We start from the raw sequence: 144179 nt of genomic DNA on the forward strand, positions 1-144179 counted from the left end.
GTGTGTGTGTGTGTGTGTGTGTGTGTGTGTGTGTGTGTGTGTGTGTGTGTGTGTGTGTGTGTGTGTGTGTGTGTGTGTGTGTGTGTGTGTGTGTGTGTGTGTGTGTGTGCGCACGTGTGTGTCGGAGCGTGGGTGTGTGTGTGTCTGAGTTTGGAGCGACTCAACAAACGCCTACCAGTTTATCCCCTCTTCCTCCCCAAAACTGCCCCCCCCCCCCATCTTACGCCCTCTACCTCAACCTCTACCTCTGTCTATCTTTCACCTGTAGGGACATCTTTGTTCGGACTGCAGCCAGTGCATTGACACTTTGTACTTTAGCGTTGTACTCCTTAAAAAACGTACTTCTGACCAGTTGGATGTTTTGTACGTTGACAGGCAATGAAATGGCTATCTGATAGAGAGACAACAATCCCATTCATTAGTCTCAATACCTTCATTATATTAAATGACCTGTCCGTCAGTTTGACCCCCTTGTGCCTCATCATTCCGCAACACCCTCCCTCACCTGGCAGACAGAATGACCCCCCCCACACACACACACACACACACTCCCACCCTGTCTCCCCACTGCACCCAGCTGCACCCAGACTGACGTCTCATGGATCACAATAAATCCCCTCATTCAGTCCAGCACCGTCCCTATCTGTTAACCTGGCCTGTCTGTCTGTCTGTCTGTCTGTCTGTCTGTCTGTCTGTCTGTCTGTCTGTCTGTCTGTCTGTCTGTCTGTCTGTCTGTCTGTCTGTCTGTCTGTCTGTCTGTCTGTCTCTGTCTGTCTTTGTCTGTCTGTCTGTCTGTCTCTCCAGGGTTGAGATGATACCATCCCAATGATCCCAGCCTCTCCATGACAACAGCTTCCGTGGGCTTGAGAGTGGACCGACGACCTTTGAGAGAACTTCTGTCTTTGTTTACGCTGTCACACTGTGACATAGTTCCCATACCATGATGTGACACTTGGGAGCTGTATGAGATATTATCCAGTAACTCTTTGCTTTTTACCAATGCATGGTAAAAGCGTCTGACAAATCTGCCCATTGATTGAGTAGATGTGGATGAAATATAAGAGTAAGTCTATTTGAGAGGCCCCTACGTTTTCATCACACTCTATCGGCTTTCTAAATGGGTCAAATAGGAGAGAGGGGGCGGACCATGCATGCAGGACAGGAGAGATGGGAGGTGGCCCTGGCAGTGTGGCACCAAGGTTAACTAATTAGAGCATTAGTGTGTGATACATGTCTCTCTCAGGTGATCAGTCAAAGCCATCCAGTCATCCCCTCCTTACCGCCCCTCATCCCCCTCACCCCCCCTTTCATCCCCTCATTACCTTCCCCTGCTATCTCCCCTTAACACCTGCAGCCCAGCCGTCGATCGGAGTATTATACAGTGGCTGCCCACAAACACACACACGCACGAGCCAATCTGAAACGCGCATGCATTCACACACGGTAGTATCACACGGGTCCATACACCGCCGCTCTTTGTCCTGCCGGAGCCAAGGCCTGCCCATCACATCAATCTAACGGCAGCACTGTTTATATTTATGTACAGAGGATAGAGAGGGGCGAGAAAAGGTCCTCTCTTACTGTGGGGTTTATTGACTAAGCATTAAGTGGACATTATCAGCCAATAGCCTGGTTATTTATGAGGCGGTGATAAAGGCTTGGAGATTGAGTTATGTGAGAACCAGGCTCTGGATGAAAGGTGCTCATACAAACCGCTGATACCCGCCGCTCGGCACTCCGTGTCTGGGTAGAGAGAGAGGCACGCCAGCCCATGCTGGGGCTGAGCTGGGAGAGCCGGGCCAAACCGAGCTGAAACACTACTGCATGGAGGATTTATGGATGGGGCATTTATGCTCCTTCCGCAGGTCAAACGAGGGGCTGTTAATCTACATTTCCTATCTGCGTAAGACGAGGCAAATCTATACTGTACTTACTGAATTCTATTGACCTCTTGACCTTAGCGTAAGATGATACTGAGGGCAGCTCAGAGAACGAGTGTTTAAAATGCAACATGCTGTTATACATAATGCATGGAAAAATATACATGATTTCTCAATCCTTTTATTGACTATCGCCAGTGTCCACAGCTATTCCCTCAGCCAGACTTCAGTGCTCGGTTTGGTTTTACTTAAAAAAGCTGTGGCTACAATGAAACAGCAATCCTATGGACTGGTTATATTTTCTTGTGTTAATTTAAAGGAAAAACAGGAATTAATCTATGATAAATCTGATCCCTCCAAACACCTGTACTGTACACAGACATACATATACACACCCCCAATACAGTACACACACACCTTCAACCAAATTCACGACATACACCCATCTTCATACTGTACACACACCCATTCTCACCCACAATGTAATGTAACTGCACACAAACACACACCTTCACTAAAATCCACAACACACACTTTCACCAAAATCCACAACCCACACACATCCTCACCAAAATCCACAAAACATAAACAAACTAACTTTACCCACTGTAACTGTAACTGTACACACACCACTGTATTCTTCACCCACTACCCCAAGGAAGCCATCTTTCTCTGCACTAAACCAGGTCAACAAACAAAAAGCAATTATGTTGGGCAGCTGCCGCCTGGGAGTGGGTAATTACAGTGCTGTGTGGACAGCTTCATTCTAAACAGGTACTAAAAGCATCATCCATCATCCTCACACTCACTGACGCCCACCTCACCCTCGTCACGTGACACGAGTGAAGTGTGTAGCTGTGGAACTGTGATGGGGGGATGGGGGGGTATAGGAAGTGTGGGGGTATGTGCGTGTGTGTGTGTGGGGGGGGGGGGTTGTGTTTCTGGGATTGTGTGTGTGTGCAGGGGGAGTGAGAGTGAGATGGATGTGATTGGCTGCTGCCAGAAGTCCTTTTAGAGGTCAGCCAATCAGAAGAGATGACCTGCCAATGACCTTGTATCACTTGACCTCCGAAGGCCTGAGGGTCAGTCGCTCATATCTGGAGGAGAACATAGCAGGAGGCAAGGAACAGAGAGAGAGAGAGAGAGAGAGAGAGAGAGAGGGAAGATGAATGGCAGAGAAGAAGAGAATGGTGTGAGAGGAGTGGGGAGTGGGGCGGCACCAAGAGAAGGATGGGTAAATAAGGAAAGGGAGGGGTAAAGATGAAAAATCACCTGGGGTTCCCCCTTTGGATAAAGGGACTGTTCAATGTGTGTTTTTATAGCATCCAGCCCAGTCCTGCAGTCCGTCTCACACCTCTGTTCCAGTTATCTGCCTAACCTGTGTGGATGTTATCCTTGAATATATACAATATATAACAAAAATATCTATGTTAGATGTTAGATGCAAAACCTACCAAAAAATTATCAAGAGTAAAAAATGGTCCATAATTCTATTTATTTACGCTTCCTCAGGAAAACGTAGGTTCAGGGACATGATTGTACGGTAATCCGTTTGTTTTTCTCCGCCCTAAATGAATTAAAATGGTGGCTGCCGGCTGGCATAGACCTGATTGAGATAGGTTCATGAACTGGGCTCCTATTCAGCACGCACGGATGATTGAGGGATGAGGCACAAAGACACATCTGAAAGACAGACAGCGCCCTCGAACCACCCCTTCTCTTCTCCTCTCCTCCTGACTCCCCCTCTCCTCCCCTCATCTCTCCACCGCCCGCCCCACCCAACCCCACCTCCCTGCTCCCCTGTGCTCCCCTCTCTTCTCTCCATATGTCTAAGAACCTGTTGTCATGGCAACTTCACCCAGCGCAGCAGAAAAGGGAGGGGGGGTTGTCGACTTTAGATCAGACAAATAAGCATTGCAGGGCTCATTTATGATTTTTTTAAATGATACTAAAGAGATCAAAATGTGTGTGTGTGTGTGTGTGTGTGTGTGTGTGTGTGTGTGTGTGTGTGTGTGTGTGTGTGTGTGTGTGTGTGTGTGTGTGTGTGTGTGTGTGTGTGTGTGCGTGCGTGCGTGCGTGTGTGTCTGTGTGTGTGTGTGTGTCCGTGTTGTGTGTGTGCGTGCGTGTGTGTGTGTGTGTCCGTATTGTGTCTGTACACTAAATACTGGTAACGGTAATACATGTCATTGCCTCAATTGAATAAATCGTTTTGTATGATATATTGTAATGCAACCTACATAACCATCAATTCAAAACTCTATTCAAATGAATTCTGAAAAATAAGTATAGGGCTCCTTCATTGCAATAGCCAGACTCAAGTATGGCTGACATCTTGAATGCAGCATCAGCAACCCCTATAGAGGCCTATTGTTTTGCTTTGTGTGTGTCGTCCCCCCCCCTCACTTTATGCTCATCTGCAATTTTTGAAAGGGCAATGCAAAACGCTAATGTAAACAGAGCTGTAGGATAGAGGTCAGTAGCTCCACACAATCTGCCGTGGCGTCCACCTGCATTCATTTTACTGACGATGCATGTGTTCCTGCAGAGGAGAGGAGAAACCCTTTCTGAACCTGCAGCATGCTGCTTAGTCTCAGAGTCTCAGAAACCTGTCTCCATTCAAAATTCGTATGGGGAAATAACAATAGAGTTCCTATGCAATAAACACGCAACCTTGACACAGATTCACCTTTGTGTGCACCCCTTCTTTCTCTCTCTCCCTTACTCGCTCTCTCTCCCTCACTCTCCCCTTTACCTTGTGTTGACTCGATCGCAGGGCTCCCCTCCCCCCGTCCAAAAGCAAACTTCTCTGTTCCTGCAGCCAGAAATGCTGAGTGCTACTGTTTTGCTTTGTACACTGAAATGCGCTGAGGCTGTAAGCTGTCCCCAAGCATCTGGTCCCTGGAGGAGAGGAGGAGAGGATGACAGGAGAAGCAAGGAGTGTGAGGTGTGTGTGTGTGTGTGTGTGTGTGTGTGTGTGTGTGTGTGTGTGTGTGTGTGTGTGTGTGTGTGTGTGTGTGTGTGTGTGTGTGTGTGTGTGTGTGTGTGTGTGTGTGTGTGTGTGTGTGTGTGTGTGTGTGTGTGTGTGTGTGTGTGCGTATGTGCGCACGATTATGCATGTTGTACACTTATCGTTCATTGCTGCTACTTGAGTAATGAATTGTCAAACAAGGTAGCCAAACCTGTGACAGAGAGAGAGAGAGGGTATAAGAAGAAGTGCACAGGAGAGAGTAAAGGCGAGAGTGAACGACTGAGAGAGAGTGAGAGGAAGAAGGAAGAGAGAGTGTAATCCCGGACAACGCCATATGTATTTAACTTCATTAGTAGTTCTGAAATGTTTAAGTTGATCAGTAGATTTCATTTCAGGGTGCACCTGCATGTACATTATGCATTGCGTTAACACTAGGTTGACTTACAATGAATTTCAATGAATCCAGTAAAATCACACTGACGCATGTCAATGCAAAAGTAATGCAAAATATTTATCTGAATCAATCAGTCATCTCATTCTATAGGATGCATTAGGACAAGAATATCTGTACGTATTCCTATAACCAGAATAAACTCTGGGCTCTTGTTATAGCCTTGTGTTCCCAGAAAAACTCAAGGCTCTACAGTATCACTTGATTGGGTTCAACCTTATGAATGCAAGTTTTGAATAGTTTTGAACCTGTATTAATACTTGTGTCAGTGCATGACAGAGGTGTCACCGTGATGAGGGAGCTGTGCATCTTGGGAAAAGCGGGGAAAGGGGAGTACAGATCCATCAGACAAGAATGGTTTCAAACTATGGAAATATCAGTGTCGACAGAAACGCAAAGGTGTTCTCATCAATTGACAGGCAGCCAGCCCAACACTGAACCTGTCAGAGGAAAACTAGAACAAATATTTGTACAGGTGCTTAAGAACAGATATGGCTAGCTGAGCCTCTGTGTCCACGAGATAATGGTGCATATTTAACTAGATTAAACTCAACTAATTAAGTCAAATATCAGTCCATCACAATCATAATCATTATCGCGTACATCAGAAGCGTCATCACCATCACACTGTAGTGGGTACATCCTGTTATATTGTTTGCTAAAAACCAAATCACTTATAGACGCTGTCAAGCGTTCCTAATATGGTCATCATGTTTTATTGCAGGAAGCAGAACTAATGGTGTGTATTTAAATGACTTTAAATGACAGCGCAAAATATAAAAATACATTGGGTACAGTGCGCTGCCTTTTACAATTATCCTCCCTTTGATTCAATCAAGCTCATCTTTTTCAGGGCCATAAGCCATGAAGGACATTGTACTTCATTTTTTAATGAATTAAGTCTGCACGCATTTTATAGTTCATTTACGTTCCTGTAGGTGAAAACGAATGAACTAATGAACAAAAAAGATATGGCTGTAGGAAGCAATTTTGCAAACGTTTTAGACAGAGGCAATAAGATTTTGTCGATTAAGTGTTGACATGCAATGAAAGAGCAGACAGAGTAAAGACAATGTCGATGTGAAATTGGACCATAACAATGTAACAACAAATAAAATGCAATACAGGCCTAGACAATTAGATTTTATAATAAGCATTGTTAACAGGTCAATAATAACAGTACAATTATTAGTAGGCCTACTCAATCAGGCTATATAATTCTATTCTTCTCGGTCCATTTCAATGCGGGATGAAATATTGTTTTGAACAAAAGTGTTACGGAGTTGCTTGAAAAAGCCAAAGAGCCCTTGTGAGTCTAAGGTCACACAGATGAAGGATCATCTTTCTCTCCTTGACTAACTGACCGGTCACCGTCGTCAGAAGGCAAGACAAAGGTCACGGGGTCAGAGTTGAACTCTGGAGTAACTGCAAACATTAGCACGACTTGCACAAGCTTAAGTGCATGTTTCCATAACCCTATACAATAGTGGCATATTCATTCATATAAAACTATGCATGGAAAATCCCAAAATATGTCAAATGTTCTACACTTGTAATTAATTCAAAGGAAGGCATCGGTCAGTAGTAGGCCAATAGTTTACAATAAATAATTACAGTAATTCCGAGCATAAGTAACTCAAGTAATTCCGTGCTTCCAAATGTTTTGTAATTTTCAGCCTTGCAACATCTTTATTGGTGATAAATAGTCCTAACACGCGCATGCAAAAAGCTAATCAACTAAACTAGGCTATTCGATATTTCCGAAAATAATATGGATTCATCCCTTCCATGGTTTTAATTTTAAACGTGACTAACTATAGGCCCTGTATTAACACCACGGATAACCTGTTACTCCGTCAATAACGTTTTCATGAGGCATGTGAACAAACATTTAACGAACGCATTTCAGTGGAATAGTGGCGTCGTGCCCAGTCAATGTATTGGTTGATTTACAGGGGAACATCACAGTTTAGATAGCGTTTTATTGTTGAACACATGTTGAAACTGAAGTGATCACAAGTGGATTTTTATTTTTTGATGTATGTTTATGACGAGGCTATTAGCATACTCGTTAAGGGAAAAGGATTCTACAATTAACTTGCATTTACAGTTCCGTTGAAATGCGTTGAAATGTTTGATTCAAATGGTCGGATTAACGTTGATCAATACACTAAACCTGTTAGTCAATAAATCTATCAGTCAATTGCGAAATGAATCCCTTGGCGCTCGCGGTATAATTCAAACCATTAACGGACAGAAACAAAAAGATTGAAACAGGAGATACAGAAAGATGAAGAGAAGAGAGCAACAATGTTGAATAGAGGTGGAAAGATCAAATCAACAATTATTCATATTCAAGAACATGAAAAATCTAAACAGAATAATAAATATAACTCAAATAACTGTTCATTTATTCCACATTTGTGACAACAAGATCTATTACTGTAGATAGGCTATTGACAAAAATATTGTAAATTATTTTGGAAATAGTTTTCAGCCATGGTGCTTTTTTTTTAAAGGATGAATTCGATTTTCTTTCACCTTTTAAAAGAAGAGAAAACCCTGACAGAAACGTACATACTTTTTAGTCAAGAACATTTCAGGTGGGCTGTTTCCGAAGAAAGAGCTGGCTACAAAATGATTGTAATGCTGCTTTAATGACATGTAGGCTAATTTATAATAAATAACAACTCAACAAATAAATAAATAAACAAATACATATAATTCATATTATAATAATAGTTATGTCTGATTAAACTCATGTTATTTGGTATAAACTCATAAAGTGCCTTAATCATTATACTACCACAGCTGACACTGGAGAACATTTCAAATGTCTTCTTGAATAGCCTACTCCAATTAAAAGTCTCAGGTAGACTTATATTGCCTAGTAAAATAATGGTTCAATAAATACAGAAAATAAACATGCGCGCCTCTAAAATTAAGACTCACCGAGTCAAACATTTACAATAAATCATTCTTGAGTTCACAAAACGTACCCTGCTTTTGTGGTTTACGTGCAAAACAACATGACCCTGATTTAACCAATTAGGCTAACTAAAATTCCTCCAAACGGAGAATCAAACCAGCTGCAGGTTGGTGACACTGTGACTATTTTTAGGCCTACACACCTTGTTTTGTAACGCATGAGACAGGTCCTCTGCTCGTTGCTGTTTGGGAGAGCACGAGGTCGGGTCAGGTGTCCAAGTCGTTGGAGCGTGAGCTTTCTGAGCATCTCGAGGACGCCAAAGGGGCCACGGGGAGAAGAAGGCCCTCGCGCGTTCATTTCTTGTGTTTCACGAGCCGGTTCTGGAACCAAATCTTCACCTGCGTCTCGCTCAGCTGCAGGGCGCTCGAGATATCCACTCTTCTGGCCCGCGTCAAGTACTTGTTGAAGTGGAAATCCTTCTCGAGCTCCGTGAGCTGTTTTGTGGTGAAGTTGGTCTTTGGTACCCATCGGTGGTTACCTCCACCTCCTCTGTCCATACTGACCCCCGTGCAACTATACTCAATCCACAGGCCATGCGCATCTTGGCTGAAAAGACAGTTAAAACACAAATATAGCATTATTATAAGGAGCATAAAAGTGCTTCTGAAACTGACCCTGGAGACCACGCTGGCTGCAACATAAAGTCATCTTATCTAATGAAAGAGATGAAGGAAGGTTTCAGGTGGATTAAAGTAATTACACAATGACTTATAAAACATCTATTCAATATATTCATTAAGTTAATTGGTTATGTGTATCTGTATTGAGATCAATACACTGGATGGCAATGAGGAATTAAAAACGTGGCACTAAATAGTTACATTTTTTGTTGCAGTGTCCAAGATTCAGCTATGGTTCAGAGAGAGGGATAAAGTAACCGTCGTGGCTTTTGCACTAATCGCACACTGAACACTGGACTAAAACCAGATAAACAGTTGACTCACTAAATCCTCGGGACTAGAGTAGGTGTGATGAAACTGTACATTCAGATATATCCCAAGCCTGGTGTGTTTCTTCATCCTGGTCCAGGAACCCTAAAGCTGAGCACTTTTTGTTGTTGTTGCCTTTAGCACTACACACCTTTTTGAAATCAGAACATATGAATGATGAGTTGATCATTTTAATCAGCTAGAATAAAAACAAAATGTGCCCCGCTTTGGGTCTCCGGGACCAGTATTAGGAAACATTGATTATAGGTGTTGGATTGTTTGGAAAAAAATGTATGTCTACAATTTCCTCAGAACTAATTTAACACTATAACACATTGTTGTCCATCAGTGATGGAGATACCAACCCCATCATGGTATCTGTCTATGGTGATTATAGGTGGCTGTCTGTATTTCTTCACGATTGAGTCAATTGACTGGTACTGTATCCGTACTGTACCATGGACTCAATAAGGCCAGGTATTGGATGTAATAACTTCTATCATAATTCATAGGAAATGTATAGGAATGAAGAGGCTATAAAGAAAGAGGCTTCTTAAACACGTCAGCTCATAGAACAAGTCTTGAAATCCATGTTTTAGACAAAGGAGAATGTCAAGGAGACGTTTACCTGACCTATAACCTAGAATAAGAGCCTTTGATGACTATGAAGAGGCCAACACAGACCAAACAATACAGTAAGTAATTAAGCACAGGGGCTCTCAGGAATAGAACATCACATGTACATTCTGATTAATGACTTCTAAGATAATAGAATTGATGCTGGCCAGGAGGAATAAAGAATCAAACTGAAAATATTTGAGGAATGACTTGCACGCTTTAAAAATAGCCAGCCAACAGGGCAAGCTGTTGAGGGAAAGTATTCCTTCCTAGCCAAGGAGAGACAGAAACAGAGAGAGAGAGAGAGACAGAGAGAGACAGAGAGAGAGAGAGAGAGAGAGAGAGAGAGAGAGAGAGAGAGAGAGAGAGAGAGAGAGAGAGAGAGAGAGAGAGAGAGAGAGAGAGAGAGAGAGACAGAGAGAGACAGAGAGAGAGAGAGAGAGAGAGAGAGAGAGAGAGAGAGAGAGAGCGAGAGAGAGAGAGAGAGAGAGAGAATCAAGAGGAAAAGGATCAATACTCATTGCCTCAGCCATCTGGGCATCCTGCCCACAGTAATTCAGGTGCTGTCAGAGCATAATTGAAGAATGACGCACTGGGAGTATATACACTGTACCAGCAGATCAACTTACAGACGGGTTGTACGGAGGCCTTTATGCATGAGAGAATATAGGGATGCTTTGTTTTCGTGCCAAGACAATACACCCTCCAGAAAAAAAAACGTTGCTGCTGCTTTCACTAATCATACTACTGGTAAGAATGTAGCACTAATGAGATATACTCCAACCCTGAGAATCATTCTTATGATGCTATGTCTATACTATATCTACCCAGCTGTTTGTATGATAGCTTAAAGCCATCAGACAGTAATATACAAACGCTGTCTAGAGGACATGGATACTAGTCCTGGAAAGCAACAAAAAACAATCAATATAAATCAAGACATATTGGATGAGAAATTGTTGTATTGTAGATGTCTCCGAGACAGGTAACAAAGAAGGCATGCCATTTTTGATTAACCATTTACTGCAGTGGGCTAAATCGGGGTCACACAGAAGGATTATTGGTCGTTTTAAACATGATAAATTACTTTCAATGGGCAAAGTCAAGAAACTGCAAGTATTCTACGGGAGTTTTTAGTAAGTACGATCTCATTTCTATGAAATCAGAAAGTATATGCTGAATGCACAGTAAAGACCGATGTGTTGTTGGTGGACTGATGATATGTGACTATGATTATGGTCAAAAGGTGAACACGTAAAGGTGCTTGGCATTGAGATCAATACACAAGGCTCTCATTACTATACCGACATATAATCAATGAGCAGAGAGCTCTAACGTTTTTGGGAGTGAGCTTGGCTAAACTTACCTGTGCACACTGAACACTCAGGTCATGCTGCCTTTCCAGAGCACAGTGATGCAAATGAAAGTGGATAGAATAAAACTATTTTATTATTTTCTAGAAATACCTCCCTCCTGTTCTGTGCCCCAATAGGTACAGAGAGGCAGGCCTATACTGTGTATAGACCCACTACACCTGGCCCAGCGTCCCCTGCCTTTTCCCCAGTCCATCCCAATTTTTCCAATCTGGGTAGAATTGATGAATGCATAGGTAAAATGTCACTTACTGTATGGTTATTGTGGTTGACTGATTCAGGAATTCTAAGTGTTCAGTTATACTATTCATATTTTATAGCCTATTAACTTTGGTTAAAAGTTCATAATTATGTATTTATTTCTGAAGCCATTTGGTGCAATAGGCTACATGAATGCGGATAAAATACTTGTCTTGTAGTTGATCATTTTGACCGACTTTGCGAAACTTCAGCTACGCACAAAAACACGTCAAACTTGTTTTGCCTGTTGTACAGTAGCCTACAGTAGCCTAGCTTATACTTTCTCACAGCACAGCACTGTCCTACATACAGAAGCCGATTTGAGACTATGGCACATTGTTGCAGACTACTTTTCAACATATGACGAGTAATCAATAACGGTTTACCAAACGTTAAATGTAGATGTAGAAACTAATTGGTAACTAATGATACAGTACTCACACATCGTTAAAGACTTGCTATTGGTTTTCGTATCAAGAACAAATCAAGTTTTACAAATTATTGGGTCAATAAGATAGCTGTCGTCTTTCCAAATGGGAACGTGAACGACATGTCCAAAACTTACCCGTCCGAGGTTGACTTCTCTTTACTTTCATCCACTCAAAGGTTTTGCTCCTGTGACTTAGTTAAGGTACCTTACACTTGGGGTCCGAGTGAGAGCCACTGTCCACAACAGCAAAGTGAATCTTAGGCCCATCATGAGTGTAGATTTGAATGTGTGCATTTATACACCCGAATTCGGGGTGCGCCAGCGCCTCAGTCGCAGTGTTGTGTGTGGAAGAGGAGTATCCAAGTCCGGGAAGTCGTGCTCGTGAGCCAGGAGGTAGGAGGGGAGACGAGAGTAGTGGAGGCAAGCCGGTGGCGTGGTGGAAAAGCCCTGACTCTGTGTTAAGGGAGGGCTGAGCCTGAGCAGACCCGGAGCTGACTTAACGTGCAGTCCGTTTCAGAACTGGCTTCGAATAAAGATGGTTAACTGTGTTGCAATTCATATTCCCTGCCAATCTCTGCTGAAGTTTTTCCTTAGTTGCCAGCGCTAACTTCAGGAGAAGTTATCTGGTCCAAGTCCCGTATCCTGACCTCCCCTGGTCGGTAGCCCCCTGCTACCCTCCCCATTACACGCTAACTCTTGATATGAATTCACCTACACATAATCGTTGGACCGGTCAAACGGTCGTAGAACGCATGGACAAGTAGCTATAGCTAACACCCAACAACGCATGGATGGACCAAGACAGCGACCATGCATGGACAGTCAGATGGGCATGCCCTGGAGAAAGTCGATCTCTGATTGATGGAGATGACGTGCCCTCTTGGTCTTGGCCAATAGCTGGACATCTCTGTCATCCATCCGGGACACCGCTGATTAGCCAAGCCAAGCAAGTTGTAGACTCATTTGGGGTGGCCAAATGAATGGACTCCGGTACAGCAGACAATGCCAGTGCAGACCATCATTCGTGGTCACTTTATTTTCTCAAACAGGGCCGTTTAAATATTTACGTGTAAGATGGACACATAAAGTGGCACTTTATGACTGGGATATGGAGGACTGGAATATGGAGGAACAAGTAGGCCTACAGTAAGGAAAGTTCACTGAGACGATGGACCAACGCTTCTGATGTCTGGCATTCATCAAAGTGTCACCGCTCATATTTAAAACAGGCACAGGTAAAATGACGGCAGATTGGCATGTTCCTCTTTACGCGCACAGTGCTGCAGGCCTTCTCCATCTACCAACTTTGTGACTCTGTATACATCATGCCAGATATGTTGTTATCATTTACCAAAACGATTAGGCCTATAGCTGTTTTTCAATAACTGCTTTTAAGGTACAAGCCAATACAATAACAACACTTGTTTGCAGGTCCTGGATTGAAATATTTGCCAATATTGTCCTAAGACGTTCATTAGAATAGGCCTACATAATGTAAAACGCCTAAAAAGAACTAGTAGGAAGGTAGACTATAGGTTGGATAGACTATAAGTGGATACAGTCTATTCATTGGCGTTAGGGTCTTATGGAGCTATCCTGCGATGACGGTTTCTTCAGCAGCAGTGGCCGCGTTCAGTGCAGGGCTAAGGGTCATGTGAAAGGCACACTTAATGGGTTCAAAGGTCGTGACAGTGGCTGTTGAGCTGTTCACTGGCAGCATATCTGTAATTAGTCTCCGAACAACTAGGAAAATAGCTCCGTGGACAAACCCCAAAAGTTTTGCATTTGAGAGACAGGTGGATATGGACGTTCACAGTTAGCTTTATGAAATGGGAAGATAAACTAATAGAACTATGAATTATCAAACTATGTCAATATTGCAAATGCAGGCTCAGCGATGTTATTTCCGATACATCTTTCCATCTCATGTATATTATATATACAGCCGGCCTTCTTCTTTCCATTAAAAATGTATTTACATTTTTAATTAGATGGCATAGGAAATGGTGACAGTGCAAATTGAACAACAACCTTTATATTACATTTTGTTCGGCCGCTATAATTCCCAGTTACGTGCATAGGCCTATACGCTCATCCTCATTTTATTACACTTTAAGGAGAGCTAAATCTGTTTAATTGCCTACATTAAAGTTTTATCTATTCAGATTAGGCTACATGTTAAGAAACTAAATAACACAACGTGTGAAAAAAATGTTAGTATTAGCTCCTACATTTTTTTTTAAGAAGAATAATTTACAGGTAGGCGTGCAGTTTTATTAGGAATTATTTGAAGGAATTACAAGTGTTTAGAGATACAGGTAATTACAACGTTATTGATTAAGTAGCATGTCTGTTGAGTCCAGATATTGAGGTGGGTGAGACAAGTGGGTGGTGAATCCAAAGATCTTTGGTTTTGTTCTTCTTCAAATACATTTGTGGATAGTATTGACTGCTATACAATTGGAGTGTAATATTACATATACCGGTACACCAACATCACAATACACAACATATTTTACTTTCACAAGCGTAAATGTAATCCGTTTAAAATGGTGTAATTATTATTTGTAGGAAATATCGTGCATTTATTATTGTTATTGTTATTATTATTATTATTATATGAATTAGTTTTATTAGGCATATCATTTTTGCTATTATTATTATTGTAGGGGAGAGAAATTGATATGAATAATGTTTTATTGTTAATAACTAACCTCTATTTGCATCTGAATTTTTGTTTTAATTATTATCATTACCTTAACATTATTTTCCATCAAAGACCATATCACTAACGTGATCACAATATTTATCCACAACTCCACAATAGTAATTACAAAACAATGATATATAATCAACAATTTAGGCCTATAAAAGCATACAACATTCTATAGGCAACAGCCCACAAACCCGGTCGCAGCTGGGGGAGTTAATGGAATTCTCTTGGCAGCGATGTGCTGAATGAGTGAGTGCGATATATCCCTTCCCTCCGTGCATTTGCATGCTACACTTATCCATCTTGTTGTCATCGTGCGAGGTTACCCAGGGTTCACGCGCTAGCTTGTTTCTCTCCCCTACACTCAATAAATAAATCTCCGCAGCGTTCTGTTTACCGCCTGAATATAAATTTGTTTGCAGTCGATCGAAGACCTGTGTGGAGGTATTAGAAATTGTATTTCTCTAATGGCTTTCAGCAAAGGGAGTATGATAAAAAAACATTTTTTAAAAACAACTAGCATGAGAATCTTTCCTCTCCCTTTATGGAAATACACGTACTTCTTTAATTAAAAAAAGTTAATAAACCCAGTTACCAACGAATAAAAAAATCCGAAAATAAAAAAATAAAAAAATATGCAGCCATGCATATATTCAGTCAGTGGCATATGTTTGATTAGCATATATTTCAAAATAAGTGTGTTAAACACCCTCCTGGTTGTAAACATCCTGGCAACAGGAGTGATATTATCACGCTGACCTTAGGAAGTAAACAAGTCCTCTGAACCTTGTGTTGGCTCCTTCTCCCTCTCAACAGCTTGTATCCCCAAAACAGACACATTTACCAGGACAGATGATGCTGAACAATCTGGGCTAATGTTAACAATGGAGAAAGAACATTTCCTTTTTTTGTTTTTTTTACAGCTGGAATGAAACCAACCAGCAGCCAATACCACCATCCTAAACCTCTTCTCCCTCTGCAAAATAAATTAACCAACTCACTGCATTATTTAACATCCTGCATGGATGTCAGATTTGGACTTTGCTTCACATGCCTCATTAAAATTATGCACTCCTACAAAACCCTTCTCAGATGCAATTTGGCGATAAAGTCAAACACCACGTGTTGTTCTGGATGCGTAACCTAAAATACCTTGTTGTACCCTGTACAATCCATTCCATGTGCCCTTATAACATGCATATTACATTTTCACATACCTCCATCCTCTTGTTGATGGCGTTATTGTCTCTATAGTTGTCATTGGAGGTGAGGTAAACAACGCTATTGGTGAGGTTGTCTATCTCAGACAGCAGGTAGAAAGAATATTGATTGACTGATGCTGCTCATTTGTTTTCTGCTCCAGTCTCTGATCTTTCTGATCTGTCGCCAATAGAGGAGCTGAGCTGCAGAGGCCCAGGGATCATGGTGGCCATGCCTGGATGGATGGGATTATCTCCTATAGGTTTGTATGGACCCCTCACCCTGTTGACACGGACACACACACACACATACGCACTCACTCACGCACACACGCACACACACACACACACACACACGCACGCACGCACGCACGCACACGCACACACACACACACACACACACACACACACACACACACACACACACACACACACACACACACACACACACACACACACACACACACACACCTTGCTGACAGTGGCGGTAATGATGCTGCAGGCTGAAGCGTGGTGTCAGTGCTGACACTGACACGATGAGGCCCTGGTCTAACCCAGGAACACCGTCATAGACTCATTATTTGTCATCTCTCGACCCTGGGAGCGCTGGGAATTAACCGTGCGATGACAGATGACTGTCACCACCAACCTGAGGTCACAGTCGGCCGCTAATGCAGTGTGGGACTGGGCGGTAAAAGCTGGGCGACCTATACTGTGGCGGGGATCTCAGTGGGGTCCACAAGATGACAAACAGGAGCAGTAAAAGCCAGCTAGGCGATATACGTGGCGAGGCACTCAGCAATCTGTACAGTGGGGGTCACTCAGCAGTCATAACCTGAGTTGTGGTCTTTTCCAGGTCAAGGGACAGAGGCACGTTATAGTGAGGGAGAGATTGCAGGGACAGGGGGAGGGGCTCATCTAAGATGTATGTAACCACATTCCCACAGAGAGGATAATAGAGCGAATCACAGCCTACAGCGCTGGCTTGGCATACTCAGACTTCCCAAGAATATATAGATACTAGTGCGCCACCAGAATATGTGTGTATGATGCTTCACAAATCCTAGGAGCCCAGCGAGGCGCTCAGCAGGCAGTCTGCCAAACACCATGACAACAAAGCATCCGTCATCACCATTCCACAGCCAGCTGCTGTGCACACTTCTCGGTTTCCTTCCGGAGTTCTTACTGGCGGGAAATGAGCAGGGTTCAACACGAAGCGGGAGTGTGTCGTGTGTGTGTTCACCATAGCAGCACATTGCCATATGCCTCTGTCTTCAGTCTCACACTGCAATGAATGCAGGGAAATAGAATGAGAATGAGGAGACAGCACATGGCATTTAGACGTTTTTAGAGCTTAAAACGTTTATCGTGGACATGAATAAGGGTAAAGAATTTTTGTGACACAAAAGGCTGTGTGTTTAATTTCAGGTTTTACCGTAGAATGCATTGAAGCTGTATAATAAAGCCATTGGGTCTGTCCATCGTATCTGCTGTCCTTTCTGAACCATCAATGACGATCAACGGGTTGGCATTTAGCCATGATGATTGGTGTGATTACAATTTCATTTCATCGGTCAGATTTGTTCTAGTGGCAGATATACTGTAAATGCCAGTTAGAATACGTTTTTAACCAAATCAATTTGTACAGCATGCGATTCCTCTAGGACTTGAACATTGCTGTAGTGCCAACAGAGCCACACAGGACCACAGCAGAAGTACAGTAAGTGACTCTCTCTCTCAGTTTGCTCTGTCCTTCCCTCGACTGCCACACTTTTATCGGTGGCTTTACCTTTTCATTGTCACCGATCATCCTTAACTGGGATGTATTTCAAACGTCATTGATCTTTATAGCCGCATGCTTTAATATGACGGTAACAGTTGTCTAGCTAACCAGGAAGTCAAATTCCTGAGAGGGATGAGCAGTACCAGGTGAGTTGTCATCCATCTACCTGAGTGATGCTCTCCCTCGCTCCGTTCCACACCACGGAGCGAACATATAAATACAACCCATAAAGCTGACACAGGAAATTGATACTTAACAAAAAAGCAGCTGGAAAGGGGCATGAACGGTGTGACGTACTGCTGAGGGTGGGGGGGATGAAGGGAGAGAGGGAAGGGGAGAGGGAGAGAGCGAGAGAGAGAGCGAAAGAGAGAGTGTAAAGGCTGATGATAAGGTTAACGGTTGTAAAATGTACTTGATTGGCTAAAGGCCACCTGTGAAGTTCAGTGTCTTGTTTATCATCGGAGGAATAGAGTATAATGCATTTATAATACCTGTAATACCTACTTGTTGGCCTAAAATAAGCAAAATGAAAATATAACAACACAGACAAGAGAGGGTCACCAAGAATGATCTCACATTGAACGTTTTATGGGCAGTCTGTCTTTGTTTATGTGACCACCAATTGTCAAAAAACATCAACTATGATCTGGTTTGGATTACTAGTCTGCTGGGATCTGACCTCAAGTTCCCGAATGTATAATGTAATGCATTCTCAACCCTGGATTCTGTTTCATATTCTGCAATGACACTGAGTGTTTGTAGTGGCATGGCTTAGTGTGGTGCGTGTGGTTTTTAATGTCTAAAAGCTGACTGTTTAGGATGGAACAGAGCAGAACAAGCAGAGCTCTTCAGATGCCGGGCCAGGCCTCATTTAATGCTCTGTATTACGACCATAAATCACGTCTGCTCACACAGCACACACAAGAATGCAAAGAATCCAACACTGCTGCCTGCAATTTAGTCCCTCTCTCTCTCTCGCTCTCTCTCTCTCACTCAGTCTCTTGGTTTTCTTTCTCCTCTTCTCTCTCCTCTCTAATCTATTCTCCGTCTGTCTCTCTGTCTCTGTCTCTGTCTTTCTTTCTCTTTCTCTCTCTCTCCCTCTCTGATTTATATTGAGTATGCATCTTCTGTTTTGTGTCCTGATTCAATCGTTTTCATCACACTGTACCTTTGATCTTAGACAGACTGCATTGTCGAGTCCAGAAGGTTCCAGGTCATAAATATCTGATGATAACACTGCTGGCATTTACTGTATAATCTCTGTCTCTCTGTCTCTCTCTCTCTCTGTCTGTCTCTCTCTCTCTGTCTCTCTCTCTCTCTGTCTGTCTCTCGGTCTCTCTCTCTCTGTCTGTCTGTCTCTCTCTCTGTCTGTCTGTCTCTCTCTGTCTCTGTCTCTCTGTCTCTCTCTCTCTCTGTCTGTCTCTCTCTCTCTCTGTCTGTCTCTCGGTCTCTCTCTCTCTGTCTGTCTGTCTCTCTCTCTCTGTCTGTCTCTCTCTCTGTCTCTGTCTCTGTCTCTCTCTCTCTCTCTCTCTCTCTCTCTCTCAGTCTGTAACGACAAGTAGAAAGCGTGGCTTATAGTCCTACTAGATGCTGTAAACTAGGGTGCTGAGCCATGCAACAAACACATCCTCTGAGAATGAAGGGGCCTAAACCCTGCTTCAAATAAGCAATTGAAAAGCAGAGGGTTTAGACTGAAAGAGAGGCGGCATCAGCTCTTGTCAAGATGTCTAGTGGGTTGAGAGCCTGTGGTTGGACGGCTGGAAACACTGCCTTGTCTCCATGATTAATGTAGGGTAAATAGGAGGCAGGAGCCAGGGAAAGTGGTGCCTAGAGATTGTGTAACATGAAAACATAATATCACAGAGTTTTTATTGAATCTATTCCACAGTATGGGCTAATTTCATTACAAAACTTGTTTTCCAGAAGTAGAATGCGCTCTTTAATCTCAATAAAATGCTGTTGGAGAATGAAGTCATTCTAATAAGAAATGAATAAAGATAATGATTCCACTGAGATTGATTTCCCACAAATGCATTTATTAAACATCTCATTAATCAAGAACAGTATCAAATACGTATTTTTTTTTTAAAGCTATGATCCTTAGTTTCTGCATCCAGTTTTGATTTATAGATTAATGACATATACCCGTTGATTCTTGAAGAATATAACTTATAACCTCATGAGCTTAGTTCAACAGTCGTACCCCATCAGAACCCATCAGAACACAAAGTATAAGCTTGTTTTAATCCAATGTTTGTCAACAATGTAAATGTAAACAAACACTGTATAGCCTCAAAACATGGTTAAAACTATACATTTGAAATCATGGATGGTCCGTCCTTGCATCCATAGCGCTGTTTATGAATTTGAGAGTGGTTACATCTCTCCAGCCCCATCCCTTAGCGTTTTTTAGCGAAACAGGGACAGGGAGACATTTTGATATTGTTTTAAGGAAGGATTCTAGCTTCAACACAAACACATATATAACAAAAAAAGAACTTAATTCATTATGAACATATACTTCTGTGTTTTCACTCTTACACAACTCACACAAACGAACAGCTATTTAATGATAAGAACACAAAACATGGCCTAACACAACGTCACCTACAGCCGAAGTAATATTCCTTTCTCTCTGATGTACAGATATGGCCGCCACAATTATTCGACACATTAGGAGCTCTTGAAAAAAACAAAACTGATCGCTAGTACGTTACGCTACTTACAGGATTATTCTGGATGCGAAAGAAACGCACACCTGTTCAGGCGAGGTGCTGGCGAGCGGAGTAGAACACCTGTTTAGGCGAGGTGCTGGCTAGCGGAGTAGAACACCTGTTTAGGCGAGGTGCTGGCTAGCGGAGTAGAACACCTGTTTAGGCGAGGTGCTGGCTAGCGGAGTAGAACACCTGTTGAGGCGAGGTACTGGCTAGCGGAGTAGAACACCTGTTCAGGCGAGGTGCTGGCTAGCGGAGTAGAACACCTGTTTAGGCGAGGTGCTGGCTAGCGGAGTAGAACACCTGTTTAGGAGAGGTGCTGGCTAGAGGAGTAGAACACCTGTTCAGGCGAGGTGCTGGCTAGAGGAGTAGAACACCTGTTCAGGCGAGGTACTGGCTAGCGGAGTAGAACACCTGTTCAGGCGAGGTGCTGGCTAGCGGAGTAGAACACCTGTTTAGGCGAGGTGCTGGCTAGCGGAGTAGAACACCTGTTTAGGAGAGGTGCTGACTAGAGGAGTAGAACACCTGTTTAGGCGAGGTGCTGGCTAGCGGAGTAGAACACCTGTTTAGGCGACGTGCTGGCTAGCGGAGTAGAACACCTGTTTAGGCGAGGTGCCGGCTAGCGGAGTAGAACACCTGTTTAGGCGAGGTGCTGGCTAGCGGAGTAGAACACCTGTTTAGGCGACGTGCTGGCTAGCGGAGTAGAACACCTGTTTAGGCGAGGTGCTGGCTAGCGGAGTAGAACACCTGTTTAGGCGAGGTGCTGGCTAGCGGAGTAGAACACCTGTTTAGGCGAGGTGCTGGCTAGCGGAGTAGAACACCTGTTTAGGCGAGGTGCTGGCTAGAGGAGTAGAACACCTGTTCAGGCGAGGTACTGGCTAGCGGAGTAGAACACCTGTTCAGGCGAGGTGCTGGCTAGCGGAGTAGAACACCTGTTCAGGAGAGGTGCTGGCTAGCGGAGTAGAACACCTGTTTAGGAGAGGTGCTGGCTGGCGGAGTAGAACATCTGTTTATACGAGGTGCTGGCTAGCGGAGTAGAACACCTGTTTAGGAGAGGTGCTGGCTAGCGGAGTAGAACACCTGTTTAGGCGAGGTGCTGGCTAGAGGAGTAGAACACCTGTTTAGGCGAGGTGCTGGCTAGAGGAGTAGAACACCTGTTTAGGCGAGGTGCTGGCTAGAGGAGTAGAACACCTGTTTAGGCGAGGTGCTGGCTAGCGGAGTAGAACACCTGTTTAGGCGACGTGCTGGCTAGCGGAGTAGAACACCTGTTTAGGCGAGGTGCTGGCTAGCGGAGTAGAACACCTGTTTAGGCGAGGTGCTGGCTAGCGGAGTAGAACACCTGTTTAGGCGAGGTGCTGGCTAGCGGAGTAGAACACCTGTTTAGGCGAGGTGCTGGCTAGAGGAGTAGAACACTTGAAAAATGAATGGAGAGCCTCACACTCTGGGAGGCCAGATGCAATAATTGAATAACCGACGTTTCGACAGACAAACCTTCTTCGTCGGGATCATTACGTGATCATAACATAACACGTGATACCTATACCGCAAAGTAAAATTCCTTCCTCTCTGATTTAAATAGACGACAAGCACAAGCCAATTACATGACACATGAAAATACAAAACGGATTGATAATGTGTTCAAAACATGCATTTGACATGCAAAACAGTAGCAGAATGTCTTTGAGGATTTTATTGCTTATGTAAATCATGTCAGTTTTGATAAAAAGAGAACATTTTGCCACAAGGTGTAACATCGACAGAGGGAGCAGTAGTGGTCGCTTTTGGACTAGAAACCTAGAAGGATACTGGAAACCCTATAGGTAATACATCTGCATTCTTCAGTGAGCCACGATCAGAAAGTTGAAAGAAAGCTAGCCTCCACAATGCTGCTTTGATTGAATTGACCACCGATACACACGCAAATGACTGAAAGTCTAGGCGTTTAGGTTTGTGGCGAAGGCCTGCTCTTACAGGTGAGTAAGTGTAGGGGGTTCTAGGTCTAAGAGGCATCCTCTACACCTGAAATATGCACTGATGTCACTGTCAACATAAGAGGATAGGTGCCCTGGGGCGAGTTTGGAGAGACCTGTGCACAAACATCCGCTGTCTACAACCGTAAGGTCTGACTGCAGACTATCAGAGGCAGGCGCAGTTCCGGTGGTGAGCTGGGGAAGGTCCATGGGAGTAACACATAAACAGTCACTGGTGTTGGCCTTACTGTGAGAACCCGACGCAGGGGTACGATCATAATTAACCAGGAGAAGGTTTGGAGATCGAGTCCCTCTCACCAGACAAGCACTTCTGAATCCTGAGTACCCAACTCCAACAGAGGACCTTGGGCTGAGGGATGGCATGTGTGAAGCGGTAGAGAGGGACGGTGACGGTGTCTCAGTCGCTGTCCCTCTGTCCTCCTTATGATCCTTCTTGTATTTCATGCGTCGGTTCTGGAACCAGATCTTGATCTGCCGGTCTGTGAGCCTCAGGCCCGCAGCCATCTCCAGCCTGCGTGGTCGACAAAGGTAGGGGCTGAAGTGAAACTCCTTTTCCAGCTCCACTAGCTGAGTACTGGTGAACGCCGTCCTCGCTCGCCTCCCTCTGTCTCTACCTCTGTCTCTGTCTCCGCCTCGCCCTCCATCTCTTCCTCTACTTGGGAGACCACCAGCCTCGTTACGACTGCACACTGAATCACGTGGGGAAATGACAAAAGGAACATGTAAATGAGCAGTCAATTAAAAGTCAGCGAGCGGGCACCCAGGCGAGCTTCCGCCTAGCTCGCGTAAAAAGGGAAAAGCTTAACTGAGGGACTTCGGAATCCTAATAGGCATCTTGTAAAGTGTCCTGGGATAAAGTGTATTTTCTGGAGTCAATTAAACTTTTACTGCAGTGGACTAAATCAGGGTCACACAGTGTTTCTTGGTAGTCTTAAACACATCTACATTAAAACAAAAGTATACACCTCACACACATGGTTATGTACTTAAGAAAAGAAGACACCTGGACCATGTCAGATATAGAGTTGAAATGTATTACATTTTGAGTTTGCATCCCAATATTACTCTTTATATACATCACAGAAGACTGAATTATAACAACACTATTTGACATAGAAACCACCGGATTTACGTTTAAAAAAACGTTTTTTTTAAATTAATGATGAAATTATGATAAATATTAATAACATTCCACTCATGACGCCAAAGAGGGGACTTTGGGTCATTGACTGCAGGAAAGGGCAACATGTGTTTCTTTCAAAGCTTTCTTCTCTCCTTAATTGCAGCAATTGCTTTGGGTTCATGACTAACCCAAGAGAGACCTGTCACATGGGCCTAAGAGAGAAACACATCTATACCTTGCTGATAATGTACTGCAAGTGTCTGAGACATAACACAGGGACCAGTTACAGCTTTTCTCAGATGGTGGTGTTTTGAGAAAGTTGGTTTAAGGGAATCGTCTTACGCATTAATCAAATCTACAGACGGCAGTAGTGTACCTGTCAACTCAATCACTTAAAGAGTGCCTTGGGACCCCCACTGGAAACAACCACAACAATCCTATCAGTAACTATTGTATTCAGGGTTTAAAGTCCCAGTTTACACCTGGATATCTGACCTACTTAGGAGGAAATGATCCTGTGATAGAATTGAGAACTAACATAAGGAGTTGTTCAAACGTATTATTCAAATTTCTTCAAATGTAACACAGACATATATATGTGTATATACACTCTTAGAAAAGGAGGGTGGGAGAACCCTTTCTGGAACCAAAAAGGGTTCTTCAAAGGGTTCTTCTGTGGTGACAGCTGAAGAACCCCTTTAGGTTCTAAAAAGCACTTTTTTCTCCTAAAAGTGTAGGTATAGCATAATTCTGGTCAATAAAAAGAGAATTATAGGCAACATCTAAACTCTAAATTACGTCAATAAAGGTTAAAACAAGAACTACTGCCTAATACTTATTCTTTCTATGTTAATATGTGAGCAAGTCATTACTCACAAATGTCCTTTTGGCACCAAAATTATAAGGTGTGCAATGTTCTGATAAAATACGTTTGAAGACTAGGTAAATGCAGATATAGGCTAGGGTAATATGGACAGTCATATGCACATTCATCATTATGTCACTGTACTATATTAAAATATGATATTATATTTACCTAATTCGTTGGAGTCAGATGCACTCTGGTTTAGGTCATGCCGAGTTTCTCTCATCCAGGGGAAGAGATGCCTCGGAGAGAGGAAGTAAGTGGATGCACTGCACCTCTTGCCTCTGACGCCTGCTTTGCCCTTGGCATGGCGGGTATCCACCGGGTCCGGGGTGCCCCATAACGGGTCAGTCGGGTACGGCGTACAGCTGATACAAGCAGAAGAGGTGAATGAACGCTGGAAGAGTGGAATCTCTCGGAATTGTGGCGCGTGGCCTCCTTCACTGTGTCCGGTGCCGTATCCAGCAGGTTCGGTTGCAGTGTTGTGTTCGTCCTGTAGATGACATGGGAGAAGGGACTGGTGCTGGTCCATAGACCTAGCAGGGTGCACTTCATCAAATTCACTCTGATAAATAGAACTATGGGTACGCCCTGAATGTTGGGAAGATATGCACTTTTGCATGTTAAACATATAGCTTTACAACGAACGTAAATGTAAAAGCTTTATGCAGAAGACTTTGAATAAGCTTTATGACTGTATTGAATAATATTACCAGAGGGGTAAACCGTGAAGTCACGTGGGGCCGTCCTCCAATAGTCGCGCGCTGGAGTTGCAAACCGTCCGAAAGGAACTTAATCGCGCTGGAGGAACCCGCTCCGATTCTTCAGGCAGCATTGCAATAAGCACGAGTTTCTTCACCTATGGATGAAAACAATTAATTAGTGTATGAAAAGTATGAGAGGACTAGCAGTGTATGTATGCAGTTTTAGAACGCGAGAGAGGGGAAGATGGAGGGAGAGAGAGGGAGCTAGAGAGAGAGAGAGTAAGAGAGTGAGTGAGTGAGTGAGTAAGAGAGAAAGACAGAAAAAGAGGCACGCACTGAACGCATCATTTGGAACTAAATATCTATTCGTTTTTTTTTATTTACAGAGTACCAGTACCAGGAAGAATTCGAACGGAAATCCAGCGCAATGAAAGTTGCTTCGTTTTTTAAAACTTTCCTGGTAGGTTATATCAATGCTCCTTGTTGGAAACTATTGAACAAGTAATATGTTAGCCTACTTGGATAATATCAATGCTATCGCAAGACATACAAAAAAAATGACATTTGACTAAATGTGTAATTTTCCTGAATGTATTATTGTAACATGAGTGTGCTGTTTGTTGAAGTGTTATTACTATATTAAAAATGAGGACCAACCATTGTGAATGGTATTCCTCTGGATATACAAAGCTTGGGCTTAAAACTCTACTTTTGTCTATTTACTTTATTCTATTTGCTTGTGAATATGCATTCAGTTCATAGTAGTTGTATGCTAATACACTCAGTGAGGGAACTATCCGAGTTAGTAGTGCACTTATCTAGTGAGATAAAGGACTTATATAATAGATTCGAATAGAGTCAATGGGAGTGGTCAAACAAAGGGTTTTGACAATCATTGCCACACAAAGAGAATGAGAAGACCGCAAAAGAATATAGAAAATAATAGTATTTTTTCCCCTCAAATGTCTGGCTACCTGCGATTACTAATCAATATCCACGTGGATGTGTTTTGCTCTGCCAAACAACATTCATATTACAGAGTATTTTTCGATTGATGAAAACCCGTGTGTATGGACGGACAGACAAAGAGGGAGGCAAATGACTGGCTGGGCTACTACTGTACGTTATACGAACTCAACGCTAAAACCAAAGCAATAGCCTATGGACTTCAGGGAGTTGTTAGTCGTTTAACTTGGAGGTGTGATGTTGCAGTAATATTTAGGCCAACGTAAATAGTATTATAAAAAATAAACTATATAGCTAGCTATAAATACCCTACACAAACAAGCATGGGCTACAGCAGAGCCGTGCAGAGATAGGGCTCTGGTGGCTATAAAGTGTACGTGGACTAAGGATGATATTATCTCAAAATGTTGATTAGATTCTAGGCCTACAATAATATATTTTCACTAGTATTTCTATAGTATAATACAACAAATCTGTTGAGGAGAATCCTCAATAGAGGTCTTCCAGCAGCACGGTGATGGATGATGCACTCTGGATCGCCTAGCCGGGACGACCCAGCATCTTCACAGCACCACTCTGATTTAATCCCTCTTCCGTTTACCCTCCTTCTAGCCTCGCCACAAGGGTAACCTCACTCCCTGATTCATATCCTCCATTCGCACGTCACACACTCACTCCAATAAGTTATTTGAACATAAACATGAGCATATCATGTTCTCAATATTGTAGGCTTAAACGATTAAAGGACATTTTGACGGGATCATTTAGAATAACGGAACAACAAGAATAGCACGCGAGTAGAGATAGGATTTCCGGCAACATCAAATGTTCATGGAGAGCAGGCAAGTGATAATCAGGATAAACAAAATACTCCACTTGAATTTCAGCTAAATCGAGTTATGGGTCATAGTCATATCCTAGTCATGTTCACAGCCTCATAGTAATGAGAGCCTTTTCAGAATCATATAGGAGATTGGGACAAACAAGAAGACCATCTCTTAAAACGTTAACAATCAGACGTGTGCACATACAAAAAAATGATATATATTCGCATGTATTTACCATATTAGGCCTACATTAAAATAGGCTGCCTCAGCAGACCCTCCTCATGCTCTTAACCTTTCCAATTGTTCTTCCTAAATCCTTCTTGTTTTAAGAGCGACTTGTTATTTAGAGTACAGTGAATTGCTGTGACAGAACTTGTCAGATAGAGGTATTCAGTGTGCACATAGCAGGGTTCGCATTGGTGCCATTTAGGCGACATGACATATGACTTGGTCGGTGTGCGGTGAATGCGAGACGATTCATTCCAACCTGGGATACAGATACTAATAAGGGAACTCAATAGGCCTATTTGAGCTTCATGTGCATTTAATCCACTTTTTCATTTCCCTCACCCATGATCAATTTCGATATGTAGGCTACACATACTCAGTATAGTATTAGGATTAGGATAATTATAAGGATAACATTATTATTATTATTATTATTATTATTACCATCATCATATTGTGTACCTGTAACGTCTGGCACTAATTTTAGCTGGAAATGAGAAATGAGGGTAAAGGAATTCAATTCCGTTTGTTTTCTTTGTTTCAAATCGTTGAACACTCGGCTGTATTGGACATAGAATAGAATCTGTGATATACTATCTCAGCAAGAACATAATTTAGCTCCTCCGTGCGCCTACACCACGATTCTCCGTGAACTCTGGTTGAACCGCCCAAGTGGCAATAAATCATTTTTCTCTGTCTGCAAAAAAGCGCGCGCCAGTCCCTCTGGGTGTCAACCCCTTTTTCTTGGCTTGGTGGCTGACACAAACAGCCGAGGAAACATTGAAAAAGTTTCGTAACGATTGAGGATTTTAACGTACAATATATCTTAACTCACAGCCTATAGCATTTCCACTAATGTGGGCTTTTTCGTGTTGACATGGCTACCATGTAGGCCTAGCACATGCAGCAAAATTCCTAACCCCTTTGTTCCAAAAACACTGTTCTCTACACTGCTCTTCTCAACAAAAAGCATCCATGCCAATAATGCATTTTCGGCGGACAGAGCTCGAGTCGGGCAGAGAAGAGGAGACAGAGAGCTCGTGGAAGGACGTTAATGGGCAGAGGATGTTGTCGGTTAAAACGGTGCATACAAATGGACCTGTCTCGGCGGAGCACGCGGGAGATTTATTGGCCCGGTGCCCTACATTTCTGTAAACAATTCAGAGTGAAATGAAAGGACCGGAGACTTTGCTGAGCACTGCACACTTCATACATGAGGAATAGGTAAAAGACACACATTGTCATTTTCCTTTCTTCCCAAAACATGTGTTAATGTATTGACCTATATGAATAGGCCATTTACATGCAATGCACTTAGAAAAACGGTTCCTTATAGAACCCTGCATGGCGCCATTTATGAATTATGGCTACTACCATTAAACAGCAATATTTTGAGCTAAGAATATAATTTAATAAACAATTAAATAAAGCACAAAAGTATACCAGCATAGTTTTTTGTTGTTGTTGTCATTATTAGCAAACATAGTTTGGAAATATGCATTGGTGGCCAGGCAGGTATCACTTTGTTTGAATGATGGCCTAAGTCAACTCTGGCTGACTTCTTTACAATACAATACAATAAAATATCCATTAGTTAGAGTGAACATCAAAAATGGGTCATCTGCTCCCTTCTCAACCCCCCAAACCTCACACATACAGCTGAGGTCGGAAGCTTACATACACTTTGGTTGGAGGCATTAAAACTCGTTTTTCAACCACTCCACAAATGTCTTGTTAACAAACTATAGTTTTGGCAGTTAGGACATCTACTTGTGCATGACACAAGTAATTTTTCCAACAATTGTTTACAGACAGATTATTTCACTTATAATTCATTGTATCACAATTCCAGTGGGTCAGAAGTTTACATACACTAAGTTGACTGTGCCTTTAAACAGCTTGGAAAATTACAGAAAATGATGTCATGGCTTTAGAAGCTTCTGATAGGCTGGCGGAAACAGGTACAAAAGTATCTATATCCACAGTAAAACGAGTCCTATATCGACATAACCTGAAAGGTTGCTCAGCAAAGAAGAAGCCACTGCTACAAAACTGCCATAAAAAAGCCAGACTACGGTTTGCAACTGCACATGGGGACAAAGATCGTACTTTTTGGAGAAATGTCCTCTGGTCTGATGAAACAAAAATAGAACTGTTTGGCCATAATCACCATCGTTATGTTTGGAGGAAAAAGGGGGAGGCTTGCAAGCCGAAGAACACCATCCCAACCGTGAGGCACAGGGGTGGCAGCATCATGTTGTGGGGTGCTTTGCTGCAGGAGGGACTGGTGCACTTCACAAAATGGATGGCATCAAGAGGAAGGAAAATTATGTGGATATATTGAAGCAACATCTCAAGACATCAGTCTTGGTCGCAAATGGGTCTTCCAAATGGACAATGACCCCAAGCATACTTCTAAAGTTGTGGCAAAATGGCTTAAGGACAACAAAGTCAAGGTATTGGGGTGGCCATCACAGAGCCCTGACCTCAATTCTATTGAAAATTTGTGGGCAGAACTGAAAAAGCATGTGCGAGCAAGGAGGCCTACAAACCTGACTCAGTTACACCAGCTCTGTCAGGAGGAATGGGCCAAAATTCACCCAACTTATTGTGGGAAGCTTGTGGAAGGCTACCCCGAAATGTTTGACCCAAGTTAAACAATATAAAGGCAATGCTACCACATGCTAATTGTGTGTATATAAACTTCTGACCCACTGGGAATGTGATGAAAGAAATACAAGCTGAAATAAATAATTCTCTCTACTATTATTCTGACATTTCACATTCTTAAAATAAAGTGGTGATCCTAACTGACCAAAGACAGGGAATTTTTAGTAGGATTACATGTCAGGATTTGTGAAAAACTGAGTTTAAATGTATTTGGCTAAGGTGTATGTAAACTTCCGACTTCAACTGTACAGTTGAGACAAACACAGGTTTACGCGGCTCTCCAGGATGGAGAGCATGTTGTGGGGCACAACAGTAGGGTATTGTTTTGAGGATGTGAACCCAGCAGCCCTCCAGTTGTCAAATAAATTCTGCCGTTTTTTAAATCAGCGCCCAGCCCAGGATTTGAACAGGCCACCTTTCAGGCCACAGGTCCATCTCCTGCCATAGGTCCAACTCCTTACCCACTGGGTTACCTCCGTGACTCATTACAGAGAAGAAGAAAAAAGGAGCTAAAACATGAGTTCATATTCAGACCTAAACATGAGTTCATCTGCCAAAATGAAGCCATAATGCTATGCAGACATACAGTACCAGTCAAAAGTTTGGACACATCTACACACTCAAAGGTTTTTCTTAGATTTGACAATTTTCTACATTGTAGAATAATAGTGAAGACATCAAACTATGAAATAACACATATGGAATCATGTAGGAACCAAAAAAGTGTTAAACAAACCAGAATATATTTTATATTTTGGCTTCTTCAAGGTAGCAACTCTTTGCCTTGATGACAGCTTTGCACACTTTTGGCATACTCTCGACCAGCTTCACCTTAAATGCTTTTCCAACAGTCTTGAAAAAGTTCCCACATATGCTGAGCACTTGTTGGCTGCTTTTCCTTCACACTTTTCCTTTCCGTCCAACTCATCCCAACCCATCTCAATTGGGTTGAGGTCGGGTAATTGTGGAGGCCAGGTCATCTGATGCAGCACTCCATCACTCTTATTCTTGGTAAAATAGCCCTTACACAGCCTGGAGGTGTGTTGGGTCATTGTCCTGTCTCACTAAGCGCAAACCAGATGGGATGGCGTATTGCTGCAGAATGCTGTGGTAACCACATGCTGGTTAAGTATGCCTTGAATTCTATATAAATCACAGACAGTGTCACCAGCAAAGCACCCCCACACCATCACACCTCCTCCATGCTTCACGGTGGTAACTACACATGCAGAGATCATCCGTTGACCTACTCTGCACGGTGGTTGGAACCAAAAATCTCAAATTTGGACTCATTAGACCAAAGGACAGATTTTCACCAGTCCAAAGTCCATTGCTAGTGGTTCTTGGCCCAAGCAAGTCTCTTCTTCTTATTGGTGGTGTCCTTTAGTAGTGGTTTCTTTGCAGAAATTCAACCATGAATGCCTGATTCACACAGACTCCTCTGAACAGCTGATGTTGAGATGTGTCTGTTACTTGAACTCTGTGAAGTATTTATTTGGGCTACAATTTCTGAGGCTGGTTACTCAATTTTTTTTTTTTTAACCTTTATTTAACTAGGCAAGTCAGTTAAGAACAAATTGTTATTTTCAATGACGTCCTAAGAACAGTGTGTTAACTGCCTTGTTCAGGGGCATAACGACAGACTTTTTTACCTTGTCAGCTCAGGGATTTGATCTTGCAACCTTTTGGTTACAAGTCAAACAATCTAACCACTAGGCTACCTAGGCTACCTACCTGAACTTATCCTCTTCAGCAGCAGTAACTCCTTTCCTGTTGCGGTTCTCATAAGAGCCAGTTTCAGCATAGCGCTTGATGGTTTTGAACTTGAATAAATGTTAAAAGTTCGTGAAATGTTTCGGATTGACTGACCTTTATGTCTTCAAGTAATGATGGACTGTCGTTTCTCTTTGCTTATTTGAGCTGTTCTTTCCATAATATGGACTTGGTCTTTTACCAAATAGGGCTATCTTCTGTATACCACCCTGACCTTGTCACATACAACTAATTGGCTCAAACACGCTAAGAAGGAAAGAAATTCCACAAATTAACTTTTAACAAGGCACACCTGTTAATTGAAATGCATTCCAGGTGATTACCTCATGAAGCTGGTTGAGAGAATTCCAAGAGTGTGCAAAGCTGCAATCATGGCAAAGGGTGGCTACTTTGAACAATCTCAAATATAAAATATATTTTTATTTGTTTAACACTTTTTTGGTTACTACATGATTCCATATGTGTTATTTCATAGTTTACAACGTAGAAAATAGTAAAAATAAAGAAAAACCCTTGAATGAGTAGGTGTATAATTGGTACTGTATAATTGTATAATTATTTTGATGCTATGGAAGAACAACTTACCTGCAGTTGTTGTCAGCAGCAGCCAAAAGAGAGATCCTCTGTCTCTGACAGTTCTGGGTTACTGCCAGACTGAGCAAAACATAGATAGTGTGTTTACATTTTACATTTTAGTCATTTAGCAGACGCTCTTATCCAGAGCGACTTACAGTAGTGAATGCATACATTTCATACATTTTTTTTTTTCTGTGCTGGCCCCCCCGTGGGAATCAAACCCACAACCCTGGTGTTGCAAACACCATGCTCTACCAACTGAGCTACAGGGAAGGCTAGGTGTGGGGAAGGTGGGGAAGGTGTGTTAAAAGTAATGTAATGATTAACGAGGCGATTGAATCAGCAGGACTTATTATACATAATATATTATAAATAATTTATACATGCCTCCTCTCAGTCAGCAACAGTCTTTCTAATGGCTTCATGAAACACAGGCTAGCCCCTTCAATTGACCCCACACGGAAATACTGAACTAAAAGAAACATTTAGCTAATTGCTAATGTCAGGCTGGGTCCGTAGCTCTATTTGGCATACGAAAATGTATTTTATTTGAAAGAGTTAGCTGGCTAGCTTGTAAAGGGACTAATTCAAGTAGCTTAGTTTTTTTCTGTTAGTTAGCTAGCTAGCTTATAAACGTGCTCAAATTCTAATAAAACTATAGACTATAGTTTATCATATGACTAGGGACAATGCAAGGGGACAATAGGGACAATGCAATTTTTTGTTGTTGTTTTGGCTCTGTACCAGCACTTTGGATTTTACAATGACTGAGGTTAAAGTGCAGACTGCCAGCTTTCATTTGATGGTATTTTCAACCATATCAGGTGAATTGTTTCGAAATTACAGCACTTTCTGTTCATAGTCCCCCCATACAGGTATTAAAGTAGTCAAAAGTTTAGTATTTGGTCCCGTATTCCTAGCACGCAATTGTGTTTTGTTTTGGTTGTGTTTCACATTATTTTGTGCCCAAACGAAATGAATGATTAATAAGTAAAGGCCCAAGACATTCAAATAACGATTGACATATTTTCATTAAAAAACGTTATTTTGAGGAATGTATTCATACTTTTTCATCCTTCTACAAAATATAGTCCCGACACAAATCTAGAGTTGCTACCCAAGCTGACTGGTCATTCTATCGGTTTGGTTGCCAGAGACGCGACCCAGTCGTTAAGTCTTTTTGTTCGGTATCTATGGATGCGACCCAGTCGTTCGTTCTAAATGTTCTACTGCCATACTGGCTGGCAACGTTCTTATCCCTTGCTTGCTAGCTAGCCAACTACGGCTAACGTACAGTCACGTCAAAAAGTGCAGCCAGAATAACAGCAAAGTAGCCACATTAGCATTTGTTTCAGCTGTTTTCTAGTTACATTTATTTGGATACGTCCATAACAATGAGCTAATGAGGCACGATTTCACCTGGCATAGAAAATGTGCTCACTTAATCAGGACACTGTTGTTCAGAGGAACTAGCCAACAACACAGCTAACACAATCCCCTCAAACTGAAGCTGGAAAGACTGCAAACTAGCTGTACTTTGTTTTACCTTTTTTCAATTTACATTTCTTAGTATATATCCATAAAAATGATGCCAGCTGATTTTGACTGGCGGAGAAACACTGCCTGTCTCATTTTTTACATTTAAGTCATTTAGCAGACACTCTTATCCAGAGCGACTTACAGTAGTGAACACATACATTTCATTATTTTTTTTTTGTACTGGCCCCCCGTGGGAATCGAACACACAACCCTGGCGTTGCACACATCATGCTGGCATTGCAAACACCAGGCTCTACCAACTGAGCCACAGGGAACTGTGTCATCCCGACTCCTGAAACCTTCATTACTGTGGGACAGCTGGAGATGAATTTGAATATTGAAACAATGTTGCAAATGTCGGAGAGACTAACAGCAAGGTTTATGCAAATCTCCGCTGTTGAAAACTAAATGTTAGTCAAAAAGAAATGTGAGATAATGTCTCTAAATGCTTTTTATAATGGAGATCAAGTTTATAAATTGCTTGACTGGGCTGATGAGAAAGCATTTTAATGTCATAGATTTAGCCGAAGGTAACTTGTGGAATAGACACCCGCTGGAATGCGGTTTTAACCAATCAGCATTCTGGATTAGACCCAACCATTGTAAAAAGAACCTATAGCCTCTTGTTGATTATCCCTTCATGTTATTTTGGAGTCACTTTTATTGTAAATAAGAATATAATATGTTTCTAAACACTTCTACATTAATGTGGATGACACCATAATTATGGATAGTCCTGAATTAATCGTGAATAAAGATGAGTGAGAAAGTTACAAATGCACAAATATCATACCCCAAGTCATTCTAACTTCTCACCATTACAATAACAGGGTAGGCTATGATATTTGTGCGTTTGTAACTTTGCTTTTATTAAACACATTATTTCCTCTTGTTTTCTATCTAGCATTTATTTTGCAACAGCACAGGGCTGTATGAACCTTGCTGTTAGCCACTCAGACCTCGGCAACAATGTTGCAAGGAATGAAATAGATTATCTTCCCCTTGCCATAGATAGAGAGCAAGCATGTCAGACGTCAGCGAGCTATTTTTCTGACCAGGTGAAGTCATGCAGCTGCATCATTAATATGGATATAAATGCCAAATGGAAAACTAATTAAAAGGGAATGCAGGCTATCATTTCAGAGTTTGATGTGACTGGATTAGCTTTTGTTAGCTGTTCATTTCTAAAACTCCCCATTACACTCTAGGGTAGGGATAGAACACTCGAGATTCCTGCCTTCACCAGCGGCTTCACAAAGTATTCACACCCCTTGACCTTTTCCACATTATGTTGTGTCACAGGCTGAATTTAAAATTGATTAAATGTAAATGTATGGGTCACTGGCCCACGTGCAATATCCCATAATGTCAAAGTAGAATAATGTTTTTAGAAATGTTTACAAATTAATTAAAAATGAAAAGCTGAAATGTCTTGAGTCAATAAGTAGTCAACCCATTTGTCAGGACTAAACGTTTGCGTAACAAGTCACATAATAAGTTGCATGGACTCACTCTGTGCAAAAATTTTGTTGAACATGATTTTCATGACTACCTCATCTCTGTACCCCACACATAGAATTATCTTCAGTCGAGCAGTGAGTATCAAACACAGATTCAACCACAAAGACCAGGGAGGTTTTCCAATGCCTCACAAAGAAGGGCACCAATTAGTAAATGGGTAAAAAAAGAAAAGAAAACAGACATTGAATATCCTTTTGAGCATGGTAAAGTTATTAATTACACTGTGGATGGTGTATTAACACACCCAGTCACTACAAAGATACAGGCGTCTTTCCTAACTCAGTTGCCAGAGAGTAAAGAAACTTCTCAGGGATTTCAACATGAGGCCAATGGTGACTTACACACAGTTACAGAATTGAATGGCTGTGATAGGAGAAAACTGAGGATGGATCAACAACGTTGTAGTTACTCCACAATATCAAATTAAATGTTATATGTCACATGCACAGAAAACAACAGGTGTAGACCTTACAGTGAAATGCTTACCTACAAGCCCTTAACCAACAATGCAGTTTTAAGAATAATACCTAAAGAAAAATAAGAAATAAATGTAACAAATAATTAAAGAGCAGCAGTAAAATAACAATAGCGAGGCTATATACAGGGGGTACCGGTACAGAGTCAATGTGCGGGGGCACCGGTTAGTCGAGGTTATTGAGGTAGTACAGTTGAAGTCGGAAGTTTACATACACTTAGGTTGGAGGCATTAAAACTCGTTTTTCAACCGCTCCACAAATGTCTTGTTAACAAACGATAGTTTTGGCAAGTCGGTTAGGACATCTACTTTGTGCATGACACAAGTAATTTTTCCAACAATTGTTTACAGACAGATTATTTCACTTATAATTCAGTGTATCACAATTCCAGTGGGTCAGAAGTTTACATACACTAAGTTGACTGTGCCTTTAAACAGCTTGGAAAATTACAGAAAATGATGTCATGGCTTTAGAAGCTTCTGATAGGCTAATTGACATCATCTGAGTCAACATCCACAGGAACACATCACCTGTGGATGTATTGCAAGACCTACCTTGAAACTCAGTGCCTCTTTGCTTGACATCATGGGAAAATCAAAAGAAATCTGCCAAGACCTCAGAAAAAAATGTGTAGACCTCCACAAGTCTGGTTTATCCTTGGGAGAAATTTCCAAATGCCTGAAGGTACCACGTTCATCTGTACAAACAATAGTACGCAAGTATAAACACCATGGGACCATGCAGCTGTCATACCGCTCAGGAAGGAGACGCATTCTGTCTCCTAGAGATGAACGTACTATGGGGTGAAAAGTGCAAATCAATCCCAGAACAACAGCAAAGGACCTTGTGAAGATGCTGTAGGAAACAGGTACAAAAGTATCTATATCCACAGTAAAACGAGTCCTATATCAACATAACCTGAAAGGCTGCTCAGCAAGAAAGAAGCCACTGCTCCAAAACCGCCATAAAAAAGCCAGACTACGGTTTGCAAATGCACATGGGGACAAAGATTGCACTTTTTTGGAGACATTTCCTCTGATCTGATGAAACAAAAATAGAACTGTTTGGCCATAATGACCATCGTTATATTTGGAGGAAAAAGGGGGAGGCTTTGAGGAAGGAAAATCATGAGGAAGGAAAATTATGTGGATATATTGAAGCAACATCTCAAGTCATCAGTCAGGAAGTTAAAGCTTGGTAGCAAATGGGTCTTCCAAATGGACAATGACCCCAAGCATATTTCCAAAGTTGTGGCAAAATGGCTTAAGGACAACAAAGACAAGGTATTGAAGTGGCCATCACAAAGCCCTGACCTCAATCCTATTGAAAATTTGTGGGCAGAACTGAAAAAGTGAGTGCGAGCAAGGAGGCCTACAAACCTGATTCAGTTACACCAGCTTTGTCAGGAGGAATGGGCCAAAATTCACCCAAATTATTGTGGGAAGCTTGTGGAAGGCTACCCAAAATGTTTGACCCAAGTTAAACAATATGAAGGCAATGCTACCACATACTATTTCCGTGTATGTAAACTTCTGACCCACTGGGAATGTGATGAAAGAAATAAAAGCTGAAATAAATCATTCTCTCTACTATTATTCTGACATTTGACATTCTTAAAATAAAGTGGTGATCCTAACTGACCTAAGACAGGGAATTTTTACTAGGATTAAATGTCAGGATTTGTGAAAAACTGAGTTTAAATGTATTTGGCTAAGGTGTATGTAAACTTCCGAGTTCAACTCTATATACTGTACATGTAGGTAGAGTTATTAAAGTTACTTAAGCATAGATAATAACAGAGAGTAGCAGCAGAGTAAAAGAGGGTGGGAGGCCATGCAAATAGTCTGGATAGCCATTTGATTAGAAGTTCAGTAGTCTTATGGCTTGGGGGTAGAAGCTGTTTAGAAGCCTCTTGGACCTAGACGTGACGCTCCGGTACCGCTTGCCGTGCGGTAGCAGAGAGAAAAGTCTATGACTAGGGTGGCTGGAGTCTTTGACAAGTTTTAGGGCCTTCCTCTGACACCGCCTGGTATAGAGGTCCTGGATGGCAGGAAGCTTGGCCCCAGTGATGTAGTGCCTTGCAGTCGGAGGCCGAGCAGTTGCCATACCAGGCAGTGATGCAACCAGTCTGGATGCCCTCAATGGTGCAGCTGTAGAACCTTTTGAGGATCTGAGGACCCATGCCAAATCTTTTCAGTCTTCTGAGGGGATTTGTCGTGGCCTCTTCACGACTGTCTTGGTGATGTGGACACCAAGGAACTTGAAGCTCTCAACCTTCTCCACTACAGCCCTGTCGATGAGAATGGGGTCATGCTCGGTCCTCCTTTTCCTGTAGTCCACAATCATCACCTTAGTCTTAATCACGTTGAGGGAGAGGTTTTTGTCCTGGCACCACACGGTCAGGTCTCTGTCCTCCTCCCTATATGCTGTCTCGTCGTTGTTGATGACCAGGCCTACCACTGTTGTGTCATCGGCAAACTTAATGATGGTGTTGGAGTCATGCCTGGTTGTGCATTCGCGAGTGAACAGGGAGTACAGGAGGGGACTGAGCACGCACTCCTGAGGGGCCCACATGTTGAGGATCAGCGTGGCGGATGTGTTGTTACCTACCCTTACCACCTGGGGGCGGCCCGTCAGGAAGTCCAGGATCCAGTTGCAGAGGGAGGTGCTTAGTCCAAGGGTCCTTAGCTTAGTGATGAGCTTTGAGGGCACTATGTTGTTGAATGCTGAGCTGTCGTCAATGGTATAGCATTCTCACATAGGTGTTCCTTTTGTCCAGGTGTGAAAGGGCAGTGTGGAGTGCACTAGAGATTGCATCATCTGTGAATCTGTTGGGGCGGTATGCAAATTGAGTGGGTCTCGGGCTTCTGTGATAATGGTGTTGATGTAAGCCATGACCAGCCTTTCAAAGCTCTTCATGCCTACAGACATGAGTGTATGGATCAGCAGTCATTTAGGCAGGTTACAGTGCCTTGCAAAAGTATTCATCCCCCTTGGCTATTTTTCCTATTTTGTTGCATTACAACCTGTCATTTAAATGGATTTTTATTTGGATTTCATGTAATGGACATACACAAAATAGTCCAAATTGGTGAAGTGAAATGAAAAAAATAACTTGTTTCAAAAAATTCGAAACGGAAAAGTGGTGTGTGCAATTGTATTCACCTCCTTTGCTATGAAGCCCCTAAATAAGATCTGGTATCAATTACCTTCATAAGTCACATAATTACTTAAGTAAAGTCCACCTGTGTGCAATCTAAGTGTCACATGATCTCAATATATATATATATATATATATATATATAACCTGTTCTGAAAGGCCCCAGAGTCTGCAACACCATTAAGCAAGGGACAACACCAAGCAAGCGACAACACCAAGCAAGCGACACCATGAAGACCAAGGAGCTCTCCAAACAGGCCGGGGAAAATATCCGAAACTTTAAACATCCCACGGAGCACCATTAAATCCATTATAAAAAAATGTAAAGTATCTGGCACCACAACAAACCTGCCAAGAGAAGGCCTCCCACCAAAACTCACGGACCAGGCAAGGAGGGCATTAATCAGAGAGGCAACAAAGAGGCCAAAGACAACCCTTAAGGAGCTGTAAAGCTCAACAGCAGAGATTGGAATATCTGTCCATAGGACCACTTTAAGCCGTACACTCCACAGAGCTGGGCTTTACGGAAGAGTGGCCAGAAAAAAGCCATTGCTTAAAGAAAAAAATTAGCAAACATGTTTGGTGTTTGCCAAAAGGCATGTGGGAGACTCCCAAAACATATGAAAGAAGGTACTCTGGTCAGATGAGACTAAAATTGAGCTTTTTGGCCATCAAGGAAAACACTATGTCTGGCACAAACCCAACACCTCTCATCACCCTGAGAACACCATCCCCACAGTGAAGCATGGTGGTGGCAGCATCATTTCCATCAGCAGGGACTGGGAAACTGGTCAGATTTGAAGAAATTATGGGTGGCGCTAAATACAGGGAAAACCATGAGGGGAACCTATTTCAGTCTCCCAGAGATTTGAGACTGGGATGGAAGTTCACCTTCCAGCAGGACAATGACCCTAAGCATACTGCTAAAGCAACACTTGAGTGGTTTAAGGGGAAACATTTAAATGTCTTGGAATGGCCTAGTCAAAGCCCAGACCTCAATCCAATTGAGAATCTGTGGTATGACTTAAAGATTGCTGTACACCAGCGGAACCCATTCAACTTGAAGGAGCTGGAGCAGTTTTGCCTTGACGAATGGGAAAAAAATCCCAGTGGCTAGATGTGCCAAGCTTATAGAGACATACCCCAAGAGACTTGCAGCTGTAATTGCTGAGAAAGATAGCTCTACAAAGTATTGATTTTGGGGGGGTAAATAGTTATGCACGCTCAAGTTTTCTGTTTTTTGTCTTATTTCTTGTTTGTTTCACAATTAAATACATTTTGCATCTTCAAAGTGGTAGGCATGTTGTGTAAATCAAATGATACAAACCCCCAAAAATCAATTTTAATTCCAGGTTGTAAGGCAACAAAATAGGAAAAATACCAAGAAGGGTGAATACTTTCGTAAGCCACTGTACTTTAGTGTTATTGGGCACAGGGACTATGGTGGTCTGCTTGAGACATGTTGGTATTACAGACTCAGACAGGGAGAGGTTAAAAATGTCGGTGAAGACACTTGCCAGTTGGTCAGTGCATGCTCGGAGTACACGTCCTGCTAATCTGTCTGGCCCTTCGGCCTTGTGAATGTTGACCTGTTTAAAGGTCTTATTCACATCGGCTGCGGAGAGTGTGATCACACAGTCGTCCGGAACAGCTGATGCTCTCGTGCATGTTTCAGTGTTACTTGACTCGAAGCAAGCATAGAAGTAATTTAGCTTGTCTGGTAGGCTCATGTCACTGTGCAGCTCTTGGCTGCGCTTCCCTTTGTAGTTTGTAATAGTTTGTAAGCCCTGCCACATCCAACGAGCATCAGAGCCAGTGTAGTACGATTCAATCTTAGTCCTGTATTGACACTTTGCCTGTTTGATGGTTCGTCGGAGGGCATAGCGGGATTTCTTATAAGCTTCCGGGTTAGAGTCCCACTCCTTGAAAGTGGCAGCTCTACCCTTTAGCTCAGCGCAGATGTTGCCTGTAATCCATGGCTTCTGGTTGGGGTATGTACGTACAGTCACTGTGGGGACGATGTCATCGATGCACTTATTGATGAAGCCAGTGACTGACAAGGTGTACTCCTCAATGCCATCGGAAGAATCCCGGAACATATTCCAGTCTGTGCTAGTAAAACAGTCCTGTAGCTTAGCATCTGCTTCATCTGACCACTTTTTTATTGACCGAATCACTGGTGCTTCCTCCTTTCATTTTTGCTTGTAAGCAGGAATCAGGAGGATAGAATTATGGTCAGATTTGTCAAATGTAGGGCGAGGGAGAGCTTGAAGAATTATAAAAATAATAATGTGCAAAGATCTTATAGACTTACCCAGAAAGACCTACAGCTGTAATTCCTGCCAAAGGTGATTCTAACATGCATTGACTCAGGGGTGTGAATACTTATGTAAATGAATATATATATTTTTTTACATGTTTTCACTTTCTCATTATGGGGTATTGTTTGTAGAGTGGGGAGGAAAAAAGAAATTGAATAAATGTTTTATTCATTGTGTAACACAACAAAATGTAGAATAAGTCAAGGGGTTTGAATACTTTCTGAAGGCACTGTAGAACCTTTTACCGTAAGGCATTGTAGAACCTTTTTTCGTAAAGGGTTCTTTTATCTTGTCCAAAAGGTTCTATATAGTACCCCAAATAAAGCTTTTTCTAAGACTGTAGGCTGAACCATAGCTATTGGCTTCAACTCCTAACAATAATAACCCATTAAAATGACAGATTAAAAGTGAAACTAGCTACTTTGTCTTTCTTGGCCAACATATATCCTCAGTTTCTGGACATACATTTCTTTGAACATTTGAGTAAATTAACTTGTTGGTTTGTGTCCAATATAGACATAAAACACTACTTTTCAGTTGTATCTCCCTCTCTAGGGCCTATACCATAAACTGAACAACCAGTTCTTTCAGAAGAGTGCTTCTGGGAGTGAAATATTGTTACAGTAACACCCTGCACTTGGATATGGGCCATGGCCAAATGACCTCCAATCTCTAGCACGGATGGAAGTTCTATTTTACATAGTATTTTTGGATTGATTCTCTGTCAATAAGTTCCAACAGTAGGCTAATATAACTTCTAAAACTGTTATGTTCCATTTCTCAAAACACATGATACCTACACAGTACACTGCAGTGAACTGTTACAATTTTGCTTCTGAGCATCACAATCTCATTATTTCCTAAAATGTCCAGGTGGGGCAATATACTGTGCATCAATAATGACTACATTTGTTATGGAATATTTTCATGATTCCTGTATCTGCAACAATGCGATTGGACCCATCAAGTTCTGCAATAATGCCATAGTTTTGATCCTACAGAAATACATTTTAGCCTACACTCAGCAAATGCAACCTTGTAGTCCACCCAGGCAGATTGTTCAAGATTGACTTGTCCTGAAGACTTCGGTAAATGCCTTCTAAACCGGCCACTAGGGGCAACACGGAGCGCTATTACCATAGGCTTGGTGTTATGGACAGGCGTGGTGGATGGGCATAATCCCATGACTTCAGATCAGATGGTCGTGTGTCCAATCCCAGTGGTAGACAATCATATCAAACCTTAACCTTTAACTTAACCATTCGTAATAAATGCCTGAATTGAATGTTTTAACCCTATCCAAAGCCTCAATGTCACAAGGGTCATATGAAAGGGGACCAAGGCGCAGCGTGTAGAGTGCTCATTCTTACTTTATTTCACGAGAACACTTAAACAAAATAACAGAACGACAGCCAACAGTTCCGTAAGGTACTCAGACAAAACGGAAAACAACTACCCACAACCCCAAAGGAAAAACAGGCTGCCTAAGTATGGCTTCCAATCAGAGACAACGAAAGACACCTGCCTCTGATTGGAAACCATACCCGGCCGAACATGAAAACCAACACATAGAAAATGATAACTACAACAAACCCACATAGAAACAGAAAACCCAAAATACCTACAAAACAAACCCCCCCTGCCACGCCCTGACCACCCTACTATGGCAAATGACCTCTTACAAGGGTCAGGACGTGACACTCTCACCTGATTTAATGGACCTGCATAGACTTGGAGAGGTGACAAGAACAGATGGCTGCTGAGAATTATACAATACCTTGGAAATGTATGTTACTTGTCCAGAGAAATAAATGTAATCAAATTCATATTAAACGTCTGTTGGGTATACTAGTGAAGACAAGAAGTTATGAGTAGCTCACTTACTGACGCTATTGCAACTAATCACACTCCCCTTATCATTTAGGCGGCAGTCCAGTGCATTCAGTCCAGCTCTGACTTTAATCCATGTCTCAAATAGACCAATACTTGGACACTTGCCTACCAGGGACTGAAACTTAGGTAAAATGCTATATTACGTTACACTAATATCTATAAATGCTTTCTTTATAAGTAACTGCAGTAGGCCTAATTACAACTGTTAAATGCAGCATATGTTATGACGTTTATAAAGGAATAACCATAATTGTATTGACAACTTTTAAGTGCCTATACTTTTTAAATATTGAGCCTTGGATGGCAACTTTTCTACTTGTAAATAATTCATTAATAATAGATTCGAGAATCAATTCACCACACACACACACACACACACACACACACACACACACACACACACACACACACACACACACACACACACACACACACACACACACAAGCACACAGGCCAGACGTGGTGCATCTGCCCCTCTGGGGGTGAACGGACCGACTAGATTTACGGATTTATGACACACCCTCCTTAAGTCTGGTCAATGTGAGAGTGAGCAGCCTTATTTCCCCTATCCCTGGAGCATGAGATTTGACCCCTGTTTCAACTCTGCGCCTTTATGCAGCTGCCATGACTGCTGTAAAAACAGACTACCAGTGGTGGAAAAAGTACTCCGTTTTCATACTTGAGTAGAAGTAAAAAGACCTTAATAGAAAATGACTCAAGTAAAAGTGAAAGTCACACAGTAAAACACTACTTGAGTAAAAATCTGAAAGTATTTGGTTTTAAATATACTTAAGTATCAAAAGTAAATGTAGTTGCTAAAATATACTTAAGTATCAAAAGTAAAAGTAAAAGTAGGAATAAGTAAAAATGCATTATATTAAGCAAACCAGATGCACAATTTTCACACTCCAACAACAAAACATCAATTAAAAACAAAGCATTTGTTATTCGTGAGTCCGCCAGATCAGAGGCAGGGGATGACTAGGGATGTTCTCTTGATAAGTGTGCGAATTGGACCATTTTCTGTCCTGCTAAGCATTCAAAATGTAAAGAGTACTTTTGGGTGTCAGGGAGAATATATGGCGTAAAAAGAACATTATTTTCTTTAGGAATGTAGTGAAGTAAAAGTAAAAGTTGTCAAAAAATATAAATAGTAAAGTACAGATACTAAAAAAACGACTTAAGTAGTACTTTAAAGTATTTTTTACTTAAATACTTTACGGCTCTGCAGACTACACCATCCCCATCACACTAGTCTGGAGTCAGACCTTTCGTTAAAAAACAAATTAATCTTGAACAAGGGAGAGACGTTTTTGTAGCCATAATATACAAATATAAATCTACAAATATTACAACAATGATCATCATAACTGCTTTTTTTTTGGTTGTTTGGGATTTCGGATATATGATTTCCACTTCTTTTAACAAGTTTATTTTCATGGTTCCGTCCGCCAAGAGAGTGTGAGAGAGAAAGATGTCTTGCCAGAGGCCTGCCATAAATCAATGTTGTAAAGTGGAATGTTCGCCTGCATTCCCCGGAATCATATGGAGAGAAACATTCTCAATATTCTCTAAAGACTTTGAAGAGACAAGATTCACAATGTCTTAGCTTTTGCAGGAATGTTACCAAATAATTAGGCATACACTCCAAAAATATAGGCTACATTTGTACAAAATGCAGCATATTCTTTATTTACTTTTTGGGAATTCATCACACCAGTTGAAATACACGAAGCTAAACAATTAAACAAATACAAAATAATTCTGAAAAGACAGGTCTTAGCCTGTAGCTACAAATAAAACATTACATTTGAACTAATGCGTAATTGCTTTACATTTAAACCCATAGTGTATAATCTACTTTCAGAATTATTTATATTATCAGTATCTGGCTACATAATCTACTTTCAAACTAGCATTCTCCGTAATTACATAAACATGTAGATTTGATTGAAAGCTGCAACTCGTAAGTAAGCTTTCAAATCAAGTTGAAAATACATTAGGTTGCAGCTAAGGTCTGCGAAGGGCCAACCTCGATTGTTTAAGTCACAAGAAAATAACTTGAAAAAGTTCATTTCCTCCATCATTTCTGTGCTGTATCAATAACATTTCCTTTCAATGACCGTGTTTTGTACATGTTTACGTCCTAGGCCTATTGGAGTACCCAATGGGCTATGTCCGATTCATGGAAATTACAATCAGATATACGTTTTTTTTTTTTTGCTGCTTGTGTTTACTCAAATAATATTGAACAATGTGAAAATAAACGTATTGTCACACATAACCTCTGTGCAACCCCTATTCTCAAATATCTTCAGGGCACAAAATGTCAGGTGAGGTGGCTATACGTAGATGCTGATAAATGGTACAATTACTGTTCTATAGCACGTGGAAGCTGTTCATCGCTTACAGAACTGTTGTGTGTAAACTTCCTGTTTGCTACAACATATTTGTGCCATGGACAACAATAACTGCATAGGTTTGATATATGTTTTAGGGGCAAATCAAGGCATAGGCCTACATCTAAAATCGTTAATTATATGTTATGATCACAAGTCATGATAAAACTGTTTCAGTGTCGAATTATTCATTCTAAGAGGTTCCGACAGAACCTCAATTATCTAAATATTGTTACAAATGGTGTAATTACAAGTCACCACTCTCGTTCATATCTACACATCTACACCTAACCCCATTCACACACATATCACATCTAACCAGCACAGGTTGGAGAATCTCTACCGAGTGTGATGCATGCTGTTGTGGTGTGAGAGGGTTTAATTAATGTATTCGTATAGGCCCACTTCGACAATAGATCGTAACAGACCAGTACGTAGTAAATCAGTGAACTGTAAAGGGAGGTACATGAGGTACAAAAGCTTCTAATAAAATGCACCATATGCCTGTATAACTTTACATACCTGCACAGTGCACTACGAGCCCATTCACTTCAGACCGTCCGTCCATCGTATATATTAGGGGATTTCAGTCCTATCCTGCTGGAGCATCCTATCATTGTCTCCATGAAGGCCCACAAGTTGAAGACGTGCATTTTTGTATAATATTGTCATTATTTGAACTTATCAAGGTTGGTGTTAAAATGTATATGAAATAATATAGGCTCAAATTAGGCTAGATGTCTGGTCTGATCTCTTGCAGAATCAGTTTTGTAAATCAATGCTTTCGTTCGTGGTTGTTCATAGCTTCACACTATTAACATATGTATTTAATTTTGTGATTTACTGACTTAGGAACGTTTTTTATTTTTGGGAGCATGAATCAAATAGATGACTTGGATTGAAATACATGAAATGGTCCATTTAGGCCTACAATGCAAGAGCAAATGTCCACATAAACGTAGCCTATATATTTTTCTATATAATATTTATTCCAAAAGTAACGTTTACCCGTAATGATATTGAAGCTGTTATGCACCAAGATGGATCCATTTTCACAAATATAACACGTTTTCCTATGCAGAATCCTATAAATTGTAATAATGCATTCGACATGAGTAGGCCTAACACTCACATGCATACGGATCAGAAGCTCCAAAGTCACCACTTGGAAGTCCCTCAAATGTGTAAGATGTCCAAGAGGGCTAGGTCTTACACAATGGAAGAGAAGTAGCCGACAGTTCACCGCACTCTCGGGTCACCACTGAGAGCAACAAAAGAGCAACACATTCAGAGGTGCCCTTCCACCGGCCCCTCAATAGGCCCCGAGCAGAAAAACCCACAAAGGCCAGCGCACTGACGAAGCCACGTAAGGACGGGGTACCACCTACGAGGGCACACACAGAAGGTACACGTATAGAGAGCCAGTCAGGTCACAGGGGTTGCAAAGGTCGGCCATCCCGACTGAAACGGACCTAATGGGACAGAAAATGTGCCCTCCGACTGAACTCGGCCTTCTCGCGGTTCGTCCCAAACTTCAATAAAGTACCTTTTCAGCCTCGCGACATGGAGGCGACAGGTTTTAGAAAGAGATTGGAGGGATGCTGAGACTGTGGAGTAGCTACACATTCTCTCAACTGTCAAGGGCCCCGTTTCCCAAAACATCTTAAGGCTAAGTTCATCATTATCCTTAAGATGCTTTTGGGAAAACGGGCCCTGGCAGCTACATAAAGGCTCCTGGAATTCGGCATGGTGTTACGTTTCATTTTTGTCCCTGATAGTTTTATTTCGTAAAGTTGCTAGTTAGTGAGTTGGGTTTATTTCTTTGTGAGAGAGGCTGTTGCCAAATTAATATATTCAGTCCCAAATAATTTGACTCTGCGGCGTTAAGATTGATGGTTCAGAATAGACTACCTCTCCCCTTTGTGATCTTCTGCCCCCCATCTAGCCGTTTTATCATTTCTATTCAAGTCACACATTTTAATAATCTATCAAATGCTTACGCTCTTTTCAAACGTGGCATGTTTTTACACCACATTTTGAGCTGGATAAGAAAAAGTTATTCCTCAAATGAAATGATTTTTGGAGAACTGTTAACTGAACGGTCTTTTTCATCGTGCAAGACATGGTAACAGGAGAGCAATTGCACAATATGAGTAGCCTATGTATTATTACAGTTGCATGGTGACAATAAATCCACAACACTGCCATATAGGCCTATGGAAAATCCCGCCACGATACCTTTGCAGTGTAGACTACTTACCAAGCGCAGAGGTGACGATGACGTTGCTCCAGCGCCACTTTTTAAAAGCACACTCTTCACTTTGACAGGGGAGGTCTCAGGGCCCAACAGACATGGGCTATTTTTAGAATGACAATCTCAGAAAACTAACATTCCATTTTATATCTGTAGAAATGATTGCATATTGAGAAGGCCCATGTGCATGCATATAAAAAACTATTATCAAATGAATGTTTTTTTTTTTACAAGATATTCTAGGATAATCTGAGGCAATGCTCGTAGATATGATCCTAGTGCAATATTGTGTAAGCTATAGTATAATTTATTGTCCACGATAAGGCCCCATAATCTGACTTCAAGTTATTGACTTTATTAGAAGACAAGAAAAACAACCTGTAATTGGGGCAAAACGGGAATTAACACAAATTATTATTGGTCCTATTTTGGCAATACGACACTGATTTGCAGAGTTATGTGCAGCTATAGGTTCAGTAATGAGCAGGAAACAGGGATCCAGAAAGTCAGGCAGAAGCCTATTCTACAGAGGGAGTCTGGTTGAGGGCCTGGTTGAATGGCTTGCCATGTTAATTGAATGTCCTTGAGACTAATGAGCTAGCATGTAGGATAGGACGCATGCAGCCAGGCTATAGCATCTTTTATTTGGAATAGAGTCATTGATTATTATTGGATTATGGAATAGGTCTATTGTGGATTATTAGGAATTAAGGGGGAATATGAATGGTGAATCTGATACACATGCCAACCTCGAGAACGTTGCAACCGGACAACTTTTCCAAACAAATGTATAATGCTTTGTTAGGCTGAACTATAAAGTAAATACAGTACTTGGTCAATTGTGACTTTCATAAAATATTGAAATAACGTTCACCACATCATGGAAAGAGCTTCTGTTATCAAAATAAATTATACTTGATCTCGATTGGTCATGAATGAAATCCATACAAACATGAAAGAAAACGAGTAGAACACTCACTGTTTTATTGACCAATATGATTATCACAAATACACTAAACTCTGTTTATTGCATTTTACAATAACCTGCTAAACACAACGTCAACACCACAAACTAAATTGTCATTCAAAATCCTGTTTTTGAAATACGCGAGGTAATTCACCTTGCAAGATCGATGTTCCCGTCGGTATGTTCCAGCATTTTTACCAAAAATAACTATGATGATAATGATATTCTTCCAGTGTTGCGCTTGAAATAAATAAATTGTGCATTTCACCTTGGGCAGCAGGGCAAACGAATGGCCCACAATAACATTTAGATACAATGTAGGCCTACATTTTTTTTTTCCTTCATTCAAAACATTTTCTCATAAAAACATCATTTTGATTCAGCATTAAATAACTTAAACCCTGTGTCGCGTAAAAAGAACCCATCGGTATTCGCATAAATCCATGCTATATAACATGCATTTTATATAACTTTGGACTTAAATGAAACCACACAAATAGCTACGAAAACAAAATATATTCTATATGACTGATTATTTTATTCTATAAATAATCAGTCATTTCTCTATCTCCCTTGAAGTGTTTTTTGTTGTTGTTTTGTTCGCCTTATAACGTTGTAATATCCTCGCCATCCTCTCCTCCGGAAAGTTCATTTGGAATAATGGCACCAGTGGCCGCGGAAGTGGCGACAGCGCCGGTTGATGAGGTTGTGTTGGACCCGGAGGATACGCCCGTGGTGGAGGATCTCACTTTGGTGTTAGGAAGCCTATGGTCTTTTTTCCACTTCATCCTGCGGTTCTGAAACCAAATTTTGATTTGTCGTTCGGAGAGAACCAATGTGTGAGCTATCTCAATGCGCCTCCGCCGAGTTAAATAGCGGTTATAGTGGAATTCCTTCTCCAATTCTAAGACCTGCTGTCGAGTGTAGGCTGTCCTAGACCGCTTGGAATCCGCTCCATTGTAATTCGGGTTCGCTGGAAAAGGGGAGAAGTAAATAGAAAGAAAGAAAGAAAAGCAGGGAAGGAGGGGGTAAACAAGAGTGTCCTCAACTGAGATATATGATGGGAATGGGCAGAATAAATGGCTAGATATGGTAGTTCTGGTGTGAGAAAGAATCTAAATGGGAAGTTAAGAACTTGTCTATCTCTCTGTAATTAGGGGACACTCACATCCAAGTATGCGCTAAATAATTAATGCAAGATTACAAAGCGCAGTCTTTTTTCTTTCGTTTAATCTCTCCCCCTCTTCTCTCCATCGCGCACATAGACTACATAACAGCAGAAGCCACATGGTGATACGGCTGCCAAGAGTATACCTCGGCTATAAAATTTATGGTGGGTGTAATTACCGACGCTGAGTCGTAAATCCGCCTCAATTGTGCCATTTCAAAAGCTTCTCCCCTATCGTAGCAGGGGCTGGGAAGGAGATGGGAGTTAGAGGCACTGATAAAGGGAGGGAAAGGAGGAGAGAGAGGAGTAGAGAGTGGAGAGAGAGAAAAGACAAACACAGAGACAAGTTGCCTACCAGTGCTGATGTGAATTTTCTTCATCCATGGGTATACCACGGGCTGCTTGGAGGAGGCTGAGCTATTTGGGTGCTCCGGTGTAGCTTGGTTGCAGGCGGAGGACGCAGCCGGTGGGGTGGTGGGGGACATGGGTAGCTGTGGGGTCTCACATGAGGCTGGCTGCCCTTTCCCTGCAAGCAGGTGCGCAGTATGGGGTAGTCCATGTCCCCTTTGCGTGTCAGGTTCAGGGATGCTTGCACAGTTATATTGGCGCTCTTGGTAGCTCGCCCGCGGAGGGTATAACTCCTGATGGTGATGCTGGAAGCCAGAGCCAGGGTCCCTTGCGCGGCTGTAATATTCGGGGCTGTGGTCGGGGATGTAGCTGTTTTGTGAATATTCCTCGCATGGAGGAAATTTCGGATCAATGTAGGTAGAGTCCATCAAATACGAGCTCATGATCATTAATTTCTGGAGTGGAAAATAATTTTTCTAGCTTTGTCGTTTTTCTGCTCCATAAAGCCCTCCTACTTGCGAGCAGCCCTGTAAAGTTACTTTTACCACGTGACCCCACGGCCCAATAGCAGAGTGAGAGGTAGTCCCCGGATAAGGAACCAAAGGTTTTCGAACATACCTTCGGTCGCCATTGTGGGCATAATCTCTCTCTCTCTCTCTCTCTCTCTCTCTCTCTCTCTCTCTCTCTCTCTCTCTCTCTCTCTCTGTCTCTCTCTCACGCCATTTGTATTACCAATACAATCAAAACAAACACTTATTATGTGAAGTGTACCCTTTCATTATAGTTCTATTATCATCATCATCATCATCATCATCATCATTAGTATTCAGAAATAGAAATGGAGGTAGAGAGACATATGTGAATGGATAATCGCACGCAAAATCTCAATAACAACTGGGCTGCTTACTGCAAGTAAAACAGCGGCAGGATTACCTTATTCCCAAAAATAAAGGCAACCCTGTCTAAGAATATCCGGATGCTGCCTTCAAACAGTCCATGAACGTTCGCGTAAATCGTACGTGTTATGCATACGTTCCAGTTCCAACTAAGCGAGAGTTTTTGAAATGAGAACTGGACCCATATCAGAAGACAGAGGACACCAGAGGTACACCATTACTATACCAGTATACATTAGCTTTTTAGGTAACTACAACATCACGAAGTATACTGAAGTACAAGTAAAAATGTAATACTTTGCATTTGAATACTTTCAAAAACGGTCAAACACATTTCACTGCTTTAAAATAGTATTATGTAGATGCCAATGATACTGCAATATCACTGGCATTATGGTTGAATATCGCAGTATGACTTTATACCTTTCTCCGTCGCATTCTCTTTCTCTCTCTGGATAGAGGTCTATACATTTGAACAAGAAACTACATAAGTATGAAATGGTGATCCAACTAGTAAACAAATCAGTATTACGTTACTCTGAAATGAGTCTCAGGGACGTGTTTGTCCATCGTGGCTTCATCTTCTTCAACACAAGTGGCTGTCTAAGGGCACGTGTATAGGTTATTCATTTGACATCCGTTCTAGCATGCGGAGCAAATAACGTCATCCATTACAAACCCCCCCACACTGTTGTGTTCAGAAAAGTAAATCATTGCAGATAAAGCTGTCAATTTTGAGTGGTATCACTTGCCACAGATGCGTTACAGGCGCAATTATACTGTAATTAACTGTTGGCCAAATGTATTCGTGTTTTTTATTCCATCCTTTAAATTATGCACGAGACCACAAATCACAGGACTGTAGGCCTACGTATAATCAGTCTGTGAACTTTATCGCTTAATAGACTAATAACTAATTATAATAATAATTTTTAATAAATGTAGAATAAATCTAGCCTACTACGACAGGGATGGATTATAAGAACATAAGGATCAGAACACGAGGTCAATCACCTGCTTGCAAATCAGCGTCTAAATTCGAGGTGGTGGTCTTCTTTTAGTCATTTGTCAACATGATCTGGTGAAAATAACATAGCAGGGCAGATGTTTATGGTTTGTTTATGTGTAGAGCGCGCCCGCCATTTTTATTACTTTTGGCAGCGATGTTTGAGGCGTTTTATAGGGCTATAGAACACAGTAGGCCTAAATCAGTCCGCTTTAAACGATCGCTGGTTGCTTACATGTTTTACTAGTACAGGCAGACTAGTAGTAGTATACCTTTGCTTCCAGATAGCCTACTGTACAAAATATATGCCTTTGAACGTCCTTACAATGCCTAGGCCTGGGCTTCTTCTAGACAATGTAGATTGTTTGTAGGTTAGACACATATTTTGCACAGACTTCTTCTGAGATTTATGGCTATTCGTGCCCTATTATTCATGCTAACACGTGATACAACGCAGCTATAACCTACTGAATAGAAGCGACAGTTGAAGCAGACGATTATCTTGACAGACGTGGGATTTCAGTAGCCCATGTATTCCTGTAGAGACGTACTTGCGATTGTAATATATTAACACAAATTCGGTTCTACAGGGTACATATAGACAACTAATGAGTATTTTCCATTGTAGCCTGAAAAGAAAATATCGAACTGTCAGAATTCTGTTGAAAATCTGTCAATAAAATATCTGCAGTAGCTATTCTCTCTCTCTCTCTCTCTCTCTCTCTCTCTCACACACACACACACACACACACACACACACACACACACACACACACACACACACGAAAAAAGTAGCCTGCCTTTGAGGTTAGTCGCTCCTCTAAACTATGAATATTCAGCCACGAACACGGTGCACGGTGGTGGGTAGCCTGCAAAGCGCCGGCATGACAGCACAGATGAAAAATAAGTTTCTATTGTCCCCAACGATTTCTTGTGCTCGCCTGCCTCGCTATTACCATACTGACCGCTCGGTAACCTCTCTGGCTGCCATCCTAGAAGTTAATGAGAAGACGGAGATGAAAAATGTATCGTGCATGGTGTGAGAGTGACCTGTTTCAACAATCTAATAGTCTACTAAAATGGTGAATAGGTATATTCAACCGAATAGCCTGGAAAACGCCAATTTAATCTTCACGTTTTTATTGATGCACAATTAAAAGATGAACATGTTCAGATGACTTGTGAACAAGATAATGTTATAGATATAATATAATATCATAAATTGAATGGATTGGAATAGAATAGGTGCAGGTAGGCCTACAAAGACGTCAATCACCTTGGTAACCATATAGGATAGACAAGAGAAGAAGAACACATACACACTTTCTTGCTCATCTAACATTAGCATCTGCAAATCTCGGCATATGATTAAGCAATAAGGCCCGAGGGGGTGTGGTATATGGCCAATTCATCCAACTCACGACGCAACGCAGAGTGCTTTGACACATATCACAAACCCCCGAAGAGCCTTGTTGCTATTATAAACTGCTTACCAACACAATTAGAGCAGTAAAAATACATGTTTTGTCATACTCATGGTATACGGTCTGAAATACCAGCTTTCAGCCAATCAGCATTCAGGGTTCGAACCATTCAGTTTATAATTAGAATTTTCGCACTCCCCCTAGCACTCGCCCCCGCCTTCACAGGCCCGTGCACGCCCCCAAGTCCCATCTCACCCCAGCGCCAGTGTTCTGGACGCTTTTTAATATTCGTTAGACAGCCTGACCTGCGTTTCACCCCTCACGTTTGACTTCCAATAGTTCACTGCCAAGGATTATTGATGGGCGAAAAGCAATGAATTCTTTCTATCCACAAATGGATTTCAGATCTCTCCCCTAGTTCAATAACTAGTTATAATGTAGAACTACAGGAAGATGAGGCCCTTAGGCAAACTCATTTGATGTTTCATTTGTTCATGGGAAAAATGGTGAACCTTTCTTTTTCTTCACAGAACACCTTGCGGAATGTTCTCCTTCACAAACATAGGCTGCACACTGTAACAGAAAACTGTAAATGATACTGTAATTGTGGGTGTTATCAACAGTAATATATTCTGAAACGTTTTACTGCAGCATACTGTCAATTATGGTGCATTGTGGGAAAATGTTGACGGTGGGGAAAGAATTGCTGTATTTCGAATGGCACTGTAATTCCACCCCACAGAATACAGTACCATACCGTATCTTTGGAGCACTAAAAACCTTTTGACCACTAGTGTGGTTGCATGGTAATGTAGCTTCTGTCTCATTTACATATTTTGAGGCGTGCCTTGTAAGAGGCTATATTTGTTGCACCCACGAGTTAGAATGCGGTACCAATTTAACTCCAATGTGGTTATAGGGCCCCAGAGGCAGTCAGTCTTAAACCTTAAATGTTTGAGCATTTTCCCATGTCATTTTGATCTGTTTTTCCATGTAGTTGCTGCCAGTTTAGAAACCGTTGTTAAGGCCTCTAGAAGTGTATGTAATATAAAAACCCAAATATTAATTACTATACTGTAATGTGTAAACACTTAGCAGCCAACCTGCTTGTACCAATCCCTTGTAATTACAGTAAAATACTATGGAATACAATCTCCCCTCAATTAATTTCATTCATCCATTCACTCACTCATTCATTCATTCATTCATTCATTCATTCATTCATTCACTCATTCATTTCGATTATGGTAGCATTTTCTTTTTTTACAGTATAATACAGTACATGTACGGTAATGTACTGTGTGGCATTACACAGTACTTGCTTTGATACTTTGTTTATATTATAGTAGGTGTACTGTAATATTAAATACAGAATTGTACTTGCCACTTAGATGCCTGTAAACTACTGTCAAATTCATAATAACCCTTTTACAGTGCATATCTGTAACACACGATATGCATGCAACACAAATCTGTAGGCTACAACATTGATAGGAGGATAACACAAGATTCGTTGTTCTTTCACTGAATGATTGTTTTAAATAGATATCTTTCAGAAAATTAGAACCCAACATGTGTGAAATAATCTTAATGATGTTTATATAGTGCAATAAAGAGTAATTGTTGTACAATGGAATTTGCGTCCATAGGCCTAGGTCTAGTTAAAACGAACTTCTTAGCATGAAAGCAAATAGCATCTTTTTGCTAATATCACCGCGCCCAGTGCATTTCACTGGCTTTGCTATTATCAGGGAACACTGCCCTCTCTGTTGGCTCTGCAGGAAGGGACCGAATGGGGCAGGTAGCCTATTGTTTGTGCAAAAATAATAAACAACTTACCGATACTGTACATCTCCCCTTCATTCTGTATCGGTCCTCATTTCGTTGTCTGCAAAATAAAATAACAATAAGAAACAAGATGATGAGCAGGATAAGATACTAGAGTTCAAACTCCCGATTGGCGCGGTGGTCTAAGGCACTGCATTTCAGTGCTAGAGGCGTCACTACAGACCCTGGTTCGATTCCAGGCTGTGTCACAACCGGCCGTGATGGGGAGTCCCATTGTGCAGCGCGTCGTTAGGGTTTGGCCGCGGTAGGCCGTCATCGTAAATAAGAATTTGGTCTTAAACTGGCTTGCCTAGCTAAATAAAAAACCTGCAAAAGTATATATATTTTTTCATCCCAAATTATTCGGAATGGTTTTAATAACAGCCCTAAAAAAAGTGTAGCCTATGATGTCCTGAAAAACAACAGAAGGTAATGTCATTGGACGGTCAGGATAGCCTTCAGTATTTTCAAATTTCATAACTAAAAAACACAATGGACATTTTCGTTTAGAAATGATCTTTGTCGCAATAAAAATACAGGGAATTATCTAATATATTAGCAGGTTTGAAAAGGCTAAAATACTGTGAAATACAATCTTTTTTGTCATCGAAAAGCAATCGATACGAATTAAGTCATATGTCATACATTTCTAACGACAATTTCTCTTCTCTCTGAAATCTCCCTGAAATGTCCAATATATATATATATATTTAGAAATAGCCACATACGCATGGGCTATAACCTTCCCCATTAATAACAACAACGTTAGTGTTCTTGACTTTGCATTGTTTGTTGTATCATTTTATATTTTCATTGCCACTTTATCCTCCCAACCCCTTGTCTCTCATCCCCCTCCTTCCAGTTCATTTCTAATTGAGGTGAGGTGTCCCAGAAAAAGCTATAACAAGTGATCTTCTAGAATTGGGGCCGAGGAGAGATATTAAGGACAGGTCGGTTTGGGGTCGTTAAACTGGAATTATACGTTTGGCATTTCCTTGGGCAAAAGTTATATTTATAGAAATCCCTCGACTTCGATTCAGACCATGCTGAATAATGTTCAATTGTCAAAATGAAGATTTTGTCACCGCATTGGGTATATTCAAGCCTGAAGCGTAAACGATTTTGATTGTACATCATAACACTTGCAATCTCTATAACTGGAATTCGGACCCTTTGTTGAAAAAATACAGTTTTTTTTTTTTTGCATCTGTCTTACACTGGCAGTTTTTGGCACTGAAATGAACACACTAAGAAATCCAATTAATGTCATAGGCCTGCATGCTCAACTGTGTTTAATTCAATCTCATAATGAAACAAATTCATTTCATGAAGTGAGATTAATATAATCTGAAAATATTACAAAATAACAAACCATTAAGTCAAGTATGCAAACAAATACAAAATAATGATATAGTTTTCTGTTCATCGAGAAATATTTGTTGGCTTCTGGAGGTGGGTTCCTCTAACAAAAAAAACGAGGCAACGTTCTCAATGCCTCATAACTCTTACATGATCTAAACTAGGCAATGGTTTTCTTATTGGATGAGTACTTGCCAATCACTGTGATACCATAGATGGAATACAGTCAACCGGAACAGTAAAGAATAACTGAGCTTAAGAACAGTGAAGAACTTAACTCCATTCCAATGCATATTATGCAGGTGAATCCCCTCTTTAACATCCTTATTCGCTATATGGAGGTGGAGCATGTTAAATAGCACCCCCTATTGGCTTCCCATCTCTTCATCTAACAGGAAGTTTTGGGGTTAATACTCAACATGAACCCATCAACTCACTGCATCATCAGGGCCCGGAGTTCCTCCTTGACCCTTCTGTGAACTGACCAGGAAATACTGGGCCCTAATTACAAGCTACAACATAGGGCCCAGAGTTCATTGGCAGGTCACACGAACATGGAAAACTCAAGGCAGCAGAGGATCTTACCAATATCAATATCAACCACACAACTTTCCCACGTAAATAGTGATGGATACAATATTACAATTGGGACTAAACTTGTTGCTCTTCTACATCCAGTTTGGCTGCAGAAACACCTTCCACGCCTTCCACACCTAATCCATTCCTCAACTACAAAAACAAACATAAAATCACAACCATGCATTGATTAAGGGATGGATGACGTTTATCAACCGGCCTTCTACCGTCACAGGCATCAACTGGGCTGCCCTGCAAAGATATTAAAGACAGATGAAGCATTGAGCAGGGACTACGATCACACACTCTTCAGTCTCTGAGTCATCAGTATGATTGCTTCAGCAGTACCTCCTTCCTGGTCCCAACCGAGACAGCTTGTTATGTTTATTCAAGTAGAAACTAGTCATTTATGCACATGACCAAGCTCTGGAACCTGACTGCAATGGTTTGGATAGCAGCTGTTGACATCAACACACACACACACACACACACACACACACACACACACACACACACACACACACACACACACACACACACACACACACACACACACACACACACACAACTATGTAACATATTATAGAATAAAGCATTTGACCATTGTGCAGCAAAGTGAAGTAGGCCTTTATCCAAAGAAATATATACTCCGTTCTGTATAAAGATGTATGCCTAATGAACAAGCATAAGTAGAACACACTCAAGTGAAGCTGGAACAGACCTCTCTTTCCTAACTCTACTCTCATAACTTCATTTTGCCAGTGGTAAGGGGAACATGCATGGATGACACAAGTTTGTAATCTATTGGAATACATTTAGCCTCTAAGGACCAACAAACAGCAAGCAGAGTCAGATATGTAAAATAACGATTGGGTATAGAAAATATAAGGGATGAATACCACAACCATTTTGAAACAAATCCTGTTGCGTCGGAAACATCAAGCAAAAACAACCACAGCACCAAATACAAACGAAACGCTATAGATTGACACAACATGCTGGAAAGTAAAAATATTGTAAACTTACTGGAGCGTTTAAGGATCCATTTGTGACTGAGAGAGCCCAGCACCACCATTACAGGCAGACTAGTCCGGGCCAAGGTAATCCACACTAACTGCCACACAGCCCTTTCTTCCTCGGATAAGAGGAGCCAGCAGCTGCGATTCCGGACAGTTAAGATTATATATGATGTGTATATATCGAGGGTTTGTCAGCTCTTCCAGGCCATAAAACCCACTTTAATGGCACCACGTGCTCCGTGTGCACCATTCACAGGCCCCGCTAGAGGCAATTGGCATAAATAACCTTCCAAACTTTAAAATACTAAAAGAAAGAGATACCATAAAGGGGAATTTGATAGCCCTACATAGGCTAACGTAGCACGGTTAGGCCCGACAGTGCCATTGAGAAAGCAGTTCATGCTCTGTTGCATATATAGACCTAGCAGTAAAAAAGGCTACCTGTCTGCGAGGTGAGTGAAAATTATCTTTTTTTTTTCATTTGAGACGATATTTGCGACAGGTCATGGCATCTGAACAATTGTTGTCCCTGTTAACCTGATTGTTTTGGTTAAGACATTTAGTTAAACTATTGTTAAAATGATAGTTCCACGTGTCACTAGACCAGCAGTGGGTCAAATTCAGGTCAACGCATAGTTTTAATTCAATGTATGGTTTTGTCTATATACACAGCCTGCAGCTCCAATATAGCTTACAATATTGACCCACGTGATCAAATGAATATCTACTCAAAGCACAAGAGATAAAGACATTAAGTCAATCGTTTATTATTTTTCCACTTTGAACGAAAATGTCCATTCATTACAATCCACGTAATAATTCACATTTCCTGTTTGCTGCAGGACTATTTTCATGCGGTAGCAAACTGGCTCAAATGAAGATCCTACATTTCATAACCATAGCTTTTACATTTGATCCAGAAGGCCATAGAAACATCAAAAGTATGTAGGTCGCCAGCCTCTACAGAGAAGAAAGTTAGTCTGCATTTCAACCCATAAGAATTTAGTAGCAGCTGGCTATGTGCCTCTATACCCTGTTAAAACAGGGACCGTTTTTCTATCTGTGGTGGAAAGGTGGAAACCTAGTAATAACGTTTTATTGGGGCCTTTAAACTTTTATGTGCATGCGTTTGTCTGACAGGGATACTGTAAATGATTTAAATAGACGGTGCGGGACTCGAATCTGTTTTCAATACCAAGTGTGCCTACACATGTAATGATATAAAATAAAAAAAAGCGACACGAATGTGCTGGTATATGATATGGGAAGTTTATTCAAAAGGTCTCTCAACACCTGTAAGCGTTTTGATTGAATCACAAGCTTTAACAGACAATTCATTATACAATCGGTCTTGTAGTTATTGTGCACCTAAATATGGCGGATAATCCAGTATGTAGCCTACACTGTTGATATCTCCGTTTTGGAAAATATTAGTGTTAGGGTATATTTGTAGTTCTAAAGTTCTATAGAATCATCCAAAGTCTTGATATTACATAGAGACTATACATAGACAACATGTACAATACATTTCCATGTCTGTTGACAACTCTGGACATTACAGTGAACAATAAGATACAAAATCAGTAAGCATCTGAAATTGCGAAATACATATCGATGGTTCTTCAGTTGAAGGGTATGGACATGGAAATCTTAGGCCTATTGGTATGGGTGCTGTCCTCAAATACCATCACGAAACTCTTAAATATTTGGTTGGACATAATACAATCAGATTCCTGAGCCTGCTGGTCTATACGTCTAGCCAGTCTATTTGCTATTGAAACAAGTCAACTGTCTGTTTACATCGTCTGTTTTTCTTCTTCGTGTGTAATACTCTGGCCAACTAGGAATTTTAAAACATTTAGAAAAATCTAATATTTTCGTGATAAAGTCTCCTCGTTCTCATTGGTACCCCTCAGTAGGCTTATTAGTCATTTAAATGATCATAATTATTATCTCAATGCTAAGGGTATAGGTTATAGAGTGTTTATTTGGTATCTATTCCATTTCTGAATTTAACATGAAAGAGGGAGTGGCTATAGTCCACAGCTCTCCCTAATTCTTCCAAAGGTCCTTACACAATCTTTACACTAAGACAACACATTACTTTATTATTATATATTTGTTTTAATCTTAAATGTTGTACAACCATTAAGCAAAGAATACAAGTCCACATATAAAGTGCCAAACACGAAATATGCAAATAATGTAATAGTCCATAACACATAATAGGGTCTGATTCTGAACACGGCCTTCACGTTTCAAATCATGGTCTCTCTCTCTATTTAGGGTAGGCTTAGGCCCTACTTCTTTTAGCAGTTCGTCTCCAGATCAGTCATCAACTCCATGTTTATATCGAATCCTTTGATTTCAGTTTGGAATCCTTCTTCCACTTCATACGTCGATTCTGGAACCAAATTTTAATTTGCCTCTCGTTCAGACAGAGGGTATTGGCGATCTCAATGCGCCTGCGACGGGCGAGGTAACGGTTGAAATGGAACTCTTTCTCCAACTCCAGAGTCTGGTAGCGGGTGTAACTGGTTCGAGAGCGTTTACCGTCAGATGATTCTGAAGTGGCATTAGAAAAAAAATAGGTGTTAGCCTACATTTGAAGAAAAAAATCCAGAGTTGTCGAACATTATATACATCTTATACTTTAAAAAAAAAATGGCCTGAGGTCAAACGGTTTGGATGACCTGAGAATGAAGACTCCTGTGATTTACAGAATGCACAATTATTGAAATAATGAACAAATGGTAAAATGGCCTTGTGACTAAACCCCCAAAAGTGAAACGTTTTAAATTCAAGTTAAATTCGTTTTTTTTTAACGAAATAATGGAATTGAAATCAAGGGATAACATCTCTGGGATGAGAACCCATTTTCTTCTAATTATTTTTAATTGAAAGCAAAAACGTTTATATTCTGGCACTTGTTCATTTCAAATACCTCTATGCAAAATAAATAGTTGTCCTAGTTGAGGGAAATCCAGATCATTGTTACAAGAACACTTGCAGAAGTATAATTTAAGTCTTTAACACAGCACTAAATGCAGTGCTAATATGTAGTGGCTAAATCCCAATGGGCAGCTAGTGGATGTTGGACATGGCAACATGAATGCCTTTCCGCAGTTATATCTGGAGCCTTCCAGGGTGAAAAGTTCACACGGAGGTCAGGGCACTGGTTTCCCCCCGAGAGTTCAACTAGACTAGCCTATACTCTCATTTTAGACTAAAATAACCTGTTTGGAAACGAAAAGTACTTTCAGCCCAACAGAACTCACATTAATACTCGTTCATCGTTTCCTTCAATTGTTTGTTTCTCTTATCCAATTATGCAGCCATCAATCTAACCGCAGATCATCTCTTCACAGTAACAGAACAGGTTTACGAGCAATAGATGCCTTTGTCAAAATTTATGACCGCCAGTTTTATTATTTCCTGCGTTTGGCCAATAAAACTCAAGAGGAAAAACTGTGAATGGACAAAAGCAGGATTGCAGGCGAGAGAGTGAGTGAGGGAAGTAGTAGGCTATATACATTTTACAAATAAGTTTACCGTGGATCATGTGTAGTTTTGTCATCCAGGGAAAAATCTGCGGCTGCTGTTGACTGTCTTGGTGCTTCTTCGAGTGGATTTGATGTTTTACAGGTTGCATAGTTTCGACTTTGATCGCGCTTTCTTCGGTCGTAGTTCTGGGGGTTTCGACCACCTCCATTTGCATTTCAGTCGCTTTGCTCAGTATACCGTCACTGAGGCAGTTCTGCACGGAGTTCCGGGAGCTCAAGGCTGAGTATGACTGTGGTCGTGGTGGAGATTGAGTGTCCGTATTGCCTCGCAGGCTAGAGTTCATCTCTTCTCGTTTTAGAGAGTTTACAGTGGCATCAGAGGAGGTGAATGTTCCGTTGAAATCATGAAGACCTCCGTTATAGGCATAATTGGCTTGATCGAAGTCAGAGAGAGAGCCATAACTGCCTAAACTATTCATGACGTTACAGGAGGATGCCTCGTGCGTTTGCTGCTTAAAAATTGAGTTTGCTACATAGGAACTCATCTTATACGAAAAATAAAACACACAAAAACGGTGCAGAAGAGATTCATGAAGTAAACAACTGCAATAGCCTATAGCCTAAATATTGTATCTGAGAGTAGCCTGGGCGATATATTTTGCTCTTGTATTGTTGTTTTTACTGGTTATTGCTTTTCCTATGAAGCTCTTTGGAAGTTCAAGGGGTATCTTTCCTTAAAAAAAAAATAAGCACGATTTATAGGTGGGGGAATGGTATTTTTTTTCTTGATTCGACGCGCACTGCCCAAATATGGGGCATCTGAATAGGATCACGTGCTGATGTTGGCCAGTCATACATTGGCTTGATACCCCGGGGGTATATTGATGAATAGGAGCAACGTGTCCGGTAAACTTTGTGCTGTGGGCTGTTGGGGACCTTGGTGGGGTCTTTGTGAGGAAAAGGGCGAGACTCTAAGACAAGAGCGTCATCTGGTGTCTGATATAGGGCAGGCCAGGGCGGTCATCTCATCTATGCCCCCTCCATACTGCCCTTGCCTTGATGCATCACATAGCATACCAGCCTCTGTTGAGGGTGGGTGCGGGGTGCCCCATAGAGGCACTATGAAGAGCAACACTGATTGAGCAATAACGTGATTGTTAAGCAATAAAAAACGTAAAATGCTCGATTGTAGGCTATAATAGTAATAGTAATAATAATAATAACAATAATAACAAGAATACAATTGCGTGCTATTCGAGGAGCCATTATTTTATTTCGTTTTGTCTTAATTTGGTTTAAATGTAGTTTTATAGTCATCCCGGGAGTCCATATAGGTCCACGTGCCCGAATTGTCTATATGAAAATGTTTTGCGCAGAATAAACAGTCACCAAAGCCGATAGCCTACATGTTTTACTGGCTATCAGCTTTATAGCACAATATCATATTTTCCTGCCTTGTGGTTACGTTTATTTTGGTATGCCAAATTTGTTTGAGTTGCAACTTCATTTGGAAATTGGATAGGCTATATGACTAAAAACAATACGGACGCTTTCTTAAACAGTAATATGTCAAGTAGCAGGTTATTCATACATGGCAAGAACCCTTCAGTAAATGGTATGTAGGCTACCTGTGATACATGAGATACCTTGACAAATGACATATCAAACACACAAAATATGCAAAAGGCCGTATGTCTTCTCTGGATTATATTGATGTAATGTAAAGTCACTCAGGTGTCCACTTAGTCTATTGTAGATTACATACCACAAGGACGGAACTGTTTTGAAAACATTTTATTCAATGATACACAAAACATAAATTCACAACCTTAAACAAAGTGATTGATTTCTCTTGTATTATTTCCCCCCTTTCATTAGGTAGTCTTGGGTAACCAGAAACGGTTATTATGCTAAACAGTGGTAAGTGCAACGTTAAGAGAACATCCGTTTAAGCAGCATAATGCACACAAAGCCCTCACAGAGTATATATGGGAATACATAGAATATATACAGGCATATCTACAATTTAGGTAGTGTAGTTCACCCCGTGAGAGCTTTCAGGATATTTGCAGGAGTCATTGCGATGGGAATGTAAAGATTCAAGTACATTAACACAAACGAAATAAGTATGCCTTAGCATTTCCTTCATATGTGGAATGCTTATGCCCTATTGTGTTTGTAAACCATCCCCAACACTGACCTATGTGAATTGACTGAAGTGATCCAAACGATATATTTTACAGTGTAAATGGAACAATTTTGGAGGGAAATTATGAATGTTTCACATTTCACAACACAAAGAGCATGACTATGACAAAGGACATTATGCCACCAGAAGTAAACAGCTATCAGTTAACTATATGCTTTTCAGCCTAAAATGATCTGAATTGCAGAATATTGCATGTTTTACGTTTTTACGCATGTTTTTAGGCTACAAGTTTGTGAGAGAGGGACAAATATCAGAATAACATCATGCTGGGGAGTTTGTGGTCTTTGAATGGCTAGGTAGTTTAGTGGAGTTTCATGATTTAGTTTTAAACGTCTTTCATTCTTTCTCTTTCTTTTCCTCCTCTTTCTCCTCTTCCACGCCGTCTCGTTCCTTCTCCACCGTGGCCCCTGTCGATTCACTTCCCGTCACCGTCGACGTCAGATTGCTCTCTTTCTTCCATTTCATACGACGATTCTGGAACCAAATTTTGATCTGACGCTCCGTCAAACAGAGAGCGTTTGCTATTTCGATACGTCTACGTCTGGTTAGGTAGCGGTTGAAATGGAATTCCTTCTCCAGTTCCAGTGTTTGGTAACGGGAGTATATCTGGCGGCCTCTGCGTCTGTCTGACCCATACCCAACTCCTGCGCAGAGAAAAGAAATCATAACGTATTGGATTACATTTCTATATAAAGCCATTATGTGAATTCTTCTGACATAAATTGATGCAATTACCATAATCTAGATTAGACATCATGACAAAGGTACTGAAAATGTGATGGGAGCAATTCATGTAGAAAATAGCCTATCTCTGGTCAGGGTAGAAACGCATATGGCATGCAGTAAAATAAACACGATTCTCCAAACCATGCATGAGACTTAATCTGCATGTCCAATATCTGTTTGTAAAATATACCTATGCAAATTGTTTAAACTAAATATATAATAGTTAAATATATAATAGTTATTTTGGGAAACTGTTGGAACAGTTACGCACACTCAGAAAAGAGGCCTTCTATAGGGCGAGACGATACAATGATGTTTTATGGGGCCATAAAAACAAAGATGCTCTGTTGCTAAGATATATCGTAAAACTGGCTCATTTACTTAATTTATTTGTTGTAGTAAAACTCACCGCTGTGAGAGTTCATTCGCTGCATCCACGGGTATATCTGGACGTTAGCTTTCTGCTCCTGCGATGCACCTCTGGCTTGATCCAAACTGTACTCCTGAGCAATGTGGTTTTGTGCATTCAGTCCCATGCTTGTTGTTTGTCTGCAACTGGCAAGACCCCCATCCTTGTCTTGAAGAAACACATTAGATCCATGATACTCATAGGATGCCCGACTCGGCCCAAAAACAACATTGTCTTGGGGAGAATAGAAAGGATTTGCGTATATCCGATTCTGAGTCACAGCAGCCCCATACGACGAAAAATGTCTCACTGTGTCATAAGTGGTGGAATTTAGTGGCACGCTTGGCAAAACATCTTGACCACCGGATAAATGGCAGGAGAGTGACGGGTTTGCGAAATACGAATTCATACCTTGCCTGTAACCCTTCTTCTTCAACTCTCCGCACTTCTTTATCAGTCTTTTTTTCTCCACTTTCCCCTCTCAGTAGCTCCCCCTTTCCCTCTCCCTTATTCTGGATATGTTGCTGGCTGCACACACACCTTTGCAAAACCTTCCTTTTACCCTTTCGCTGCTTGTATAAATAGACTGCTGCTTGAGGTTTCAATATTATTAATTTCCAATCTCCGGTAAGACTCACAAACCCGAGTGTTATAGCTGATCGCTTAGCTCTAGAGAGAGGCAATATGACAATGTCAGCTGACCCTTCTCCACCAATTGAGAGCAAGGAAACTGTAGCTTTTAGCTAACCAGCTATAGCTCTAAAAATGCAGCCAGAGAACGAATGCATTAAGTTAGTGGGGCATAGCAACGCATGCATTAAGTTAGTTGGACATACCATACTGAGCAAGAAAACAAGACGCTATAAATATATAAGCGACGTGTATATGTCAGCAATATCAAACCGGTGTCCAGAACCAGAATAATCCTCTCACTGAATTGGCATTTTAGTTTTTTAATGTAAGTTTATAAATGGGATAAATCAATTGATACCTCTACATCTGTTTTACCTGTTTATGTGGCTTGGTGTGTGTGTGTGTGTGTAAATATATAACACATTTACACACAAGGACAATGTAGTTCGCACGCACATATTTGAATATTGTGAATGCCAATAAAGAGTACAATGTAATACGTAAGATAATGTATCGTTTGTCCTCAACGCTATGTACATATTCAGTGTAGGTTGTATCCAAATCACATGTTTATGTATTGGTAGCGCTCTCATAAAGCTCGCGCTCTGTTGGTTCTTGTGTTTTTGCTGGGCAAGAATTTTTCACATTCTTTCCATGTTTTACATCGTGTATGAATTAGCATTACATGACTTGGAGGTAATTATCGTGCCTCGGCTCTTAACGGGTAATTCCGACTGCTAGGGGGAAGGGTGGTGGTGATAAGAATGCGTTTAGGGTCTCTTCTGTGAAGGGCAATAAAACCAAGTGAAGTTTCTCAGCTCACCAACAAATAACTCTGTGTATAGCCTACATAACGACAAATCCCGAGCCTCTGAAACGAATGCGTTGGATTATAAACGCAAGAAGAAGAAAAAAATAAGAGAATAGTGTTTAATTGTATTTGAAGTTACTAGCCTAAGTGGTAATCGTTTACAACACTTTTCCTGAAAATCCAGCAATCAACCGTGAGTAGAGAATTGATCAGGCTACGTCAGAGGATATGTATCCACAAAGCACTATTATTGAGATGGTAGGCGATACCTTTACGGATACAATCACATCTTAGAAATGTAGAGTTAGGTATTTGTTTACCTGACCACAATACTCTCTCACCTAATACTTTTAATATCAGTGCCAAATTGCGTAAAATAGAAGTTATGTGAGTTGGCTTCACGAAATGATTACGTCGATGAATGGCAGTGATGGAATTTTAGTGTCGACGGTATGCTGTACATCGTACACAGAGGTGGATAATTTGAAATAGCCTAGTGCTTTAGCTATAGATCTAGAATTGTGTGTTATGCAGGCCTGTGACATATGCTCGTGCGTGAGTCAGCTGTGGAAATGTTAGGTATCGTATTGTCTAAAATGACTGACAACCTGGATAAAAAAGTGGGCTCCTTTCTATAAGGTAGGCTACTCAAGTTGAGGTACAAACTCGACAAAACTGTTATTCCAAAAATGAATATTCCACATTGAATCCTTTTGTTCGCCATGTGTGGAAGAACTCAGTCAACAATAGCCTACTGCAAACCCTTTTCCACTATAGTCACTGTGTGCATGTAAATCAATTCAGATTGATTAATTTAATTGTTCAAACAACCTTCAAGCTATTCGATAACACGTTGGTTACACTAGCGGTTCTGGGGGGGGGGGCAGTACCCCTGTGACAACAATTTTGGACACCCCTTTGTTCCCCCTAAATGTGGAGTATGAAATCATTTTTACTTACAACAAATTTTTGCTATCGTTCTTTTTTTACATCCGTTATTAGACAGTGGCAACGCGGAACACTAATGATTATGTACCCCTGTGACAACAATTTTGGACACCCCTTTGTTCCCCCTAAATGTGGAGTATGAAATAATTTTTACTTACAACAAATTTTTGCTATCGTTCTTTTTTTACATCCGTTATTAGACAGTGGCAACGCGGAACACTAATGATTATGAACATGGTCTTTTGCCTGCTAATGCCTGCAATGCAGTGAAGAAAACGATATGACAACAATAACGTCTAATGTAACTGGCCCCTCAAACAGTACAACTGGCCCCAGCTTGGCCCCCCCCCAGTTGAAATGGTCTAGAACCGCCACTGGTTGTTTAGAGAACGATATTAGCTAAAGATCACATTTTTTTTCTCAATAATCTATAGTATTATAACGTATAGTATTGAAAACAATTACATAATTCACATTATTGAAACCACAAATGTAGGACATACGTATGTATTTGACAAGGGGATATCTACGCGTAGGCCAATACAGCCTACAATAAAACGAATCTTTAAAGTAGGTCTATTTTGCTGGGCTTCTGTTGTGGGTCCTAAAACGGGCAATAAAAGCAAGGACGGAAAGAAAGACCAGGACGTCTGTTGTGCAATAAATGTTTCCCTCTGGATTAGCCACCATATGTGACATCCGCAGACTGACAAAAAGGACACAAATAGGAAAACAAAGAAGGAATATTTCTTAAAAATCTGTAGGCCTAATTGTAAACATTATTACATGTGTGTTATGGTGTTAACCATTTGACAACATTGAAGTCAGTTGAAAGTGCGTCATAACTCTCAGAAACTAGGTATATAGGCCCATGCCTATATCCTTCACTTGAAATGTTCTAGGTAGTGAAGATGCTTTCCTTATGCTCACCAACATTGCATTTCACCAGCCTACATAAATTGTGTCCCCATTCTGCGAACAGAATTACGATTCTCCTCCGACACTCAACTAAGCCAAACATAGCTATGGGTTTCTAGCACTTGATGAGAACCATATAGCCGAGCGCGCTTCTGAAATCAGCAATATTCATAACGTATCACCATCACGTACTTCAACGTGTTGTCAACTGTGACGGATGAGATGACTGAGAGCGAACCACAGTGACTATATGACTATACGCTATACGCTCTCTTTGGTATCTCTGTAGGCTACAACATCTTAGTTTTATCCCTTATTCGACATGGTTGTTTATAAAGCCACTGTGATTATTTGTACTTTCATATCGTGGAGTTTGTGGTAGTTCCATTGCATAATTAACAAGAGCTGTTGGTATGCGGTATAGTGATGTGAGCTGGGGAGAAAGAGGCGTAGGCATAAGTGTTTTGGCAGCCCTCAAGACAAATGACGTGGGCTCATCTCAGCTTTTGAAGCAGAGGAAAGAGCCCGTTTGGCCCGTATTTATTTCATTTCTTTGAAGACGAACATCTGCACTGTTGCACTTTATGACTACCCCTATGCGTGTAGCTTACTAGAATACTACTACTAGGCCTACTACTACTGATACTACTACTAACAATAATACTATTTTTGACCAAACACTATATTATTATTATTATTATCAGGAGTTGTAGCAATTCCAGAACAATCCAATTAGGCCTAATAATGGTAGCCTAACCCCTCACGGCACTGGGTTGAATTATAATTTGTATATATCTGAAGCTGTAACAACACAGGATAACACATAATATCTAGGCTACATTAGCCTACAGTGTTCAGTTTGCCACGTTTAACAATTTGAAGCAGAGATGAACATGTGTTGATCATGTGGGTCGGGAAGCAATGTTTTCGTGTCAGCTTTCTCTTACTTGACCATGAGGAAGTAATACTCATTGCTGGCTCTGAACAAACTTCTATAAGATGACGGTGACCTTTTCCGGTCAATTTACAAATTAGGTCTAGGCGCTATGCTTCATGCATGTTACGCACTACGCTAATCAGAGACTAGGCTATTTAAGGAGACCAACAAACAAAAAAAATAACACATCGTAAATCATGTTAATAACCAAATATCTTCTTGTAAAATTGATTTATGATTCAATAACAATGTTTACTAGTCATTAAAAAGTTTGAATGAACAGCGCTTGGCCCTATTGCAAGTTTCAAAAAACCCCAGGAAACAATACACCGCGGGCATTTGGTATGCCCATTGTTTTCTTGTGTATCAATATAGCATAAAAATCATCATTTATTTCCTTCTTAATTTGCGTGTTTGTAGAGGCCTATGTATCTGCAAACTTACACCTGGAAAATCCTAAATTCGTAGCATTTTTACGATTGAGTTGGGTCACTCGTTATTGTAAGAAGGTTTTGAAGTGCAACGTTAGTTACGATGGATTGGGGAAACATATTTCGCACATTGGCAGTACATGACTTCTGTGTTTCATTTTAATGATCTCTTTCTCTCTCTCTCATTCAAGGATAACCCGAAGAGCTGCAAAAGGTGTAACCCACACGACAAAGTGCAAAAAGAAACCATTGGGAAAAGGTTCCCGCACAATGACCTGCAGCAAAATCTCATTGAGGTGCTAGTACGACTCAAACGCACCTGCGACAGGCCTATTCACTTTGTCTCATTTCAATTAGCCTCACACAATATCTGAAATGATTTGGAAAAATCAAATATGCATTTTTGCCAGCTAATGTTTTTACTTTAGACTATAGCCTAACTTATAGTGAAAAAAGTAGTTAAAATACACAATATGGACCCCCCCCGCCCCCACAGACAGACACACACTTTCACAGCTTTGCCATCACTACACATGCATTCAATGTTCATTTTGTGTAAATGAATGTACAAGTGTTTGCCATATTTAACAAAATATGCACAGGAAAGGGCCTACGTCCCATTGACCACAGTATACACTATTGGCGAATCCAACAGTGATGATGTTCATGCGTAAAAGATCGTGTATAAAGCGTAACAAAGCTCGTGGGTTAACCTTAAAAATCCGATCGACGCGCAAGTTCTAGGCTAGTTTGGCATGGATTTCTGAAGTAAGGATTCTGCCCTATGTGTGCAAATTATTGTTGTTGTGAAATATGATCATGATGATTATTGTGATTATGATTTATTGTTATCTTAATATTATGATTTTGACCATGTTTGCTGTTGCTGGTGTTCCTTCAATAAATATAATTCAATTTTTTACATTTGTTGTGTACAGCTGTTTTCATTATTGTATAAGAAAATAACAGGTTTAAGCCGTCTCACAATACAGACATCAATTCAAAATGGTTCCCATGCCACACGTGAAGGGTGAAATACTTCAGACGATGTACCAAGCTTCGTGCCTGACGACTTTTATTTTTATTTAACTACGGAAGCCAGTTAAGAACAAATTATTATTTACAATTACCGCCTACCCCGGCCAAACCCTAACCCGGACGACGCTGGGCCAACTGTGCGCCGCCCTATGCGGACTCCCAATCACGGCCGGGTGTGATACAGCCTGGAATCGAACCAGGGTCTGTAGTGACGCCTCTGGCAGTGCCTTAGAATGCTGCGTATTAAACTGTATCCGCACTAACGTGGCATATAGCCTGCATAACTACCAACCCCATCACTCCCCCTATACAACCTCTCACCTCCGCTGTGGAAGAGGTGGGCACAAGGGGGCACTGTTAGTATCAGTGAACAGTATTGTGTGTTTGTTTGTGTGTGTGTGTGTGTGTGTGTGTGTGTGTGTGTGTGTGTGTGTGTGTGTGTGTGTGTGTGTGTGTGTGTGTGTGTGTGTGTGTGTGTGTGTGTGTGTGTGTGTGTGTGTGTGTGTGTGTGTGTGTGCGTGTGCGTGTAACATAGTACAATACTACAAGATCTAACATTGACTTTTCACATTGATTAAATATATATACTCTCACCCATCTTTCTTTGCAACTAATGTTGTCTATAGATAATTAACATATGCAGTCAACAATTAGAATAGCTAATAGAAGAAAGGTCACTTAGACTAATGGGAAGGGCCCAAAACACGGTTCAATGTAATATATAAATAATCTGGAAGAATGGAAAATAAAGATTAAAACGGTTTAGTACAAACCAACCCGGCCCTCCCGGTGGATAATCTCACATTATTAAGCCACTAAAGGCAAGCTACCTTCGATAAACAAACCACACCTTAGAAAATGTATGATTAAATCTAATTCTAAATGGTGTGTCAGTGATTTTCTGAACAGCGCACTATCAAAGTTTGGAGGTAGCCTACTATAGGCCTATGGAAATAACGGAGGTTACAGTAGCCTACAGGTCAGGTCACGAACACCCAAACTACACAAAATCAAGCATTTCACTGTAAGGTCTACACCTGTTCTACACGTGACAAATAAACTTTGATTTGATCAATAGCATTCAGATTCAATGTCTTTGCCCTCACTTAGGATATCTGATACCATATAACATGTATGGCATAACGTCTCAAATCCCCTTCTCACAGATACGGTTCCGTTCATTAACAGTCAAGCCAGTGAGGAAGGATCACGGAAGGAACCGCTTTCTTACCCGCGTCTGCGTTCTCCCGGTTGTCTATAGTGACGGTGACGCATGCTCGCTGGCCCATCGGAAAGGTATGGGGGTGATGCTGACGAATAGACCTCTACACCGCTACACCGGGCGTAGCAAACGTCCCCAAATCTGCCAATGGATGGAAAAGCAAAAAGCTGAATTTAACAATTAGGTAAACACCGCGTCATTTACTGTCCGCTGCTTTCTCTTTCTCTATCTCTCTTTCTGCAACCGTTGGGTTATTCTTCCTCTGGGGTATACTCTAGACAGGGGCTGGTAGAGGCGGTGACTGTGGTGAAGCCATTTCTGACCGCGAGGCATGCAGGAGCACGTCAGGAAGGGGATGGAGCCTAGACGAAACGCGTTCCATATCAAAAAGCTAAACTATTGTATCATCTATACCGAAGGAAAATACGCTATTGACGAAATCATTTCTATACCCCTGCTGAGAGAGCTGCTGATATTACGTGAGGTCCGAGGAATAGACAAAGGCATAAAGTTCATGTTCACAGAGCGGGTGTGCCACGTGGCTCGCTGCAACCAATCCCTGAATGGATTGAGTCGTAAACCTTTATTACTCAGCTGTAAATTTCTCCCCTAAACAACTAGGAATGTGTTGCACACCCTAGAATTTCTCTCTCTCCTTCTTGAGGATACAATTCTCTAGGCCTAAATATCGGTTTTTATAAAGAACAAAACGAAAGCAATGATATGACAGCATTGTTACTTTATCCATCAATATCTCAATTGATCCACCAATATGACTGTTGTCCATGAATAACACACACACACACACACACACACACACACACACACACACACACACACACACACACACACACACACACACACACACACACACACACACACACACACACACACACACACACACACACACACACACACACACACATCCCATATTAGGTGATTAGAAATCATTTGAGTCCATTTGCCCCTCAATCATCATCATCTTCAATATATTAAGAATATAGACCTACTAGAATGAATGTGTATGCTCAGGTACAATTCTTTCGATTCCTCTATGTTTTCAAAGATATGAGCAGGCCTACAATACTTCTAATTTACAGAAAGGACACTGTGACGACACTATAATTCATGCCATGCAGACATTTCTATTAGAGTTTGGTTGAACAACAAAAAACCGTATAGAAAATATGTGGTTATAGATACAGTTCACCTTCAGTTATTGTCAGCAACGTTGAGAAACGACAGGCCTCATACCTCGAAAGAAACCACGCTATTCGACAACGACCTATGTAGTGTGAAAACAATAGCCTGTCGTTTTTAATATTCTCACGAATACTTAAAGCAGGCTAAATGTTACAGATTTCCCCCACCAAGAGTTTGATTTAAGCCTTTCACCCACCAACAACACACGTAATATATGATTGGTAAAGCTTTAAAGATGAATTAAAAAAGTTTGACAGAAAAAGTTAGACAGAACGTTGCACAACTGCAAATCCGACAGGGCTAGATATATTTCAGCAAAAGAAGTGTCGTCAAACCTCTTTTATTAGGATACTGTCATTTCAAAAAAGTTTACAATTAAGATGAGCGACGAGGGAAGACATTGTGACATTTCAATTAAATTACTAGCGCTATTCAAAAGAATACGCCTTGATATCGGAGAAAAACATGTTTGTTTTGTAGGTCTACTACGCCTATTCCTTTTGAAAACGAAATATATTTGATTCAATGTTTTAGCCCTACGACATTTTCCATGTTTCTGTTGTAATAGCCTAGTTCATGCCCAAATGTACAGTCCTCCTGTTGTCATTCCAAATAGGTCGAATCCTGTCTTTGAGCATAGACAAAGTAGGCAATCATTTAGTCTCTCTATGAAATATGATAAAGATAGATCATATTTTGAATTCCACAGCTGTGATTAAGATATAAATAAAATATATACATACACCGAGGCAAGTTGCATCTTGTCCATGCATACTGGGTGTAGCCGTTTGGGCTGGGTGTACCCGTGTAGCAGGATGAGTCGACATTGCACACTATAAAAAGAGAAACACTGTGTTTCCGGAAACGGCTAGCCCCGTTTATACCACCAATAAAGTTTACAGCAGGTACACTAAACCTAAACGAGAATGTCAACCCTCTGTTAAAAGTATCCACAAAAGCCCCACGGTCAGTCAACGCTTTCGGATAATTGTTAATTGCACGGAAACTTTCGGTATTTTTAATAGGCTACAAGGAGGCAATAATAGTTTAAAAATAACTTAACTTAAGGACTAGCCATTTAGGCAGTAGGATACGAAAAATTCAGACACCAATAGGCCTATATTTTTGTGACATTTTTGGAATGGACTATGCAGCAGATTTGACACTGATTTGATAGAATAGATTCAAAATTCAAATGTGGGTAAGTTTAATCAATAGCTGTTTCATTCGATAATTTTATTTGATCTTAGAAAGAAATGCAACAGCTTTGTAAACATCTTCTTTAAAGAGTAGTCTACTCTATAGGCCCACTTTAAAATATAATCCCCCATCTTCAGTTCATTTCGATTTACAGAAACAGCAACACAGCAAATACATCGTAAAGTATCAGTTTGCAATGTTTAAAAATCATTTTGAATGACTGAAAAACTTTTAGAACAAAATGTGGGTTTTGGACAGTTGTTTTTTTGTCTGTTTCAGACCCGATATTTCTTGAGCTGACGCATATACATGCGATTAATTAAGGTAAACAAAATGTCATCTTATGTGATTCAATAGTTATCATCGAGGTTGTGGTTTACTTCCTCAGTTCAAATCGACAAAATCCTGTCATAGATTTTGAGGAATGTGGCATGCTTCTTGACCCCTAACGAAAAACCTGAGCCGAATATTTTGAATGTATGGCTAATTGGAATAAGCAATTCATTGTCTCCAAACCATGTCAAACAAGTCATAAATTGTATCATTTTATAGATCCAATGACTCACATTGCATATTTACTGTGGTGTAGTGTGTAAGGGGTTTGTTTACATCAATGTGAAATGCCGACTTCATGGGCTGTATTCTGCTCCAATACCAAGCGTTCCAGTCCCAATAAAAAGCTATTTTGACTTCACAGTGACTAACTAAATACCACATGTAACATATAGTTCAAGATAGCCAGGTTTCTCGTTCACAGGATATGACCAAATACCTCTTATAACAGTACTTCTGTTATGAAAAGTAAGCCTTAAACACATTTTGGTGAAAGGGGCGGTTCCTATTCCTCGCAGACAGTACCAAAGCTGCAGTGCTCTCCTCCTCTCACCTTTTCCCTTCGCTTGTGGACTTATGTGCACAACAGACTAGCTGTCTGTGACCAGGCGCATAAACCTCTCCAAGCCAAACCTTCATACCATAACCGCTAACCACTACACAACCTACATCGTTGTGACCATATTAACTTTACAGCCAACGAACTAGAACTATCGCTTTAGTCAGGGATGGGCATAGATTACAAATTACAATTCCAAAATAGAACTACAAAATACCCTAAAGAATACCAAAAATAAAATCTAAAATGCTTTTGCAAAGTATTGTTTTTAATTCAAATGCATGTCATTTGCATTTTAAAACACAAATAATACATTTGCAAATGGCCTGCAAACAGCAACAACATTCTCATGAACGGTTACAGAAACGTCTTGCGTTGACTGGTATATGTTGTTGTTTATCTACCTTAGTTGAATACACTGTCAGTCTGGATAAGAGTGTCTGTTAAATTACCAAAATGTAAATGTATGTGAAAATGAACAATTGCAAAGCACACTGGGTATTGTCATTGCCCTTGTTTCGGGGCAGAGCTCCTTGGAGTAATACTCAGCATGCTTTGCAATTGTTCATTTTTACATGTACATTTGCATTTAGTTCATTTAGTAGAAGCTCTTATCACACCATAGTGCCATCAGATTTTTGAGACCAACGTAGGGTGAAAGGGGGCCACAAAACTGTGAAATGTTATAAAGAATTTGTATATTGAATTTACAAATTACAGCTTTCGAAAGTATATTGTTACAAAATACAGTGGAGTGTAGTTTAGCCCAGTGTAATACAACATAAAAATACTCTGAAGTAATTAAAATATGTATTTCAAATACATGTAACAGGAATACTGCACATCTCTTGTGTTAGTAAGCCCACAATCCAATCCATGTGTACAATCACGTAGTAAAGTGTGCAGCAAGCAATTTAGCAGTTACAACGGCGGGCCCCGATGTCAATACATTAATAAAATTGAAAGCTTACCCTGACTTGGAAGAGTTGGCGGGTTGGTTAGCCTTAGAAAGCTAGCTAACATAAATAACATTCCTCTGTTTGAATCAGGCTGTTTCGTAGGCTAAATGAGCTGTTTTAGTTAAGTAATTGAAAGGTAAACTAAGAAAGATAAAAATACAAAAAAATATAGCTAGCTCTTTCTCTCTCTCGTTCTTTAGCTCTCTCTCTCTGCTTCTCCTTTATTTCAGAACAAATTATTTTGTTCAAATTTGTTCAACTATTGTCTTTCTCTCTTTGAGTCAACTATTCAACACATTTTATGCCAGTGTTTCCCAAACTCGGTTTGTTTTTTGCCCTAGCACTACACAGATGATTCAAATAATCAACTCAACATTAAGCTTTGATCATTTGAATCAGCTGTGTAGTGCTAGGGCAAAAACCAAAAAAGTGCACCCCTTGGGGTCCCCAGGACAGAGTTTGGGAAACACTGCTTTATGCAATGCAGTGCTAGCTAGCTGTAGCTTATGCTTTCAGTACTAGATGGACAAGATGTTAGTTCATACCGCAAGAGCTCTGAAAGGTTGGAGGACGTCCTCCGGAAGTTGTCATAATTAATCTGTAAGTCTATGGAAGGGGTTGAGAATCACAAGCCTCCTATGTTTTGTATTGAAGTTCATATATCCAGAGGAAGATGTGAAATAGTTGTCCTCTGGCTACACCATGGTGCTGTTGAGGCTACTGTAGACCTTCATTGCAAAACAGTGTGTTTTAATCAGTTATTTGGTGGCGTGAATATATATAATAAAGTTTTATCCTAAAAGGATAACTTTGTTAATGTTTCATAATTTTTTTCTGCAATTGACTGAGTAGGATGGTCCTCCCCTTCCTTCTCTGAGGAGCCTCCACTAGTGTGTGTGTGTGTGTGTGTGTGTGTGTGTGTGTGTGTGTGTGTGTGTGTGTGTGTGTGTGTGTGTGTGTGTGTGTGTGTGTGTGTGTGTGTGTGTGTGTGTGTGTGTGTGTGTGTGTGTGTGAGTGTGTGTGTGTGTGTGTATGTGTGTGTGTATGTGTATGTATATGTATGTTCTAGCCCCACCGCCCTACGATAGTTTGCCTGGGGAGATTGCTAAGAAAATTGATAACCTAGCTCTGCTAAAGTGATTTTATCTTTCTTTTAGAAAATTAGATTAAGGCAGGTGAACAACAGTGTACGATAGCAAAGATATTAGACACCTTACCGGAGTTGCTCATAGTAAACAAAAATGATATTTATCAAATCTCTCTTCAAGATATGGGAGAAACAGACTTCTCCTGTTGTTGTTGTTGTCTCCAACACTGCAGTATTAAACTCAGCAAAAAAAGAAACGTCCCTTTTTCAGGACCCTGTCTTTCAAAGATAATTCGTAAAAATCCAAATAACTTCACAGATCTTCATTGTAATGGGTTTAAACACTGTTTCGCATGCTTGTTCAATGAACCATAAACAATTAATTCACACGCACCTGAGGAACGGTCGTTAAGACACTAACAGATTACAGACGGTAGGCAATTAAGGTCACAGTTATGAAAACTTAGGACATTAAAGAGGCCTTTCTACTGACTCTGAAAAACACCAAAAGAAAGATGCCCAGGGTCCCTGCTCATCTGCGTGAACGTGCCTTAGGCATGCTGCAAGGAGGCATGAGGACTGCAGATGTGGCCAGGGCAATAAATTGCAATGTCCGTACTGTGAGACGCCTAAGACAGCGCTACAGGGAGACGGGACGGACAGCTGATCGTCCTTGCAGTGGCAGACCACGTGTAACAACATCTGCACAGGAGCGATACATCCGAACATCACACCTGCAGGACAGGTACAGGATGGCAACAACAACTGCCCGAGTTACACCAGGAACGCACAATCCCTCCATCAGTGCTCAGACTGTCTGCAATAGGCTGAGAGAGGCTGGACTGAGGGGTTGTAGGCCTGTTGTAAGGCAGGTCCTCACCAGACATCACAGGCAACAACGTCGCCTACGGGCACAAACCCACCGTCGCTGGACCAGACAGGACTGGCAAAAAGTGTTCTTCACTGACAAGTCGTGGTTTTGTCTCACCAGGGGTGATGGTCGGATTCGCGTTTATCGTCGAAGGAATGCGCGTTACACCGAGGCCTGTACTCTGGAGTGGGATCGATTTGGAGGTGGAGGGTCCGTCATGGTCTGGGGCAGTGTGACACAACATCATCGGACTGAGCTTGTTGTCATTGCAGGCAGTCTCAACGTTGTGCATTACAGGGAAGACATCCTCCCTCATGTGGTACCCTTCCTGCAGGCTCATCCTGACATGACCTTCCAGCATTACAATGCCACCAGCCATACTGCTCGTTCTGTGCATGATTTCCTGCAAGACAGGAATGTCAGTGTTCTGCCATGGCCAGCGAAGAGCCCGGATCTCAATCCCATTGAGCATGTCTGGGACCTGTTGGATCAGAGGGTGAGGGCTAGGGCCATTCCCCCAGAAATGTCCGGGAACTTGCAGGTGCCTTGGTGAAAGAGTGGGGTAACATCTCACAACAAGAACTGGCAAATCTGGTGCAGTCCATGAGGAGGAGATGCACTGCAGTACTTAATGCAGCTGGCCACACCAGATACTGACTGTTACTTTTGATTTTGACCCCCCGTTGTTTAGGGACACATTATTCCATTTCTGTTAGTCACATGTCTGTGGAACTTGTTCAGTTTATGTCTCAGTTGTTGAATCTTGTTATGTTCATACAAATATTTACACATGTTAAGTTTGCTGAAAATAAACGCAGTTGACAGTGAGAGGACGTTTATTTTTTTGCTGAGGTTATACGACCCATTCACCCCATGCATACACAATGCTGGTAGCCCAAAGGTTTGAGTCCTGGGCCTACCTAGCTCCTGGCATGCTACACTGCGGCTGACCATGTGCTCTTCCCAATTTGTAGTGTGCTTGTGTCTGTGTCTGAGGGGGGATGGGAACAGAGCAAATAAAGTTTGACAGGCCCACTGGGCTAAAAATGGACCAGCCCATATGGCATTTGCCTGAAATGCCAGAAGGCCAGTTCACCCCTGTCCATAACCCAATGGTCCAAACGCAGAAGACTGTGGTTTGGCTGAACTCCATATTCAAGTTATGGAGTTAACATCTAAATTCCAATGTTCCACACGTGGTCACACATAAATCTGAAGTAAGTCACTGCTGTCTCTACGAAACCAGTCTGTATAACCATAAGGTGAGAAGCAGTCTGTAAACCTGACCTCTTCTGAAGGTAGTGAGTGGCGATACATCTCCTGCAACTCGATTGTTTGTTTATGTACAGTGCCTTCGGAAAGTATTCAGACCACATTCCTTTTTCCACATTTTGTTACATTACTACCATATTCTAAAGTTGATTAAATTAAAACAATTCCTCAGCAATCTGCACACAATACACCATAATGAAAAAGCAAAAACAGGTTTTTAGACATTTTTGCAAATGTATTTAACATGAAATATCACATTTACATAAGTATTCAGACCCTTTGCTATGCCACTCGAAATTGAGCTCAGGTGCATCTTGTTTCCATTGATCATCCTTGAGATGTTTGAGAGACAGTGATGCATCCAGTCCGGATGCTCTCGATGGAGCAGCTGTAGAACTTTTTGAAGATCTGAGGACCCATGCCAAATCTTTTCAGTCTCCTGAGGGGTAATAGGTTTTGTTGTGCCCTCTTCACAATTGTCTTGGTGTGCTTGAACCATGATAGTTTGTTGTTGATGTGGACACCATGGAACTTGTAGCTCACAACCTGCTCCACTACAGCCACGTCGATGAGAATGGGGGCGTGCTCGGTCCTCCTTTTCCTGTAGTCCACAATCATCTCCTTTGTCTTGATCACATTGAGGGAGAGGTTGTTGTCCTGGCACCACACGGCCAGGTCTTTGACCTCCTCAATATAGGCTGTCTCATCATTGTCGGTGATCAGGCCTACCACTGTTGTGTCATCAGAAAACTTAATGATGATGTTGAAGACGTGCCTAGCTATGCAATCATGAGTGAACAGGGAGTACAGGAGGGGACTGAGCACGCACCCCTGAGGGGCCCCGTTTTGAGGATCAGTGTGGTGAATGTGTTGTTACCTACCCTTACCACCAGGGGGCGGCCCTTCAGGAAGTCCAGGATCCAGTTGCATAGGGAGGTGTTTAGTCCCAGGGTCCTTAGCTTAGTCTTGGTCAGGGAGGTGACCAAGAACCCAATGGTCACTCTGACAGTGCTCAAGGGAAAGATGAACGGAGCAAAGTACAGAGAGATCCTTGATGAAAACCTGCTCCAGAGCGCTCAGTACCTCAGACTATGGGGGAAATGTTCAACTTCCAACAGGACAATGACCCTAAGCACACAGCCAAGACAGTGCAGGAGTGGCTTCAGGACAAGTCTCTGAATGTCCTTGAGTAGCCCAGCTAGAGCCTGGACTTGAACCCGATCAAACATCTCTGGAGAGACCTGAAAATAGCTGTGCAGCAACGCTCCCATCCAACCTGACAGAGCTTGAGAGGGTCTGCAGAGAACAATGGGAGAAACTCCCAAAATACAGTTGTGCCAAGCAAGAGACTATAAACTCGAGACTATAAACTCGAGGCTGCCAAAGGTGCTTCAACAAAGTACTGAGTAAAGGGTCTGAATACTTATGTAAATATGATATTTCAGTTTTTGTATTTTTTATAAATGAGCAAAAATGTCTAAAAACCTGTTTCTGAATGTATTTACACTACATGACTAAAGTACGTGGACACCTGCTCGTAGAACATTTCATTCCGATATGGAATTGGTCCCTCCTTTGCTGCTATTACAGCCTCCACTCTTCTGGGAAGAATTTCCACTAGATATTGGAACATTGCTGCATGGACTTGCTTTCATTCAGCCACAAGAGCATTAGTGAGATCGGGCACTGATGCTGGGCGATAAGTCCTGACTCCCAGTTGGTGTTCCAATTCATCCCAAAGGTGTTTGATGGGGTTGAGGTCAAGGCTCTGTACAGGCCAGTCAAGTTTTTCCACACCGATCTCAACAAACAATTTCTGTATGGACATCGCTTTGTGCACGGGGGCATTGTCATGCTGAAACATGAAAGGGCCTTCCCCAAACTGTTGCCACAAAGTTGAAAGTACAGAATCATCTAGAATGTCATGGTATGCTGTAGCGTATAACGTTTACCTTCACTGGAACTAAGGGGCCTAGTCCGAACCATGAAAAACAGCCCCAGACCATTTTTCCTCCTCCACCAAACTTTACAGTTGGCACTATGCATTGGGGCAGGAAGCATTCTCCTGGCATCCGCCAAACCCAGATTTGTGAGTGAAGTGTGACTCCTCAGTGATTTTTTTATAAAATTGTCAACATTTAAAAGGTTATCCTTTTTAGATAAAACAAATACTAAATATATTCACATGATAATACTAAATAACAAATAGTAAATATATTCACCAAATAATTGATTAAAACACACTGTTTTGCAACTAAGGTCTACTTCAGCCTCAAAAGCACTCTGTAGGGTAGCACCATGGTGTAGCCGAAGGACAGCTGGCTTCCGTCCTCCTCTGGATACATTGACTTTAATACCAAAACTAGTAGGCTCATGGTTCTCACCCCCTTCCATAGACTTACACAGTAATTATGACAACTTCTGGAGGATGTCCTCCAACCTATCAGAGATCTTGCAGCATGAACTGACATGTTCCCCACCAAATCAAAGGTAGCTAGAACTGCAGTGCATTAAATGTGGTGAGTAGTTGTCTCAAAGAGAGAGAAAGAAAATAGTTTATCAGTTTTGAACAAATTAATTTCTTCAAAAATGAAGGAGAAGCAAGAGATTTTGTTAATATTTTCAATTTCAGTTTCACTTACTTAGCTAGCAAATGCAGCTAGCTACTTTAGCCTACTCAAACACCCTGCTCAAACAGAGGGATCTATGTTAGCTAGCTGGCTATGACAATCCAACACAACACACAAAACTCTTCAAGTTAAGCTTTTGGTTTTCTAATTTATTGCCACCAGTGCCACTGGTGTAACTGCTAAACTGCTTACTGACTATACACTGTAACATTTCTGAATGTTAGTTCTATTAGCTATGTTGACTATGACGTTACTTCAGCTAATATGTTGACAACGATATAGGCTGTGTGTAGCGGTTATGATATGGTTTGGATTGGAAAAGTTTATTCACCTGGTTACATACAGCTGATGTGTTGTGAATGAAATTCCACAAGCAAAGGGAAAAGGTGAGAAGGTGAGAGTGCATAGATGCGAGAAGGAATACAACGTGGCTGCTATGAAAGTCAACTGCATCTACGAATGATCAGGGGAGTATTAATTCCGCCGATTCTGTTGAAAAATGTGTCACTGTCTGTCCATGTGTCACCTCAAATGTTTCTCTCGACCTGTGCTGTAAACTTTCAATCATAGGCTAGGTTGTAGCAACCTCATGATGGGAATATGGAAAACATATGTATTATGTAGTAGCCTAAATCTATCTATGTAACATTGAACTGGGTGAATGCAATATGAATGAAGGTCATCCAATATGCTATAATAGAAATACAGCCATGCTCATGAAAAAAAAATGTCCTCCCTCATCTTAAATGGCACCGACCGCCACTGGATTCATCACTCCAGAGAACACGTTTCCACTGCTCCAGAGTCTAATGGTGGCGAGCTTTACACCACTACTGCCGATGCTTGGCATTGCACATGGTGATCTTAGGCTTGTGTGCAGCTGCTCGGCCATGGAAACCCATTTCGTGAAGCTCCTGACTAACAGTTCTTGTACTGACGTTGCTTCCAGAGGCAGTTTGGAACTCGGTAGTGAGTGTTGCAAACAAGAACAGACGATTTTTACGAGCTACGCGTTTCAGCACTCGGTGGTCCCGTTCCGTGAGCTTGTGTGGCCTACCACTTCGCGGCTGAGCTGTTGTTGCTGCTAGACGTTTCCACTTCACAATAACTGCACTTACAGTTGACCCGGACAGCTCTAGTAGGGCAGGAATTTGACGAACTGACTTGTTGGAAAGGTGGCATCCTATGACAGGGCCATGTTGAAAGTCACTGAGCTCTTCAGTAAGGCCATTCTACTGCCAATGTTTGTCTATGGAGATTGCATGGCGGTGCACTCGATTTTAGGCACCTGTCAGCAACATGTGTGGCTGAAATAGTCGAATCCGCTAATTTGAAGGGGTGTCCACATACTTTTGTATACATAGTGTATGTAGGAATGTGTAAATGTATCTAATGTTTATCTATTTGAAAGCTCTGATGAAGGCTTTGAGGCCGTAGATGATATTTAACCTCAGTAAGTGCAGTGAGCATAAGTGTTCTTCTTTTCTTTTAAGTTATGTATTAACATAGACAAATAGGCATCATTGGCCAAACTACTGGCTTGCACCGCCTAATGGTCAACCACTATATGACATGTTCTGCTGCAGCTGCAACATGGCTGGGAAGAGAGGGTGTGCAGGGAAACAGGCCCATACCTTTGTCCATTATAATCCCCCCCTGAAGCCAACTTCACCATTTACTCAATACTATAATTAATATAAATCATACGTGAGGCTCTCCTTATCCTAAAAAAAGCTAGTATTGTGCCTCATAATTAATTTCAGGGATGTACTTTATATAAGGTCACGTCAAAGACTAAATGTCAACTTGTCATTAGATAGTATGATTGCTTTTGAACAGGACATAGATACTCATTGATACAGCTTCAACTGATATCAATAACATTAGACAATTGTTTGAGATTGTTGACTGTTTCCAACAGACCTATAAAACAACACATCTGATTGTACATGGTACTGGAGAACTATCTCTCAAAACAATTTGTAATATGAGTGACATATTTCTAAATCATTTTGAGAATCTATCAAACCATTGTACTACTTGGGTCACATTGAGTAGCCACAAACGGCATAGTAACTGATCATTTCAATTGCTGTGGTGATAACATTGTAACTATATGTAACAACGTTGTAATTATATCAGTGACTAATGGGGTGCAGACTTGTCTGTTTCCACCATTACACTGTGAAAGAAGTTACGCGTGGTATCCTATTGCATTCCATATAGCCTAACTTCTGCAGTCGCCCTGTGACACCGAGAAGCTTCTGGTCATCGACGAGGCACACGATGGAATAATATTCGAGGCTGCAAGTGCAACTTCAAGTCAAATGTTACCATGACTGTCAATAGTTGCATCAGATCTAACGTCTAATGGCTATCGGCACTCTAACAATCGATCGTGTGTCATTTATCTAAAATGCTTTTGTAGGGCATAGATACCGTATGTACATGGTGGGTAGCTCCCTGTAGCGTAGACATACAGCATAGAAACAGTAGCCTAGACATGCTCAGTCATTCAGTCATTCAGTTAACAAGTTCTTACTTCCATAAAAGAAAAGGAACGATGGTGAGCCATCTTGTTTATTCGTATTTTTACGTTAACAACAATGGCGGAGATACACAATTCCGTCTTTCGCGTGAGAAACACCAGCAAACGAGCATACTGTTCACATCAATAATATAACAAGACGTACATTAAGTTATATTCAGTGCAAAAAAACTACGCTAATATCACCAGCACATTAAAATAACACTCCTTACTTTTTAAAATCCTTGTAGGCTAATTGTAGCAGGTATTATTATCATACACAGTCATGTCCGTTTTCTATAGGCAGTTTTAGTTGTTGGGGGAAATATAGGTTTTAGTCTAAACATAGCAGTGCCGTTATTATGGAATGCAAATTCAGTAAAAGGCAAAGTTCTGTTTTAGTAGGTAGTGCCCTGGTACAATCTTGCCAAATCGGTTACTTGGCTTTGAGCTAACTTTGTCTTCCTAAGACTCACAAATTGTCTTAAACAAGCATAGGTATATATTGGGTAAATAATACATAACTTAATAATATAACGTTAATATAACACTATAAAAACAATATCATATGAAATCTCTATTTAGAAATCTCTATTGCAATTTCCCCAGGTTTAGGTAGCATCTTCATTAAGGATTTAAAACGATTGCATGTCCCTGGTAATCCTACCAAAATCATATCTGAAGTAAGAGCTAAATATCCTTGTCTTGGCTATTCACCACAAATGACAATGAAGTATAATACAAAAAAAATGAAACGATCAATAAAACGTGTTTTACATATGGGCCTGCAAGTCAATGTTATTTCCTCGGAAGTCACACTGCTGCCATGACATTGAACATTAAACATATTGTTTAGTTACATTTTGATTACGATTTTAAATGGCAACTATTTGTGCATTGTGAATTTGAATTCTATTTACAGGATTAGTTGGCATTGGTTAAGTTTTGTTGGACCTTGCCCTGTCTGCCTATGTGTATTTGTTTGGCTATGCTTTTGTTAGGAGATTACATAATGTATTTGATAAAAAAAATCAGATTTTATCTAAAGTGGCCTATAGCCTACTCCATTAAACATGCATTTAAACTTAACCCATACAGAGATCACGTATAAATTCTAAATGCAATTTTTCCGAATGTAAATGTTGTAAGGAAAAGTAAAAAACGACAAAATAACTAATTTGCATCCATATAACGCATCGTGAACAGGGAGAAATACATACATAAGTATGTCAGCAATATCTGTGGGATCTTTTTTCCCTTTCCCTTGTTGACTAATAAAACAGTGGCCATAAAGTTGACGCTCTCTGCCTCCTTCTCTCCTTTCATCGTCTATATGGTTCCTCTTTTTTCCCATTTTCTGCCATATAACCATAAAAAGACCATAAAATCACTCCTTGGTCTCCTCTTTCTCTTTCTCTTCCGCTTCTTTCTCTTCCCCCTCTTCCCCTTCACCGTCCTCGTTGCCCTCCTCCTCAGCCTCAGCCTCGGCATCGGCCTCTCCTCTCTGGCCCGGAAACTTGTCTTTGTTGTTTTCTTTTTTCCACTTCATTCGCCGATTTTGAAACCATATCTTGACCTGCCTCTCGGTGAGACTCAGGGCATGGGACACCTCGATCCGCCGCTTGCGTGTCAGGTACGGATTGAAGAGAAACTCCTTCTCCAGTTCCAGAGTTTGGTAACGACTGTAGGTTTGCCTTCCATTCCGCCTCCCTGGTGCTTAAATGAAATAGTAAGCAAGGTTAGCTCATATGTCTTAGATATTGTCTTTAACATATTAATACTGGGACTACAGTAATTTGATCATCTGAATGAAAAACACAGACTGGACTTTCCTGAGTTAATTTGATGGCGGCATTAATATTTTAAAATCAATGGAAAAACAACTAAATGTAGTATATTCCCATATGTCTACTATTTTATAGTATAAATGAAATATTATCTGTTTAGTAACGTTTACTTTTTCATTATGTAACTGGTAACTGCACTACACACACTCACACAACCACACACATTCACACACTCACAACCACACACACACACACACACACACACACACACACACACACACACACACACACACACACACACACACACACACACACACACACACACACACACACACACTCTCTCTCTCTCTTTCGCACACACACACACACACTCTCTTTCGCGCACGCACACACACACACACACACACACACACACACACACACACACACACACACACACACACACACACAGACACACAATAGATACACGTTCTTCTGCAGATTGCGGAGGAAGTATCTTTAGGCCTAAAATATTTGTCTAAGATAACACTAAAAACATTTGAAACGATAGTCCATGAAGTGTTAAATGATCAATTCTATCACACCCTACATTATCTTTTTAGCTTGGTTTAGGGCAAGGACATGTGAAGAGATGAATAGCATGATGAATAGTGACGTTTAGAAGCAAAGTAGGATATTTGCATTACAAATCGTTTATTGTTACAGTAACAATTTGGTCATACAATGTTTGGGCACTCCGTTTAGTAGGTTTCTATTTAATTTAGGATGGCAGGGGATGGGGACAAGTTGTACTTCAGGTTCTTCAAATAACTGTTTTATTCAGCCGGATTTCTGTCTTTTTGTCATTACAGATATTCTCCAGAAAAAACATTATCTTTATCACCAATACCTCTGTCAAGTGAGACAACTTTTTTTTTTTTTGGGGGGGGGGGGTTATTATTACATGATAACTATAGTTGTTTGTTAGAAGCTTATACGTTAATATTACAGGCTACCTTATATAAGATATGAGATTGCAAAACCAATGTTTATAGTATATACTCGCGATGGCTATGTAGTCAATTGACCTGTATATTCTGCTGCATTAAAACGCAATAAATAAAGGGCTACATTCTCCATTCCTTATTATTTCTTTTGCTTTTACGCACGCAGGCACACGAACAAGCACGCACACAAACACACACTGCGCACAAACACACATAGTTACTCGCATATATGGGAAATAAAGTACACAAAATAATTCTAACCGTGAGGTCTCATCCAAGGAAACATAATACTAGGAGACGAGTTCTGATTTAAGTGGCCTTGTCCTTCTCCGGGGTTAGAGCCGTTAGAGGATTTAGAGTCTGGGTATTGCGCGAGGCTTGCCTCTTGCTGGGTACCATAAAGCGGTTGCCTCGGAAGAGCTTCATATCCATAAAATTTCGTTGCGTCTCCATGGCAAGCCAGCGCGCAGGGGTTCTGTTGGTATCCAGGATTGGAGATCCCCGTGGTCCCATGGTGAAAAAAGTCATGATGGGAAGGGTGCTGAAAGCCCGATGCAGCTGCCCCGGGTCCGTAGACCAGCGTGTGGCTGCGGGCAACGCTTTGTGGGAATCTGCAGTCGTAGTAAGTTGGCTCCAGTGATTCGCCTCCTTTGTATTTGGAGAAAAGAGGGTTAACAAAATATGAGCTCATTGTTTAGTTTGCATTAAACAAGGCAAGGTTTCTTCGTTGTAGAATATCCCCGTTTTGGATTGTGGCAGCCTTTTGTTTAGGTTCCCAGTCGCACACAGAACACAGACAAACCGGAACTAGATGGAGAAACGCTGCCCGTTTGGACAGACAGTCTCAGGCAGCTCTCTCGCGCTCCAACACTCTTCTCATCGAGTTTTTCTCACTATCTCCAGTAGTTTTCCTTTTTTCAGCCTCAAATCCGGCTCATGGCGTGTGCTTTGGAAATGTGTTAAGGTTATAGCTGGCTTGCTCCGCCGACACAGTCACAAGCGCTTCTCTTTTTTTCCTTTTTTTTTTTTTTTTAGCTCCCCACCCACCCAACCACCCCCACCCTAATCCTCCCTCCCAACAACCCCCCCCCCCAACTCATCTTTTACCCAAGCGGTCAGCGTGTACATACACCATGATAGATTCTACTACAACAAGAAAAAGGAGCTCAATATGATGCCTATGATCACCATGTGAAAACTCTCAAGTTATCTTTGTGGCCAAATTACTATGACACATAGAGCTACTGGAGCGGAGAGGCCATCTGGCATTTCAGGCAAATGCCAGATGGGCTGGACCATATTTTGCCCAGTGGGCCTGTCTAACTTGGATTTTTTTGTATTATCTGGCTAATAATGGGGGCCTCAAGGAAAATAATATGGCCAGTGTGGGGGCCTGGTAGAAAAAAATAGGACATGTGGGGGGCGTAAGGGGAAAGAATGGGCCGGTTTGATAGAAATGCTAGGGCCGAAATTTGGTCCAGTCCACCCCTGTAAAGCTATATGACAAATACATTAAAAAAGGCTTTGTTCTTAAAGTCCTCATATGTAACCTCGTGTATATAGTTTGAGAACCATTCCTTATATCAAATAATGGTTTAAAAGGGATGCTGTTAGCTGTTAGCTTAGCCTACCATAAATACACAATAGCACTGCTTGAGATCCCCCTATACTGCCTGCTATTTATGACAGGGTAACAAAAAATAAAGGCCTATATAACTATAAACGAGTAGGCCAGGCCTAGCACATATAACTACGCATGTGTAAGGCTTTAATAATGATCATGGAACTAATAATGATAATGGCATCTTTAACAAAATCCCAAACCCATTCAAATGTCTAACCCTTGTCGCTCAACATTAGCGCTTAGTTTATCATACTTGAGCTATGCAGCCTACTAACTATAAGCGCTTTACCAGTCCCTTGCGCACTTAAACTGTAGAAGGCCATGAAACCCCGGCATGAGCAAACGTAAACGAGGCCTGTATACCCGATTCACTCGACTGACCCTGTTAACCTATGAGCAAAAGTAGTACATCTGCCACGTTCAGTTAATAAAATGTTACATTAGACTACATTAGATGTCTCATTATTTCAGCGGAGATATCGATGGCTCGGTGTTTCTTTCAGTTGTGTATAGCTTCGTTGTAGCATGGGGGCCTCTCCCTGAATGCGCGCTCGTGTTGGTTTTGTGGTGTTACTGACGATTTTTACACGTCATCGTAAAATATGAAAGGCCCACAGAGAACATTTACAGACTTGTAACAGTCTATAAATATGCTGATTGCTGTTTCAACAACAAAAGCACTGAAAGGGACTAAAAAACATCACTTTGACAGGCTACTATTAGACTATAATACTATGCTTCTGATGTAGGCCTATAAATACTGTTAACAACATTATTATCATAATAACTATTAGCATATTATTATTATCATACGTTTTTATTAGGATCTGGTATTAGTGTTAGATCACTATTAGGGGTAATGCTTATTCAAACCTTTAGTGTTATTTGTCAATCAATTGTAGAAGTAAATCCTTTCTCCGTTTGTTCATTTGACTTGTTTGAAGATGTTTTCTGATAGGCCTACATTGTTTTTATACGGAAATGTCTGCTATTCTCTTAAGTATGTGGTGGCTGATACAAGGTCCACGCCTCTCCAGAGAAAAACTAGACTACACAACCGCCATAAAAACCGTGCCTAGGAAGTGATTTCAATTGCGCTTAAGGTGAAAAATGTTATGTTTTTGAAATGTTTGTCCAAATGTTAATTGGCCTTCAATGTTGATGCAAATATGCAGAACCAACCTAATCGATTAGGCTAATGTTAGCTCCTATTCATAAAGCTTGATGAGTTTATAACCACGCATAATGAATGATATTTCATTAACATGTATACAAACCAACTCTAGTCAACTACAAATATCAGGCTTGTATGTTCTACTAATGTTAAAGGTCATAACATGTGTGAATAGGAAATGTGGGTTATTTTTGGTTTGACCCATCCTACAAATAGCGTACAATAGGCTCCCCACAAGCGCATAAAAAGGTTAAACGAAATCATAATCTATGCCTTCTGTACCCATCCCTACACAAGTGAGACAGTCAATTATATCACATCGTTCAACCCTTTTTATTAAAAAACGTGATGAATGACGAAAGCTGCATTTATTTCATCAGTAGACCTATAGACATAGGCCTAGCCTACTCCCTGTTTTTTTGCACCATGCAAGGCCACTGCACAGCAGCACAAAGCAGTACAGTCGGTCAACAGTGTCATCTAGTGTTGAGTTCGATCACCAACATTCATCTACACCACGCATGCTATCATCAAATCGACGTATCTTACATGAGGGAGAAATATATGCAGTCGTATACATAATCAACATAGGAGCACAAATATGTGTTGAAAATGTATTTTACGATCTGTCAAATAAACTATATCCTTGTAGGGCCTACAATATTTTTGCGTTTGCTTTTAAGTAGACACACTCAGAATACTTTTTCACATTCTCTTCATATTGATTGTTTTAAGATAACGAACAGGCTTTTCTGTCTTCTTGCGGTCATATAGCCCACTGTCCCGTGCTCAGAGAGACCTGCCCAGGGGGAAGGCAGCAGGCTTGTTTGCGGTGGGCCCAACAGTCAAACTAGCTGTAGCAAGTCCCCTTTGAACGAGTCCACCATCACCCACAGTCCCACCATTAAAACCATAAAGTAATTTAGCCCAGACGTCTAGCCAGTTAGTCGGGTTTGCTTTGTTCGTCTGCATTTGAGACAAACAACCGAGCTCCAACTGGGCTGTAAACTCAGCGTTTTTGTCCTGTGCGGAAATACACTGGATTGGGCTTTGAAATTACAACATCCTGTCCATATTGTTCAACATCACAAAAAGGCAATTTAGGCCAATAACCCAGGAAACAAATGCCAGACGTGAATTTATTTTTACATTAGGAAACTTTAATTTCGTTACCTTTCAAACAAGACGAATGGATCGAAATATGTTTCTTACAATTCATTAATTATAATTACTCTCTCGCTAATGAGGAAGTTGGTTTAAACTATGCCTATAGCGTTTGCTACAAGATTTATTCAGAATTCCTGCTAGCCTAACTACTTTTTCCTTAGCTTCACGCACACGCAAATGAGCCTCAAAGCATGGTTAAAGGTTCAAAATATAATAATATCTTCATAAGCAGCTGCTAGTATTTTTGCTTAGGAAAATAAATGATTACACGTGACACATATGGCTAGGACAGTGACGACACAGGCACATTGGCCAATTTTTTATATTAAGTTGTCTTCTGCGGTTTTTGTCACGAAATAAATGTCTATTTCTTTTCCAAAATATGAGTAATGACTGTTTCCTATTTGTTCTATAACACATTTTACTACTACATTTTGATTTATAGGCTGTGTCTTTGATGTTTACGCAGTGCAATGCGAACTCGCTGTGGTACTTTGTGGACAGATGTGGTGGCCTGTGCATACCAAGTGGTAACCTTAAATTGATGCGTTCAAATATAATTTGTATCAAAACAACACAATATAAAACAAACGTTTTGTGAAATCATATTTAGTAACAACTTTGACGTGTCGGCGAACTTACACCAATCTATTCGAGAGAGAATAAAGAACCCACACTAAAGAGTGGTAGTCTAAAGATTCTGATTTGCTTGCAAATACTAGAAAGAGCTTTAGGAAACGTTCCATCTGCTTCCAATATTCCACCCAACGTGCAGGGAAATTGGGCTGGTTCATTTCTGACAGGTATTTCTCTCCTGATTAACACAAATACGGTTTGTGTTGCCTTTGTGTTGACATCATTAGTCGATGCATTGGCCATTTGACGCGCCACAAATGTGCGCTTTAAGTTCCAATATGTTGTTCTACATATGGATCTAAATTGGTAGTAAGATCGCATGCATAGTTACGTTTGTTTTACTTGGAGACAGGTCTGAAAAGAAACACGGAAAACACAAGAGCCTCGTGATAATGTTTATATTTGAGTAGGCCTATATCTACACATATGTAATGAATGAAACGTGCCTATACAATCAACTGAATATGAAATGCACAAATAGGTAGACCAAACGGTTACGTTACCACATAGACGCAAGACAGACATTTTGTTAAGACGGCAAATGTTCTCTTTCTGTATAAAATGTGCTAGTACACCCATAGCAAGAAACATTCACAGGGACATCATAAATTATGGAGTGAAGAAATTAAAATTATTCAAGTATTCTCTTTCTTATAGGCCTACTTCGGGGCAGTTTTTAATTTGTCCAAAATATCATGAATTAAAATGTCCCGTATACAAAGAAACACATACATGTATCTTCAAAGTAAGTGCAGAATGTTTTATTTTCATAGAATGGGGTTCGTTTAAAACTGGACAAAGAAAGGAGAAGGTATAAAACAAAAAATATTTAGCAACAAACATGGAAGGTGGGGTTAATGCAAAAACTAAATCCAACCCAAAATCCAACATTAAGAAGTGAGCATAATGTATTTTGGTTTATCTTTGTTGTTGTCCATGGCAATAGTGGTTATTTTACTGTTGTTTGATGCTTGTTTTTGTATATTGCCGTTTTTGTAACCATTCCTTTATTATGGCTCTTTGTTGGCGTCGGTTTTTTCCTTGTTCATTTTCTTCATCTTCATCCGCCGATTCTGGAACCATATTTTGACCTGCCTCTCAGTGAGGTTGAGGACTCTTGCCACCTCGTATCGACGGTCTCTGGTAAGGTACATATTGAACAAAAACTCCTTTTCAAGTTCGAGAGTCTGGTATTTTGAATAAGGGCACCTCTTCTTCCTTGTAGAACGCGCGTGAATCCAATTTGCCACTGGGTTATCTGCAAATAACACATTATCAGTCAGCAATAAACTTGAAGCAATGACAAAGGAAACAACAATCATACAATGGCCCTAGACTATAGCCTTGTCCTGTGGGTCTCCAGTACAAAACGAGTGTATCTCCAGATAAAGTAGTTGTATGTATCAGCAAATGTAATGCTGTTGGCAACAAACGTCAAATTTAGGCCTATCTACAACATTTAGTGATGCTCTTCCAGCTTTTCCCTTTCTTGGACTTCTGAGAAATGCCGTCGTAAAATACTCAATGGGCTTATTCACTTTATAGGCCCATAAAACGGCCTGTGGTTCAAGCCTTTACAAGTCAGTAGTGAAAGTCCCTCGAATATGTTGCTAACATTCCTCAAGTTGTTTTGGCGTTATACCTGAATTTGGCTTGAACTGGAAAACGTTTAGCCTATGACAACAGACAACATAAAGCCAACACATAGGCTACACCACTTGTTCCCGTGTTGCAATGATAGTTATTTATCATGGTTTCTCTTTGGTGTTTCTTCTGAGAATATCCACTTTTACTGGATATACTTGACGCTTGATATAGCAACATAATATCCCATTGAGATTATCATTAAAAGTTAATTCAAGTTAGTGTATTTTTTTAATTTATGGAGATTTATACTAGCATAACATAAAATACTAGCATAAACCATGGTGACCACCAAAATAGATTAAAATTATGATCAAAGTTGAAGTACTTGGCACATAAAATAGGTTACCTATTTGCTTTAGACGCGAGCATTTTACATTCAGTGTCCCTATAAATTCACAACGTCCACATTGGCTGTATCAGACTTGTTTTTTGAGACCCATTTTATAACCTGCTCGTCGTTTTATAGCCCAATCCTACTAGCGTTTGTCTCTTTATAATTCCTCAACGTAGCTCCATAGTAGAGAAGATTCAGTCGAGGAAAGAAAAGATGAATGAAAGAGCATATTATGGGAAAGAGACAATATAGACCAGCTCTAAACCAAATGCAATTAACACAGACAGAATCTCATCCAAACAACCCCCCCCCCCCCTCCCCCCATTCCCGGTTGTAAAACAAGGGGCTTGAACTTACTTGGGTCTAATTCTGGCTTCTCGTCTTTATGCTTTCCGGAAGCCAAAAGCTCGGTCTCGGGAGAAGGGATGTTCGTTTGGTTCTTTTCTCGAATGTCAGCGGAGGTGCAGTAGAGATAATCCGTGTAGTTGCGTCCGTTGGAGGCGAGGCAGTCACCGGCTCGATGCTCCTGGAAGGCGTCGGGCTTCAGCCCATAGTGTCTGCCGTTGGCTGGGTAGCCAGGGAAGGACATAGTCCCCGAGATCGGCTCTAGCCATGACCGCACATACCTTGAGTCCGTTCCTAAATGAGGTTGGTGGCTGTATGGGTGGTAAACCACTGAGGACTGGGAGTGAACAGGGGCCCAAGAGGTAGTAAACACGGGTGGTTTCGGGGAAAAGCTGCAGGACGGATAGTCACCACACTCCGGTATAAGGGACGTTGGACGAGGGCCGGTGGAGTGCGAAACAGGAGCCGAGAATCGAGCCGCAAGAACATCATCGCTTTCATGGTGTATCAAGGAATCCACATAATAATTACTTATGGGACCCGTGGTCGACATGTCGATGGTTCCGTTCTCTTGTACATGCATCCGATTATTATATGGAGTGTGTGTACTTTTTTTTTTATCTACCCATAGAACAATCAACGCAGGTAATTATTTCTCAAAGCTTCCCCAGCTGCAATTGGCTGCCTTAGCAACACGTGATTATATTTTGCCACACAAAAATTGCACAGTGGATCAATGCGCGAGTTATCATAGCATTACACAATATATTGTCTTATAGAATCATATTCCTCATATCATATCATATTGTTTTCCCCTGGATGCATTAGAGGTAAATTCAACAGTATTCTATCCTGACGTTGATAAAATATCAGTAAAAATAGTCAAATATATCGTAAAACAGACTAAGGTTGGCTAGGTTTGAAATCGCAGGCACTATTTGTTGATGTAATCAATCTCTGTCTAGTGTGCGTAATCTCTGTAGTCCAGTTTTATGCGCGTATAGACATAATTAAGTAGTAAAATAGATCATTAAACTCACTCTCTAACACATAAGGCGTTTTATTCTTTTGCGTTGTTCATTGTATAACGGTATTCCTTTTTTTATCGGGAAAAGATAGTTACTCTACTTTTTTTATATTCCAATGAACCGCGTGGATAATATTGGATAGTCTACGATTTTGTAATTTAGGCCATGTTATATATGAACAAGAAAACAGTTTGCACGGACTACAAATTGGCATTATGGGGATATGTTTTCCCAAAATTGAGTTCGTATGCTTTAGATATAAGGAGGATGCTTGAAACTACTACGATGGTTGAAACTTTGCACACTACAGCGGTATATTCGGCAAGTGGCCGGCCGTGCATGTTTTTATGTCCTTCAATAAATTTTTACGAGGACCATTTGATTGTTCATAAACTTGTCGTTAATAAAACTGCAGTCGAGTTCCTATCTTAACATAAAAGCAACACTGTCCATGTGGGACAAGTCCCATCAAACTGGACCGTTGAGGACGGACAGCAACGACCTGGACTGGGGGACTATATGCTGCAGAGGAGAGGAGGCATTGGTTCAAGGAATAATCAGGCTAGAGATGAAGGCGTGAAGCAAGACGAATAAACGTTCTTCTTTTGTAAGACTAATATGGTATTAGCTGATCTCTGATCCCAGCATAAGCCTTTTGTTGTCATGTATGCCTATAGAGCAGAAGTCTGTGTATATTCTGCGGCTAACAATAGCCTACAAAATGTGCATTTCAGAACGTGTACTTCTCATCTCAGCCAGGCCTATCTGTATGTCTCTATATAAGGCTGATTCAGATTTGCTGCAATTATTGACCCCACAAGCACATTTAACGACGATGGTTCGTCGAGTGCATGCTATGGGAAGATCACATACTTTCATATTCAAAATATTACATTTGAGCTTTTATTGTCCAATACGAATTGAAGACAGGCCGCTAATCCACAATGTTGTTGTCAGAAATAAAAATAGACATAGCCTATTATCTCAAATCTTATTATTGAATAGTTAAAGGTGGCATCTTCGACCGTGTCTTGTTTTGTAATTTAAGTGCTGGTAGTGTGGTGTCTCGAAGTCATTGCGTTGGTGACCTAAAATATCAAGGGAGGTCATTCGTTTTTGCGTTAAACTGAATCATGGAACGGAAACTTAGACATATCATTTCTTTATCTAATTTCATTGCATTACTTGAACTTCCTGCAATGAAAACATGGCCTTATACGGTAGTGTAAACACCTAATAAGTCTGGAACTTATAGCAGGTTTAAATTATAGTGATTGTGTAGTAAAAGATAACTATGGATGGTGGGGACGAAGGGCGTTGTTTGACTTGCAAAGTTGGGCAAAAGCATTTTAAGGTTGTGTTATAACTAATGTTTAAAATATTGTTAAGATTAATCAAAACTGTTATCCATATATTCTTATCAATACGATGCAACTGAATATCAAGACAGTCAAATAGAATGTATTTTGCTCCAATAAAATAGGATAAACCTTGTGCTCGCGAACGTTGGCTATTTTCCCATAGATACGCAGTTACAGTTCAGACCCAATGAGGGCACCAGCCTATTTTACCCCTAGGGGTTTCCCTTGATATCAAACCAATTAAATACTAAATATAACTATTATAGACAACGTGATCTGTCATTAAAAGTCAGACACACACATATCTATCTGTAATACTGTATTTCAAACCAATGCGTAATACACGCTTTATAACTTTACCCATGCGGCAATATGGCGACTTTATAAGTGACCAGAAAAGTAAAAAAGGCAGGCCAGTATGATGCAGAGAAACTATAGGGAACTATTCACAATAATATGGACAAACATATACACAGGTAGGAGCAGCTCAGCATACTGCAACGCGTTTTGACCAAACGTCTTCCTCATGTATAGCCTTTATTATGGTCAAAATATAGGAAAAAGGTATAGGCTATTGTTTAGTCCTTCACAATTTCATTAGTAGAAATTACATGAATGTAATTAATATATGCACTTATGTCTAAGACAGAGTAGCTTGAGTCTTGTTTAGTATTGTTTCCCCCACAGATATGAAATTCATCTACAAATATTACTACTGGTATTGCTGATTGAACGGAAATGCATTATTTAATAACAAATGTGTTTACATCAGGAGACAAATATCACTATTATGTAATTGTTGACTAATGTGTGCATGTTTAAACTCCTATTTTGTTATTATTCTGCTGTATTCTTTGGATTTATTTATTGTGCTGTTGATTATTGATAATAAAAAAGGAAATATCACATTTATGTATCCTGGTTTCTCATATTAACTTGTGGTTGGTTATTTACGTTTTTGCTCCTGACCGTGATTCCAAACCTCTGAACATTTCAGTAGTATGTTGGCGTGTTAGCCATATCACGAAAGCTATTGTTATGACACCATGTGTAGCCTATGTATTAGGTAGACCTACTGACATAGTCTAACCTAACTCCTATTTAAAGAGCCTATAATGTTGATCCATTTAAATGATTACGTTTCTACTGTATATTTTACCACAGTGCTTTTATTGTGAGTATGTTGTGCAACCCAAATGCACTCTTCCGCCCTTCACCATGAACCTTGATCATTGTCACTCATTCGTTTGATAATCATTTGATCTGGTTCTTAGGTTTGGTAAAACGTTTAATTCAACCTGTGCACGGACGACAATCACAAGAGAGTCTAACTGATTTGACGCATTTTCTGAAAATTTCATGTCTATCCTACTTTAGGGTGGGGTTAGACGTAAAATGTCTCTAACAACGTTATTCTATCAAATTCCAGTCGTTTTAATAATGTCTCTCGGTATTGGGATGCAATATAAGGAAATGCTCTAAGATGGTGCATTTACACACTGATTGTCAACTGCTGGTTTGATATTTGTCTCGCTAGAGCAATGGCAGAGGAATTCACTGACCAAACATGGTTATAAGGAGAAGACTGCAGGAGATGAAAGGGCGCAGACTGTCACTGTAGACAACAATGGCGTCCGAAGATTCTCTCCTCTCAGTGGAGGGGTCAGACTGCAATATATTGTTAGCAGTGAGATTCAATTCTTCATTCAGAAAGGCTACAAGAGCTGGATATTAGAAATGCAGATTTGCACATGCTTGTTTCAGACAATCAATATCTTGTCCGAAGGTAATGTTTAAACATGTATGTCCAAAACATAGGTTAGTATGCCCAAAAACATACTAGCTATACTACATAATAAAGATCGTAACTTCATGATATAGTTTCAAATAAATACCAAGGGAAATAGCAAAAAAAAAGTAGATGTCAGCAATGTTAGTGGAAGACTCGCTGTAGGCCTAACATTGAGTACTGATGTATGAATGTTTATCAAAATAATCCGAAGCCAAACGTAGCAGAAGCATGTTTAATTTGAAATCGAATTCGATATACTCCTAAATAATTCGTCCATTTTTAAACATCTTATGTAAGATTATATGGATCAAGGTCATTGTTGGAAACTATGGTGCAAATGTGTGGAGTTAAAATAATATACATATCCGGAGAATAGTAAACGTGCAAGCTAGAATTTTAATATTAAATCATAATATTTACATTCAACATGTCAATTCTAGATAGACGGACGTTTTAACTTAAAGTTGCACTCACCTCCCATAACAATTAACATTATTCCCGAACGAATTATGCAAATATCGCATTACAAACTAGTGATCAGTGTATTTAGGTGCACTCCTACATGAAGGAACTTCAAGTAAATACTTGTTTTGATATATGATGCATATTTGAACAAGGGATATTTTTTCTGTTGTACAGTCCAATCCTAATTTGAATCGTCAAATTAATTAGCCTATACAGTCCAGGTTAAAATCGATGCAAATTTGGAAACTATTCAGGGAACAATATATTGGTATTCTGCTAAATAACAGAAACGCAAATCTTTAAAAAAAAAAATCGCTAGTAGGTAGCTATCTATATGGTTCAGGCAACAGCTAATGTAGGCAAATTAAGGATGAGGTAGGCCTATGAGCTCCCCAAAAGCTTCGTAGCAGTATGCTCGTTAAGTCCATCATATGATCCGTAGTGAGTTTAAGAGCTTTTACTGAAACCGTTTATATGACTAAAGGTTTATAAAGCGTTACAGCGCAGCACTTCAATCATTAATTAACGAGAAACCCAGACCACTTGTAGAACAGCCAAGTGCTTCGTTGGGCAAATTTCCCTCTCTGTGTCAGATCACATAAAAATAGACTAAATGCTAAAAAAATACAAAAAGAACAAACTAATACATGGAGAGGTATGTATAGGCTACTGGTTGCTTATGGGTCTAGATAGCTTCTTTTGAAATGCATTTTAAAGACAAGCATTGTGGAGTTCATTATTATAGATTTTTGTGATGTTCGATATATTATGAATATAATTTTTTCTGAAGTAATCAAATGTGCCTGTTTGTAGTTTATGGAAGGGGTTTCGATTCATGCATATTCAAATGAAACACCTCTTTTGATACTGCCATACCTGTAGAGGGGTTACCATGAATCTGAACGTAATTTACAGGCAGCTTGGTGGCTGTAAATTATATATTTAATATTACAGTACACCTACTGTAATATAAATACGGTATCAAATCAAGTACTGTGTAATGACACACAGTACAATACCCTATAATGTAATGTATTATACCTTAAAAAAGTAAATGCTTCCATAATCTGAATGAATAAATGAATGAATGGATGAAATTAATTGAAATTCACAGTATTTTACTGTAATTACAAGGGATTGGTGTAAGCAGGTTGGCTGACCATTTAAGATTTAACACTAGCTGCCTCTCCAATCTGTCCCCTATACATTTAAAATAATGGGACACTACAACCACATAGGAGTTAAATTGATACCGCATTCTCACTAAGGGTTTTAACAAATATAGCTAGCGTCTTACAAGGCACGCCTCAAAATATGTTAATGATCCAGAAACAACAACACCATGCACCAACTAGTGGTCAAAAAGTTTTTTGCGCTGCAACGATATGGTATGGTCCTGTATTCTGTGGGCTAGAATTACAGTACCATATGAAATACAGCAATTTTCCCACAATGCACCGTCATTTAGAGTATGCTACAGTAAATATATATCTTTTTTTTACTGTTGATAATACAAATGACCGTTTTCGTTACAGCGTAGGCCTAATGAAGATCTAGAGTGCCTATATAGTGTATTAACTCCTCATAACGCTGATGCTTTACGACAATTCAGAAAATGAATAACTGCCAATGGCACAACTAGTATACTTGCAACTGTGCTGCACCATTTATGTTGATATACTGTTTTACCCACTTCATATGTATACCCTGTATTCTAGTCAAGGCTCATCTTATATAACTATTGCTGTACACACCTTTTCTATTCATATAGTGTATCTATATATATATTCCGGACTCTGACATTGCTCGTTCTGATATTTCTTCATTTCTTTCTTTACATTTTGAGGGGATTTGTGTGTGTGTTGTTTTCTATTGTTATGTATTACTGCGCTGTTGGAGCTAGAAACTATCCTTTTGCTGCACCTGGGATAATATCTGTAAAATATGTGGACTCGACCAATAACATTTTATTTGATTTTTTGTGTCATAATATAGGCCCTCTGCAAATGCTCGCATCCGGTATCAGATACCTCCGGGAAGGCCTGTTTAGATACAGCAGTAATCATGCACACATTTTGTTTCACCATGACACAGTAATCAACGCTAGCCAGGGATGGAACATGGGTGTAGTCTACGCGCGGTCTCGCGACACAGTTTCATGATGAACCAGCCTTATTTATATTAGCCTGCATTATACATATACTTAAACACCCGGATGTTGGTGACAATGAGTTCGCCTTTATGAAGATAATAAAGCCGCTCAGTTACACTTCAGACATACAGATACTGGACTGTGAAGCCTTGCGTTATAGTGACAAATTCATCCAATAGCTTAACCATTCCCTTCTTTTTTTCTTCACCTGTTTTAAGATGGTCAAATTCCGTTGTTCAAATGCAATTCTTCACTTTATGACAACATACCATTTGCAATGACAATTCCTATTAGATAACACAATAAATAATAACCTGTCTACAAAAGAGGCAAAATTATCCAAGTAATGTGAACCTTTATTAAAAATACCTGTTTACGTGTTCGTGCGTAATTGCTGTGCGTAATTGTGCACTAGTACGAATTCGCACAGTCTCAGCGTGCAAGCAATGAGTGTTTCCTCTGGGTGTCAATTCGAGTGCTGTAAATTATTTGTCAGTGGTGCATTCCAGAGCGAGACATCTATTCACTGAACTGAATGAAAATGACTTTGGATTCCAGACTGTCTCTGTTCGATGCACTGAGTGTTGTGAGGAGGGGGTTGATATAACAACAGGGCAAAATGGCGAGTAAATATAAACACATGCCCTCCAATGGAAGAGAGGGGACTTTGACTGTGCCATATTAAAAAACGTTGTTGACCAAACGTGAAAGAATTGTGTCGTGTATTATAAATATTATAAGATTTTCCTCGGCCACGTCTTGTCATTTGGGTCATGTGGACCGAGGTTGACCTAGTTTCATGGATCAGATAGTTATAATTTGAGAAAGTTAAGGAAACGCAAACAATCAAAAGTGTCATCTGAAATATAATTTGACGATGGAGTCATTTCCCCTTGGTCCGAAGAGGTTGCAAATGCATTATAGGTCAGCAAAACTAGAGGGATATTCAAGGTCCGTTCAGTGAGCCCAATCGCACACGTGCCACAATCCGAGAAATACTGGTCTGTGTTCAACTTCTATACAGAAGAGGGTTGAATAGCCTACATGACGACAAAATACATTATTTCCACATTTTATATCGACTATAAGGCCAATAACATTGTACACATTTGAGGGGATATACATTCAATTAATATGTGGCAATGTTGCTATAACTGGCCTACAGCTCGATTCACTCTTCATATGTAAAGGATATGCTCATCATATTATGATGGAAAAAAATTAAACCCAAACAAAACCATCATCAGGGAAACCTAAGAAGAAACCAGTAAGAAAATGAAAAGACAACGAAAGAGGTCTAACGTCTACCCCATGTTGTTTACAACCCATTCTCTCTATGAGAATCTAAAGTACGTTTTACAGCCCGTCACAAACATGAGAGCCGGGGAGAAAAAGTCTCCGTCCCGGCTATTACAGCTCCAGTTCATTTACAATGCCATTTGCGAGGACTTCAGTCAGAGTCTAGGGTGTAATTGAACGGAAAGTGTCGCCCTTGATGAAGACGAACTGACGTAATCAAGGCAGTTTCTTGTTGCGGAGCCAGGAAGCGAATCCCAACAACATGAAACTACCTAAACCACGCTTCAGCTGCGCAAGATGGGGTGTTCCATCGGGAAGGGAGACAAACAAACAGCAAAACACTCAAAGCCAGGTAAGGATTTTATTGTCTGTCAACCATAACATAGCTATATTACCAGCATAATGAAACAAATAGGAACCGTTCATCCGAATGTATTATATTATTGTCACTGTTATCCTAAATAGGCTAATTGTGTACAACATTGAGAATCAACAGCAAATTAGGACATTGAAATAGCTTACTGTTAAACCGCAAAATAATAACAAACGGTGTCTGAAAATGCCCAACTAATAAAGGGAAAACTATTTAGACATAGTATACATCATCGATATCAACACAGCAATAACAAAACCAATGTCTGGTTAAAAATGCTCGAAATTTTACCAAAAGAAGAACGTCAAAACAATGGGTTTAATCAAGACAACCCCGTCCCATCTCGCATGCTCGAGAGCGCTGTCAAACAAGCTCCACTGGCAGACCAACCGGCAGACAGGCGTGACATCTCAAAATCACAGCTGAGTTAATAATACGTACCTATTTGTGTCCTACCTTGAATTTCCCCGGAGACACTCTGTCGTGGTGGTCCTTATTTATTCACGCTGTCCTTGATGTTTCTGTTATTGTTGTTTTTCATCGATCCCTTTCGTTTCTTGACGAGATAACAGTCCTTGTATTGTCAAATAAGTAGGCGGCAGGCTACATAGCAGAGGGAGCCCGTCGAGCGCGTTAGTGAATCCAGTACATAGCAGACACTCTCCACTGTGTAGACTAGCCTAGCCCTATCCTCCACACGCGTTTAAACGATGCATCTTTACTGCAGCAGCCAGCTAGCACATTAGATTTGCAGATCATAAAATCCACCCCGAGCTCATGCTTCTACCACGAGACGGTCCTGACATAATAATTTTATGACCTTGACTTACTGTGGTCACCTGGATAATATTTAAACCAATCTCTTCTATTAAAACGGCCATGATCTTCTCACTCTCATCTGCAGCCTCTCTCTATCTCTCTTTCCCTCTGTCTTTTCCTTTCTCAGAGTGCTAACATGATAATAAGGGGAAGGACAAGCTATATGTTATATATTTCATTTCAAATCCCCTCCTTTATTCTATCGGACAGGTTTTCCTTTAGGAATCGTCAATGGGTCTTATATGACGCAAGCAACAATGTGCATGCAAACAGTGCGAATAGCCTATCATAGCCTACATAGCAAAAACAACTAAACTAAAGACAACAAGATGAAGCAACGGAATGAGGGAACATTCCAAAACAAACAAAGTCTGTTTTCATTCCAGCAGTTCCAGCAGTTATATGTTGCTCTATATGGCAGGGCAACGGCACCTCTATTCAATGTGCATGTGTTGAAAGGCAAACTCAACTGCTGACCCGAAACCAAGTCCCTCCTTGATAAAGTAATGTACTCTTGGGCATCGTTGAAGTATTGTCCTTGTATGAAGGCACACTCCGTGTGTGTGTGTATGTGTGTGTGTGTGTGTGTGTGTGTGTGTGTGTGTGTGTGTGTGTGTGTGTGTGTGTGTGTGTGTGTGTGTGTGTGTGTGTGTGTGTGTGTGTGTGTGTGTGTGTGTTTGGGTGTATATGGAATGGTTTTATAGATAATATAATTTTAAGTGAAGTTGTGGACTGCCATATGATCCCGGCCACGACATTCCTTATTGAGTTTCTTGAGTTTCATCCTTCGGTTCTGGAACCAGATCTTGACCTGTCTATCGGTCAGATCGATACTCTTACTGATCTCCAGGCGGCGCTCGCGAGACAGGTACATGTTATACAAGAATTCCTTTTCCAGCTCGAGCGTCTGATGCTTTGTGTACGGGCATCTCTTCTTCCGTCCACTTTTGGCTTTTAACCAGTTTCCTGGAGCATTTTCCAGTGTAAAATCATCTGTAGACATAAAACATGGAAAAGGTGAGCATACTGAAGGACTACTTCCATGTTCAAGGCAGTCTATATCAGGCCTTTTGCGTTGCAATTGGTCTGCGTCAGCTCTGCACTGCCGCACCGCAATGTCTGGACATTCAAGTTCCTGATCTTGAATCAAATGTCCACGCGCTCTATAAATACATGGGTTCAAAAATCATCTATCTTTGTCGACTTTCTTCGAACGCTTTGAACGAAGATGCAACAAAAAAAAGACTTGATGAATGATGAAACATAGTGTATAGGCCTATTCGTTTGGCAGCAATTCTACATCCGACCCACTTGTATTACAGTCCTATAGCACCAAACACAGCCATTATAGCCTTATCGTGGTTTGAGGCTACCCTACATGGAAACTGGAGAGAGATTGGAAATAGCTGCATAGCCCGTACTTGATTACGTATATTCAAGGGTACACGGATAACATGCATGGTTAGTTCCCAGCTTCGATTTTCTTAGGCGTAAATATTTCCCAACATTTTGAAACGATTGATGAATTCAACATTGAGCAGAATATAATAGTGTCATCTCTCGATTTTCGGTGGTTTTATTTTCTTCCCAAAGGCTGGCCAAATATGAAATGTTAGGCGGCTACATTGTGGCGGTTGAAAGTAGTATTTTGTGTGACGCATACAAATATAGCTCTACCCCAAAATATGTAGCCGAGACTGGACTGACTAACGGTTTTATAAGACAAACGAGGGATAGTTTAACATTTTGCAGCAGCATAAATAAAACATACCTTTCATGCACGTTGGCCCAAATAGAAATACATTTTTTGGCAAACTTGAACTCCACTAAACTGAATTCCATAGCTAATACAAATACACAACGTAACCAAGCAATGTATTATTAGTAGTATTAATAATAATAACAATAATAATATTCACAACAATATCACGTTGATGATTCGTTAATAATATATGTATTCACCCTTTACCTTTCCTTTTAATCATTTTGGATAGCCATTTCACTAGCCATTTCACATCGGTTACACACACAACATTGTCCCGGGGAAAAACGGTGGGTTATCCACCCGTTATCCTCTATTACAAGAAAAATCAAACGGCAGCATAATAACTAGCAGGACGTTTAAGCTAGCCAAACCCCATTGTTAGTATAATTAAGAAAATATATTTTATATGCAAGATGATTTTCATGTAAATAAAACGAGATATAATAGTTTAATATTCAAGGAAAGACAGTTCCGGTGGACGCTATTTCAGACTGCGTCTATCGTACACTGTTTTACCAGAACACTGGCATTATCGAAATTAAGACGTGATGTATAGCCTAAACTGTATTCTGCTTGATATAGCCTAACGTATATAATTACACCGTTTAGGTGAGTCAAATTAAGTTGTTGCAAACGGTTAGGCCTTCTTTATACATTTGAAATGTCCTATGTAGTGTCTGTGTGTGTGTGTGTGTGTGTTTGTCTGGTCAATCTGTTTGATCTGCACGCGCGTTATGCGTTATGAGTGTGTGTGAACGTGTTTATTTCCATGATAATGGCTCATCTCACATTCTCACATTAATAGAAAGGTGAGAAATGCCGACGCCACAGTAATCCTAGCTAGGCTACACCATTAAATGCTTGTTCAGAATGTCTCCAAATGTTCTGGGTGGAACCAAAAAGGATTCTATTGCTTGCTTCATATATGGCACCCCTTAAGGTTCTGTATAGAACCCTTTTGTAGGGTGCTTTGATCAGAACCCCAGGGGTTCTTCTTCACTGAATCAAAATTGGTTCCATATAGATTCCTTGGGTTCGATATAGGGTTCTATATGGAACCAATTACGGTTCTATATAGAACCTTAAGGGGTGCCATATATGAAACAAGCATAAAACCCTTTTTTTATCCAGAACCTTTCTTTCTAATAGTGTACAGTAGATATAGCATACACAATTGCAGAATATCAAAACGCCCACTGAAGCTTAGCTCATGCATGCAGAGGAGACCATTTTTAGTACACCATTTTTAGAATTGCCACATTGTATCTCACAACTGTTTTATGGTACGTTTTTAAGTATGTGTGTGTGTGTGTGTGTGTGAGCGAGAGAGAGACAGGAGAGAAGAAGGGGGGGGGGCTTTTTGGGTTACCTTTCAATTCGCTGTCGGAGTTATCAGAACAACTGTCAGTCTTTGCACTTTCCTCTTTCATGCTGTTTCCCTGTTTTGCCTCTTCGTTGCGCATTTCCTCGCTGACTCTCTCCTGGGTAGATTTGCTCATTTTAACCGTTGATTCTCTGGGTGATTCAACAGATGTCGTCACCTGGTCCAAAGAAGCAAAGCCTGTCCCGACCTGCTCTTCTCGCTGTCCCCTGCTCACTCTGGGGTATACCTGTTTCTCTCCTCCATAACATTCGGACGCCGCCGAGGCAGCGGTTTGGTCGGTCTGGCTGCTACTATTGTTCCCAAGCCGGATGTAAGTAGCCGACTCTGTAGTCTCCTTATTAGCCCTGCTGCTACTGTCACCCTGATACAGACAACAGAACGCCTCCTCTTTGACGTTATCGGTTGGAAACGAACATGGTTGTAAACTGGATTGGGCAACAGGTTGCTCGTCCCTGTTCGTTTTGGAAGCCGAGGTCCATGTGCCCAGTTGGGATGACAGGTAAGGCGCATCTTGGTAGGAGCCGAGAGGGTGGCTGCTCAGAGGAACCTCGTCTTTTTTGGAGAGGGACGATCCAACTACTCCAAAATGTCTCATCATTGAGCATCCATACTCAGATGCAGCCGGGTGGATGTACATTCCAGGGTTGCTGTTGGAGTAGCCTTCGCCTCTATAGGAAGATGATCCTCCCATCAAAGAATCCATAAGGAAATGACCGGCAGCCATGTTATCCTGGCATGACATTATTTGTATTGTTGTTTTTTTTTTCAGTTTCTGTTGCTGTAGTAAAGGTTTTCTGGAGGAGAATAAGAACAGTTGGAAGCTGACATATTTTGGGGGCCAAAAATATCAGCAACATAATTATGGATTCTTGGAGCTCCATGTCATGTGATTTTCAGACCAATAGCGGTGTGGAAGTGGCCTTGAGGCGCCAGGCTGAGGTGACGTCAGCGTGGTCAAGTTGGTAAGCAAAGGGGCTTTTAGACGGTGCAAGGGCGCTCTCTAGCGGAGAGCTTTGTGTAAAGACAGCCATGGGAGGAGTGAACAAAGGGGTATATAAATATTTTACAATCAGTTACTTGAGTAACCGAAATGAAATCTAGTTAAAAAAAAATCATTGTTAAGACAGGCTAACATTAAAAAAAGACAGCGCAAATAGTTCGATAAATATGATTCTTTCTGGAACTCGCTCGATGCCACTTGGAAAGCCACTTCTAGGTATTCGTCAATAGATTCAGGAATAAACCAATGGACGCATAGAATATATCAGCACCACTCTCGGTTAGGCCACGTTTGTTTTCAAACTGATTTTCATAAAAGGTCAAACTTTAGACTATTTGCCTTAGACCAACCTACAGGCCTCTGTCAAATCACTGTAGCTGTTGTGGCACCAGCAGTTGCATAAGAACATTTGCTTGACTAAAATCTATTTAAATGGTTAACCAATTTGAGTATGCCAAAGTGTGTTTTACTTCAATTATTTGTTTTTCTAGAGCATTTTACGCATTTTATGTATATTCTAGTAACACAGTATATAGTTAATTTGATATGTTTTACTGTATAAAGGCCTATAGGCTACTCAGTGTTATGTTTTTAAGTTCCACCAGTGTTGATGTGAGCAGATCGTTTCAGGATATATAAATATATATATATATATATATATATATATATATATATATATATATATATATATATATATATTTATATATTAGACCTAGTTACAAAAAACAATCACCAAAAGTTAAAAGATTAAATTGAATAGGGTTTCTAAGATGCATCTACAACTTTACATTTACATTTACGTCATTTAGCAGACGCTCTTATCCAGAGCGACTTACAGTAGTGAATGCATACATTTCATACAATTTCATTCAATATCATACTTTTTTTTTGTTATCATGGGCCAATACAGAATGGTTGGTGAAAAACATACCTTTCTCTTTACGTTCAAAATTATAAGAAGGATTGGGACCTTTTTTCCCATTCCAACTGGTGCGTAATTCGTGCGTAATATGTTATTTCATTCATATCAATGCAGGCGTGACTTCAACTTGAGGGAGAATAATATACAGGGGCCTACGCCTCGTGTAAGTTGTTATTGAAGATACAATTATTCCCAATTTTCTGACAAATATCGTGTGTAATTCAATGTAGATAATTCCATGTCACTAACAAATGAAGCAGACATTTCTGTGTGCGTATTTACATTCTTACTAATTGAAGCATTGAGTAAGACATTTTTAAAACCCTTGCAAAAATATATTTTGTTATAGTTTCCCCATGACAATAACATTCTAGCATGTAAATCGTTGCATAATGATGATCTTGTTTTCCAGCACACTTTCTGAGATTGATAGTCCAAAAAAACAGAACATTTCTTTTTTCAATTCATATTTTTTTGCAGGCCTATTCGCATCTTGTTTTGAGGTTAAAATGTAAGAGCCACGAGTCAAAAAAAGGTATGGATGCAAGAGGGTTTAACATGTTGCTACATTATTCTGTTTCCATATTTTGAGTCAACACCACAATATCAAAAGACGCGCATAGTTTTTCCTGCGGAAGTCCTATGAAAATGGCTATCAATAAGGCGTAGGTGTATTATTTTTCTACTCGAATATTTATGTGGTCAACACGTTTGATATTACAATTACTAAGGTAATACAAGTTCATCTACAACCAGTAGTCTACCAGGTTGAGAAACTAGGGCCTAGTGCCAAAACAAAGCAGGGCCCCTCATGGCGCGTGTTGTTATTTCAGTGTTTTGGCTATGCTGCTTTAAAATCAAAGGGGCAATCCAGCCTCTTTATTTATACAATTTCACCACGAGACATGACAAATCATTATTCTCAGACTTGCACGACTTGTAGGTCTATTTCAAACGGATGCAAAAATGTACGAGTGGTTACTAGCTCACTTGAATTTGGACAGAGAAGGACACATTTCCATGAACTTTGAGGTTGTTTAAAGGTCCAGTGGAGTCAAAAACGTGATTCTGTGTTTTACATATATTTTCACACTATGAGGTTGAAATAATACTGTGACGTTGTGAAAATCATGCACTCTAAAAAAATGCTGTAACCCAGCACTGGGTCACTATAGCACTGGGTTATTCTGACCCAGCACTGTTGGGTTATGTGAATGACCCAACACATTAGGGTTACTTGACAAAAATGTTGTTATTTTGACCCAGCAGTGGGCTGCTTTTTAGTCTTTTGCTGGGTTATCGTTTTTCATGTATTTTTACCAAGCAGTGGATTAATTCTTACTTTATTTCTAGATTATTTTTCTACCTTCTCTCTATTACAGAATCAGCTCATTTTCTAAAAGTATGAATACCTCTAATTATAATTGTTAAAATGACATAGGGCCAGTCATGACAAGTCGTAGATAGAATACAACATCTGTATTCTCACCTATTCATTTCAGCTACAAAATGAAGTCATGCAAAAGATAAACAACAAATAAGGAACACACAAATAAACCAACATTTTAGAAGCACAATCCATCATTTGAAAATCACAGCAGCCCTTCCAATTTAAGCGGAGGAATGGGCCTGAAGAAAAGTAACAACTTTACCCTCTACTCCCCCAAGGTATACATTTTCAAGGGAATTTTTGTAAAACAACAACAAGGAAACATAATGTCTTCTGATCCAGAACCTGCCCCATTCATGATGGTGAATGCCAGGGAGTAGAGGCGATTGTCCCCGTGACTCAGAACAAAGGGTTCGGGTCGCTTGTTCTTTTGGTCGCCTGGTGGAGATATTCAGTCATATTGGTTCCAACCGGGAGATTAGAGAACATGATTATAAAATGTTGAAGAATAAGACACACATGACACTTTGCACAAGCCAACACACACACACACACACACACAAATACACACAGATGGTGGCCCTTCCTATTATTCAGAACATGCTATACTCATTTACAGTCTATTGCTGTGTGCAGGAGGTTCATCTGCATTGAGTCCAGTCCAGAAACTTTGTGCGTGGTTTACATATTAAATAGTATTCAATATTCCACATTCCACATACTTACAATATGAGTTTCGGGCCTCATCAGTGCTTGTGCAGGCAGTCTTCTTTCTATCTTTTGACATTGGTGTTGGGAGAAACCCATTTAGGACCATGTCTTCTGTAGTAGCTGGGGAACAAACACATAACAAGGTTTTAGGGGACAGTCAAAATGGTTAAAGGTGGAGGAACATTTCATTTCAGTATGTAGCTAGCTACCTGCACTGGGTACACTGATGGTGGGAGAAGCACTCTCAAGGCCTTTAGTAGCCTATCGGTTGGACAAAGACATACCAACATTTAAGTGGAGAGTCAAAATGGATAGACTAAACTTCGATGAACAATTGAGACACTCTTTTCATTTCAATATGTAGCTAGCTAGGTATAGCTACCTAAAATAACTGTGTGCGTCCAGACTGAAACCAGCAAGCTAACTCATAGAAAGACTTAGGCTAAAAGCCATACAAAAAAAGCCTAACTGAACCACCATAAAAGCACGAGTTATAAGCTTGCCAACTAGCTACCAACCATGTTAAATTAACTCAGCAACACGGAATAGGCCTAGCTAAGTAAAATATATAGCTAGCTGTTCTAGCTAGCCAAACAGAGAGAGAAACCTAGTTTAAGCTAGCTAACTACCTGACGTGGAACAATGCACCACACAGTAGGCCTACAGAAGACAAGCGTTCTACAGGCACTGACATAGCTAGCCAAACTTAAATAAAAACCTTACATTTGCTTCCGCACAGAGTACAGGAAAATAGCTTGTTAGTGGGCTCGGGCTAGCATGCATGGGGTTGTTTGCTAGCTAACATTATCTAAAAGTGTCAATGACTGAGATAATACAGAATGTAATTATGATAGCTAGGTCTATTTAACCTGAATGGATAATTACTAATGTTAGCTTTTTACTAACATTTTTCGGTCAGCCACAACAGCTTGCTCCTTTTGTCCATAGAAAAGTAATTCCACTCAGTGCCGGCTGCAACAGTAGACTTGTTACAGATGCAACAGTCCTCATTCACAAGCTTGCCGGGAACACTTTATCTTCTGGTTTTGGTGGGAGAATTTAACCCACTCACTGGGTCATATCTCAAAAACCCAACCTCAATAACCCAGTATCAACAACCCAACGTTGCTCTTAATAAAGAAAAGAACCCAGCTAAGTGACTAAATGCCTTCAACCCGGCAAATGGGTCATCCAAACAATCCAGAATTTTTAGAGTGTGACATGCCCTTTAAGTGTAAGAGCTGTTTGAAAATACCGCTGGAAATTTCTGCCTGTTTTGGTGGGATGGAGTTTCGGCATGCCAGGTGACATCACCAGGCGGTAATTAGTCAATAAACCAATAAGAAAGAGAGTTTTCACTTTTATTTTTTCTTCACTTTTCCCCTCCCAACTCAGACCACTGCCAGACAGTTGAAGCAAAATTCTTGCTTGAGAAATTGCTCTTTGATAGAAGCTATTTTTGTTTATTTTTGACAATTTGAATTGAAAACAATCACAGGTACCTACACATTCTGTTCCTTGAGTCGAATTCAAACAATATCAGAGCAATTTGAGTTGCATACACTCTTAGAAAAAAAGGTTCTGGATAGAACCAAAATTGGTTATATTCCTTGCTTTATATATGGCACACATAAAGGTTCTATATATAACCATTTTGTAGGGTTCCTTGACCAGAACCCCAGGGGTTCTTCTTCACTGAACCAAAATCAGGTTCTACATGGAACCAATTTTGGTTCTACACTGAGTGTACAAAACATTAAGAACACCTGCTCTTTCCATGGCAGACTGACCAGGTGAATACAGATGAAACTATGATCCCTTATTGATGTCACTTGTTAAATCCACTTCAATAAGTGTAGATGAAGGGGAGGAGACAGGTTAAAGAATTGAAACATTGAAACATGGATCTTGTTTGTGTGCCATTCAGAGGGTGAATTGGCTGAATATTCTCAATATTAGGAAGAACATTTTTGGTTCTATCAATAATTTTTTTTAACAGTGTAAGCAAAAGGTAAAAAACAAAAAGGTTTTGCATATTGACAATTAGACAATTGACAATTAGACGGAGACCCTTTGATTCATTTCTGAGCAAATAGTCTAGCTAAGAGCCTAAGAGCAATTCATTGAAATGATTAATGTTGATGCATATTGAATGGTGTGAGGTCAAGGCCATTTTCACTTAAATTATTGAATTTTTGCTAAATGCTGTAGCTTATTTCAAGTAGGTACATTAGGCTACATTGGCTTTGGAGAATGCAGTGATTTTTCTTCCAACCACTAAAAGCAGGGGTAATGTAATGACTGTTTTGATTGGTTTCCTCGCCTGTCCATCATTTCATCCTCCTGTTAGAAATATAATCCAGTCTTTCATTCTAAAGCTAATCAATCAATTTGAGGACACATTTGTTAAACCTATACCTACCTATTCATTATGTCTCAGAATATGTTAACATTATCTAACAAACGCTTGCTCAAGTTAGTTTTTTTGTGGGTTGATGTCGTTCGGTACTTCACCCACACATACGCAACCTACTACAGAGCAATATTAAATGTGTAGAGTAAATTCAGTGCGGAGACTTGATAGGTTAATTGTACCAACCATGGATGCAATAAAAGGGATATAATGTTTAGTATTTTACCATTTCTATTATGAAATGTATTCCTGTTTTCAGACTGACAAACATGGAAGTTGTTGTTGCTCAGTTGGTAGAGCACGGCGTTTGCAACTACCTATACTTAAAAAAATAGCTTTCGCGTTTGATAAATGGCATTTATTATATTATGGAACCTGGGTTATGGCATTCACTTATATTTTAGAAAATGAAAAAGTATTCTCCAATGGGTTGTGTTTTGTGATAGAGATAAAGTTAAATGCTGCTGTAACGATACCTTTAGAAGGCTATTAAGTTGGCAAATTAAACCAGCATCCTGAATTCGAGATCTTCAGATAATGTGTATGCTAATACCCATGTCATAACCTTGAGTGAAAATGCAGACTGCGTGTGTGTGCACATTATCTTTATCTATCTCTCTCTCTGTGTGTGTGTGTGTGTGTGTGTGTGTGTGTATGTTCGCCCGCTTATGAATGGTTGATAGTATCTAAATGTAAATAAGGAGTAATTGTGGTATTGACCTATACTGAAGACAAAACCCATTACACCGTTCCCGGAGACACAGATACCTTTGACGGGTCATTCGTGGTTTCAATAGATAAGTTATAACCCGTTATAACCTAACTCGTCTTCAACATGGGTCATTGCATATCATAATAATGGGAACAGTAGGCCGACTTCAAGTACAATTTCTCACAAAATAGTAATTGGCCAGTAAACAATGTCTTTGTTCAGTTTACCTCCATTTAAAAGGCGATAAGCCCAATAATAACACGTGACCTGAATAATTATCATGATCTAAATATTGTTTACTACATGTGAATCACTACACCTGTGTATTTGCCCTTGTTTTTAATGGGAGGGCTATGTGTGTTTGGGGGGCTGATGTGTGTCGATTGGTGTGCCTATTATGTGTATTTGTCAGTGAAATAAACGGGAATATTTGTTCAACAACGATTAATGCCCAGGTGTGAATGTTCTTTAGTGTATTTTGTTCTTTTGAATGTTCTTTTGTGCACATACTGATGTTTTACGCGCGCGAATAGGAAAGGTTTTATTTGCTCATGGGTAAAATAAAATATTCCTTAAGTCCTTTCCATTCGTTTTATTGCCTAAATAGCTGTTGATTTGTGTTTAGTGTGAAATAAGCACAGACACATGTATGCTTTACGTCTTTAAACTTTATTCAGTCTACCATACAGTTTTTTGCTTCAAATCGAATATATTTACCATCGTGCGGAGTAGCGATAACATAGACAAGATAGACATTACGCGTATGCCGCCCATCCTCTTGTCATGTTGCGTTTACGGAGACGGAGGGAAGCCAAAACTAGTTTGTCTATTGCAGGCCACCATGAAATAGCTTCCCAATTTGATGTAACGAGGTTGAGCTCCTTGCAAGCAGATGTCCACCCCCTGTGCAAGTGGGAATTTATGGCTGAGGCATGTCGCGTCTTAAAGACAAATATAAATCAGAGAAGTGGTAATCTGAAAGCACACATAGGTATTAAATTGGTGACGACCACACAAAGGACCGCAGGTTAGTTTCGTCGAAGTATATCGACAGCTTTCAGCTTTCATCACATCTAGGGTAAGCCACCTGTACAATGCGCATACATTGGAAATCATTATGGCAAGAACTCATTGCAAAACAAAGCTTAAGATGCCATTTCTATCCAAATTAGTGCTGGCATTATTTCATTTTTGATGTGATCTATTTCTGATTGCAACCACCCTTTCATTTGTTTATGCCAGAGGATAATTGCTCGTTTTCCCCCTTCACCTAAAAACTCACTGCAGAATTATTCTCAAGAACGAGGCCTATAGTAACAGGCTAATCTCTATTCAAAATGAACTTGGTAGCGCGGGCTTGAGCTTTCAAATTCTGATCCTATTATCAACCACGAACACATGTATATAATAATCTACTGTGGGAAACAACAGCATCATACATAAAGTAACCATCAAGACAAGGCTCCTGAGTAATGTAGATGTAGGTCGGTGTGATCAAAGTGTTAAGCACAAACGTCATTTCAAGCAATACATCTTGAATTACAACGACGCGTAATTTAGACACTTTTCCCAATGTATCCTTCACAATATCCCAACCGAAAACATGCTAGGACAAAATACAGGAATGCTCAAAACATCAACGAAATGAAATAGGCCTCGGTACTCACCAAACACACAAACCATAACAACAACATCAAGTTAGAGCATATACATGGAGTCAAAATACACAGGCCTACAGAATAATTATTTTAGCGCTGCCGTACTATCAATTGAAATAAGCGCTAGCTACATTTCTTATCACATTGAAAAGGTTAAACAAAGAGCTCGCTAGGCTTTGTGTTAGTTCCTTTTCAACCTTAATGAATCGCCATGCATCGGCTATCACGAAATGTTATTCTTCAGGCCGTCCGATTGCATTCGCCTGTGACACCCGCCATTTTCCTTCCCAACAGCCAAGTGCGCAATGGGATCAGCTCGACTGAACCAACCGCCGGCTGCATTGTATCCTCTCTCATCTCTCAGGATAAATCAAGACTACCATATTACAACTATAACACAACCAAAACAAAATAAAATGTCATTCAATCTCGAACACCACATCTACACTGTAGTGACAAATGAATAAAATCATCCATTAAAAGAAGAACATGATGTTTCCATGCATTGTCCTATAATTTTATAAAGCCTATTGAAGGGAAAGGAAACAAAACATTGCCCTCCGACGGCACAACCCGGGGTGAATCCTGGCCCCCTGTGGTTGACAGGCAGGAGTTTGAGGAGCCTCGAGCCTCAGAGATTGGTGACGAGGTGTGGCAGAGATATCCAACAAATGATCTACGTCATCGTCCCAGGGCCAAGGTTGGTGGGTGTGACAGGAAAAGTAATCCAGCCTTGATCTCTGCCTGCGAGCATCTCCCTCCTCCTCCTCCCCCCTGTCACAACTAACACCCCCCTCTTCCGCCTTCAGCTTCGGTCTAAAGGGATTGTAGTGAGTAGCAGAGAATAAACACACACACACACACACACGCGCACACACACAAATAGAGAGAGAATCGAATAGAACATAACAGAATATAATATAATTCTGCATCCTTTTTAAAGAATGTAACCCAAAGGCATTATCTACATTCATTTCCACAAGAAACTGTGAAAATATAAGTACATGTTAAAGCTCATGCCAACATGTTATAAAACGTATCATGCGTGAAAATGTATACATTTTACTGGGATAATAAAGTGTATTTACTGGGCGCACTAAAGCTGGCAAAGTTACCTGCTGTAGTTTAATGGGAGGGGTCAAAGTTGGACTCTACACATTCCTTTTTCTGTTCCCACTCACTCCTCATTGGTCGATTCCTCTCCTGCACACATTTCCGGGCAAAAGGGGCTCCTTGATTCCACTTTATTGCAGCGGGTTAAAGGTGAAGGCCTTGACATTATTGAAGTTCAAAGACTACTTTTAATTATAAATTGTAGTTAATACACACACGTGCAATATTCCATGCACATATGCTCTGTGTGCACGCGGGCGCACGCACGTAGGCTACCCACACACTCATACACTCACTCGGTAAAATCTGTCCAACAGACACACCCCAGTAATGTTCTCTATATTTATAGATGTGCACACACACCTACCACCTGGCCAATGTAGTCAACAATTAGTAAAGACATAGTTTAGGTAATGTCAATGGATAACTTGACTGACCTAGAGTTCCACGATCTAATTTTAGGGGTCCGTTTTTCTCAGAAATGTGTGTGTGTGTGTGTGTGTGTGTGTGTGTGTGTGTGTGTGTGTGTGTGTGTGTGTGTGTGTGTGTGTGTGTGTGTGTTGTGCAGTTGTAGGGGGATTGACGTTGTGCACAGCACCGGCCCGAGTTCACGTTGAACAGTCTAGTTGCTAAGTTTTTTTTGTTTGGACAGCCAGTCTTACTTGTTTAGTATTTACTTCGGAAGTGAACGCCATTCCCTCCGAACAGACGGTGCAATTAAGAGAAAAAAATAGCCATTTAGTGCCTCTGTCTTTATGACACTGTCTGGACTGCAAGAGTGGCGATTCCATTTAGTGGGCACTAAAGAAGGATCCCGTTCCTCTTTCTTTCTCTGTGATTCTGAGGTGTAGCATAGTTTCTGTGTTGTCGTTTCCGTGTACTTCTGTTTGTGCTTGCAAAAGCTAAATATGCACTCCTAGAGTTATATCCACTAAGCATGTAAGCGTTGTATAAATGTACCGCTCAACAGCCCACACACACACACTCCCTCAACAATGTTTTCGTCTGAAAATGTGTTTGCGTAAAAGAGAAGGCCTGTTCCTACATTAAAATAGTGTGGCTTAAAACTAAGTTGGCATTGGATGCAATTACTATCCATAAATACCCAACTAATAACGCATGACTCGCAATCTCTCCACATGCTTCGAACTTGGTTTTATCAAAACAGTAACACAAACATTTAGGCTGCCAACCCCACTCAAATCCCTTGAAAATAACCATCAGAAAGACCGAACAATGGTCCAAAAGAAAATCTAAGGCAAAAATGCAGTTGGATTATTTTGCCAATATTTTTTAATCATTGCCTACCACTCTCAATCAATCGGCTTGAAAACGACATTCATAGAGGCATAACCATGGTCAATAATAACATCTATGACAAAAATCCACCAGTCTGTTAGTTTTGTCTATACGCCTGTTTATTTCATAGGTACCTTTATATTAATGATACACAGGCCCAACGCCATATTTTCCTCCTCTTTCATAAAGAAGCACCAAGCATAAAGCAAATAATTTAAAGGATTGTTAACATTAAAGCTTTGAAAGTACACAGCTTGGGCGGTGTAAAGAAAATAGCAGCAGGGAAAGGGGGAGCGAAATTAAAAACAAAATCATATTTACAGTCACGAATGCACATAGTTGCATAGTCTGTACAAGGAAAACATTATTACAGATTGTACACGTCACAGTTCTCGATGGCAAAATTGACACCTGTAAATGTATTATTTTGTGTCGAATATTCTGGTCGAAAACAGAATCATGGTAGGCTACAAATACACCGACCAGAGGAAAGGGAAAGTTTAAATGTCCAATATAGGCCTATCATGGCTTCCGAATTGTGTTGTAACATTTAATACTATTCAACAAATAATAATTGTGAAATGCACAATGGAATAAACACAATTATGATTCGTGGTAAATACACGGAAACCATATGAACTCGACAGCAGCATATAAATGATCAGTCTATATAATCACCTGTATATATGAACTAGAAAGTATCCTGCGAACGAAGGCTACAGGAAAATGGTGCCTTATTACGCATACATACAGCAACCCCAAATGTTAGAAATTGAAATAACCTCATCGTAACATTTAGTTGCTCAACATTGCTGCTGATCTGTCTTTTTGAAGTAACTTGAAATTTGTTTATTACTGGTGATAAGAATTCACTGAGAAAAGTGTATCATTGACCTTTGACTATAATCGTTATGCTTTTACACTCCACATGCTCACAACAGGGGGTTTCCAGAAAAGTATTGCAAACGATCTCTGCTTAATTTCTTTTCTTTCATTCTTCTATTCTGAAACCAGATTTTAACCTGTCGGTCGGTGAGGTTCAGCATCCGGGAAAGCTGCATCCGTTTCTCTTTGTTGATGTAAACGTTAAAGAAGAACTCCCGCTCCAATTCTCGGATCTGAAATTTGGAGTATGGACACCTCTTCTTCCTTGTGCGAGGTGTACCTGGGGAAATCAATCAGAAAGGACATGATCAGTGAAAGTTCAATGGGATTGTTTTCCATTTACGCACAGATATTCACATGAAGTTAAAGTAGCCGCTCACACATATTCACATCAACACAAAGTATATAGCCTCTCTATGTGAATACACTATTCAGGAATTTCGAGAAGCATCAATTTGATTATACCAATTCTGTCAACATCCAACACTGCACCTAACACATCAGAGACATCCGCCATAAAGACTGTTACATTATCACAAGCGCTTGAAGAGCAACTCATATCAATTTACAGCCTCCAAGTATGTGTTTGTCTCACACACATATACAATAACAAAATGTATACGGCTACAGTTTGCGTTACATTCCCATGGAACTTAGCTATCAATTCCCACACTCCTTCTTAGCTGTGTGAAATGCATATGTTTATAATCGAGTCCTCTCGTAAAGCTAAAATGTCTTTCGGATCTGAGACACACTACATCACAGTGGTGGTCAAAACCTCTTGAAAAAGATAAAGTACAACGACAAAAAAACATCTCTGCAGTTATTTCCTGATTGGGCTACATTTGGCTACACAAAGAGACGCCAGTGGGCCTGTGTGTGTGAGTTAGAGATTGTGTGTGTGTGTGTGTGTGTGTGTGTGTGTGTGTGTATCAATCACTGCGGATTCAGGCATAAATATCCCAGGGCTAACCGAATGGAAATGTGTCTCACTTGGACAGAATGTGTTTGGTTCAATACTGCAGTTCAATGCTTGAATCCAGACATGGACACAAACTCACACTGGAGTCTCTACGACTGATTACACTTGTATCCTTTTCTCTTTCGTTGCAAGGAAACCACCACACCACAACACAATGCTATTGCTATCTTCGACATTTGCCCAGATAAATACAGATATATGGATACTTATGGAGCCTGCCTCTAAGTGTACAAGGCTAATAATCTCACAGCATGTCCTTTAGTGTTATAGTTTGCGTGCAAGCTGCTAAAATAAAATTCACAGGACGCCAAAAGCAATGTTCTGCCCAATTGGTTTTTACTCACGACAGCCCAACGCGAAAATCCCTTAAAATGCCCAATGCAAGTTCATGATCAAAGTTAGCTTTTGTCACAATAGCGCGCTCTTAAAATTTCACAGACTCCACGATAGAAGCGTCTGTGTATAACATCCTTTTTTTTCAAAGCACTTTCCCATCGTAAAAAGTCTTCTCATTGGAAGAAAGAGCTTTGTAGGTTATAATAAAATCCTTTGAATGCTTATAAAACTCCACATAAAATCTGACCGACAAAAAACACCGGGCTAGTCCCTTTCCCCATTTACAGCTTCGGTACCTACTCGAGTGGCTGTTCTTGCTGGCGCTGCGGTCCTTGGTGGCTGAAGAAGAACACGAGCCCGAATTTGTATGTTCCTCCTCATCCTCTGTGTCCTTGTCTTGGTCTGGGACGGCCGGTAGAGCCGCTGGCTGCTGGAACTTTGTTTCCAGCTTTCTAGCCTCGATCTTTTGTAAACAAGTATCTGCTGACTGATTGTCCGTGCCGCAGTATGCGGTCTCAAAAAAGCGGTCGAAACCTTGAGGGAGGACGCTGTTTTTCCCCACTCCGGGGTAGAACCCTGTGGAGGGATGGTTGGAGCTGGGATGGTGGTTATGGTGGCTGTACACATTCTCGTTCGTTTTCATAAGCATTTCTGTCATGGTGGATTGCGGAAGACAGTCCCTGTGCACCAGATCCTCTCCAGAGTAGCATGATGCATAATTGCTTCTATGGTGCCATTTACTAGAAGGGTCCAATCCATAGGAAACTTCCCGTACCGGCTGCACTTGAGACAGATTTGTGGAATATGGGTAGGTTATCTGCCGCGACGAGGCCTGTGGAAGAAACGAAGAGACGGCAGAAAATTCGGGAACGTAGTAGGTGCAGCTGGGGAGGTAGATGTTCGAGGCGCAGCCCGTTCTGTCCCCAAACTCGGATGTCCGGTCTTTGCGCGTCTGGGAGCAGAAGTTTCCCAGATTCACCGAGTTAAACATCTTTCCCCCGTACTCCGTACGATAGATAGATGTTTTGGATTCGAGCTGTAGAAGTGGGAAATTTAGGAAGGCGAGATGACGCGCAATCCGTCTAAGTCGCCCGGAGACACGTGATCGAAAGTAGATATTGTCATATATCAACGTGGAACAGTTGGATGTGTAGGAGTGGTTCACTTAGGCACGATCTAGGAGGTTCAAACTATTCATTTTCAAAACACCGCAGGAGCAGTAAGAAAACCAGTAACAGATTCCAGTTTGTTTACATAGGTTATGGCAATTATAAAGATAATCTTTAGGAGGCTATTTATGTATGGGAGTGGGCTAGGCTAGCACAGGTTTAGTATTTGATATAGCAGACTAAACATGCTGTTGAATTCTACAGGTAAGACTTCACTATTAGGCCTACTATGATTATGATGATTAGTATTATTATAACTACCACTATAGTATAGCTACTACATTAATACATTAGCATATTGTACAATAGCCTATACTGGTATACAGCAGAATATAGACACTTTACTCTCACACATTGTAATGTATGACTAACCACTACCAGCCTTACTGACAAAGTGAACCGCAATCACTGCGAGGTTAAGGCAGATCTATGCTTTATAATGAGACCAAGATTTCAAGACCACACTCGAAGCGCTGCTGTTTTGAAAAGTGTGTTTTCACTCTCATACAGTCTAGCAGGCTTTATGCTATTTGTAGGTAGTCTAAATGTCCGTCGTGAATCAATGACTAGATGTTGCCTTGCTTGAGATGTTACAATTTTGAAACCTGGGCATTTTTAATCTAAACCACTGTAATAGCCTACGTTTACATGTTGAAACAGCCACCAACAGACTAACATTTCCCTCTAATGACAAACCCCACAAAAAGTAACTATTCAAAATAAGCATTTTTGAATACATAGGTTATTTGGCTACATTCCCGTGTTTCAGGGACATTTTTCTATTTAAGTTCTATCTCGGATTTTATTTGATCAAGGCATGGCCTTAACGGAAGCCTACATGTTTTGCCTATAGTTTCAACATCACTGTGAACTAAATGAGAATGAACAAGGATGCAGAGCACAACGTTTAGGGGAGGGAGCCTACTCCGTTAGTTTGACCAAATCACTCATTTTCTTAATTCAATCCATTTCTCTTGGATCATGATAGGGCCTGAAGAGAACAGCCGAGAAAGTCAAGACCAAGTGTCCAGGCTGAACATGGAGGAGAGAAGAAAACCAGCTAAGTTTAACCTTTGACGACGAAGGCTGTCAAAACAACTCTAATCCACCAACTGCAAACTATAACATATCAAGTCATCGTAATTTTGAATCGAGATAGTCTTCACGAGAGTGGCTATATTAAAGCTTAACGCGCCCAAATCGTCTCTGGGAGGCCATTTGTTTTGTTTTGAAGTACAAGAGGGGCTATTTCTGCTTAGTCTCTACTGTCTCACTGGGCCGCAAATTAATCGATTTGTCATAGAATACCTTCACTGACAGCTGTATAGCAATAAGAAATCCGGTACTATATCTCTGTCTTTAGGACTACAGTCTATCTTTAGGACTAGTTGCCCGATTAAATACACATTGCTTTACGAAAGAAAAAGACAACTCTGGGCTACCATTATTGATTTGTTTTAATATGCCTGAGTGCTCCCAGGCAAGATAGGCTAGATTAGTTATCGCCTTCATTCAAGGAATTTCAACGACATTTCAGTTGAACAAATATATCTCACGGCTGAAGTCCTCATCACAAAGCTCTAAAGTAGATTAGGCCATGTGATCAACTAGAGGAATGATATTTCAATCCTGTAATAAATTGATATATACACACATTTAAAATACCCTTGTGCGCTCTTCCTCTTATGTGGTGAACTTTCACAGTCGTATACAGAATCACGTGAACTACAGTCGCCAATCGTCAACACAAAGCAGGATCATTGTATTGATAAATCTCATGAGACTATCAATAGCTTCCTATGTTCCAAAATATTTTTTCTTCTTCTGAAGTTTAACCCGTATGCAAATTACAGAATTGCATAACACAAACGCTATGGTTCCAATAGTTTAAACGTTTAAGATTATCATGGTATTAAGATTATGGAATTCTGTATGTTAACTTGACGGCCCACTTTGTCGCCTAAAAGCACAATTGTTTGGGGGTAAATCATCTAAAAAGAGGACTATCATGAGTAGATGTATGTATTTTGGAGAGAGGTATATGGCAATGGAATTCGTTTGTTTACAGTCCCCTTTCAGCGGATACAAAGTTGACGTACACGATGCCCGCATCCAAGTACAAAGAAAGCAGACAGCTGCCAAGACACAGCACTTGAATTTGACCACTAAAATCCTCTACGCGTCTAACCATAAAACGCAGAATGGCTGTAAGAAAAAGCTAAATCCCTTTGTTCTACAGAACACATTAAAGTAAGATGGAAAAAGGAGTTTCAAATTAGTATACACTCTGATAAGTTCTACCCACGCATGTAACCATGCAGACATAGGCCGACTGTGGTTTTGAATTATGAAAACACAAATGGAGAATTCCACGTCACAGCACAAGGGACGGGTAAAATAAGTTAACATTATTTTACAAAATAGCTGATGCTGGAAAAATGTTAGCTACCATAAGTTAGTCAGGCTATACTGCGCAGTGTGTCGTCGTCTCCCACAGGTTTGGGCTCAGTGCCTTACATTGTAATAGAAAATGGTGAACGTTTTTGCTCAAGGGGTTTCGCATTCCAGAAAGTAAACCATTCCGAAATGTAATAATAAACTCTTCGTATTCACTGGTTGCAGAAACTGTACTGCTGTTGTAGGCCTACTGTTGAGTAATTTCGAGAATGGCTTCCAAATGGCGCCGATTCTCCAAAGGCAATAACATTTACTGTAAACGAAGCCTTAACACACAACAAAGTATTTGTTCCTTTATAGAATGCATGATCATCTGCAGCAAGACAACAACAACCAACGTAGGTTACATAATAACCTAGGCTAATTATCCATAACCTTGTCAGACGTTCTCCAGCGCAGAGAGCATGTTTCTGCGCTGGAATGCAAGGAGGATTCTGAGAATTGTTCAAGTTAGGCTTGTACTGAAGGGCCCAATCGCAGGATCAGGTATATACCAGTGGTGTGCAATCACAAAAGGAGATGCCAAAACGTTGCCTGGGGTATTACATAAAGGACATACGCACAACACTTCCGTTTTCAAATCTGGACACAAGCTTGCAAGGAGCAATAAAGTCGTGCGTAATCCTCCTTCAAAGGCCTCAAACTATCCTAGTCATGTCTTATGGCGGTCTAAGGCCATAATTCAGGGGATAAGGTTTACCATGTGTTTATTCTTCTTGGATTTAAGTTCAAGTCACAGTTAGCCTATAAAATACCACCCGCAGTAGGACCCTGGAGTCGGATGGCTGGTGCGCCATTTCTCTAAATAAGAAGGGGTTCCTTCATAAATGTTTTTGACTAACCAAAGCCCCTGCCGAGTATGTCTACTATGCTGCGAGTACGATTACAAAATGTTCAAAAATACTGCTAGAGCCTTTACTGTAATAGCCACGCAGACCTTTTCGAGTCCTGCGAGTTTCCTGGAAGAAAGAGGTGTTGTAAATATGTGCCATTCTCTGCTTAAACATCACTGTCAGGAGAGCACATGCTTTACGACTGTGTCTGAGGAATCTAAGCAATGTATTGCTACCTCGCACAGTAATTACAATGTATTGTCTAAATACAAGTGCAGCCTGTTGCTTAGAAGAGCGAGAACTATCTTCACAAAAATAAAGTTGCTGTATTCGCAAGTCGTGTTTGTTTAGCCTAAATCAATAGCATGGCTGTTGTTTGGTTGGGCTTGAAGCGTATAGCATTATGGGCTATTCCTATTGAGTCATTCTTGAATTGCGGTGGTAAATGCTGTACCTTGACTTTGGCACCATGTAAAAACCCTTTAAAAGCACAAAAACGTGACAATTAATACATGTTCCGTTTTATTGAACTGTTATTTAATAACAACTCCTTTCTACTGCAAAGCATGTATTTGTATGCATTGTAGAAAGTACTGGGGGCTAGCAAATTAGCCAGTCCCGCTGGTGATGTGTAGAGGTGTAGTGACATGTTTTTAGAGATTTAGCGATATCTATATATTATTTTGAATGCTAGACATTGAACAAAAGTATTTCATATATTATATAGATCAATAAAACCAGTAGACCTATAATGTGTTACTCAGTTAGAACATCACTGATATAAGATAAGATATACAAGGAAAGATATACACGGACCTTGAGCATTCTCTCCAGTGGCCAACTGTTATCGGGGAGTGGCCTACTTTATATAATTAGTAGCTAATCACGCCCTTTTAATATGTTATACATTTGGCGATTCCATTGATCATTTTGTGTCTAAATCCAAAGTCTCAGTTGGTGTTAGTCAATTTGAATGAAAGGAAATAACTTTGTGAGCAAAATTATTAATCATACCACTGTAGTAAATTATTTTTAAAGGGCTGAGTACCTTAGATTTGAGAATTTGTGGCCTCCATTTCAAAAAATCCAAATGTACATAAAATGTCTCACCGGTGGTACCATCATTGGTGTTACTACTCTTAGGGCACAATGTTATCTTAATGGTACAAATAGTTTCAAATGTAATTAAGCTACCATGTTAGTTGATTTAGAATTGTGAGACTGAGTTGGAATATGTAGGCCTACCCAAATACATTTAAACAAATAAAAATCTAGAAAAATTAAGTCGATTTATTTCCAAAATGCCAGGTCCAAATGCCACAGTAATTCAAAAACAACCCTATTCCTTTGCTATTCGGGGACAGACAATGCTGTGAATATTTTCATCATCCATATTTTTGCTCCTGTGTTATTTCAAACGGAAGAAGAAAAAAAAACAGATGCACCGTCTCCCAGACGCAGACATTGTCTTGTCACTAAGCACCAAGACGGAAGGAAGGCAACGTTTTCCTGTTGAGAGGCGCGCGCGGCCTGCCTGGCCCGCCTCATATTAAAACGGTCTGAACCAGGGCTAAATGTTCGAAGCGTGTGTAATCATGTTACTGTCCCCCAATGGCCTAGATACATTTAATTGGATGTAAGTCGGGCTGTTAAACGTGGTTGTATAAGCTGCTAACAGTTTCAAGCACAACAAGAAAGGCCCTTGTTTTTACTGAGGTCTCAGTGAACGTACCTAGCGTGAAAGCATCTGCACCGAGAACCAGTATAGGTTACAAGATCAGATGATATAAACGCTGTTAAACGGACTCCCCAGAGTCTATTTCTGGAATTTAGGAGCACAAAGATTGATAAACAATAGGCCGTTGATTAGTCCTCTCATCACAAAGATAGAATTTATAAATGTAAGTTAAATTATTTCCTTTGCTTGGATATTTAAATAGCTTTGCATTATTTTTTCGCACAAAGTAATATTTTACGCACAATCATTTTGGTGGGTTTGACAAAAGTATTTTACATTAGTGGGCTCAATAAAATATCTTAATCAATTCTGTGAAAGTGTCAAATTATTTCACACATATTGGCTGGTTATTTTGTGACCACAGGTGGCCATCCTTTATCCAGTGATGTATTTTTCTGCTCATGGTAAATATTATGGTGAACTTGTTTTTACTGCAGCGCGGCACAGTGCAGTCGGCAACCCCCAAAACAAAACCAACTAAGGTTTGGACTATTTTTGAACATTCATTAAAATTCAATAAAAAAAGCAACAATAGCAGGGCTAACTATACTATTGTTCATTATGAAACCAAATAACAGACTATACTTAGAAACTGTTTTATAACTGTTTGTAAACTGTTATAAAACCTTCACCTATTATTTTACACCTACATTTAAACAAATCATTCCTTCCCACAAACGGCTTTGTCGAAAGGTGTTTTTTTAATTTAGCATGTTTTTAAAATCAGTATTTTTCAGAAGTTCTAAATACATAAATCATTCACACTGAAATAAACATTTTGACTAGTTTGTAGGCTATATTATAAACAACAAGTATCCTGTGATTGAGGCTTTATTTTGCATAAATCTTAAGATTGAGGCTTAATTATGGATAAATAATAAAATCTTATTGCAAAATGTGTACCGATTAATACAGTACATGACCAAAAGTATGTAGGCACCTGCTCGTCGAATATTTCATTCCAAAATCATGGGCATTAATATGGAGTTGGTCCCCCCTTTGCTGCTATAACAGCCTCCACTCTTCTGGGAAGGCTTTCCACTAGATGTTGGAAAATTGCTGCTGGGAGTTGCTTCGATTCAGCTACACGTGCATTGCTGAGGTCGGGCACTGATGTTGGGCTATTAGGCATGGCTCGCAGTCGAGGTTCCAATTCATCCCAAAGGTGTTCGACGGAGTTGAGGTCAGAGCTCTGTGCAGGCCAGTTAAGTTCTTCCACACCAATCTCGACAAACCATTTCAGTATGGACTTTGCTTTGTGCATGGGGGTATTGTCATGCTGAAACAGAATCGTCTAGAATGTCTTTGTATGCTGTAGAGGTAAGATATCCCTAGCCTGAACAGCCCCAACACCATTATTTCTCCTCCACCAAACTTACAGTTGGCACTATGCATTCGGGCAGGTAGAATTCTCCTGGCATCCGCAGAACCTAAATTTGCCCGTTGTACTGCCAGATGGTGAAAGGTGATTCATCACTCCAGATAACGCGTCTCCACTGCTCCAGAGTCCAATGGCGGCAAGCTTTACACCTCTCCAGCCAAAGCTTGGCATTGAGCATGGTGATCTTAGGCTTGTGTGCGGCTGCTCAGCCATGGAAACCCATTTCATGAAGCTCCCAACGAACAGTTATTGTGCTGACGTTGCTTCCAGAGGCAGTTTGGATCTCGGTAGTGAGTGTTGCAACCGAGGACAGACTATTTTACACGCTACGCACTTGAACACTTGGTGGTCCCATTCTGTGAGCTTGTGTGACCTACCACTTCAAGGCTTAGCAGTTCCTGACGTTTCCACTTCACAATAACATCACTTACAGTTGACCGGGGCAGCTCTAGCAGGGCAGAAATATGACGAATTGACTTGTTGGAAAGGTGGTATCCTATGGCCGTGCCACGTTGAAAGTCAATGAGCTCTTCGTACTTTTTGTATATATAGTGTATATTGCACAAGAACATCAATGTTCACCAAACAAACAGGTCTAAATAACCTTAGATGTATGTCTGAAATGAAATACATTACAGCAAAGAAACAACAGCAACCAAAGAGGTTCATTTCTGCAGGTCTAATCGATACTAAAACGCATTCAAATGAAACTATTTCATGTAGCCAGTGTAGGCCTGTTTTTCCATCAACTTCTTGCTATAATTACATTTGACTTAGGTCTTTTAGGCCTACTTTGATTTTTTTACTTTATTGTTGTGCTATTGTTTCAAACGATGAATTAGCATAGCAAACCTCTTTTATTATGTATTTGTTAATAACGATGGATCTCATTTGCCATATGGCTTTCCCTTTCCGAGTTTTTCACCTAAACCTTTCAAGTCAAAACTAGTTTCATCAACGTCATTTCCCATGCAGTAAGAGTTCAGACACAATGGCAAAGATCGAAGATTTCAATATATGTGTTTATCTTTATGTTGTGCGACGCATATATCAAATGTAACTTTGGCATGCTAAATTATTTAATTTAGCAAATGAAGGAGGTCGCGGCTGTTGATCAATGAGCTAACTAGGTCTGTGCCCGGGTATCCAAGCCCCGCCTTTCTTTAGAAACAAAAGGCAACGGAGCATTGAACTCTAAACACTGAGCACTGAACAACGCACAACGCAGATATGAGCTAGGCTTGCAGCACTAAAGTGCATACCTAGGCATATTGACTTAAATAACACTTAAATAACATTCAAGCAACATATGCCTGGTGCTCGAATGAAAGGTTTAAGATTATTTTGTAAAGTAGGCCTATACTGTATTTTCACTGAAGTAGTGTAGTGTAAGTCCTATTTCATTACTTTATCGTCTCACATATAAGACAACGCATCGTCTGTATATACCAGAGTCACAAATTAAGCACTGAATCATTCTGTATCAATTTCTGCTGCACAACTACAAGGCTAACAGGGAATATCTGAAAGAAGTTCAGAAGAGCTCGAAGTAAGCAAATTGTCCATGGTGTTCAATGCATTTTACCAATGGCAAGTACAACAAAAGACAAGACAGGAAACTAGCTAGACGGTTGTTTTTGTTGTCTTCCCAGTCTGAGACAATTCACAGTTTTCTATTGCACCCAGTAAGTCAGTCAGTCAGTCTGTTAGTGCTCTAGGGATCCATATAAGGTGCATGCTAACTTGACCTTCAATGTGTGCACTGCTCTCGCCCACACGTATCAGTGAGGGGAGAGGGGCTGAGAAGCTAAAGAACACTGCCCACAACTGTGCATAGGCCTCTAAAAAGGTTGTGCCTGCGTATTTTTAGACAAATAACAAATTGGCCTACGTCCTCGGATTCGTCCTGAAATGTTTTTATTTTGTGACAATTACTTCTATAAATGATGTTACTATTATTAGTATGATTATTAGCAGGCCTAGTAGTGGCATATTTGCATTGGTAGCATAAGTATTAGGCTATTCTTATTAGTTCATTACTATTAGGCTATAATTAGAATTAGAATTAGGATAAAGATGTTCACACTACTATGGTCGTTATACACACTGACGGAGCCGTCTCTTTTCACCAATCAACAACGTAACATATACTTTTAGTTTTAGTACACTCATGCGCGCGCACACACACACACACACACACACACACAGTTGGGTGCATGGAAATACTAGTGCCCATTTCTCCCACATTTCCATCTCTCTAACAAGCTCGGTGCCATAAACGGTATGAGAGAGACTGAGAGAAAGGTGGACGGGCCGGGGGACTACTAGACCACATGGTTATCTGTGGTGAAGTTCTCTGTGAAGGGCATGCACGGGTGCAGCTCACTGACCTTTGAGACGGGCCGGGAAGGGAGTCAAGCCACCATAAACAGATTTAGACAGTCTCAAAGTCAAAAGCGCCCAGGAGCATTAAACAAGGCCATTGTTAAGATCGCTGCGCATGCAGCCAACATATCTAAAGTAGGCCCACACGAAGAACTACTAAATGTGCTTTTAGAAATTGGTCCTTCGGTGACATAACCATAATATTTTGAAGGCTCTATAATCCTCAAGAGTGCCTCTTTTTCATCGCAACGCTTACTTGGCTCGGCACAATAAACCTTTCTTGGCTTTCATTGCATGTGAAGGCATATGCGTAAAAGCACGTTTATAACACTAGAAGTAGCCATTACGCAATGTACTAGAGGGCCTATAACCTAACCCAACGTCGAATATGTGTTGTGGAAAAGGGAAAATAACACGGAGAGAAAATAAAAGGCTGAGGTCTGATGTGATTGATTGATTATGAACTCTATTTGCTAAGATACAAATATCTAACAATTGTTTTGAAATGAGGGCATATTCTACACAATATCCTGACAATATGTATATATTACATAACATACAAAATACTTATATCATTCGTATTAAAAATGCTATGCAGTACTAGGCTAATATTGGTCCAGTAACACTACTAATATTATTAGTAATACAATATATTATATATTGTAACACATCAAAGAAGTGTTCAACATTGAAACTGTATGAATATTATCTGCGTGATCTCTGCGCAAAGGCGCTTGATATTGAACTCCAATGAGTACAAACACAAAATGTAACCCGAATCGATAAGACATTTCATAAATGTGCATGCATTCACTTCTATAATCTAAAATGTTTCGATTATTATAGACTGCATGTGCAACCACAAATCAGGAGCACTGTATTGCTTTGCCTTGTGCATGAAAATGCATATATTTCCACCATGCCTTCTCCATAATGTATTAGGTTGAATACATTTAAACTTACGTTATTTTGTATTAAATATTAGAAAACTTGTATAATCTGAACAATTATTCAGATGATTGCTAGTTGCGACAGTATTACCCAATATATGCTCTCTTTCTCTCTCTCTCTCTCTCTCTCTCTTTTCCTTTTTTCACTTTATCTATAAGCAAGTCCAGAGGCTGGTGCTGGACACTAGCGGTTCTGGTGGGGGGGGGGGGCTGTGACCAGTGCCCCTGTGACAACAATTTTGGACCCCCTTGTGGCCCCCCTAAATGTGGAGTATGAAATAATTTTTACATAACTGATTTTTGCTATCGTTCTTTTTTTTACATCCGTTATTAGTCAGTGGCAACGATGATGATTATGAACATGGTCTTTTGCCTGCTAATGCCTGCAATGCAGTGAAGAAAAAGATATGTCAACAATAACGTCTAATGTAACTGGCCCCTGTAACAGTACAACTGGCCCCAGCTTGGCCCCCCCAGTTGAAATGGTCTAGAACCGCCACTGGTGCTGGAGCGTGTGGTAAAGGCATTATGTTGCAATGCATCTCTCCATTGATGACTTAACGCACCTCTCAATATCTTGACCGCAGAAACTATAAATACACACATTGGATAGTAGGTTAGTTGAAAGGGCAAAATCACAAGAAGAGTATGACAGAAAAAAGAAATGAAGCTGAAAGGGATAGTGAATATGGCGACGTTTTCTAGTAACACATCATTGTGATGATGATTCAAATGTGCGGTCTTCCAAATTCTCAACGAATGCATGTTTACGCACAAGTTATTGGTGAAATACTTAGTTCAACACAGGCTAGTAAGCTATTGGAAAAAGGCATAAGTGGCAGCAGCGTATGATGGATGTGTTTTGATCATACAGGGACTAACTCAGACCGCTTGGCTGGTGCCACGAGTCGGTCGCTGGAGCCGGTCTGCTACAGTTCACTGAAATGCCAACAACTGATCTCAACTCAGAAAAAACACAAGCCGACAATTTAATGTGACAAGGCCTTAATTCCCAATAGGTTTTTATTTGCAAAGATAATGTTTGAGAGTTATTTGGTTGATATTTACAATGCGAACTCCATTTTTTCTTTTTAGCTGTCTTTTCCATATAGCGAGTGCTCGTATTGTTTTAAAATCCCAAGTAAGAGGGCTATTTAGGCCACTTGTCCATACCCCATGAATTTGACCTAAATAATGGTTTTGCGGACCACAGTAATCGTACGTTTGTTGAAACAGCATGTAGGTTAACTACAATCAAAATACTCAGCCAAGCATTAGTTTCAGGATATTAGAACTGGAATGTAAGCCTATGACTGATTTAAAGGGCAATTGTGTGTTCGAGTCACTGTTTAGCGTTTCAGCTACATTGACAACCTGGCTTTTGTACTGCAAGGTTTGTTTATAGCCTAATATTTAGATGAGTGAGCTATATTCAACTTACTGGTCTTCAGAATGTTTCTTTTAGAAGAAAAAGGGAAATAAAGTAAAGGTATATCGTAGACATATTTCGTGTATTCAACGCAATATCCGTGCGTAATGCTCAAATGTGACTCAATTGTTGTACCATTACATCATAATACAGTATTTAAAATCACAGCATAATGATGATGGTAAGACCAATTATATTTTTTAAAGATTCTGTTTATTAGAAACCTTACTCATACATAGATACATACATGTCATTATTACTTGTATACAATAAAAGGTTTTTAAGCAGCCCTCACAAGCGCAAATAAGGGAATGCGATATTGTACAAGAGAACAACAACATAAAACACTATTAGACTGAGGAGAGGGTATCCTGAAATAGCATGTAAATAGTACCATAGCATATCATTTCATATTACCACGTCATTTCATATGCCCTTACAACCGCAAAAAAATGGAACGCGAGATTGAATTCTACAGGACGAAATAACGGAACGTTAACATAAGACACTATTACATTGAGATACGGTATCCTCAAATAGGATGTAAATAGCATCATATCACATCATTTCCATACTTTTACAATTTGATACACGTTATGAGGTAAGAGACATAGAACATAGCGAATAGCAAACACAGTACAAATAATAGTCAGCAACTCCGACCAATACTATAATAATAATAGAATCATAATAAGCATAAATACTTTCATAATAAAGGTTTCATACTTACTTGCCTTAAAATGCAACGACATTTCTTTAACTCTTTCAGTCGTTTCTACTTTGAAAGTTCATAGGGCCAGAGAAATCTTTTATCTATTAATCATTTGTTATATTTCACATAATCACTAACATGCTGCAAGTATCTTTCAGTGCCATTTGTAGGTTTTAATCCATATACATTCAATATAATACAGTGTGCTGTTCAGATGTTAAAGGAGAACACACTGCGTTTAGATTGTGTATCTCATGTATGTTTATAATACGATAATTCTTTCCACAATGCTTATTTTTCACTCAAGTTTATATCTACTTTCAATTATGCCTATTTCAAATGTGCACTTTTCTAGCAGTAACCGTTATCAGGTACAACACGCTTATTGAGTGTATATGGGATTTGCATTTATACGTAGAACACATGCACCTCAGTTTGTTATTGCCATAAGGAAATCCATCAACTGTCTTGTGGAATACTAATTTAATAATCATTTTCAGCACAGCTATGAGAACTATCTTTCTTTGATAGCAGCCAGCACAAAACCTCGCTTAAACAGCAAGCTCGTCTGTTCTGATCGAACACTCTTAGCAAAAAGGTGCTGTCTAGAAGGTAAAAAGGTTATTCGCCTGTCCCCATAGGAGAACCCTTTGAAAACCCCATTTTGGTTCCAAGTACAACACTTTCAATTCCATCTGGGTTTCATTCCACAGATGCTTCTACATGGAATCCTACCCTAAACCCTAACCATAAGCTTCCCTGCAGTCAAATGACCGAGTAGCCTCATGGGTGGAATGTTATTCTTATTTTTAATAAGTTCATAATTAATTAGCCTTATTCATAAAAAAAACGCCCAAAATCCGGTGTTTCTACGTCAAACGGTTTTGTTATATTTCAGCCTTCTGTGATTTATATAAAGTGTAATATTAGGAAACCCAAAATGTAATACATTTCAACTCTTTATCTGACATGGTACACGTGTCTTATTTTTTGTAAGCCCATTGGGCTCCCGAGTGGCGCAGCGGTCTCTAAGGCACTGCATCTCAGTGCTCGAGGCGTTACTACAGACACCCTGGTTCGAATCTAGGCTGTATCACAACCGGGTTTGACCGGTGTAGGCCGTTATTGTAAATAAGAATTAGCTCTTAACTGAACTGCCCAGTTTAAATTAAGTTTACATTTTAAGAACACAAAATAACCATGTGCATACTTTTGTTTCAAAGTAGATTTGTTTAAGACTACCACGAAACACTGTGTTAGCCCACTGCAGTAAAAGGTTAACCCTTACCCTTACCTCAATCATAACTCTTACCTAACCCTAACCTTAAATACTACCTTAACCGTTTTAAATTTCAACTTCAATGGGGTGACGTCAGAGTTGGGACGTCCCACATATCCGTTGAGACTTTTCCAGTCCCCTATGCTATGGGGGACAGCCGAATAACCCTTTTGGATCCTTTTTTTCTAAGAGTGAACACCAAAGTTATGAGAGGCGGTTGGCTCAGTTTGGGAGATGAGGAGAAAGGCGATAAAAAAAAAAGTTAAACTATCTAGAAAAAGTTGTCAGCACATGAACGAATTCATGGCAAATAATAGTTCAATGTGCTGCATTCATAAAGAGGCTGGTATGGATTTGGAGTTTTAGCTATCTCTAAGATCCTCTGATGTGGGTCTTGGAGTCTGACCCCGTGACAGTGAACGTGCCCAAACACTTGGCGGAGACTACGAAAAGTAGATAAGGGTATTGTGTTTCGCATCGCTTACAAATGAACTTTGGGAGATATTAAACAACTGGAAATGTCCTCCATCTTAACCAATCTACACTGTAAGTGACAATGAATGCGCCTAAAGATGATTTAGTTTGGTCTACATTGGAGAATTGGCCTAATTACGGGTTAATCTCTCACTCTGGCTTCATTTGCTTATTAGGCTACATTGCTTTTCCTTTAGTTCATTTAGCTTTCAAATTCATATTCACTGGCCATATGACTAATAAGGAGTATTATGCGGTTGTAAGTAATTTATCAGAATCAATTATTCATTTTTAAGGGCTTGGGAACTTACCAGAGTCTAGGACACCATGCACTAATTCCATCCTTTAGGCCTATCCGGCGGGGGACGCAAGAATATCATCTCACAAGTTTATAAACGTCTGTATAAGTGATTTACCATAACACTATACAGGAAATACTATCTGGCATAACTCTGCAGAGATTCTAAGTTATGGCAGCAGTATCACTTGGTCGTTTTCTTTGGGGCCTACACCTCAAATACCTTCCTGGTCCTTTTGTACCTCCTGTGTGATAGAGATGGAGTGAGAGTAGGCTAGGCGCTTGCATGCATTTATAGCAATTGCAGACAGGAGAAATACTGCCTATCAATCGATTCTCCGTATGCTGCTGCATCTCTGCTAATTCTAAAAGAAGGACAAAGCTTGCTCCCTCATCATCAGTCTCTTCTTCTTCATACGCCGGTTCTGGAACCAGATTTTAACCTGTTGGTCGCTGAGGTTGAGGCGGTCAGACAGCTCCCTCCGCCGCTGTCTGGTGATGAATTCATTCAGCATGAACTCGCCCTCCAGTTCGGCCAGTTGGAGCTTGGAGTAGGGCTTGCGTTTCTTTCGGGTCCGGCTGTGCATCGGATACCACGGGGCACCTGGAGGGGGCACAACAGTTAGGTCTACAAACTAAGCTCACGGTCACCTCCAAGGGGAGGCTATACTCTCCTTACAATGTGACTTCCTGTGCTGTGCACATACACACAACCTGTTGTGTTACACTTGACTTGTTTTGGTCTGCAGTCTACGTCTGAATCTCATTCAATGACATGGGGCATGTTTGCTCAGAAGCAGCAGCTGGAATTCTCTGTGTCCATCTTGTCGTGTTTATACATCAAGTCAAAGGGACCACTAACTTACAGTAGTTTGTGTCACATGAAGTTTTACTGACGCAGTTAAAGCTACATTAACGTGATAATTAGGCCTAAATCTTTCCTTGCAAATACCCCTACTTATTTACCAGTTTCCAGGCATATTAAACGACTCCTTATTGTACACAGCGACAGATATTCATTCAGTTTACGAGTCATTAAAACGAAAGCCCTCTCTATTCGATGCAGTCATCCACAGCGCATTACCTCTTTAAATCACTGCACTCATTTGTGTGCGTAATCTGTGCGTAATAGACATGTTCTAACAAGCTGTATGATCCAAATAGACCCGGATTGATACATTCACATCGATAAGGTTATTCCGATTTTTTGGGGGTCTCTGACTCTTGAGACAGGACAGTAAGACCTAAGACAGTGGACTAAAATGGTCTGCAGTCTAAATATATATATATAGCCTTCTGGTTGGTTCTATCAGTAACAGTACACAAACACTTGAAGAATGATGGAACATTGTATGGCAACCCCTAATCCCTAGAAGTGTTTGTCCAACACGCAAATCAAGTCGCCTGCAGGCAAAAATCAAAACAATGTGATGAGTATCATGATTACGAATCCCTAGTCTACAACATATCCCTGGCTATGCTGAACTAGTACGAGTCATTTTATAATAAGCAAGCCTCTTTGGGATTTCTAATATCATATAACAGTGTCTGGATGAATGAAAATGGGACCCACCTCCGCCAGCAGTTATGTTGCCCGAGTGGACGGTGTGGTTTCCCGGTGACACCAGGGTCTGAGGGTCGCTGGAGGACGGTTTGCTGCCCTCGTTTAGAAGCGAGGAGTTGGAATCGGATTCCAGAGATAGGCAGGACTGCGGGTCTTGAGTGAGTTGCTCGGTCCCGTAATCATACTTGGAAAAGGCACCACTGTTGTTGCTGCCCATGCCAGTGTGCATACCGTGATCAGATGTTATGGATGATGATATGTCCCTCGCCCTATCCTCTCGTTTTAGGCTGCTCCCGCCACCACCAGAACAGCTCTCTCTGTTGCTTGCGCTGCCGTTGCTATAATAACATTTACCCTCCTCCGGTCGAGTAATTTCACACGACCGGTTGAAAGAAGGGTTAATAGATACGGGGCTGCTAAAGTAGGATTGAGAGTATCCATTGCACGGCTCCGATGGGTTCCACGGGAGGGAGCAAACATTGTCCCTTCTCGGGTAGGGGAGAGACGGTAGCCCCGCCAGTTGTCCCCCCGAGGCTCTGAAATTCGGAAAGTAAAAAGTGTCTCCAGTGTGGATGTTTACCAAAGGTCCCACAAACCCGGGATTAAGAAGATTATGCTCGCCCATTTCCGCGGGCCCGACCAACAGCTTCTAGTTTATTGCAATCTGACATTTAACGTAGTTAAACCTGGGGGTGCAATTGATTGGTCAACCCCAAGTCACGTGGTCTGAGGGCTAATTTATTCTACACCAGGGTACCACCCACTTGGTCCATCTCAGACAAAACAAAACATTAACTTCTGTATTATGTGGGTTTATATGTTTTTTTTAAAGTGCTATAAATATTTTATTAAATATGTAGAATCTATTTTTTATTCTCTATAAGCCAGCAGAGTCCAAACCTACTTCTCAGTTTGTATGCTATACTGTACAAATATGTGAAACTGTCCCTAGTCTCGTTTAATATCTTTATTAGCTGGCAAATGTTTTCAAATAGTATCACTTATGAACACTATTTATTTTCCAAGAAGGAGAGGGTGCATAGGACATCTTGTTTTCAAGCAAATTACGGTTGAATTCAATGTCATATAAAGCTGTGATGTCCCTCTTTTACAAGCTTGTTTTAAGAAAAGACTGATGTTCATTGCTGCGCTCTACTCATATTTACAGTATCGGGGTCAGCGGGTTGAAACCATTGGCTCTGTTAAAATCAGACGATATTCAATAAGGTTACTTTAAGAGCATATATTTCACATAATATTCTCACATGAACAACTTTAACAGATACCCCCTATAAACGTTCGCAGGCAGACTCGATGGGGATTGTTATGCCTCTCACAGTTCTTTTATATTAACTTTACAAGGTAGCAGAGGGCACTTAAGTGATTCAATCAGCGGAGAGTATGAACCATATTCCATTAATTAGTTGATTTGTGATTCTGAAGATGCTCTGTAGGTATCTACTATGCATCACAACACAGCCTGGTCTCATATACTGGACGTAACATAGTAGAAGGCTATTTAACAAAAACAAAAGTAGGGTGGTTGGTCAGAGTGGAGGATGGGTGTATAACGCAAACTTATAACCTAACCCTAACCTTAACCTTAACCTTATCCCCTAACCCTAGCCACCTAGCTAATGTTAGCCACACAAATTGGAATTTGTAACATATCATACGTTTTGAAAATTCTTAACATGTTGAACAAATTGCAATTCGTAACATATCATACAAAATGGATGATGGACATCCACAAATTAATACATACCATACAAAACATAAGATATCATACTAATTGTATCCCGGATGTACATTTACTATGTTATGTCTACCCCCAAATCCAGGTTGCACAACATAGCCTGTAGCCTAGTGGCCTCGTGGGTGGAAAGTTATTACTATTACTAAATCCGGTGTTTCTATGTCAAACAGTTTTCTTATATTTCAGTCTTCATATTTCAGGATGCTAACACAAAACTGAATTCATTTCAACTCTATATCTGACATTACAGGTGTATTTTTTATAAGCCCATAACCATGTGTGTGAGGTGTACACTTTTGTTTCAAAGTAGATGTGTTTAAAACAATCAAAAAACACTCTGTGACCCTGATTTTTGCCCACTGCAGTAAAAGGTTAATATAATTAACAGCCTAGAGAGCAATATTTTGGGGGAAAATACTTTCTTATATAATACCACAGGAAAAATAAATGCTCCATCTCAGAAAACAATCTAATCACATAAAAAAACCGCCTCCTATGAATAAGGCATGCAGCCAATAAGTTCAGGTGGGGGGTAAGACTGTCAGATCGTTCAGCATATACCGTCTTTCTAATATGCCTATGGATGGTGTGATACCATATTCTTTCTTTCTTCTCCTCCCCTCTGGTCCATAGATCAGTTCATCAATTGCATTGGAGTGATCTGGAAATACTACTTAGACTACTTAAATCCCTCTAATCTTAGTTATCCGGACACTCATTTCAATTCTTCCAGAGTTACGTCATGCTTAACCTATCTATTTTGCACCGGGGCAAGACCAACAAATGAATTTATATATTGCCATCCTATTTGTAAGCCTATATAATACTAATAGTAATACTAATGGTCTGCTATAGCGCGAATCTATCATTCTTTGTCTAAATCAATTTGAACATTAAATTATGTTCATATTAGCCTATGCGTTATAACATAGCCTAACTATATAACAATATTGTTACGGCTAAATGATACAAAACAAAGGCCTATTGACAACATCATTGTAGTTATATAACATTTAATAGATTTAAATGTTACGTGTGAGGCATTTTGTACTTGCATGTTGAGTCTTCCTGCATAGACATGCGCTACAAACCTGCCAAGGGAGTGTTATCTGAGAATACTAGTCTAATTAGCGTTACATACTACATTGCCGCAGCACAATTTGCCACTCAAGCCATTACTTGATGCAACCCAGACGTTACTTGATCCAGCGTCAGCAGTGACAGATTTCATAGAGAATCTGAAGCCAGTGAGCCTCAGATCCGAAATAGAACGAGAAATATACATATCGAATTGGAGACTCTCCCTAGAGCTATTCGAGGTTTAATCTCATCTCGTGCACTTTCAGAATTGCATCTCCAATCATTACGCGCCCCTGTAACAGTTAGTAAGCCTCGCAACGCAGTACAACATCGAGTGCACATCGCGAACACATACAGGTTATATGTTATGAGAAACACACGTCTGTCTGGGCGTTATTGGACATCTCTTGGTGTCGGTTAAGTTCACAACTTTATTAATAATAAGATAGGAATGAATCTCTTCCAGGAAAAGTTTCTTCCTAAATTACAAGACGAGAACACGTCAGCAACAATGTCATGATAAGTCCACGACCAATTGCAAAGTATAGCTTTAAATATCTATATATCTTTTAAAATAATCTGCATTATATAATGGTTTCACTTTACCTCAGAGAGAGAATAGAGGCCGCAGCGTCATTACGGCAGACTGCAAACCAGACCCTCCAATACCACCACGCCTTCGATCCACACCAGCTCTCCAACAAGCCGATATCATATTCACACTAGCCTACCAAACGATTTCTGCATTCAACTGTGAGCAGCTCTCAACTGTCGTTCCGAGAAAATAAGTCGTTTTGATATCTTATTTTACAAAACAAAAACGGAGGTTAGGAAGTAGTGCTTGTCAGTTCAAGGTCACTGTCTAGTGCACTGTCTGGAGTCTCCGGATTTGGAATTGCTGTCTTGGAATCTCTCGGCCTGTCCAGACAGGGCAATAGGGTAAACAAAGGTCTTTTTTTCTCTCTTAGATTTTGTACCGACAGGTTGCCACGGTTATGGCCTTGCAGTGAATCTTTTTTTTATTTTTTATTCCCTCTAAGAAGACCTCCCTTTGAACAACGCGGGAAGAACTTTAAGATTTTTGAGTGTATTTAATTCGGACTAAAATTGTGAACTCATATGCAAGATCCAATTCTCCAAAATCCTTAGGTTACTGTGAAAATAGGCCTCTGTTATAAAATGTTGTTCTATTAAACATAATTTATAATTACGATTTCATATCAATAAATATTTCTAAAGGTATGTAGGCTACAGGTATAATAAAGCGGCTTGTGTTACAATAGTCGGAATTTAAAAAGCAGCCTAAGGATTAACGCACACGCTTTGAACTTGACCGTCAACGACCGTCAAGCAGGCGTACATTCTTTTTTTCTAAAGATCATGGCGACATATAACATTTGTGTTGCCTGTGAATTAGAATGGACGAAATTATAAAGTTACAGAACAATTCGGCCAATGTAATCCTATACGTAATGACGGGTATTGTTCAAGACACAGATAGGCTTGTATGTGTGTATGTGCGTGTGTGTGGTTCCACCAAGCAATGATGAAATGACTTCAAAACAGCTGAGAGAATTGATCAATAAATTGAGTGGTAACAAATCGATCACAATCTATATATTTTAAATCATTTGACAAACTGAGGCATTTAACGCATAGCCATATTGTACAAATATATTATTCCCAAACCGTTGGAACAGCAAATAGTAACAAAATAGGTTAAAAGAAATCTGCCATCGACATAATTTATAGCGTAGCTATACAAATAAGAATAACCCAATAACGCAATATCAAAACTAACACAACATAAACCATGCATCTGAATCATTTAGAAAATATTCTCTAATAGCTGTGAGAGGAAAAGTCGCTAAAACTCTCAAAAACCCTATGGGGCATCTTCGTTATGTTGGGATTTAAGAAATGTACCTTAAATCCATTTGGACTCATAAGCAGAAAAATTAATTTCTACTGAGCAAATTCATACAATCTCATTGAGTAACTACTACTAACAGGCTACACAAATAGGCCTACCAACGCCACAACGAAACACCAATATGCGTATATATTTATATGTGTATGATATATTTATATATGATAACAACAACACAATTAAAACATCACCAACAATAATAACATAAAACAATAATAAAAGAAATATAACAACAAAAACACACCAACAATTATAAAAATACAAGTATTTTTGTGATAATAAAGCAGCATGAATGTAATATTACTATATATTGATGGTAATTGGATTAAGTGTTAATAGCCTAATAATAATCATAATTGCAAGATGCAATATGCAGCATCGTTAGATGTATGTGACTGACTGGATGAATGCAGAAATAAATCTAGGTCCCGTTTCTACTTCCGGATATTTTCAACTTGCCACCACCAGAGGTTATCAGCCCCCTTCTCAATGATCTGCCTTTGCCCTCTAGAACGCTGCTCAGCAACATGGTGGTTGGGGCCAGAGCCTTTTATTTGGTTGGGCCTGGGCCTGAAAACAACGACAGAGCTAACCACTCTAGCCCTATTTAATATTTAACCAGACTAGGCTTAAACATTAGTCAACCATTTAATATAAATTGTAAATATCAAAGTATAATTGTTTGGCTAATGGTGATGTTCTAAAGGAAGTGTGTGCTATTTTCAATGGACAAATAATAACATTTCATTTTGGAGAAAGGTTTTCTTGTGTTTTCGATTTGATTGGATGAAACACCATTTACTGAAATTAGATAGATCAATTAGATAGAATGCCACAAATGATTCACAATATCCGGTGAATAAAAATGTAAATCAAAGAATTTAAGCCTGAGAGTGAATGATTCAAGAATGTCGACACCCTCCTGCATGATTTCATTAGCTATATTTTCAGTAAATTGTCTAACCCAACACGCAATATCTAAGCTTGTAACATCATAAATATGATTCCGTTTTCATAATTATCAACGTTATATTCGGATATTGCAGCTTGAGCGTGAAGTAACAATTAAATGGACTTATATAATATCCTGGATTCAATCACGTGAACATCTGAAGGATTGTTCTGGATTTGTCATGATTCCAATTGTCCATTTACTTATAGTGTATATGGTGCAGCTGCAAGATGTGAGGGGAGGATAGAAAGGCCTCATATTAACATGCTTAAATAAAGCCCTGTGATTTGCTCGTCCAAACGTGACGACTTCTCACGTAATCAAATAATGGATGCAGAGCGAAATCATGAGGTTACAACTATCTTTTGTAAATGTTTTATTAGAGATGACCAATTGCTAAATGATCCTACGATCAACTCTATTCATGTATTATCGTCATTTATTTTACCAAAAACATTTCCGGAGAGAGCCAATTCATTTTCATGTTCAAAACCCTTAAACCCTCAAATACTGCTGAATTTCCGAACATAACAATGCAAACCCGTCATTACCAAAAGCAAAAATAGATTCTGCTTTGATAGGCCTACTAAGCGTTACATTTCCAAAGTTGTTCAAAATAGACATTGTTATTACACATGAACTCAAAACCATATATTTGTTAAGGGCCCATAGCAGCTGAACCAAACAAAGTTGAACTTTCTAGCACAATAAAAGAACAGACATCAGTTGGCTAAAATATGCTGTCATTTGACCAAATATGCATAAATATATTAAGGAAAATGGCCATTACCTTTAATGATTATACTGTGGGGCGACGTCTCACTTTCGCCACATAATTTCCTCTGAGTGTGAGGTGAGCCGTGCCTCGAGCTCAGGACACAACATGGCTGCTCGAACTGCTCGCTGCAGTCAGATAGGTGGTGTCGGTGTTCGGAGACGTCAACGTTCTACCTGTCCTTCGTGGTCAAAAAAAAAACACACACACACACCTCATGATGAGTGAATGAAACCATTGGTGGTTGGTTTTGAGTAGCGGGGGCTGATAGTGCGAGATAGGGGAGAGACGAACCCACTTTGAGAGAAAGGCATGCTCTGTAAAAACAGAAAAGAAGACACAGAAACCCAGATGTTAACGACAGAGCTCACTCACAGTTGGTCAGCAGTCAGAGATGGATCAGTAGGATATCGGTGCATTTCCCCTTTTTTACGTATTTATGGCACGTCATTAAGTCTAGCTGTCTAGACAGGGAAAATAACACCTTGTTTGCCTGCAAACAAACTGCAGGCCTTCCTTGCGACGCGCCCCCCAGCCCCCTGTTCAGTATTCACGCGCTGATCTCATGTCAAGGTCAAAGTGACTGGCTGCATAGTCACGGTCAAGGGTAAAGACGTCCGAATACCGCCAGGTCCAGGCCAGGTATATTACAATACCATAGGAGCCACAGCCCAAAAAGTAAAAAAAGGGAATCTATATGTTTTGTATTTGTTTCATACAGTTTCGAAGCATTATCAGGTTGATCAGTGATGCATATGGCCACGGTAGTCCCGCGCGTACGCGTTATGTTTCAAATAACAGAGAAATAGGACGAGTGTTTTTAATTAGATTCTCTCTCTCTCTCGCTCTCTCTGTCTCCCTGTCTCTG

General features: G+C 40.4%; 8 protein-coding genes, 1 long non-coding RNA gene and 1 pseudogene across 28 annotated transcripts; 1 reads left to right on the forward strand and 9 right to left on the reverse strand.

The window, feature by feature from the left end:
* Nucleotides 1-7689: 7689 nt before the first annotated feature.
* Nucleotides 7690-12796, reverse strand: LOC106567302 (homeobox protein Hox-C1a-like; annotated as a pseudogene).
* Nucleotides 12797-21925: 9129 nt separating this feature from the next.
* hoxc10aa (homeobox protein HoxC10aa) lies at nucleotides 21926-107630 on the reverse strand. 18 transcript variants are annotated; one of them, XM_045692205.1, is made up of 7 exons: nucleotides 106714-107486; nucleotides 103202-104572; nucleotides 71959-72090; nucleotides 55223-55271; nucleotides 32020-32088; nucleotides 24980-25125; nucleotides 24735-24759 (listed from the first exon to the last, which is right to left on the reverse strand). In XM_045692205.1, exons 1-2 carry the CDS (start codon nucleotides 107468-107470, stop codon nucleotides 104295-104297), a joined length of 1035 nt encoding a protein of 344 aa, XP_045548161.1. In that variant the 5' UTR covers nucleotides 107471-107486; the 3' UTR covers nucleotides 24735-24759; nucleotides 24980-25125; nucleotides 32020-32088; nucleotides 55223-55271; nucleotides 71959-72090; nucleotides 103202-104294.
* Nucleotides 48679-52691, reverse strand: hoxc4aa (homeobox protein HoxC4aa). Of its 2 annotated transcripts, none has more exon segments than NM_001139530.1 (2): nucleotides 48679-49514; nucleotides 50065-50576. In NM_001139530.1, coding segments are annotated over 2 exon segments (810 nt in total). In that variant the 5' UTR covers nucleotides 50507-50576; the 3' UTR covers nucleotides 48679-49146.
* On the reverse strand, nucleotides 60488-62290 carry hoxc5aa (homeobox protein HoxC5aa). The gene is made up of 2 exons (NM_001139529.1): nucleotides 61717-62290; nucleotides 60488-60729 (listed from the first exon to the last, which is right to left on the reverse strand). The coding sequence occupies exons 1-2, from the start codon at nucleotides 62210-62212 to the stop codon at nucleotides 60512-60514; spliced, it is 714 nt and encodes a 237-aa protein (NP_001133001.1). The 5' UTR covers nucleotides 62213-62290; the 3' UTR covers nucleotides 60488-60511.
* On the reverse strand, nucleotides 64241-65420 carry hoxc6aa (homeobox protein HoxC6aa; the record flags this gene model as incomplete). Its single annotated transcript, NM_001139528.1, is given in 2 exon segments — nucleotides 64241-64520; nucleotides 65012-65420. Coding segments are annotated over 2 exon segments (689 nt in total), but the record flags the coding sequence as incomplete, so codon positions are not given.
* On the reverse strand, nucleotides 84626-88380 carry hoxc8aa (homeobox protein HoxC8aa). 2 transcript variants are annotated; one of them, XM_014135538.2, is made up of 2 exons: nucleotides 87625-88380; nucleotides 84626-86300 (listed from the first exon to the last, which is right to left on the reverse strand). In XM_014135538.2, the coding sequence occupies exons 1-2, from the start codon at nucleotides 88052-88054 to the stop codon at nucleotides 85978-85980; spliced, it is 753 nt and encodes a 250-aa protein (XP_013991013.1). In that variant the 5' UTR covers nucleotides 88055-88380; the 3' UTR covers nucleotides 84626-85977. The 2 variants fall into 2 exon arrangements, with proteins under 2 accessions (XP_013991013.1, NP_001132999.1); NM_001139527.1 differs by having other exon boundaries at nucleotides 85772-86306; nucleotides 87625-88364.
* hoxc9aa (homeobox protein HoxC9aa) lies at nucleotides 92772-95040 on the reverse strand (the record flags this gene model as incomplete). The annotated part of the gene is given in 2 exon segments (NM_001139526.1): nucleotides 92772-93222; nucleotides 94303-95040. Coding segments are annotated over 2 exon segments (789 nt in total). The 5' UTR covers nucleotides 94844-95040.
* Nucleotides 107631-118828: 11198 nt separating the features above from the next.
* Nucleotides 118829-121240, reverse strand: hoxc11aa (homeobox protein HoxC11aa). The gene is made up of 2 exons (NM_001139525.1): nucleotides 120450-121240; nucleotides 118829-119111 (listed from the first exon to the last, which is right to left on the reverse strand). The coding sequence occupies exons 1-2, from the start codon at nucleotides 121138-121140 to the stop codon at nucleotides 118879-118881; spliced, it is 924 nt and encodes a 307-aa protein (NP_001132997.1). The 5' UTR covers nucleotides 121141-121240; the 3' UTR covers nucleotides 118829-118878.
* An 88-nt stretch (nucleotides 121241-121328) lies between these two features.
* Nucleotides 121329-122523, forward strand: LOC123726218 (uncharacterized). Its single transcript, XR_006758579.1, has 2 exons — nucleotides 121329-121522; nucleotides 122307-122523. It is a non-coding gene; the product is annotated as an uncharacterized lncRNA (long non-coding RNA).
* A 12993-nt stretch (nucleotides 122524-135516) lies between these two features.
* hoxc12aa (homeobox protein HoxC12aa) lies at nucleotides 135517-137515 on the reverse strand. Its single transcript, NM_001141907.1, has 2 exons — nucleotides 136828-137515; nucleotides 135517-135858 (listed from the first exon to the last, which is right to left on the reverse strand). Exons 1-2 carry the CDS (start codon nucleotides 137441-137443, stop codon nucleotides 135620-135622), a joined length of 855 nt encoding a protein of 284 aa, NP_001135379.1. The 5' UTR covers nucleotides 137444-137515; the 3' UTR covers nucleotides 135517-135619.
* Nucleotides 137516-144179: the final 6664 nt, after the last annotated feature.

Source organism: Salmo salar, chromosome ssa13 (assembly GCF_905237065.1).
Source record: "Salmo salar chromosome ssa13, Ssal_v3.1, whole genome shotgun sequence".
In the NCBI taxonomy this organism is placed as follows: Eukaryota; Metazoa; Chordata; class Actinopteri; order Salmoniformes; family Salmonidae; genus Salmo; species Salmo salar.

Excerpts from the sequence above, each read along its gene's own strand:
- hoxc12aa (NM_001141907.1), bottom strand. The coding sequence starts at position 137,443 with ATGGGCGAGCATAATCTTCTTAATCCCGGGTTTGTGGGACCTTTGGTA. Across the intron at positions 135,859-136,827 it reads CAACATAACTGCTGGCGGAG|GTGCCCCGTGGTATCCGATG; the intron begins GTGGGTCCCATT and ends TGCCCCCTCCAG.
- hoxc10aa (XM_045692202.1), bottom strand. The coding sequence starts at position 24,897 with ATGTTTAACATGCAAAAGTGCATATCTTCCCAACATTCAGGGCGTACC. Across the intron at positions 22,968-24,437 it reads ATCTGACTCCAACGAATTAG|TGTGCAGTCGTAACGAGGCT; the intron begins GTAAATATAATA and ends CACGTGATTCAG.
- hoxc11aa (NM_001139525.1), bottom strand. The coding sequence starts at position 121,140 with ATGTTTAACTCGGTGAATCTGGGAAACTTCTGCTCCCAGACGCGCAAA. Across the intron at positions 119,112-120,449 it reads CAGCAAGAACAGCCACTCGA|GTACACCTCGCACAAGGAAG; the intron begins GTAGGTACCGAA and ends TGATTTCCCCAG.
- hoxc5aa (NM_001139529.1), bottom strand. The coding sequence starts at position 62,212 with ATGAGTTCCTATGTAGCAAACTCAATTTTTAAGCAGCAAACGCACGAG. Across the intron at positions 60,730-61,716 it reads AAAACTACACATGATCCACG|AATCATCTGACGGTAAACGC; the intron begins GTAAACTTATTT and ends ATGCCACTTCAG.
- hoxc4aa (XM_014135539.2), bottom strand. The coding sequence starts at position 50,506 with ATGATCATGAGCTCGTATTTGATGGACTCTACCTACATTGATCCGAAA. Across the intron at positions 49,515-49,888 it reads GGATTTACGACTCAGCGTCG|CGAACCCGAATTACAATGGA; the intron begins GTAATTACACCC and ends CCCCTTTTCCAG.
- hoxc8aa (NM_001139527.1), bottom strand. The coding sequence starts at position 88,054 with ATGAGCTCATATTTTGTTAACCCTCTTTTCTCCAAATACAAAGGAGGC. Across the intron at positions 86,307-87,624 it reads TCCTTGGATGAGACCTCACG|CACCAGGGAGGCGGAATGGA; the intron begins GTTAGAATTATT and ends ATTTCATTTAAG.